General features: G+C 32.5%; 13 protein-coding genes and 6 pseudogenes across 16 annotated transcripts; 11 read left to right on the top strand and 8 right to left on the bottom strand.

Moving 5' to 3' along the window:
• Window positions 1-1325, bottom strand: part of LOC114184966 (receptor-like protein kinase FERONIA pseudogene) — a 2953-nt pseudogene extending 1628 nt beyond the window's left edge.
• Window positions 1326-6789: 5464 nt separating this feature from the next.
• Window positions 6790-7494, bottom strand: LOC114186294 (uncharacterized). Its single transcript, XM_028074349.2, has one exon. It carries the CDS (start codon window positions 7396-7398, stop codon window positions 7051-7053), a length of 348 nt encoding a protein of 115 aa, XP_027930150.2. The 5' UTR covers window positions 7399-7494; the 3' UTR covers window positions 6790-7050.
• Window positions 7495-22684: 15190 nt separating this feature from the next.
• Window positions 22685-25848, bottom strand: LOC114183161 (receptor-like protein kinase FERONIA pseudogene; annotated as a pseudogene).
• Window positions 25849-28146: 2298 nt separating this feature from the next.
• On the top strand, window positions 28147-30788 carry LOC114184154 (receptor-like protein kinase FERONIA pseudogene; annotated as a pseudogene).
• A 12354-nt stretch (window positions 30789-43142) lies between these two features.
• Window positions 43143-45873, top strand: LOC146885979 (receptor-like protein kinase FERONIA pseudogene; annotated as a pseudogene).
• A 7812-nt stretch (window positions 45874-53685) lies between these two features.
• On the top strand, window positions 53686-56630 carry LOC114186088 (receptor-like protein kinase FERONIA pseudogene; annotated as a pseudogene).
• Window positions 56631-60249: 3619 nt separating this feature from the next.
• On the top strand, window positions 60250-63638 carry LOC146885978 (receptor-like protein kinase ANXUR2). The gene is made up of 2 exons (XM_085674104.1): window positions 60250-61880; window positions 62978-63638. The coding sequence occupies exons 1-2, from the start codon at window positions 61265-61267 to the stop codon at window positions 63424-63426; spliced, it is 1065 nt and encodes a 354-aa protein (XP_085530230.1). The 5' UTR covers window positions 60250-61264; the 3' UTR covers window positions 63427-63638.
• A 1397-nt stretch (window positions 63639-65035) lies between these two features.
• Window positions 65036-68047, top strand: LOC146885977 (receptor-like protein kinase ANXUR2). 2 transcript variants are annotated; one of them, XM_085673201.1, is made up of 2 exons: window positions 65036-65868; window positions 67409-68047. In XM_085673201.1, the coding sequence occupies exons 1-2, from the start codon at window positions 65226-65228 to the stop codon at window positions 67708-67710; spliced, it is 945 nt and encodes a 314-aa protein (XP_085529327.1). In that variant the 5' UTR covers window positions 65036-65225; the 3' UTR covers window positions 67711-68047. The 2 variants fall into 2 exon arrangements, with proteins under 2 accessions (XP_085529327.1, XP_085529326.1); XM_085673200.1 differs by having other exon boundaries at window positions 67319-68047.
• A 4415-nt stretch (window positions 68048-72462) lies between these two features.
• On the top strand, window positions 72463-79015 carry LOC146885976 (receptor-like protein kinase ANXUR2). 2 transcript variants are annotated; one of them, XM_085674106.1, is made up of 3 exons: window positions 72463-72785; window positions 72930-73235; window positions 78380-79015. In XM_085674106.1, the coding sequence occupies exons 1-3, from the start codon at window positions 72593-72595 to the stop codon at window positions 78766-78768; spliced, it is 888 nt and encodes a 295-aa protein (XP_085530232.1). In that variant the 5' UTR covers window positions 72463-72592; the 3' UTR covers window positions 78769-79015. The 2 variants fall into 2 exon arrangements, with proteins under 2 accessions (XP_085530232.1, XP_085530231.1); XM_085674105.1 differs by having other exon boundaries at window positions 72469-73235.
• A 5617-nt stretch (window positions 79016-84632) lies between these two features.
• Window positions 84633-88086, top strand: LOC146885975 (receptor-like protein kinase FERONIA). The gene is made up of 2 exons (XM_085673061.1): window positions 84633-85621; window positions 85742-88086. The coding sequence occupies exons 1-2, from the start codon at window positions 84871-84873 to the stop codon at window positions 87406-87408; spliced, it is 2418 nt and encodes an 805-aa protein (XP_085529187.1). The 5' UTR covers window positions 84633-84870; the 3' UTR covers window positions 87409-88086.
• Window positions 88087-91342: 3256 nt separating this feature from the next.
• Window positions 91343-95732, top strand: LOC146885974 (receptor-like protein kinase FERONIA). Its single transcript, XM_085673538.1, has 3 exons — window positions 91343-93526; window positions 94830-95018; window positions 95093-95732. Exons 1-3 carry the CDS (start codon window positions 91672-91674, stop codon window positions 95473-95475), a joined length of 2427 nt encoding a protein of 808 aa, XP_085529664.1. The 5' UTR covers window positions 91343-91671; the 3' UTR covers window positions 95476-95732.
• Window positions 95733-97254: 1522 nt separating this feature from the next.
• LOC146885973 (receptor-like protein kinase ANXUR2) lies at window positions 97255-99261 on the top strand. The gene is made up of 2 exons (XM_085673537.1): window positions 97255-97891; window positions 98561-99261. The coding sequence occupies exons 1-2, from the start codon at window positions 97255-97257 to the stop codon at window positions 99010-99012; spliced, it is 1089 nt and encodes a 362-aa protein (XP_085529663.1). The 3' UTR covers window positions 99013-99261.
• A 219-nt stretch (window positions 99262-99480) lies between these two features.
• On the bottom strand, window positions 99481-100977 carry LOC114183391 (coumaroyl-CoA:anthocyanidin 3-O-glucoside-6''-O-coumaroyltransferase 1 pseudogene; annotated as a pseudogene).
• Window positions 100978-102168: 1191 nt separating this feature from the next.
• LOC114185240 (uncharacterized) lies at window positions 102169-107547 on the bottom strand. Its single transcript, XM_028072859.2, has 6 exons — window positions 107194-107547; window positions 106318-106699; window positions 105388-105584; window positions 104565-104709; window positions 103989-104142; window positions 102169-102643 (listed from the first exon to the last, which is right to left on the bottom strand). Exons 1-6 carry the CDS (start codon window positions 107232-107234, stop codon window positions 102618-102620), a joined length of 945 nt encoding a protein of 314 aa, XP_027928660.1. The 5' UTR covers window positions 107235-107547; the 3' UTR covers window positions 102169-102617.
• A 3156-nt stretch (window positions 107548-110703) lies between these two features.
• On the top strand, window positions 110704-113463 carry LOC114183395 (protein COBRA-like). The gene is made up of 6 exons (XM_028070410.2): window positions 110704-110894; window positions 111466-111545; window positions 111685-112141; window positions 112376-112535; window positions 112626-112903; window positions 113050-113463. The coding sequence occupies exons 1-6, from the start codon at window positions 110813-110815 to the stop codon at window positions 113250-113252; spliced, it is 1260 nt and encodes a 419-aa protein (XP_027926211.1). The 5' UTR covers window positions 110704-110812; the 3' UTR covers window positions 113253-113463.
• Window positions 113464-116799: 3336 nt separating this feature from the next.
• On the top strand, window positions 116800-120443 carry LOC114183393 (protein COBRA-like). Its single transcript, XM_028070407.2, has 6 exons — window positions 116800-117062; window positions 118029-118108; window positions 118518-118974; window positions 119200-119359; window positions 119447-119724; window positions 119824-120443. Exons 1-6 carry the CDS (start codon window positions 116981-116983, stop codon window positions 120111-120113), a joined length of 1347 nt encoding a protein of 448 aa, XP_027926208.1. The 5' UTR covers window positions 116800-116980; the 3' UTR covers window positions 120114-120443.
• On the bottom strand, window positions 120432-122891 carry LOC114183394 (COBRA-like protein 4). Its single transcript, XM_028070408.2, has 6 exons — window positions 122710-122891; window positions 122533-122612; window positions 121769-122225; window positions 121535-121682; window positions 121172-121449; window positions 120432-121077 (listed from the first exon to the last, which is right to left on the bottom strand). The coding sequence occupies exons 1-6, from the start codon at window positions 122759-122761 to the stop codon at window positions 120797-120799; spliced, it is 1296 nt and encodes a 431-aa protein (XP_027926209.1). The 5' UTR covers window positions 122762-122891; the 3' UTR covers window positions 120432-120796.
• A 4070-nt stretch (window positions 122892-126961) lies between these two features.
• Window positions 126962-129327, bottom strand: LOC114183077 (UDP-arabinopyranose mutase 1). Its single transcript, XM_028069924.2, has 4 exons — window positions 128915-129327; window positions 127942-128192; window positions 127686-127854; window positions 126962-127594 (listed from the first exon to the last, which is right to left on the bottom strand). The coding sequence occupies exons 1-4, from the start codon at window positions 129224-129226 to the stop codon at window positions 127265-127267; spliced, it is 1062 nt and encodes a 353-aa protein (XP_027925725.2). The 5' UTR covers window positions 129227-129327; the 3' UTR covers window positions 126962-127264.
• A 2857-nt stretch (window positions 129328-132184) lies between these two features.
• LOC114183716 (cytochrome P450 85A) lies at window positions 132185-136166 on the bottom strand. Of its 2 annotated transcripts, none has more exons than XM_028070831.2 (9): window positions 135545-136166; window positions 134426-134747; window positions 134173-134322; window positions 133540-133785; window positions 133368-133454; window positions 133148-133226; window positions 132730-132836; window positions 132528-132652; window positions 132185-132383 (listed from the first exon to the last, which is right to left on the bottom strand). In XM_028070831.2, exons 1-9 carry the CDS (start codon window positions 135733-135735, stop codon window positions 132290-132292), a joined length of 1401 nt encoding a protein of 466 aa, XP_027926632.2. In that variant the 5' UTR covers window positions 135736-136166; the 3' UTR covers window positions 132185-132289. The 2 variants fall into 2 exon arrangements, with proteins under 2 accessions (XP_027926632.2, XP_085528967.1); XM_085672841.1 differs by lacking the exon at window positions 135545-136166 and adding an exon at window positions 134838-135460.
• Between the last annotated feature and the right edge of the window lie 8013 nt (window positions 136167-144179).

Genomic DNA, 144179 nt, shown 5'->3' with positions numbered 1-144179 from the left:
CACCGGTACACCCTTATGATTATCAGTCCACACGAGAACGTCAGCCCGATTGCTAGCCAACTGATCCGCTATGATGATGTTGAAAATCAGGTCACCAGCGTAGTTAACCGTAGGATCAAGCTGGCAAAAGTGCAACCGTAGCATGTAGGTGAAGCCAGAATCAACGGGAAGCTGCCATGTGAGATTGAAACCCATGTTGATAGAGCCATTAAGTCCCATATTCCTAACGGTTCTGTACACTTGGTCTGGTGCCGTGTAGTTATAGGTTGTAATGAACGTGAGAGTGTTAGTTTTCCCATAATCAACTGATTGTGTATGTGGAGTAGTTACGTACTTGAAGTCAGGTTCCCACGTTCTGAGCATACCCGTGTCCCCTGAAGAAGGAATTTCAATTCCGGAAGCGACTAACCTGAACATGGTCTCGAGAGCAAACTTGTTCTGAATGATATATGGGGTCGTGGTGCCAACATATTGCGGCTGCTCCGGGGAGTGGTCAGGGTCGGTGTAGTAGAGATAAGGGGGCATCGAAACAATCTCGATCCCGTTGATGAAAGCGTAGGAATCTGTGGTGGTAGGAATGAAGGTTATGTTGAGGTTCTCACCGTCTTGGAGGTTGATGCAATACTCTCTGAACAAGATGTCAGGGTGGCTAGGATCATCATCAGCATCGGCGTTGAGGGAAGCGTTGAAATGTTGAAGGAGGGTGTAGGGGCCTGTTTTGACTGAGAAAGAGGCTAGGGGGCGAGGGAAGTCTTGGTATGAAGTGGAGTAGAAGAAGAGACGGATGAACTTGGGGCCTGGTGTGACAGGGAATGAGTAAGTGAATGGAGAGTGAGAGAGACGAGCATGGGTGTAGGGACCCTGGATGGTAGATGGTGTGAGTGAAGGAGCAGAAACTGAGAGGTGGGTTGGAGAGAGGAAGTGGATGTCTGTAGTCCAATTGCGAGTGTCGAGAGTGGAGAAGTTGGTGGATGAGCCACAGCTGACGCTGAAAAGGTCAGTGGGATGATAAATATCGTCTGCTGTGGAAAGGAAAGAGAGGCAGCACATAAGGAAGAAGAGGAGGATGGTTCTTAAAGCAGTTTGTGTACAAGTTGTGTCCATCGATAATCTGTAATCAAAGTAGCAAAGAGAGCTCGACTCAAACACCATAAATCAACCTATATGAATATATAGTTTGAGAGGTGATACTAGCCAGGGCATTTCGTGTATACTTTTTTCTAAGCAAGCGGGACATTTCAAGTTTGTAACTACCAAGTCTACGCTTGCGTTTGGTTTTTGGTTTCTTCGAATGCCTTGAACAAGTGAATGTCCTATATGTGGAAATTTCAGCCAAGAAAAAAAATATCTTAATTGATTTTATTTTTTCTTCACGAAACACTGTTACATTCGCAACGTTTTTCCACCACGTTTTACTCCTTGCGGTCCATTAAGTTATGTTTTTCTAGGTGGATAACTCCGTAATGTACTACAGCTCTATAAAATTGGAAACCATTTTTTATTACTAAATTTTAAATTTTGATAATTTTTTCTTATAATTTTAAATGGCATCTTTTAAGTAATTTTTCATACATTTTTTTATTATTTTATTTTCAATATTTAAAAGCCATTTAAAAAAGAACAATTTATGTTGTAAAATAAAGTTATCAAAATTTAGTAATCAAAATGTCATTGTCCATAAATTTGAAACATATTTTTCGTTTTAAATGACAATGTGGGTTAGGTTATATGGAATCGTTACAAAAATTAACAAGTTAGCCCACAGAAAAAATAAATCATTTATTTTAGAAAAAAGTTCTTTGACAACATTTGATAATTTTTATAATGGTAAAATACTTTTAACAAAAATTAACTTTTATATTTTTAAAAGAAAGAAAGAGTAAATAGTAATGAGGGACAATATCAAATGATTGTAAAATTAAGTGTGGTGCCAAAATATTAAAATATTAGTGTCCTATGTTTCAATTCCTAAGTCATGTTGATATCGAATAAAACTTTGAAATTTTCAAAAGATAATGTTTTGATGATGTTTAAAAATGGTGTACTACAAAAAAATGTTTCATTAACAACAAAAGTGGTTAGTGATGAATAATTTAGATACCAATTTACAAAATAAAAAATTATTGGTTACTAAAAAAGTAACTTATAAACAAAAAATATAATTAGTCATTAAATTGGTTATTAATTAATTAGAGAGACTAATTTAGAAATTAATTTTGTTGGTACCAAAATCCTGGTAACTAATGTTTAGTGACAAATTCTCTTGGGTAGCTATACCTTGGTAGCTAACTTTTAGAAACAAATTTAGAGACCAATTATAATTTTTTATTTATAACAATGATTATTTTAGTAACAACTAATTTTTTATTTTATAAATTGACATCTAAATTGGTTATTATTATGTTTAAAAACTTTTAATCATTAAAATTTATTGATAATGAGAGATTTTGTTTAGTGCTAATGAACATTTTTGTTTATGTACGAGTCTATAGTGTACTAATTAGTAGAACTCTCTAATACATCATAAAGCCTGTGAGTATAAGTCAAATCGTTTTCTGAAAGCAAAAATCAAGTTTAAAATGAAATTCAATGCTTTTAATCGATTAAATGTTTTAATAATTGAATAATTTATTCTTAAGAGGTTTTAAGAACAAAATAATCATAACCGATTAAAACAAAGAGCTTTAACATGTTTTCATATTTTCGATAATATAATTGATTAAACTAGTTTTCGTAATTACTGAAGAGTGTGTTGAATCAATTAAATTGTCTAATAATCAACTATTGCATAAAGCCGTTACAAAATATTTTCAAAATTGTTAAGATTATCAATTAACTAAAATAATCAATTCTATTTGTTAGTACTTATTTTCAATGTGCGTTTTTAAATCCATATAAGTATAACATCAATAGCAATTTGAATCGGTTCATTTCATTTTTGGCATGTTTGGCATAAAAAATGCAAGACTAATTTTTCTAATCTATTCTGCAAAACATATTGCTCGCAGGCTTGCGAGTCAACCTGCATAAGAATTGTTAATTTTTTAATTTTGTTATTCTGAATTAATGAACATGATGCATTGTGTCCAAAGTAAAAAAAAAAATAGTTTCAATGTAACCAATAAAATATTCGTTCAAAACAAAATATTTTGAATCTTAATTTTTTCAATTATGGCTATTAAGATTTTTTTTATTGAAATTATGAATATTATTAATAAAAATGGTTAGGTTGATGCATTTATTTGAATACTTAATTAATAATCCTTATAGCACACCTAATAATTATAAATTACACTTGTTGCAACACGGAGTATTTATCTTTCCATTTAATATTAAAAATATTTTTTTTAATTTAAATTTATGTGAGTTATGGGTTGTGAGAGGTAGATTGTTGATGCTCTAATGCAATCAATTTTTTCAGCAAATATACTAGATAATTTTAGTACAACAAGTGTCGTATCCGCATGAATTTCGTAGAATAGACAATGTTTAAACAAGTTTGACTCTAATAAAACAATATTTGGTTTATATGAGAAGTATAATACAATTTTAAGTGAAGAAAAACTTGATTTGGGTAAAAGGTTGATTTCAATATGATAAAGACGTGTTGAAGCTAGATTTTACCACTTTGTCCGTCTTTTGTACTGATTCAATCATTACATACAAAGATGTAATATTCATGTCCCGAGAGTTCTCTTTAATGAAACTTTAGGTCCATTCCTGACACCAAGAGCCTAAGATCATCAAATTTCAGTAGTGCTCAAGTGGGAACGTCCTAAGAATAGTGACACCTCTATTATAACTAACCCGCAATAAACCTTTTGCATGGACTAAAAAATATGCGCAGAGTTTCCAATAACTCAATGAGAGATGGACTAATGCTCATGTGCTAGTGATTCCTAACACAAGTACATCCTTTAAAGTTTACTATGATACTTCTCATCAGGGGTTGAGTTGTTTTCTGATGTAAGAAAAACAAATGGTGTCATATGCTTTAAGACAATTGAAGACTCTTGAGAAGAATTATCCCACTCATAAGTTGGAGTTGGCTACAATGGTGTTTGTCTTGAAGATTTAGAGACATTATCTATATGGTGTGTAGTTTCAAATGTTCAGTGACCATAAAAGTTTATAGTACTTATTTGGTCAGAAGGAACTAAACATAAGGCAGATGTGAAGGATAGTTTTTAAAGGATTCTGATTTGGAACTGCTATATCATCTAGAAAAAGCAAATGTGCTACTTGAAGTGTTCATTGACCATAAAAGTTTAAAGTACTTATTTGATCAAAAGGAGTTAAACATGAGACAGAGGTGATGAATAGTTTTTAAAGGATTATGATTTTGAAATGTTATATCATCTAGTAAAAGCAAATGTGTTAGGAGATGCTTTGGGAAAAAAAAATAGAACAAATATCTTCAATGATGATCAAAGAGTTGGAGTTTATGGAACAATTAAGCAATTTGAACTTAAATGTGGATTTCGGGGTGGATAACATTAAATGTAATCATTTGACTATCTCTAGTGATTTTCTTGAAGAGAACAATTAATTTGATTGGGATTGAACAAGTTAAGGACTTTGTGTTGGGCAGATGATATTTTGAGGTTCAAAAACAAAATACTTTGATGTCATAAATGTAATGAATTGATTAGCCCAAATATAATCTTCTTAACCATATCATTACATAACAGATATAAAGCAAACTTAACACTTTATTAATATGTATAAATAAGAAATATACAATCCTGCTTAAGGTTTCTACAATCTTTTCAAAATAAGAAAGTTCAAATACCCTTAATTTCAAATTTCATTACCTTTAACAAGAATCAACGCTCAGTGCCAGCCCACTAGTGCCTAACGCCAATAAGCCAGCGTCCAACACCAAGACCACTAAAACTCTTTGTAAAGTGAGCACCCAACGGTGTGTATGGGTGGCACCCAACGGTGTGTACGGGTGGCACCCAACACTAGGAACTCCTTGAACTCGCTACCAATAAGGTGTTCAATGGTACTTAGGTATGGCCCAACGTTAGGAACCCTTGGAGTTCACTGCCAGGAGAGCGCCCAAAGGTACCTAAGATCCGCCACGTCCCATATCAATTATCAGATTTCAACTTTTATGTATGAAGTTGATCCAATGATCTATCTGAGCAATTTTTCCTTTCTTCAATTCTTATACAGTGTCAATTGACGTAAAACATCCTCAAATAGTATCATTCAACCAATTTTATAACACAACACTTCATAATTATAGATTCTAATCAGATAATCCATCACAAAGCCTCAATCAAATTTCATAAATTTCAAAAATACACACATACTTATTATCAACCAATTAAGTTATTGCATCACATATCACAAGCCAATTAAGAAATCATTCAATTTATTCACTTGCATAGAATTACACATAGATTTGGGCGTGAAAAAATAAATAAAAATAATAAACTTCCCTTACCTTTTGAAGACCTCTCTTTGACTCAAATTGCTCCTTAAAGCTCTATTCCAACATGATAATCGAATTATATAAACAAAACTCCAATTAGAAATCTAAAAATATCCTTATGATCATATACAAACAAAAATCCACTTTGAGTATTTTGAGTCACGTGCGTTGAACTACAGGTCACATGCAACTCAAAAACACTCACTGACTTCAAAAAGAGGCAAAAAGTGAACTTACTATGTTTTTAACTCTAATTGAATGGTTGAGTAGAACTCTCTTGTTAGGATCACTTCTATGGTCTTTGATCATCAATAAAATAAAAAAATGAGTTATAATTCTAGAGAAAAAGTAGAGTTTTAGAAAAAAAAAACTTTAAAGAGATAGTGATTTTTATAAAATAAAATTCGTTTAATAAAAATTATATTTATAACCTTGATCTTTTATCAATAAAATAATAGAGTCATTTTTAAACAAAATCAACACAACTCTTGACTATTTTCTAGGTCCACACAATTTGAATTTATAAAATTTACTTTTTTTACGTTAAAATCTTTTATAAAATAATTTATTATAAAAGTTCAATTTAATTAATATTTAAAGTTTTCATAAATTCAAGTATTTTTAATTGATTCCATAGTTAAAAAAGAAACCATTTTATTGAGTGTCTACTTTTCTTTCTATTTTTTTGTTCAAGTTTGATTTAACTTTAATGAAAACGAGATGGTGTAATTTGCTTTCGGTTTTTTCGTATTAAATTTTTTGGTTATTGATCACGTCGTCTATCTCTTCGTCAATTTTCTCAACTCGTCACTTAGCTTGGTCTTTCATTCTCTAAAAATAAATTTACCGGTAGATTGAAGAATATTAGAGAAATAAATAGTGGATTGATCTGACTAATTGGAGATGAAAAATGAAAAGAATAAATACATCATTTAAGAATTTTTTTAATAAAAATGATAATTAAATTGGCAACCAATGAGTGATGTGGTACAGTTAAATAGTCTAAGAACTGTTTAGATAATATATTACTGAATTAATCTTCCCTTACATATATACACACATAAATAAAACATGCATATATGTGTATGTATGACTAATTGGAGATGAAAAATGGAAAGAACAATTGAATCATTGACAACAGTGAAGAATTTTTTAATAAAAAGTTAATTAAAAATTCTCAAAATTGAATAGATATTTAAAATTTAATTAAACTTGAAAAGAGCCGTTAAAACTAACGAAATTTACTTAATTGACCTGACAAAACATTAATAATGGAATAAATGTTGAAAGAGGGGAAGGCTACAGGAGATTTCGATCCATTCCTCCTGAGCTTGAAGAGTAGAAAGTAGAATACAACAATCCATTATTATTAAGACAGGGTTCATAGTTACAGTCTTGAATGAATTGAAAGCCGAAAATTAAGCATACATATATATAGTGGTTCAGAATCTCTATCTTTCACGGAATTGATTGAGTTCGGGAGATGGAGTTATTGTAGATATATATGACGAAAACATATGGCCAATAATAAGACGTAGCACAACAACAGTGGAGGGAGGAAAGAAAAGCATTCAAACATAAATAGTTTCACCCACTCAATCACAACCTTAGCATCCCCTGTTGTACGGATTACAATTTACTCTTTGACCAGTTATCGGCGGCAGACATGTTTTGTACTTTGAAACCCTCGGACACATTACGGCCGGCTCATCAGGATTTTGTGTACCCGCCGTCGGGCCATTGGGTCCAGCAGCAAGCATTCTGCGGAAGTGGGAGCTGGAGACGGTGGGAAGCTGAGAGTCCAAGTGGTGGAGGGTGAGGCAGTCCTCTACAGAGCCATTGCACACAGAAGTGGAGTCATTGGACTCCGACAATGACACAGCTGCAATGACCAGATAAACGTGAACACAAATCATAACCCACATCAGGAAACGGGTTGATCCTTGCTTCTTCATATGCGCTACCCTGCTTCTCACTGCTTCACAAAATCCACACTAAATGCAGACTAGTCTCCCTTTCCCCTCTGTACTAGCAACGTCGGCAGCAGCTATTTAGTATGAGAAAATTATGTTATAACAAAGTTTTAAGTTTTATTAACAAACTTTTAACAAATTACACGTGAAAATATTTTAATGAATAAAATAAAAGTTTAATATAATTTGAAAATATTTTAATGAATAAAATAAAAATATAATTTGGAAAGAGAAGAAAAATATATTGTGTGTGTTAAAAAATAAATTTTAATAAAAAATAGTTTGTCCATTTATTATGTTATCACCACCAAAACCAACTCTATGCTGAATTTTTAAAATTACAAAGATATAAAATTTGACATTTTTCAATATTTTTTAACGTGACTTTCTTAAATTATAATTTACTTAAGTTAATATGTTCATTTAAAAATAAATAACTAAATATTTAACATTATAATTTATATACTTAATATAATTTAAAATTTTAAAGTTTATTACTTTTCAAAATTATTTATACTAAACATAAAATAACATCCCCTCCAAAATTGAATTATATTAATAACTTTTCTATCAAAACTTATAATCATTATTTATGATTTGGGTGTAGAAACCAAGCACCTACTGTCAACATTCAAGTTACCCTTTAACCTTTACTATCTGCATTTTCCTTAATTAACTCGTCTAATCCTTCGTTTAATACAATATTTCTCCTCTGTCGCTCGGTCACTCGGACGATCCGTGTACCTGTCTTAAAGGCTCCGATGCTCAAGTAGTTAATTAAGGCCGATCGGTAGATAATAGTAACTGTTGTAATAAATGCGAAATTAAAGATCCTCACCAACCTACCACAGGCCTCTATTTATAGTTTTCGGTGTGGGCCTATGATTAGGGTTTCTTAATCATGACTCAATTGTTTTTTAAACTTGATTACTGACTTATATTATCTTAATTTATTTAACTTACTAATTCAGGTTTTGGCATGATCGTCCGATTGAGGGTCGTGCGGCCTAACGAGTGTCCTTATGGGTGAGGGTCTCCATGGAGATGGAGACAAAGTTCATTTGGATCTGAAGGTGGAGGGAGTGTTTAGCCCGTCTGGCTGACAGGTAGCCGATTTAGCGTGTTCAATGAGATTCCGAAGAGATTGTCACATCAGCGTCTAAGGTGAGATCCACCTGTAGTGGGCGACCTGTGGCCGCTTGACCTTGGTTCGCTTGGCCGATGGACCCTGTAGTACACATAGTTAATTCCCAAATATATTGTTATCATAATAATAATAATAATAATAATAATAATAATAATAATAATAATAATATTAATAATAATAAAATGATAATCTCGTTTATTCTTGGACAGTGACGTTTCTATCCTATTAGCGAACTTTTATAAAAGCAATCAAGCATATTTTATCACAAAGACACTCAACACGTGAACTTTGGAGTTATGTGCACATGTGAATCTAAATTATGAGTTTTGTCTTCAACTCTCCAATTTCTTTTGGTTACTTAGTATATTCTTTTCTTTTCCTGGTTTTTTTTTATTTCAAGGTTTCTTTCAATACAAAATTATAAAATAGAGTCTGTTAAATTTTTTTTTTTCAAATTGGGTCAAGTCGTAATGGGGAGGGCAACATTCAGGATGAAGTCATCCTTCCCCCTACCGGTTTTGTTTCTTTTTTTTTGGTTTTTTAAAGTAATGTCGTCGTTAGACATAACGACTTTGTTTAAATTGAAAAGTAAAGTCGTCCTCTAACACGACGACTTCACTTCTCACTTTTTTTTTCAAATCAGTTTTAATTATTTTTTAAATTTTCTTTTCAAAATTTTCACTTTTCATTATTTTTTTTAAATATCTCATATTTTTTCATTTTTTTTTAGATTTAACAAGTTTTTCATTACTTTTCCTTTTTTCTCAATTTTTTTCAGTTTTCATTTTTTTATTTTTTTCTAATTTTTCAGTTTTTTTATTTTTTTATTTTTTAGTTTCGTTATTCTTTTTAAAAATTTTCAGTTATTAATTTAAAAAAAGCAAAAAATAATTGAAAAAGTGAAGTTGACATGGGTGAGGACGACTTCACTTTTTCCAAATAAAAAAAAATTTTATGTTAGATGACGACATTAACTTTAAAAAAAAAAATAAAGAAACCGGTCGGGAGAGACAACTCCACCTCCATTGTCGTCCTCCACCTTGCCGACTTGATCCATTTTCGCAAAAACAAATAAAAATAAGAAACTCATTTATACAAATTTGACTTCTAATAGACCCAAAATACAAAAAAACCTCTTTTCCTACTAGTTTTAAACTCACCCATACATATCGGTTGGTCTTATTAAAATATATTTAGAGTTGAAAAAATAAATAATAAATTTTTAAATTTATAATTAAGTTTTGAATAAAATAAATATGAAAAATAATTTATATGTTTAAAAAATTAATATTTTTATAAAAAATATACATAATAGATTTTACAAAAATAAAAAAATTAAACATGTGTAAAAATATAAAATAAATTATCTAAAAATATAAAAAATATGTGTAAAATATATTGATTAAATGTCTAATCAATATATAAACGCTTTGATTAATGTCAATTACTAAACACGTCTAATTAAGATACCGTCTAATATTTTATGAAATAAAAATATATAAAAAATCCAATAATACAATTATTTATATTATAATTTAATATAAAAATTAAATGTAGTTTTATGTTGATAATTTTCTTTAGACAAAATTATTATGACAGTGAAAAATTTGTGTTATCAATAATAAATATATTACTTTAAAAAATATTATATTAAGAAATAAAAGTAAAATATACTTTTTTAAATTTAATTTTAATAAATTACCAAATAATTAGTAATCATAAAAGGATATAATTAAAAATGAAAAGATACTATTGAAAAATGAATTAATACTTTAAATATAAATTATTTTTGTTAAATATTTTTTGCTAGCGTTTGTTGTTAAACTATTATATTTTAAGACAATTAAATGGTTAGCTTACACATGTTTTTTTTTCGGTCATGTTAAAGTCACAAACTTTGACATTTTGAACTTGCAAATAGTAGAACGTGAATTCAATAAATATGAAAAAAACTATAATATTAAAAAGTGTGATTTTTTTATTGTAAATGTATATTTTAAACCTTTAAAATAAATTATTAAGTATAATCTTTTAATTTATTTTTTTACAACAACAATTATTTAAAACCTTATACGATCTTTTATGCATATGATTCATGCTAATTTTTGATTAAGTAATATCGTTTTAAATTTGACATAAGAAAAAGATGAAGATAAGAATATTTATAAGTTTATAATTCTATAATTTTATAATTCTATAATTTTATAATTTTATAATTTCATAATTTTATAATTTTATAGTTTCATAATTTTATAATGCTATAATTTTATAGTTTTATAATTTTATAGTTTCATAAATTTATAATTTTATAATTTCATAAATTTCTAAATTTATAATCTTATAATCTTATAATCTTATAATCTTATAATCTCATAATCTCATAACCTTATAACTTTATAACTTTATAATTTTATACGACAAACAATTCAAATCAACTTTTTACATTCCATTCCATTAAGATCCACTTTCACCCTTGTAAAACCATCACACTTTCTTATAACACAATTCATAACTCTTTCCACCAATATTTTCACTTCATACATTACTCATTATCATAATATAACTTTCTCCAAATGAGTTTACAAATACCATAACAAGATTCAAATTATAAATAAAATCATTTCATCACCTTAGCATGCCTTACTTTGCATATCATACACATTTATCATTGTTAAAACACATACTTTGATATCAAGATCATCCTAAGACCACAACATTACATAATAACCTACTGATTGATCAAATAAGAATACCATTCATAAAAGAGAAACCTAAAACATAGTGCAAACATGAGAAATTAACTGGTCTAACTACAAACCTCAAATCAAATATTCCACCAGTCAAAGTGAAAAATCATGTGTCTAGGATCAGCTGTTAAAATTTTAGCTCGATTTAGCAGTTAACGAAGTAAGAATCTTCATTTTACCAAGAGAACGAATACTAGAAAAACAGAGTGGCACCCAACGCTGGAAAAGTGGCGTCTAACGCCCAACCCTTGGAATTCACTAATTTTTTTTCCAACGATTCAAAAGTGGTGCTTGGTGACACTAAGTCAGTGGCTTGGCGCCCTACGACACTATAACAACGCTCGACATTGCATCAGAAACAACAATTTGGAGAAAATTGATTCTATCTAATTGACTAATTGGACACCTTTCATTTAGTGTTTTTGATTCCAAACAATTTTAGAGAGTTCAAAACTGATACTCAATCCCTCAAAACATAGATTCAAACATTTCCCCAAATCAAGTCCAACCACAAATCAAATATCAAACAATTTAACATACGATTCATCAATTCAACAAATGCTCATAAGTTCTATGTTTCTTGACTTAACCAATGCCATATTTCCCAATTCAAATCTCATAGGCATTCACATTCAATCAAATACTAGTTGCAAACTATCAAACACAAAAACCCACTTGAAATCAAAATCAAACATGTGCAAGCAGTGATCATACACAACTGGACATATTCAACAGCACAACCACACTATCTCAAAGCTTAATTTTCTAACATGCATTACAACACACGAAATTTTCCTAAACAAGAAAAAGACTAGTTCCCCTTACTTGTAAAAGACAACCCAAATAGCTCTTGGAACACCAAATTACCTCCAACAACACATGATGCTCTATCTACACATAGAAATATAATAAGAACGATCATGACCTACCGTTAAGATCATTTATCAACAAAGACTCGTATTGAAGATGAAAACCTCACATGCAAGCAGAAAAAGCCTCACATGCAACATAAACAAAAGAAGACAAAGAAAACGATTGAAACTCAAGTTTCCAAATTTATGAGGGACTCAAAACATAATTAAGCCATAAATTTAGAATTGAGGAGCCCACTCTTTGATAGATGAATTACGAATTTTGATTGATTTTTTTAGCCCCCCCCCCCCCCCCCCCCCCGCCCCCCCCCCCCCCCCCCCCCCCACTTTTACAATTTTTTAAATTATATGTGTTTTAAATCTTTTAAATTATGTATATTTTTAATTTTTTTAAATTATATGTATCTTTTTATTAGGTATCTTTTTATTTCTTTTATAAAGTACAATATTTAATGTTAATAAATAGTAAAACATAAAATCAAATATAATAAAGAAAATAAAATTAAAATTATTAAGATCATTTTCATTTTCTCTTCCCATTATCTTTTGAGTTTTTTATATGTTGTACTCATCTCTCACTCTTACCTAATTTCTTTTGTTAGCGAAGAAAAAAAAACAAATTAAACAGAAACTCGTTATTTTTGTCCTTATTTGTTATATCTTTTCTTCCATTTATGAAGAAGAAAAAAAATAACCATATCTTTTTTCACTTGATAGTGAAATACTTGTTTAAAATTTAGCACTAATTTTTATTTCATGACATTTTGTATATTATTATTTATTAATATAGAAGAGTAAGTAATGTATGATCTGATTTTTTTATAAACAATTTTTAAGTGGACTTGATTATCATAATTTTTGTAGTAGTTATGTCTCTCAATTTTTGATTTCATTATGATAAATTATTTTTTTATTCTTAAACTTATTTTTTAAATAGGTATATTGGTGAAAAACAAAAGAATAAATTCATTTTTTAAAATTGATAAAAGAATCGTGAAGATAAAAGCAGAACAATATCGTTGTTCATTGCACAATAATGAGATGAAATGCTTGTGATGACTCTTGAATCGATATGTGCACATTAGTAAAATAGAAAATGAATATTTTTCGGATAATTGGGTTATTTATATTAGAAAAAAATAAATGAAAACTTTAGTTATGACTGTAGTTTCTTTTATACGAAAAAACAATGGAAAATCCTTTAGATATGTGTAGTTTCTTTTATAGTTATAACTATATTAAATTATGTATTCATTTTTATTGGATTAGTAACACTAATGTTAAAAATATAAATTTTAAGTATATTATTTTAACTCCTCCAAAAGTTTTGGTCAAGATCCGCCACTGCCGATCCATATTTTGTCATCTTATGATGAATTAGACTAAAAGTGATCAAATTGACTCTTTTGTCACTCCTACCTCCTTTAACTACCTCCTTTAAATATCTCAACTTTCCGTTATGTCGAAAAATATGTACATATGTATAATAGAATTCAATGTGCAAAAAATTATATTTTGTTCAAAATGACTTAAATAATTTTATATTCCTAATACAGGAGTTTTTGTTTTTGAATAACTATTACTTGTTTCTTAAATTAGGTATCTAAATAATTATAATATTTGGTAAAATGTTTATTTTTATTTCATCTATTACTATTTTAACTTTTTTAATTGACTTCTCAAATATTTTTAGATTTTCTTCTTTTATTTTTAACTGTTTTCATATCATAACATATAATGTATTTTTTTATCATACGATTATGTATCATGATAGTATAAATAATAAACGAGATTTAATTATATTATTTGTTAATACTTCCAATTATACGAAACACTTATTTTAAACTAAACATAGTACAACGACTATAAAAAATAACATCGTAGAGTTAAATTAAGATTTCTTAATTAAAAGTAAAAAAGTGTAAACAAAAATTTGATTGTAAAAGATTAGATAATGCAATCTATCATACTGTTTTCCTGTACACCCTTTTTGCTTATAGACGGGGAAAGATAGGGGGAACGAGGAAGAGAATCAAGTGCAAAAAAGAAAAAGAAAAAAAAAAGTTACATAATTCTATTTACTACATATTGTACGTTGATAACATGTTTAATTATATTATAAATGTTATATTAAAATTTAAACTATTTTAAAGTCCTATTTTTTTTATTTTCAATTTTTTATTTATTTAAATAATTTTATTTTCTATTTTTGTAAGGACCAGAGACTACAGAGAGAGATAACGTGGAAAAGAAAAGAAAAAATATTATTATTGAACGTTATAATATACCAAACATTAATATGTATAACTAAACTTCTTAATTTATATATTTAATATATAAAACCAAATATTAATTTCTGTTAAGGTTTTTAGATAGAAACATTTTTTTATTTAAAGTCACAACTACCTATTTCTCTTTATTTATTTAAATTAATTATACATATTTTTAAATATTTATAATTCATATATAACAAATGTTTCGGGGTAGGGGCCAAGTGCATGTTAAGAACCTCTTCGGCCTGCACTGCCTTCTTCCACTCCTGTAACTTCAGCGAAATCCACTCCTGACGATCGGGGTACCTGCCTAAAGTACTCCGATGCTTAAGTTAGAAAGGACCGATCGGTGTATCAAAATGTCTGTTGCAATAAATGCGAAATTAAGATCCTTACCAACCTACCTTTGGGCCCTATTTATAGTTTTCTGTGTGGGCCTGTGATTAGGATTCTTTAATCACGGCCCACGGCTCAATGATCTTTTAATCAGGATTATAGACTTGTTTAACGTTAATTAACTCGATTGATTGGCTGTCTGATAATGCGACCGATGGCCGCTTGGCCGGGTTAGTTATGCTGTTTTCGATAAATAAAACCTTTCATGAACGTCTGGCCGACCGACTGACACATTCGAGGGACTTCAGAAGTCTAAAGAGATTGATCGACCGAGGGTTGATTCATTGATTGTGTTATAGTTAGGTATTACACGTACTTGTTCGATCGACCGGTATGCCATCGAGGGTTCGTGTTGCTCGACCAGGTGCAACCGATGGGCCGGTGGGCATGAACATGATTTGTTCATGACTTACTTGTTTAACCGTTTGACCGAGAGTCTTATAGTTTAAAGATCGCCCGGCTGATTAATTGAGCCCATTCGACCGATGGTTTAACAACTTATTCTTAGGCCGTTTGACCGTTCGATGTAATAGTTTTTCAACATTGGCCGATGGGTCTAAGAATTAGATTTGGCCGCTTGACCGAGGGACATATAGTACAACAAATTTATCTAAATTAAAAAGTTATTAGTAGTTTACATTTCAAGGTGCTGAACAAGTCAAAGAGAAAGTCAAGAAGTCATGCAATTATCCATTTATCAAGAAGACGAAACATGTGTGACTAGAAACCACTAACCAGACACTAGTTGCTTAAAATATATTATTTTATATTTCCTATCACTCTATAATTGAGAGAATATTATAAAACTGAATAATAAGTGACAAAATGTTGAAGTAGAAAGAAAGACATAAGATTAGAAGTAGGGACGCGTTCCTTTGCGATCATAGAAGCATGCTCCTAATAACTTATCCAAACCGAAGTCTTCTTAACGAGTCTACGCCTTTATACTATTTTATTTATGTGACATCTTAAGAGACGATAGTATTTAAGATATTTTTTTATTGGTTGACACATTCTCACTCAGGTATTTATTAAAAAATATATTTATTAGATAAAAAAATTAATATAATTAAACTAAAATAATTTTGTCCATTTAATTTTAAAATTTAAAAATCAAAATAAATCAAAGTTTGAAAAGTAATCAAATTTCAATTTTATATCAAAATTCAAAAACTAAAATTATATTTAATTTATCTCTCTTTATGTGTCATACATATAAGAAAAGATTCTTTAAACCTATGGTTAGAATCCAATGATATAATTTTTTCTAATTGATATAAGTCAGACATAATTGCAGAAAACATAAATTGTTATCTAATGTATATATAACATACATAAATTTACATATGTTACCTATACAATAGACATAAATTTGTAATTTATATATATATATATATATATATATATATATTATCCTCTAAAATATTAAAAGTTGATATATAATACTATAATATAACACAAAAAATTTCAGGATTTTATGTGTAGTATAAGTATCGAAAATAAAACTGTAAATACTAAGAAGAAACATAACAATTATTACTTAAACCATCATCATATTTGTTACTTTTAACGACAGTTATAACCAGGACTGTCATTGTATATGCCTTTTTAACAATCGTTTAATTGTCAACTATCGTCCTTTTGCAGATTTTTTTTTCATAATTTTCTCTTTTGCAACAACTATGATTTTAATTGCCGTTAATTTAAAAGCATATAAAAAAAATCATATTACAACGGATTCAAAATCATTATTAAAAGTCCATTCTAACCATTCTTAAAAACTCTATCTAGAATAGTATAAATTATAGTTGAATCTACTTAAATAAATCCAAACAAACATTCACATTATCCTTCATAGTGTCTTTACTGTTAAGAAATGTTTTAATAAAACATTAATGTTTTATACATGCATTACATTTATACAAGATTTAACATCTAATTTATACATCTATACGTATAAAGAAGGTAAAGAAAAAAATATATCATTCACAATTGCATTATTCTTTGTTTTACCAAAATCAACATTAATGAACTTGACTATTTCACAACCAATTAATAAAGTGGGAGTCCCAATGTCGAATCAAAGGTGGACAAAAAATTATTTTTCATGATTTTTCAATCCATTTTTTCTCCGATCCAAATCATTGAATATTCATTTTATTAAAAATTTAATCAATTTAAAATTCATTTTATTGGATCTGAATTTCAATATGATATATATTTTATATATTTTATGGATTGAATATCCATTCTCTAAATCTAGATTTTCAAAATGGATAATCCAAAATATCCAATCCAAATTTATACATTTATAGTTTTGGTTAGGTTAGGCTAAAGATTGAGACTAACTAGCCCAAATTTAGTCGTATTTGACTTAGTTGGCATGACCCTATATGAAATTTGGTTGAATTCAGTCAAGCCGGTTCCAATCGAAATTTGGCCCAGCCGGTCTTAGACAAAATTTGGAAGTATTTGATCGAGTTGACCCAGACCCAAATTTGACTGCATTGGACTAAGTCGATTCAAACAAAATTGGACCGTATTCGGTTGAGACGACCACGACCAAAATTTGACCGTATTCAACCTAGTGGTAAGAAAAATGTTAAAATGCAAGAGTTAAATAATTGAAAGAAATAAATTTGATTAATTAGTGGAGGATACTTTTACATTGAAAAGCTCTGATAATGGCTTCTTGTTACTGAAAGCTCTCAGTGGCTGGGCTCCTTCGTTGGGCCTAATAACGGTCCAATTAAATTTAGTTCAGCCCGGTCAATGGTTATTTTAGGGGGCTTCTCCCTACACCTCCAACAATCTCTCCTGTACCCCCAAAACCAAATTTATTTTCATGTTTGTCCATAGTAAAATATAAGAGTTATTGTCTCTCTTTCACAGCATAAACCACCCTCACGCTCTGCACCCCCAAAACCACCTCACGTCTGTGTATTTGAATTGATTTTAACAATAGATTACAAGATCCGTTTCATCAAAATTGAGAAACGGTCTTCGTTTTAAGAGTGCACCGAAATAGCTTTACAAATCCGTTTCAAACATGCCTGAAACGGAACACACATTTCCTTTTTTTTCTTTTGTCCGAAACGGAATGTGAAATCCGTTTCCCAGAAAGCTGAAACGGAATACACAATCCATTTCTTTTTTATTTTTTTTTTATTTTTATTGAAACGGATTCTGGAATCCGTCTCTCAGAAGACTGAAACGGAACATGAAATCCGTTTTGGTGTTTTTTTGGGTTTTTGACTGAAAAAGAGTGTGAAATCCGTTTCAGCACGTGATTGACGTAATTAACAGTGTGAAATCCGTTTTGTACTGTACAGTTGTTACAGAAAGGGAAATAAGGGTTGTTCTATTATCGGCGAGGATTGAAAAGTTGAAACATATAATTGTGGATTCAGGGTAGTCTCTTTATGAAAAGTAAAAGAAATGGTGCAAAAGCAGGGAAATTTCAAAGAAGTATTGGTGTTGAAAGATGTACCAGCCGACCAAATTCTTAGTCTGAAAGATTGGCCATGGATGACAGAAGCATTAATAAAGTTAGTCAATATTAAAGTTTACTTAGTAAAAGTTAAATATAACATAATATAACAATTAATTAGATCACCAACACAGCACACGTAAGATGTAAGGCCATATTAAAGTTTACTTAGTAAAAGTTAAATATAACATAACAAATACAAATATGCTAGTAATCCGATGAATAACTAATTTTCTGATAAACTAAGCAAAACAATATTTACCAATTTCTCACTCTTCTTATTACTAAAAGCAAGTTCGCTTTTAGCTAACATTATGCTTCTAACATAATTAATGAGCATTACGAGAAATATAATTCAATGCTCAGATTCGACCTGTCTACATAATAAAATGCATTGTTATTTATCATTCCCACCAAATCAAGCACAGAAAGAAGGGGACCACCCAGCACAACGAAAATTGTGAAAGGTTTGGTACAGTTGGATATTCTCATCCCGAAAACCAGCTTTTTGTTTCAATTAATTTTGTATTTTATCATGTGAAAGAAATATCAGAGTAGTCCTAAATTTGATTGCAAAGAAATACCAAAAATTAACACAAGTAAGCTATTGAATCAAAGTTTTGTATGAATCATAATTGATACTCACATGATGTGTGGCCGCTTGGGAAACTCGTGTCCTTCTTTTATATCGCTCTCCTTGCCATGACACACCACACCTCCCCATTTATCATAGTTCTGTAAAGTTAATCAAAGAGAAAACGATTAACAAACAAAAAAAACCAAAACGGATTCTAAAATCCGTTTCAGCGTCCTCTTACACGGATTCCATAATCCGTTTCTGTAATTCAGCGTCCTCCAACACGGATTCCACAATCCGTTTTAGTAAAATTCAAAAAAAAAAAACAAACTGTGTGTTCCGTTTCACGCATGTTTGAAATGGTTTTGTAAAGCTGTTTCGGTGCACTCTTAAAACAAAGACCGTTTCTCAATTTTGATGAAAGGGATCTTGTAATCTATTGTTAGACAACCATTCCTAAAATTAAAGCTCAAAGACTTCTTCAGAAACCACTGAAAAAATTTTAAATGAAGGCACAACGGGTTAAATTACTGCGTTTCTACCCACTTTCACCTGTAAATTAAATAAGAGCATAATAATAAATTTTGGAGGTACAGAAAAACTGTTGGAGGTACAAGGAGAAGCGCCCTTATTTTATGAAAAGATCATTCACAACAATTTTTTCAGGGCTAACATAGTTGTCTTTTATTAGTCATTTGAATTTGTAAAGACTGCGCCTTTTACTTGCAAAATAATGAATGATCCGATTATATTGCTTTTACATCAGGTGTAGATTCTCACCCTTGTAGAAGTCATGGCACTGATGAATCAAATTGTTCATCTCCACCGACGATATTGCTTTCTTATCATATTATGCAAACTGATCGTAATATTTACCTATAGACCAATCATAAATACAAAATAATAATTAGTTTGTTAATTATAGTCTATAATCATCTCTAACATTATTTATTATAAAATTAATGTTCTAATCAGTCTTTAATTGATAATTATGTTAGAATCATTTTAGATTATAATCGACAAAATAATTAGAATTTTTTATTTATAATAGAAATTATTTTAAATATTAATAATTTTTAATTTATAAATTAATATCTCAATTAATTATTATAATGATTAATTACTTTAATCTCTAAAATCGGTTGTTTTTAACAAATTTCTTTTAAGTGGACGAACTATTTTAGTCTTAGTGGTGTGCTGCTAAATCATATAAAACACCTTTGTTTTTTTTTCATTTTTTTATAAATTTGAAATATATTTTAATCTAGCTATATTATTTTTCAAATTTAAAATAACATAAATTATTATTTTTTATTTCAACATCTATTTTTCTTTAATTATATATGCCTATTTATCGTGATGCAATAATAAGAATAAATAAAAATCTTACGATTCTTGTATCAGAATAATTGTTTAAGTACATTTTTAATTTCTAAAAAGAACAAAAAGTAACAGTCCATCAAATAAGCCACCACTATTTACATAAAAGTTAGAACTTTCATTATGGTGTCCGAGGAATGAATATGAACTTATAGTTAAGTAGAGACAATTGATGGTTTACTTAAAACACGTAAACAAATCATACTATCGTTCAAGGAACGAACACGAACATTCAGGTTTTTTATATTTCGGAGTTCATTTGAATTTAAATTTATGAAAATAGATTTTTTTTTTTTTAAAATAGGATTAAATCGTTACGGTGGAAGACGACTTTACATAAAGTCCCAATTTCTATTGTTTTTTTTTGCAAAAAATTAAAATCATATTTTGGAAGACTAGTTTTTATTTATGTCAAAAAGTGAAGTTGTCATTGTATATGAGGAATTCACTTTTCAATTTTTTAATATATGTTATTAAAACTTTCATCTTATATCAATACTGTATTTCGTTTGTGGAGACATCATCACTGCAGGTGCACCCATAGGAAGCTTGTCGCCTTCATTTAATTTTCATCGATATGCATTTTTCCACGTGTAATTATGTTAACTTTCTCAAATCACTGTTATTCTTGTCAAAACCTCCACTCTAAAAGTAACTTGGTCAATCATAAATTGAATTAGTTTATTTAAATTTAAAATAAATGTCTTTCAAATCAATTATGCTACTCGTTTATTAAAACACATTAAACCATACAGATATAAAAGTTTTCTTGTATTTTGGTAATATATAAGAAAAATGAAAAGTGAAGTCGTAATATATGAATACGACTTCACTTTTTGATAATCAACACAAACCGACTTTCTCCCTCACGATTTTATTTAAAAAAACAAAAAAAAAAAAACCAGCAGGTGTACGAAGACTTTACCTTACAAATTCAAATTCAAATGAACCCAAAATACAAAAATGCCCGAACTTTCAACATCAGCCGCTTTATGGTTGCAAGAGAATATACAGAACTATCGTCCGTTATCGTGCAAGACAATATATAGCAAGAAACTTCATTAAATGAAAGTTGAAATAAGAAAAGCAAACTTGACCAAAATATTTCATTTCTGGTGATCGAGTTATTCGTACAGTAATGAAAGTGATAGGTGCTCAGTAAGTAACTAAAGATACATAGAACAACGAGGGAAATGGAGGTTGACACCCCAATCTTGGAAGATATTCAACAACTTCTTTTGAAGGGATCACTGCAACGTTCTTTAGGTATTTTCTTCTCATCAGAAATACAATCTCTATAACGGTCATTGCGAATGGGACATGAGGATGCACGATTTGTTGTAATAAGGGTCTTACTCTTGATTTCACCAAGCATTCTGGCGAGGTGAGAGGCGGCGATGGTGGGGAACTCCGAGTCCAAGTGCCCGGCGTTGAGGCACTCCTGTAGGGAGCCATCGCAAACAGAAGTGGTGTCGTTGGTCTTCGCCGTTTCTGAAATACCGAGGTATGCGTTCACCAAAATTATCACCAACCACATCACACCAGAAACGTGTGTTCTTTTCATTCCGGCTCCTCTGCAACTATAACAAAATATAGGTATATATCTCAACATGAAGCAGCACTATATCTGTAAATCCTATCACTGCATCCGCTTCAGTGCTCGTTTTTCAAATGCTTTATTATCTTCCTTTTTCACATGTGTAGTTTGTGGGACTACATGTAATTGCAATATAGCTGAGTGATAACGACACGTTCGGTCTAGTTTCCTCCTCCAAGGTCACACTAACCTACTTATTGACCATTTATTTCTACTTTCTTTTATAAAAAGTCTTCCTTTAACATAGTGGAATAGATAGTGCTTGTATTGAATGCAGTGGGTGAAAGAAAATCGACCCATAGTCTTTTTCTCTCTATGGCTACATAGCTACACTGCCATTGTAATATTCTTTCTGAAACTTCATATTATACCTCTCTCAAATTCAAGTCCAATCACTAATCATTGTTCAACCATTTGTTTACGCATCATAGCACTAAAATTAGTATCAAACTGTATTCGGTTATCTATGTAGTTAGATATATTATTCAACATTTCACAAATAATTTCTTCCTATATTTTATACCATTCTTGCATCTTTATCTATTCTTGTATCTGATTATATGGTATGTTTTTTTAAGCATGAAGATGAATACCTTTTTTTTTTCAAGATATATGGGAAACATATAAAATATATTACAATACATCTTTTGACAATTATACACAACTTGACAAAATAATACCAAAAATATATGACAATTAGTAGGTTGTGAGGGGGGGAAAAAGTATCACAATATACTTCTTCAATTAAATAAAATCAAAGCTAAATATATTACTGTCGGGTGTTAATATATCAGTGTCATACCTACAAAAAGAGCTAGAAAGAGATCTTTTCCTTATCATCAATCAACCAACTCACACAAAACAAGAGTAGTCCTGGTTTACACACAGGATGTGAAGGATAGACTATATATCACTCATTCCACACAATAACCACTAAAACATATCCACCAAGCTGAACAATGTAAACCTGTAGCATAATATCAATACTAAAAGGCAATGACCAGCTACAAACATGCGAGAGAGTATTAATACTTAATTATGTATGTATATAATCGAAGTTCTTACTGTAATAGTGGAATGTCTAGTTCCGCACAAATCAAACATTAATGCCATTTGCTATTACAATTGGAACCATTTTTCTTGTCATAGACACCAAACTCATTGAGCACACTAACTTCGATCAGCGTCCCTTTGGATCCTTAAGCTCAGAAAAAACATTGTCAAGGATCAACCTGTCAGATTCCTTATTCCTGTAGCTTGTACAGTTCAATCCACTGCTATTACTATGGGAACTGAACATGTCGTCAGTTGTACTGCCTTCATAATCCACACCACTCTCCCACACTACATCACCATGAGCACTATCCTGAAGCTGAAGCTGCAGAACAAACTCCAACACCCCAACGACGTCGTTCATGGAAGGTCGCTGAGTCCCATCCTCAAGCAAACAGCTCAACGCAACCTCACCAAATTTTCGCAAACAGTGAGGTGCTATCTGACCCTTCAGTGCTGGATCCACAATCTCACCCAGAGATCCTTTCTGATACCGATGCTTCGCCCAATCCACAAGTGACACCTGTTGCTTCTCCACCGTCCGGAGCAAAGGCTGCCTCCCACACAATACCTCTAAGAGCACCACTCCATACGAGTACACGTCCGACTTCTCCGTCAAACGCTGTCGTTTGTAATACTCCGGGTCTAAATACCCAACACTGCCTTTCACCTGAGTGCTCACATGGGTCATTGAAGAACTCGTGGGCCCAATTCGAGATAACCCGAAGTCTGAAACTTTCGCCACCCATTTTTCATCCAACAAGATGTTTGTGCTCTTCACGTCACGGTGAATGATCATCTGGTTCGCACCTGTATGCAGATAATGCAGTCCTCGTGCGGCCCCGATGCATATCTGAAGCCTTTGCTTCCATGAAAGCAAAGGGTTATCGGTGTCGTAGAGATGATCACGAAGGGCTCCACGATCCATGAAATCGTACACGAGGATCATCTCGTTGCTCTCGTAGCAGTAACCGATGAGGGAAACAAGATGGAGATGACGAAGTTGAGAGAGCATTTCGATCTCGTTCATGAACTCGTCGAGACCTTGCTGAGAACCCGGTTTGAGCCTTTTGATTGCCACAGGTGTAGAATCGTCGATGTAGCCTTTGTAAACGTTGCCAAAGCCTCCCACTCCAACGATGAAGAGTTCGTCGAAGTTATTGGTGGCGGCAATAATTTCTGAGATTGAGAAGTGACGACAGAGGTTGGTTGGTAGCGATGGTGAGCCATCCCGGAGAGGAGAAGTTCCCTCTTTCGTACTTTCAACGGTGATGTTTTTCTTGCGTTTGACGAAGAAGAAAGCGACAATAAAAGAGAGCAAAAGGACACCGAAAACTGTCCCTGTCACAGCGGCGAGGATTTTCTTGGTGGCTCCGTTTTTCTTGTTTGAGCCTTGATGGGATACCACTGCGGTTTGAGGAGGGTCCGGATTCGGTCCAGCGAGACTACCTTTATAATTGCTGATTTTGAAGATTTCAATTGCGTTTATTTGAGCGTCCTGGATGATGCTTTTAGGGTGAGGATGCATTTTTAGCGAAAGGTTAACTTTTTTCGGACTCTCTGAGATGATAACTACATACTCTCTAACCACGGGCACACCCCAATGATTTGTCCACATGAAAACGTCTGCCCAATCGGTAGCCAACTGATCTTGTATGAAGATGAAGAATCTCAGGACACCAGCCTCTTCAATTCTCGGGTTAAGCTCACAAAAGTATAACCTTAGCAAGTAGGTGAAGCCGGAATCAACAGCAAGCTGCCAAGTGATGTTGTTCCTCATGTTGAAAGAGGCATTCCTTCCCATATTCCGTACAGATCGGAACACTTGGTCTGGTGCCGTGTAGTTAGGAATGTTCTTAGTGAAGCTCAGATTAGTTGTACCCGTAAACTCAATAGATTCTTCACTTTGAGTATCTAGGTACTTGCTATCGGTATCCCAAGTCCTGAGCATACCCGTGTCCTCAGAGGAGGGTATAGTATGATCACCAGCTTTTAACCTGTACATGGTCTCGAGAGCAAACTTGTTCTCAACGACATATGGGGTCATGGTGGCAACATATTGCGGCTGCTCTGGGGAGTGGCCAGGATCGGTGTAGTAGAGATAAGGGGGCATGGAAACAATCTCGATACCGTTGATGAAAGCGTAGGAATCTGTGGTGGTAGGAATGAAGGTTATGTTGAGGTTCTCACCGTCTTGGAGGTTGATGCAATATTCTCTGAACAAGATGTCAGGGTGGCTAGGATCATCATCAGCATCGGCGTTGAGGGAAGAATTGAAATGTTGAAGGAGGGTGTAGGGGCCTGCTTGGACTGAAAAAGAGGCTTGGGAGCGAGGAAAGTTTTGGTAAGAAGTTGAGTAGAAGAAGAGACGAATGAACTTGGGGCCTGGTGTGAGAGGGAAAGAGTAAGTGAACGGAGAGTGAGAGAGACGAGCATGGGTGTAGGGACCCTGGATGGTAGATGGTGTGAGTGAAGGAGCAGCAACTGAGAGGTGGGTTGGAGAGAGGAAGTGGATGTCTGTAGTCCAATTGCGAGTGTCGAGAGTGGAGAAGTTGGTGGATGAGCCGCAGCTGACGCTGAAGAGGTCAGTGGGACGATAAATAACGTCTGCCATGGAAATGAAAGAGAAGCACCATATCTGGAAGAGGAGGAGGAGAATGGTTCTTAAAGGTGTTCCAGTGCAAGTTGTGTCCATCGATAATCTGTAATCAAAGCAGCAAAGAGAGCTGAACTAGAACACCGTAAATCAACCCATGAATATATCTAGATTTCGGATAAATTTTCTCAAACTACTAGTGCTGGATATTTCGTTTGTACTTTTTCTTCTACGCGAGAGCGACATTTCAAGTCAAAGCATGTATGTTCCGTCATCAATCTAAAATCCTATGCATGGTTGGGTTGGGTTGGTTTGGTAGAAAGGATTTGATTAGAAAAAAAAAAGTATTTATTTTAACAATTTTTTATTATCATTTAATAACATTAAATTATTTTAAATAATTTATTATTATAATTAAAAGAGAATAAAATAAAAAATAAAAAGCATGATTATATTAAATAATTACATTAAATTAGTTATATATTTCTAATTTTAATTAGTGGTTTAAATTTGCCTAAGTTTAAAAAATGTATAATGTCTAAATTAAAAGATAACAGTGAACAATAGATAAAATAACTGCCCTTATATATGTCTTTGGTCAATCAAGAAGCCAATAAGCAAGTGATATTATTAACTATTAGTTTTTGTGTAGAAAGTAAAAAAAAGATATTCCAAATTTCCATAGCCACCCACACTTGATTGGTGGTTAGAGAGACTATAAATACATTATGGTGCGTTGATTATGGGCACAAAAGATTAGAGTGCACTAATAAGCAATAGATATTTCCCACTCATGAAATTACTTTTGGCTTCCATTATCTTCATTCCCACTTTAACTCTCCCATTCCAAAAATAAATTTGATTTGACTAAACATGGATTTAGTTTCGATTTACCTAGTAACAAATACAAATTTCAGATTTTATATATTTATTTAGACGAACAAACTTAATTTTTTCTAATTTGGATAAAGCACATAATGCAATTAAATTTCAACGAAAAAACTATATTCTAAAACATATTTGTGTGTTTTTGTTTATATAAGTTTAATATTCTAAATACATATAGAAATAAAGCTAATATATATCTTAGGTTTTCTTTATAAATAAACTAGTAATAAAGCTAATATATATTTTAGATTTACTTTACAAATGAATTAATAATATAGCTAATATATATTTGGAAAGAAATACATAAAAATAGGTAATGTTGTGGGTGAATGACACTCTTATGGAGGTGCGTAACAACAACCATGGCCTCCCATCTTCCCTTTCCCGACCACCTGCATAGAGTGAACAATGTATTAAACTAATTCCAACTCTTTCATAAGTTTATATTCGATTTTGTTTATGCTTATTTATCAATAAAATTAAATGCGGTGATCTTAAATATGAATGAATTGAATATGATTTATACATGTTGAGTCCGATTGATTCATTAACTACTTCAATATATATTAAGTTCAATTTGTAAAATTTAGGAAGAATCCGATTTTAATCATTTAAATTGAAAAATTAGTTTCATCTCTTAAATTAAAAAAAACAATGTTTTTAGTTTATAATTGTTACATTTGAGAGATTAAAATGATATTTAATCAGTAATCAAATCATAAATTTAAGAGACTATATATAAATGGTGTATTTGTTTTTCAAGTTTGAGGGAGTATATTTTTTTTTTATTAATTTGAAAGGCAAATGAAATTTATCTTGAAATTTAGAATTAAAAATATAATTAAACTAGGCACATAATTTCAAATACATTTTTTATTTTTAAATATTTGTGAATTATGTTTCATTTTTTTTGGTGTGTTTCTTGTATCTTTTTCCATTAATTAAGCTAAATCTATACGATGAAAAGCATATTAATTATTATACAAAAAATTAGAGATCAGGCAAGAGTTACTTTTTGTTAAGAAAGAAGTTCGTAATATCGGGAATGATCTACCTGAACATGTTCATTTAGATTTCGACTTGATAAATATTTATCATAAAACAACGAGATTCAGTCACAAACTGAGGTGATGAGCATTTGGGCCAAGGTGATCGAGATGACGAGCATTTGGGCCGAGGCAGCCGAGGTGATGAGCATTTTGACTGAGGTGGTCGAGATAACAAGCAAATATCCTGAATTTTAGGAATAACCACCCCATGCGAGATTTCATGAGAGAATAATGGAGAAGTGGCTAGGTTAGTTAGTTAAAGATCTGACAGATAACAGTTTTAAGACTGAAAGACCCTACATATACATGAGGGATTAAAGAAAGGAAAATAGAGAATTCAGGACGACAGTTAATTATCATAGTTCTTGTTTGATCTTAATTCCAAACCGGAACAATAATAAAAATAAATAAACAACTAAACGTGGAGAAAAATGATTGGGGTGAAATATACGTATATAATACGTTATTATATATTATTGAATTCATATTATTAATTTTTTTAAATAATATTATAGTTTAAAAGTTGAAATGGAAAGAAAGAAAAATGAAAAGGAAAGGTTAGACCTGCGGACGTAAGACTTGAAGTCTTCCGGCGTAGTCTCCTGCCAAGACTCGGGTTAATTTATGATGTTTGAGGTCTCTGTTTTGATGTTTTGGTATTGTGTGCTGCTTCAATTACGTGTAATCCATGGAAACAACTACCGAACCAATAGCTCTGGGAACCATCCTTCTCCTACTGTTGTTGAGTTTCTCTCATCTTTCCAAAGCAGATGTTATTTTTGATCCCCCTGACCTACTCACTATCAACTGTGGCTCTTCCACCAACTTCTCCACGCCCGAAGGTCGGAACTGGATTGGAGACACCAACACAAAGCTTCTCGCTGTAAGCCGGGGCTCACTTATTGCTACTGCACTCACAAAGACAACCATACAGGGTCCTTACGACTCTGCTCGCCTCTCCTTCTCCAATTTCACTTACTCAACATTCAATCTCACTGCTGGCCCAAAGTTCCTTCGCCTCTTCTTCTTCTCCACTTCATACAACAACAACTTTAATCGCTCCAAAGCCGTTTTCTCGGTCAAAGCAGGCCCATACACTCTCCTTCAACATTTCAATGCTTCCCTCAACGCCGATGCTGATGATGACCCTGCTCGCTCCAACATCCTATTTAGAGAGTATTGCATCAATCTCCAAGAAGGACAAAACCTCAACATAACCTTCATTCCAAGCTCCACGGGTTCCTACGCTTTCATCAATGGAATCGAGATTGTTTCAATGCCCTCTTATCTCTACTATACCGATCCTAACGTCGACATCGGTGGATTGCCGAAACTTGTTGGAGGACAAACATATACAATTGAAAATAATTTGGCTCTGGAAATGAAGTACAGGTTAAGATTTGGGGACCGAAGTATCCCCGCCTCGGAGGACACGGGTATGCTCAGGACATGGGATGTTCATAATCAATATATTACTACTCAAAGTGTAGAATCTCTTGATTTTGGCAATAAAACCAAGCTGATCTTTAGTAAGACTCCTAATTACACTGCACCAGACCAGGTATACCGATCCGTAGCGAATATGGGACCTGATGCCTCTATCAACAAGGGATTCAATCTCACATGGCAGCTTCCTGTTGATCCTGGTTTCACCTACATGCTACGGTTACACTTTTGCCAGCTTAACCCGAAGGTTATTCAGTCTGGTGACCTGATCTTCCTCATCTACATTCGGGATGATTTGGTTGAACACTTTGTAGACATTTTCTCTTGGGGCGGTAAGCAGAGGGGTGTACCAGTGGTTAGAGACTACGCAGTCATCATCTCAGCCCCAGACACTCAGAAAAAGGCATATCTTTCTGTGAAATTTCACCCTCACCCTCAAAGCTTGATCGAGGACGTAGAAATAAACGCAATTGAACTCTTCAAAATCAACGACACAACAGGTAATCTCGCTCGACCTGACTCAGACCCGCCTCCATTACAGACCGTTCAAATATCAAAAAATAAAAACAACAGCACCACGAGAACCCCCGCCGCGGTTGCAGGGGCAGTTTCGGGTGTCGTTTTGTTCTCCCTTATTACTGTTTTCTTCCTCACCAAACGCAGGAAGAGCGTCTCTGTCAGCAAGTGTCCCAATAAAAAAGACGGAACTTCTCTGGGCAGTGGCTCATCATCGCTACCAACCCACCTCTGCCGTCACTTCTCAATCGCAGAAATCAGAGCAGCAACCAATAACTTCGACGAACAAATGGTGGTTGGCGTGGGAGGCTTCGGCAACGTGTACAAAGGCTATATTGACGACGGTTCAACATGTGTTGCAGTTAAAAGGCTCAAACGAGGTTCTCGGCAAGGTATTAACGAGTTTATGAACGAGATCGAAATGCTTTCTCAACTACGTCATCTCCATCTTGTTTCCCTCATCGGTTACTGCTACGAGAACAATGAGATGATACTCGTTTACGATTTTATGGAACGTGGAACCCTCCGTGACCATCTTTACGGAGCCGATAACCAGTCCCTGCCGTGGGAGCAAAGGGTCGAAATATGCATAGGTGTAGCAAGAGGATTGCATTATCTGCATACAGGTGTGAAGCAGGTGATCATTCACCGTGACGTGAAGACCACCAATATCTTGTTGGATGAAAAATGGATGGCCAAGGTTTCAGACTTCGGTTTATCCAGAATTGGGCCCACAGGTAATTCGATGTCCCATGTGAACACTCAGGTGAAAGGTAGCATAGGATACTTAGACCCGGAGTACTACAAACGACAGCGTTTGACGGAGAAGTCTGACTTGTACTCGTTTGGAGTAGTGCTCTTGGAGGTATTGTGTGGGAGACAACCTTTGATCCACTGGGAGGAGAAGCAACGGATATCAGTTGTTAAATGGGCGAAGCATTGCTATGAGAAGGGATGTCTGGGTGAGGTTGTGGATCCCACAGTGAAGGGTCAGACAACAGCTCAGTGTTTGCAAAAATTTGGTGAGATTGCTCTGAGCTGCTTGCAGGAGGATGGGACTGAGAGGCCCTCCATGAAGGACGTGGTTGGGATGCTCCAGTGTGTTCTGCAACTTCACTATAGTGGTGTTGGTGAGGACGTGTCGGGCAGTGGTGTGTTTAGCCAACTCGATGCAGATTATAGTAACAACACCACAAGCGACGGAGATAGCAGCTGGACGAGAAATGAATCTTCTGTGTTAATCCCTCATGATGTTTTCTCAGAAATTAAGGATCCTAAGGGACGATGAGCTTCAACAACTATTCAAATTCACTCCACAGTTTACTTTGGTGATATTTTGACTATTGAATTTTATCAACTTTATCTTTATAAAATGATCTTTTTAAGTGATTTTAAATCATCGAGAAAGAGAAAATAAAAAAATAAAAAATTAATATCATATAAAATTGTAAGAGAAAGTTGTTAAAATTTAGTAGTTAATAAATAAAGCAACGATATTTTGACTACTAAATTTTGACAACTTTCTCTTACAACATGATATCTTTTAAGTGGTTTTGAAAGATTAAAAATGAAAAAAATAAACAATAAAAAATTATCACTTAAAACATAACACTTAAGGTTGTAAAAGAAAGTTATTAAAATTTAGTAGTCAAAATATTATTTTCCTGATAAATATTTTTTTTCGGTATACCACGTGATTTAATCAAAGGGAACATATTTTCTGTATTTAAATTATTGTTATAAGACTAAATACGATCTGGTTACCAAATGAACATATAATTGTTAACAACATTTCACGTTAAGTTAGTATCTAATATTTATATTTATTATTAATGTAAAATACATATTATTCTTAAAATTGTTATCAACAAATCTATTACATGTACCATAAAATGAAACACATAATAAGAAAAAAAATAATCTGTAAAGAGAGGTGTAAATAGGATCAATTTAAAATGTAATATATATATATATATATATATATATATATATATAAATATATAATTTGATATAATTTAAAAATAATAATAATATTTTGACAACTTTCTTTTATAATTTTTTGATAAATTTTTTTAATAATTTTAAAATAAAAAAAATAAAAAAATGATAAGTTACTTGAAAAATATAATCTCATATTATAAAAACAAATTATTAAAATTTAGTTGTTAAAATTTCATTTTTCTTTTAAAAAGAATATAATGATGATATCAATGATATTTTTTAGAAAATAATAAATTTGTTAGAGCATGATGAAGTTAGGATGGATAATAACATAACCCTAATATTAGATTAATTTATTTAAATTATTATTATTATTATAATAGTTCAGATAAAAATATAAATTAATTTAAATTTTAATATTATAACTCACAATAATAATTTAAGTTAAAAATAAATAAACTATCTCTTACTAACAATATCTGTGCAGTAAACTGTGGACACAAATCAATCAAATAATGGTCCAAGTCAATGATAACTCTCAAAATGGAAAGTGTATTTAAGGTTTGGAGTCATAGATCACTAATGGTCTATTGTTTGACACGGTACAATATGGAGAGGAGACTACCTTAATCATCTTAAGGTAGACTTAGTCTTGTAGGGTTTGATATGGAATAATATCCGATATTTCTTCTTTATTAGAAAGAAAAAAAAAAACTTCATTTTCCTTATAAATAAATATCCTTTTAATGAGAAAATATTAAAAAAAATTAACTCATATAGAAAATAAGAAAAAGTGAGTCTTATTCTCTATAATAAAAGCTAAAATTTATAACAGATAAACAAAATTCTTCAAGTATAAAAGTATTTTCAGTTTTGTAGAGATGAGATTAGGAATAAGATTTGTTAAAATAATTATATAATTTTAAGGATGAAGCTCTAAATTCTAAATATTTATATTTATGTATGTTTAAATTGCCATCGCACGGAAAATATAATTATATAAATAATCGTATACAGATGAACTATATAATATATATATATATATATATATATATATATATATATATATATATATATATATATATATATATATATAATATTGTCAATGGTCTTGTTAATTTTTTTAAGTATATATGTTTAATAATTAAAAATAAATAATTTTATTAAAATTAAACTAACTTATACGAAATATTTAGAAGAACTCACATAACTAAATTCATTTAGAGTTAATACTTTTTAATAAATTATATTATTCAACTTATTAATTTTAGTTTGTTCATATATTTTTTTTATTGTATAATTTGTGTTCTATTTCACATTAGATTTAACAATCACATTCAAATACTAATTAATATGATTTTAAATAAATTTATATAAATTTTAAAGTTAGTTTAAAAATATTTCCAAAAATATTTAATAAAAATTTCAATTTTAGTAACAATATTAGAATAAGATTTATACAAAAAATAAATTGAGTTTCAATTTAAAGATGGACAATATTGTTTCCTTTTAACAAAAATTAGGACTAACTTGAATCTAAAAAACAAATTTAAAGACCAAATTGAGACTTTAACCACGTGACACTATCACATCACAATTTATCTTGTTGTTGTATGTGTTACTCATGATTTTTTATCAATTGCTCTATCTTTTCTTCAAGTGTACTATCCTTCAACTTCTGAATAGTATCACACATGTCTCTTATTTGATGTACCACCGGCTAGTAGAAGAGTGAGTACTTGACAAACTTTTTTCTTTAGTGTTCCAAGTCCATACATATTTCATTTTACCAAACCGACATTAAATTAAATAAATTTTAAAATGAAAATACATTAGCGTCGGCTTAGCCGATGCTAAATGCCTTTAGTAAAAAAATAAATCTAAAATTTGTTTAAGTAGGTTTATTATTAATAAATATTTCACCAACACAAAAAAAAAATTATTATGTCACTAAATTTACATCCGACATATAGGCAACAAATCTAAAAATGTACAATGGTTTTTTTGAAATTAAATGGTTAATATTTAGGTCTAATGCATATACAACAAATGTAAATTTACGTTGTCAAACGTCAAACGTAAAAACGCTTTTTTACGTCTAACTCTTACAACTTAGACATAAAAGCGTTTAAAAAAACCTATAGTGCTCATTTTACCTCACTTTCTTCCTTGTGCGAAACTCCCTCTCGACGACAATCATTTTATGCGAGTTAGGACTTTCATTGATGATCAAAAGTTGTATTTTTAGCCATTCTTGTGCACAATTCAATGGGAAACATCTTTCCCTGAGAATATATTTCTGCATTGAGGTTAGTTCTTATTACAATGATTGTTATCAGATTGTTATAGTGATAATGCACATGATTGATATTTTGGGAGAATTCAGTCATTGTTATGCATAAATATCCTCTTTGATTGTCTTAAATGTAAGTTTTATGATATTTTTGTTTATATAGATGTTTGATTAATCATAGATATATTAGATAAAGACAAATAAGAAGAAAAATAAGAAGGAAAAGAAAGAGATAACAAAGAAGAAGAAGACGAATGAGAAGAATAAGAAAAAGAGAAAAAAGAAAGAACACAAGGAAGAAAAATAATAGATGCATATATATGAGTAAAAAATGACGTAAAATTATGTATGTTATATATACAGACATACCTAAATTTAGATATGTTATTAAACCAACATCCATAAATTTTCGTCTTCTACACTTGCATCTAACCTATAAGAGACGTAAATAACCTAAAATAAGATAGATAAAAAGCTTTTTCTATGTTAATGTTTATGTAAGTAGGTTTAGAATTAATAAATATTTGTTTAGAATTGACGGTTACAGAATCAATTTTCCGGAATCTCCAAAAGCAGTAATTCGGAAACCAATTTACCTCTCTCTTCCTTATTTTGAATAATATTTTTCGGAAACTTGTTCTACTTTTGGGTATCCCAAAACGCAAGCGAAAATGACAATCATAATGTTTTCCGATATCCCACAGCGCTCAATTGCACAAATCATCACCGCCTTCTCAAAATCTCACCAACAAACATTCACCAAAGTTTCCAGAGACCCCACACCACAACATATGTATGTTGCGCACTGGAAAGTCTCCACAAAGGATACAACTTCAACTAAAAATCTGAGGGTAGGAATGGAATTAAAAATATGACCGGGTGCAGGAAGCAATTACCCTGTTTTTTTTCTTCTTCTCTTTTGTGAAGAAAGTTTACATGTTACTCGGCCATTATTTCCCGCACCCTTATTTTTTTCTGCACTCCCCCATGGATGTGTGAAATAACCATTTTAACCTTAATGAAGAAAACAATAAAAATCTAACTTGTTTTCAGAATAGGAAGTATATTCTAGATTGTATAATTCAAAATGTATTTTAAAAAATAATTAAATATATTTATGATCCCTCAATATAAAATTAGAATTGATTTCTAACTCAAAATTTGGATTGGTTGATCATCTAAAAAGTAATGGCTTTGGTCTCTCCTACCTAAGGATGTTAAATTCTGTCAAAGGTGACAAACGGTATTCAACTCAAACGTATGACTTGTTGACACGGGTTGTCCAAATTACGAAAATTATTTTGATCATATATTACATTTTGAATATGGTGTTTTTTTATCATATATTATGAAAATTCTCGTAACCGTGCATTTGTCTAGTTGTGAGGCAGATTACATTGTTGCATCATGTGCAGCCTGTCAAACAGTTTGGTTGAGATCCCTATTTAAGGAACTATAAGCGGAACTACAGGATCCAAAGCAACTCTTAGTTGATAATAAGTCGACCATTAACTTATCAAAGAATCTGGTGGCAGATGAAAGAAGGTAACATACTGTGACAAATTACCAATTTTTGTGCGATCATGTGAACATAGAGAAACTTGAGTTAGTGTACTACAAATCATAACTGCAGATAACATATATCAATAAACCAATGAAGATTGAAAGAATCAAAGATCTGAGAAGCATGAATCTAGTATATATCCTTAGATATATTGAATTAAAGAGGATTAAGAGATTAATTACATTGAATTAAGAGATTAATTCAATTTTGTTACATGGTGCTAATGTACTATAAATACAATTACATAATTCAAAATAAAATGTAACATAATTTTGTCTGATTAATCCTCTTCTTCTCTTTATAATTTCACATGTGTTTCTACAAGAATACGTGGATACGTAAGATTGTCATGTGTGTTCCGACAATCATGTCATCTCACATCGAGAAAACAATCAAACTCGGTACGTAGAAATTAACACAATAATCTCAAAGTATAATAAAAAAAAATTCAACTACTAAGAGAAAAATTAACTTTAAAAAATAATTTAAAATATGAAGATAGATAGAGTAGTTATTGAGAGGACGTGATTAGTTACAAACATTTTAAAAAAACTTGTGATATGCTCCTTTCAAGTGTGACCTAAAGGGGACGAAAGTTTTATTTTTATTAACTCTAAATTTAACTTTATAGTACTTATTAATTGTTTTTATCAAATATATCATGTGAAACTTTTGTCTTCCAAAGTTGTTATGTATATTACACAAAAAAGTTAAAATGAGTTTGTGTTATGAATTAATGTAGTGCATTCATTCATTTGATACAACTACTCATATGATTAATTACTCTATAAGATTTAAATATTTGTATTAATTACATTTTTTCATATTACTTTTCAAATTAAAATAACATGAATCACACTACAAGACAACTCTTAAATAAATGATCAATTTAGTGACAAAAGATATCTTAAGAGACCAATCTCCTTATTAGAAACCAATTTCCTAAATAGAGACCAATTCTTTTGGTAGTCAAAGTCTTGGTAATTAATATTAGTGACCAATTTAAGAAGCAATTCATAATAGAAATTATTTTAGTTATCAATATAAAGACCAATTATAATTTTTTGAAACTATTTTAGTTAAAACTAATTTTTAGTTTATAAATTGGTATCTAAATTGGTTATTATAGTGGCTAATTATTTTTTATCACTAAATTAGTTATTATTCAAGGATTTTCTTGTAGTGAATTATTATTTTTTATTTCAACATCTATTTTTCATTCATTTATATATGTATACTTACACGATGAAAAAAATTAAAATAAATAAAAATCATACAACTGTTTTATCAGGATAATTCATTAGTTCTAAAATGAGAACAAAATAAAATGTAGAATTAAATATGTTTTCTTATCTCTTTACTTAACTTTGAGTGAAAATTAAAATTAGTTTTTTTATGAAATTTTAACCTAATTTATTCACTAAATGTTAGGAATACATGGATTTACAATACAAGAAATCCCTCGTTAACAACCAACCTTGAATAAAAATTGTTAGTCATTATATTGACCAATTTATATACTAATTTACAAATATAAAAAAAATTTAATTACTAAAATAGTCATTATTATGATAAAAAATTATAATTAGTTACTAAGTTGATAATTAATTAATTAGATACTAGTTTAGAAACTAATTTTCTTGATAACAAAAATCTTAGCTGCAAATGTTAATTAGTGACCAACTTCCTTTCTTAATTTAAATTTTGATAGCTAAATTTTAGAAGTTAATTATAATTTTTTATTCAAAATAATGAATATTTTTTTTAACAACTTCCTATAATACCGAGAAACTCTAAACATACAACTTAGGATATCAGAAAAAGTAGAAAAATAGCGAGAGTGAATAAAAATGTGTTTTGGAAGAGTATAGGAGCACGTTCTGCAACTTCGTGGATTTACCTTCCAGGGAGCGAATCGCTGAAGGAGAGGGACACGTTGGAGAAATCACTGCCGAAAAAGAAGCAACCAAAGCTGCAGTCCTCCGTGACCAATAGCAAGCGTTCCGGAGAAGAAAGACGAAACTTGCGAGGCAGATATGCAATATTCATATAAAGACTCTTGCAACACTACGCTGTTCCGACATATTGCCGTGATGCAAAAAATAAAAATATATATATAAAAATCTTACGATTGTTTTATCTGGGTAAATAAGCCACTATTTGCATAAAGTTAAAATTTTCATTACGGTGTTCGAGGAATGAAAATGAAATTTCTCGAGTACAGAGAATTGCTGGTTTACTAAAATAGTAAACAAATCATAGTATCACCGAAGGAGTGAATACCAACTTTCAACGTCATTCGTCTTACCGTTGAAAGAACAGATATATACTGTTGAAATTATTGTGCAAGACAACATATAGCTGGAAGCTTCATTAATTGAACATTGAAACAAGAAAAGCAGAGACATCTGTGACAGTCCCTTCACCAAAATATTTCAATTCTGGGGATCGAGTTATTGTTATAGTAATGAAAGAGATACGTGCCCAGTAACTACAGATACGTAGCACAACTTGGGAAATGGAGGACGCAGCAAAACACAAAACAGCTTGATACCTCAATCTTGGAAGCTATTCAGCAACTTCTTTTGTATTCCCCTTTACAAGGTTCTTTAGGTCGTCCTGACTTATCAGGAAAACAATCAATGTAACGTTTACCGCGGATGTGACAGATGGCTTCACGATTTCCTGTAATAAAGGTCTTACTATTGATTTGGCCAAGCATTCTGGCGATGTGAGAGCCGGCGATGGTGGGGAACTCTGAGTCCAAGTAGCGGGCATTGAGGCATTCCTGTAGGGAGCCATCGCAAACATGAGTGGTGTCATTGGTCTTCGCAGGATCTGAAATGCTGAGACATGCCTGGACCAAAATTATCACCAACCACATCACACCAGAAATGTTTGCCCTTTTCATTTCGGCTCCTCTGCAACTGCAACAAAATATAGAGATATATCCCAACGTGGCGCAGCACTATATATAAATCCTATCACTGCATCCGCAGTTGGAAATTACTTCGCTTTTTCAAATGCTTAATTATTTTCCTTTGCACATGTGTTGTTTATGGCGCTACATGTAATTGCAATATAGCTACAGCGATAACGACGCGTTCGGTCTAGTTTCCTCCAAGGTCACACTAACTTATCTAGAGGGTATTTATTTGTGTCTACTTTCGTTTATTTCGTTTATAAAAGAGAAATGATGTTCTAACCACCATTTCACAACTCATTTTGGAAATTATATAATCACTAAAAAAGTAAATTTTTTATTAATAAAAATTAAAATTGTACTGTATGGCCCATCGGTCGAGCAGACCAAGGTCAAGCAGCCGCAAGTCGCTCGCTACAGGCGGACTTCATCTTGGAACGTTGATGTGACAATCTCTCCGGAGTGCTTTGAGGGGAGCTCTCCCCCCACTCTCCGGATGAAGTCTCAGCTCTAAACATACTAAATCGATTATCCGTCTGTCAAACAGACTAAACACCCCCTCTTTCTTCATTTCCAGTTGCACTTTGTCTCCATCTTAATGGAGACCCTCACTTGTAAGGACAACCGACAGGACGCACGACATCCGGTCGGGCGGCCATACCAAAACCTGGATCAGTAAGTTAGAAGTAAATTAAGATAATACAAATCAACAATCAAGTTTAAAAAGCAATTGGGCCATGATTAAGAAACCCTAATCAGATACTCATACCGGAAACTATAAATAGAGGCCCAAGGTAGGTTGATAAGAATCTTTAACTTGCATTTATTATAACATTTATTGCTATCTGTCGATCAACCTTAACTGACTTAAGCATTGAAGCCTTTTAGACAGGCACCAATCGCCCGACTGACCAAATGGTGGAGGAGAAGGATTGCACTGAACGAAGGATTTGACTAGCTAGTTGAGGAGAATACAGAGAATAAAGACTTGCTTGAAGGTAATTTGAGTGTTGATAGTAGGTGCTTGACTCATTCATCCGAAACAAAAATAAAGAGTGTAAGATAGGTTTAAAAGTTTGTTTAGTATCACAAAAATGTTTTATTTTTTATGTTTTTATGTTACACAAAATATCTTACGTAAATTCATAAACTTTGATGTTTTCTTTTTTTAACATTAATCAGTTTTGGCTTAAACAAAATTCTGAAAATATAAAAATAAAAATGTTAATTTATATATATATATATATATATATATATATATATATATATATATATATATATATATATATATATATATATATATATGATACAACCAATATATTAAAGAATGGAGTTCGACGAAGCCCGTTGTTCTAATATAGCTAAATAATATTCAAATAAATATTTATGAACACTTACCATCTTTTAACAAAATACATGTCAAATTTTGCTAGTTTACATCATTTTTTTTACCATATATATATATCAACCGTATATACGGTTAATTTAGTTAAATAATATGTTTTTGTTATTTTATCATAAATACAGTAAGTTTAATGATATTTTATTTTATAATAAATTTCATAAGATTCAAAAATTATAAAAATATAGATATTTTATTAAAGTAAAATCACATTTTCATACCAACTATTATATGCATAGATTAAAAAAAATTTCTTATTAGCTTCAACGTGAAAGAATCTTTTACATATGAATTTTTTCTTCAGAAGATTGAGAGATTTAATTTTAGTCATCATGAATACTCAAGTGATAATTTGAATTTTGTCATATTAAAAGGTACACGTTCCAGATTCCGAGAAGAACACATACAAATGTTAATTTACACATGTAGACCCTGAAAACTTTAATGCAATAAGAGGAAAACATATATTCTGATTCCGGTTTTCCGATTAAATTTCAAAGAAGATAATTTTCAATATCAATATTTTACATCGACAATCAACAAAAGTTAAGTTCAGTCTTTTTTTAGAATTAGACTTTATCTTTCATGTACAATATTCACACATGAATAACTATATATTATCATTTTTAGAGTAAAAATAAAGAAATTACTCAAAATACTTATTTTAGATAAAGATGGAAACGTGACCAATACAACTAAAAATGTTGTTTACAAAGAAACTTTCAAAAGTCTTTAACAAAGACGAAACAATAGGTATGTCACTCCTTATTTAACAGTCTTTTTCAAACTTATTTCATTGTTCAATAATATATTTGTTATCTGAAATTAACTACAATTATCATAAATGTATATCTTACTAATGATGCTAATTGTCTTATCGAATCACACATTACGAATAATGAACTTCAATCTCTTTACAAATGATGATATACAAAATTTATCATAGATTTAAAGAGTTATTTCTTTTACAATATATTTTGAATTTATTACATACAATATATACAATTATATAACAATCATCAATAATTAATTTTATTATTTTTATTATTAGTAACTTTATTTTTTAATAATATTTAAAACTTAGATTAATTTAAAACCAATGAAAATGTATTAAAATAAAACACGTGTGATGCACGTGTAGAAAGACTAGTATATTACTACTAGACATCCACAACAATTGATTCAGACCATAAAAATAGTCTCCAAAACGTTCATAAACATCGATGTGCAGTGACGGATCTTAAGTCAATATGGTGGGGTGCCTAAATTTTGGTTGAATTATTCTTTTAGTTTTTTTTTTGCCTAAAAATATCAAGTTGGTTGTCTAATGTTTTTTAGTCTCAAATTGGTTTTGATTTTTTAAAAGTTGATGCAATTTGATATCTTTCATTAAATTTCTTAAAGTGGAGCAAAAAATTTTCACCAAAATTTATACTAAGATAATTTATATTGAGATTATGTGAATTACACCAACAAAACAAAATATCCTTATTCATAACTTCAATTTTAATGAAAAAACATTGGTCCGATTCAAAATATTAAATAAAAAAATGATAAAATTGCATTATTTTTTCCAAAATTGAAACCAAATTGAAACTAAAAAAAATTCGATGACCAACTTATTATTTTTGAATGAAAATAGGAACCAAAAGAGTAATTCCAAAATTTTTATATAAACTAATAAACACATTGTATTTACTTTTTTTATGATAATAAAAAAATAAAAAAATAAAAAATTATTGTAATCATTATAATTATAAAATTAAATATAAAATAATTTTTATTTTATTATAATTAATTTTCATTAATAATATTTAAGTTTAAAAAATAATCAAATAAAAAATATTAAATTAAATAAATAATCACTTAAAAAATAATATTAATAAAATAATTTGTTTATTTAGAAAATAAAATTAAAAAATAAATGTGAAAAAAACTATTCCTAATCTATAAATATAAATACATAAAAGTTTATTAAAATATAAATATATAGTATATATTAAAATATTAAATGTTTTAAAAATATATATAAAATTATATAAATGTAAGAAAAAATTGGGGACCATGCCCCAATGTCAACACTAAAGTCCGCTACTGCCAATATAAAAGCACTAGGGGTGACAAAACGGGTCAGTCCGACCTGTTTTGGGTCGACCCGCCTGTGGCCCGCCAAAAACGGGCCGGGTCGGACTGGCCCGCCACCTATAAATGGGCTGAATATTATGATCTATCCCGTTTTAGGGCGGGCCAACGGGTCGACAGTTAGCCCCCGGGCTGACCTGTTTTTTTTTATTATTTTTTTAACTTTTTATAATTTTTTTATAAATCTATTATATATATATATACATTTATTTATATAATATATAAAAAAAATATTTTTTAATTATTTTTAATTTTAAACAATTTTTTTTTTTTAAAAAAAAAACGGGTTGGAAAGTTAATTTATAATGTTAATTTTACAAATCGTATTATTAAATTTGGAAAGTATTTAAATTCAGTTAACATACCACATATATATATATATATATATATATATATATATATATATATATATATATATATATATATATAGTCCGAAACGTAAATACGATATGATAAGTTAACCTAAATACATTATGGATTTGAGAATCCGGCATGTATCTCAAATAAAAGAAAAATAAATAAAATCGTGACCTCCCTTCTCTCACAAACACTTAGGAACTCATGGATGGCTTGGATAATAGAGGTAACTCTTTCATAAGTTTATATTCGATTTCGTTTAAGCTGATTTATCAATAAAATTAAATGAGTTGATCTTCAATTGCAAATTTAATTAGTAATTAATGAATTGAATTTGATTTATACATGTTGAATCAGATTGGTTCATTAACTACTTGGTTTTAATTTGTAAAATTTAGAAAGAATCCGATTTTAATAATTTAAATTGATAAAATAGTTTCATTTTATCTCTTAAATTAAAAAAATGTTTTTAGTTTATAATTGTTACATTTGAGAGATTAAAATGATATTTAATCAGTAATCAAACGATAAATTTAAGAGACTATAAATGGGGTATTTGTTTTTCAAGTTCGAGGGAGTATATTTTTTATATTAATTTGAAAGCCAAATGAAATTTATCTACAACTTTTGAATTAAAAATATAATTAAACTATGCACATAATTTCAAATACATTTTTTATTTTTAAATATTTGTGAATTATGTTTCATCCTTTTTTTTTGTATGTTTCGTGTATCTTTTTCCATTAATTAAGCTATCTATACGATGAAAAACATATTAATTATTATACAAAAAATGAGAGATCAGGCCAGAGTTACTTTTTCTTAAGAAAGAGGTTCATAATAAAAATAAATAAATAACTAAACGGGGAGAAAAATGATTTGGGTGAAATGTACGTATATAATACGTTATTATATATTATTTGAATTCATATTATTAATTTTTTCAAGTAATAAAAATGGAAAGGAAAGGTTAGACTTGCGGAGGTAAGACTTGAAGTCTTCCGGCTTAGTCTCCTGCCAAGACTTGGGTTAATTTATGATGTTTGAGGTCTCTGTTTTGGTGTTTTGGTATTGCGTGCTGCTTCGGTAAACATGAAATCCATGGAAACTACTACCAAACCAATAGCTTTGGGAACCATCCTTCTCCTACTGTTGTTGAGTTTCTCTCATCTTTCCAGAGCACAAGTTACTTTTGCCGCCCCTGACCCACTCACCATCAACTGTGGCTCTTCCACCGACTTCCCCACGCCCGAAGGTCGGAACTGGATTGGAGACACCAACACAGAGTATCTCTCTGTTAGCCGGGGCACAGTTCGTGCTCCTGCACTCACAAAATCAACCATACAGGGTCCTTACGCCTCTGCTCGCCTCTCCTTCTCCAATTTCACTTACTCAATATTCAATCTCAGCGGTGGCACAAAGTTCCTTCGCCTCTTCTTCTACTCAACTTCATACCACAAAAACTTTCATCGCTCCAAAGCCGTTTTCTCGGTGAAAGCAGGCTCATACACTCTCCTTCAACGTTTCGATGCTTCCCTCGATGCAGATTCTGATAGTGACCCTCCTCGCTCCAACATCCTATTCAGAGAGTATTGCATCAATCTCCAAGAACAAAACCTCAACATAACCTTCATTCCAAGCTCCACGGGTTCCTACGCTTTCATCAATGGAATCGAGATTGTTTCATTGCCTTCTGATCTCTACTACAGCAATCCTAACGTCGACATCAGTAGAATGCCGAAACTTGTTGGAGGAGAAACATATCCAATTGAAAACAATTTGGCTCTTGAAACAAAGTACAGGTTAAGATTTGGGGGCCGAAATATCCCCGCCTCAGAGGACTCGGGTATGCTCAGGACGTGGGATGTCCATAATCAATATATAACTAGTCGTAGCGTAGAATCTCTTGATATTGACAATAAAACCGAGCTGAACTTTAATAAGACTCCTGAATACACTGCACCAGACCAGGTATACCGATCATTAGCGAGAATGGGAGATAACGCCTCTGTGAACATGGGGTTCAACCTCACATGGCAGCTTCCTGTTGATACTGGTTTCAGATACATGCTACGGTTACACTTTTGCCAGCTTAACCCGAGGGTTAATGAGTCTGGTTCCCAGATCTTCCTTATCTTCATTCAGGATCATTTGGCTGAAGACTCTGTAGACATTTTCTGTTGGGGCAATAAACAGAGGGGTGTACCAATGGTTAGAGACTACGCAGTCATCATCAAAGCCCCAGATAATCAGAAAAAGGCAAATCTTTCTGTGAAATTGCACCCTCACGAAAATAGCTTGATCAAGGACGCACAACTAAACGCAATTGAACTCTTCAAAATCAGCGGCCCAACAGGTAATCTCGCTGAACCTAGCTCAGACCCGCCTCCATTCCAGACCGTTCAAATATTAAAAAATAAAAACAACAGCACCACGAGAAAACCTGCCGCCGTTGCAGGTGCAGTTTCCGGTGTCGTTTTGCTCTCCCTTATCATCGTTTTCTTCCTCATCAAACTTAGGAAGCACGTCTCTGTCAGCAAGGGTCACAATAAAAAGGACAGAACTTCTCAGGGAAGTGGCTCATCATTGCTACCAACCCACCTCTGCCGCCACTTCTCAATCGCTGAAATCAGAGCAGCAACCAAGAACTTCGATAAATTCTTAGTCGTTGGGGTGGGAGGCTTCGGCAAAGTGTACAGAGGCTACATCGACGACGGTTCAACATGTGTGGCAGTGAAAAGGCTCAAACGAGGTTCTCTGCAAGGTATTAACGAGTTCGTGAACGAGATCGAAATGCTTTCTCAACTACGTCATCTCAATCTTGTTTCCCTCATCGGTTACTGCAATGAGAGCAACGAGATGATCATCGTTTACGATTTCATGGGTCGTGGAACCCTCCGTGACCATCTCTACGACTCCGATAACCCTTCCCTGCCGTGGGAGCAAAGGATCGAAATATGCATAGGTGTAGCAAGAGGATTGCATTATCTGCATACAGGTGTGAAGCAGGTGATCATTCACCGTGACGTGAAGACCACCAATATCTTGTTGGATGAAAAATGGGTGGCCAAGGTTTCAGACTTCGGTTTATCCAGAATTGGGCCCACAGGTAATTCGATGTCCCATGTGAACACTCAGGTGAAAGGTAGCATAGGATACTTAGACCCGGAGTACTACAAACGACAGTGTTTGACGGAGAAGTCTGACGTGTACTCGTTTGGGGTAGTGCTCTTGGAGGTATTGTGTGGGAGACAACCTTTGATCCACTGGGAGGAGAAGCAACGGATATCAGTTGTTAAATGGGCGAAGCATTGCTATGAGAAGGGGTGTCTGTGTGAGATTGTGGATCCCTCATTGAAGGGCAAGACATCATCTCAGTGTTTGCAAAAATTTGGTGAGATTGCTCTGAGCTGCTTGCAGGAGGATGGGACTGAGAGGCCCTCCATGAAGGACGTGGTTGGGATGCTCCAGTTTGTTCTGCAACTTCACTTTAGTGGTGTTGCTGAGGAGGTGTTGGGCAGTGGTGTGTTTAGCCAACACGATGCAGAGTATAGTAACAACACCACAGCAAGCGACGGAGATAGCAGGTGGACGAGAAACGAATCTTCTGTGTTAATCCCTGATGTTGTTTTCTCATAGATTAAGGATCCAAAGGAACGATGAGCTTCAACCACTTCTCAAATTTCACTCCCACTTTCAATATATGACCTAATATAATCAAGGGAAAATGTATTCCATTGTTAAATTATGGTTAAAAGAATAAATACATCTAGTTAAAAAAAAGGCTTAAATACCTTATTGTTTCGTAGTCTTTGTTGCGGATGGTCCTCATTTTGGCAGAATGTTTAAAATGGTCATCATTTTTATCGACGGTTTAAAATGGTCCTCATTTTCGCAATTCGTGTTTTATTTGGTCCTTTTCTGTAACACCGTTTAAATAATTAACGGAGCATTGTACAGGTGGCACAGTTTGTATCAGGGTGTGTTACGTGTATTGTACATATGCTAATTAACGTTAATTTCTCAATTTAGAGGAAATTTTGCAATTAGGAAAATTTCTTCATCTTCGTCTTTCTTGAGCTCGAATTTGCATAAGAAGCAGCTAATACTTGTCATTTCATCGTTGCATTGCAGTTGCGCTCTTCATTTCATTTTTCCAGTTAATCATCATCAACGAGGTAAGTGGGTTTAGGGTTTTCTGGGTTGTGTTTGCTCGTGTTTGCTCGTGGGTTAGGGTTTTCGTAATTCTATTTTGAGGTTTGTTTGTCTTTCTATTGTTGTGATATTCTGCATGGTTTCTAAATTACTTCCATGATGGTTGTTTTTTAGAAGGAAAATACGAAGGTGAGTTGTTGAGTGTTGTGGGTAGAAATGCTAATGATCAGTTACTGCCCTTAGCGTATGCTGTTGTGAAAGTTGAAAACAAAGAAACTTGGACATGATTTTTGGAATTGCTTAATGGTAATGTATTGACGTGTGTGGGACAATGACCAACAAAAGGTATGTTTAATATATGTTCAATTTATTAATTTTTGTTTAATGTTGTAAGTACTAATAATCTTATCATTGCATAGGGATTAATGTCTGCCATTCAAGACCTATTACCCACTGTTGAGCACAGGTTTTGTATGAGGCATCTGTATGCAAATTTCAGAAAAAGATTCTCTAGCCAAAAATTAAAGTACTCATGTGGAAAGCTGCTAGGAGCACAGTGAATGTGGATGTTCAACATTGCAGCAGCGGTAGGAAACGGCTTCTGACTGCTATCCCTTGCTGCCATGCTATTGCAGCAATGAATTTCATCAATGTCAATGCTGAGGACTTCATACCAATCATTGATGTAGTTCATTTTGATGAGAATGAATTAATGTTATGAACTTCCATACTTAGATCAATTTAATTTTTTCTAAGCTTAGATCAATATCACTTACTTCAATGCTCAGATTAAGATGTCATTTTGAACATGTTGGGACTAATATCAACATAATCAAACTAATTCATTTCTTCATTTAACAATAGTACAAAACAGATTGGACTTTAAAAGATTACACACAATAACAATACGAATAATACAATAACAACACAAGGTGAACCCTATTACTAATTGCAGTCTCTTCTTAGCAATCTTCAATGACTTCTCCAAATCATTAATCTGCCTCATTTGTGTCATGATAATAACATCCTTTTCATCAACACCACCATTTGAAAAAGTTGCAGCCCACATTATTGGAACCACCACTCTGTAAATCAATAAACCAAAAATTAAAACCAATTTATTATTAACACAAAAATAAAAACAGATTGTACCCAAAATTTTCTACCAATGTTCTTTGGAGTTCTTGTCATCCTCAAAGCTGCCATCTCTCCGCAGTTACAAATCGGGGTTAATCCATTTCTCGTTGAACCACCAACCGTGCACGAAGTAATACAACACGGTTGCCTCCAACGATTACAACCAGAGGTAAAGGAAGAAGATTGAGACCGTAACATACCTATATAATGAGATTGCAGAAAGAAGAAGATTGCAGCAACACCAATCCAATTGGGAATGGAGAAACAAGATTGTCAAAACTCACCAATTGCCCAAACATCCCTTACCAAAACCCTAGCTCACTTATTTATCCTCAAATATCTAATTACCACACCTGTACTAACACACCCTAATACAAACCGTGCCACATGTACAATGCTCCGTTAATGATTTAAACGGCGTTACAGAAAATGACCAAATAAAACACGAATTGCGAAAATGATGACCATTTTAAACAATCGATCAAAATGATGACCATTTTAAACATTCTGTCAAAATGAGGACCATTCGCAACAAACACTACGAAAATGAGGACCAAAAATGTATTTAAGCCTTAAAAAAATAATTATACTTGTTAGCAACACCTCATGTTAAGTTCGAATCTAATATTTGTATTTATTGTTGGTGTAGATTTGTTATATGTTAGAAATTACAATTGATATTATTCTTAAATTTGTTAACAAATCTATTACTGTATATTATGATATATAATCCGCCATTGAATATGGTATGTACTACCAAAAGAAACAGATAATAAAAAGTGAGTCTTATTCTCTATAATAAAAACTAAAATTTATAATAGGTAAACAGAATTCTTCAAGTATAAAAGTAATTTCCGTTTTATAGGGTCAAATTAGGAATAAGATTTGTTAAATTAATTATATCATTTTTTATAAGTTTATTATTATTATAAATATTAAAATTTATTTTAAGGATGAAGCTCCAAGTTCTAAATATCTATATCTGTGTAAATTGCCATCGCAAGGAAAATATAATTATATCATTAATTGTACACAGATTAACTAATATATACATTATAATATTGTCAATGGTCTTGTTAATTTTTTTAAGTATACAGGTTTAATAATTAAAAGCAAATAGTTTTATTGAAACTATATATGAGAATAAATATTGAATTCAGATGAATTTAAAATATTTTCAATATTTTTATTTTTATTTGTAAATACTTTTAGATAATAATAATAATTTAGCATGAACTATTTGAATAGATATAGAAGAAACTTATTTAAAAATATCACTAATAAAGAAAATTCTTAAATAACAATTAATTTTAGAAAAAAAAATAATTGATACAGTGAATTATAAACTAGAAGTTAATAGTATCTAAAATAGTTCCGTTATAGTTGTTTCGGTACGAAAGCCTGATAGCAAACATTCTCGATTGAAGCATGAAAGAGACTTTTTTCGAGATTTAATAATTCAAAAAAAGAAGTAGTGCTTTATAGAAATAATGGATTAAAGCGGTTTTCTTGCTAATGAGATTGTTTGTGAATTATATTAAATTGGTAACTTGATTATCAAAAGAATTAGTGTTTAGTTCGATCGATTTTTAATTGTTAGAAAGATAAATATAAATATAAATATTAATATATATATATATATATATATATTATTTATAACATGAAATAGAAATTTATGAAAAACAAAACTACAAGGACAAAATACACACACTAAAATCTCCTATATTCTTCATATAGTATACTTAACATGTTCATTTACTTTTCCTAAATGAGAGTTACTTCGATTCATATAAATTTGATTTTTTTTTTCACATATTTTACATAATTTTGAGACACTGATCATAGATTCGAACATGTTGGAAAAGGAAATATCACGAAAGAGAAAGAGAGGAAATGTTACTCTTTTTTTTTTCCTTTCAATCTCCATTTTTATTTTTGAATTATAAAACTTTTCAATATTTTAATTGTTTTTTAGAAAATATATTCTATTTTCATTTAAAAGTTTTAAATTTGAAATATTATGCTTTGTTTGAATTCTTATATCCTGTTTTTGAAAAATAAAAAATACTGATTTTTTTTTTTCGATTTAATAATTTTTAATAAAAATTCCGTAAGCAATAATATTATATAATTTTTTCAAATAAACTTTTGAATAACAACATTTTGTATCAACCTATAAGAAGTTGTGTGTGGATAGATAGTGTTTGGTTTACCTCTCATAATTTTTTTTTCTTCCTTACTTTTTAAGCACATTTATGTGCCGCAAATAGAGATGGCAAATAAACCCGTGCCCGTGGGTATCACCCGAACCCGTCCCCGTTTTGACGGGGAATCCCCGCTTTGACTGGGTATGGGTATGGGTATGGGTAATACCCGAAATTTTCAACTGGGGATGGGGATGGGGATATATATATACCCGCCCAAATACCCGTCCCCGCTTAAATTACTAAACTATTTATAATTTATTAAATAATCTAAAAAATATATATAAATAAATAATATATTTACACATAAAATATAATATAATATAATATAATATAATATAGTATATATACATATAAATAAAATATACTTTTATATATATATATATATATATATATATATATATATATATATTTACACATATACATGTAATATAATATAATATAATATAATATAATATAATATACATATAATATATATACATAATAATATAATATAATATATATAATATATACATATAAAATAAATTAATCATTTAACTAGTGAGATCTTTTATAAATAAATTTATAACATTACAAATTTATAAAAATTTAAAAGAAATATATATATATATATATATATATATATAAAAGCATAAAATATCTACGCATATACATATAATATATATACATAATAATATAATATATATTATTATATTTATATTATTATATAATATAATATAATATATACTTAAAATAAATATATATCTATAAATATATATATATATATATATAATTATTTATATATATTATATTATATTATATATTATATTATTATTACTATGTATATATATTATATGTGTGGATAATAATATATACATAGTAATAATAATATAATATATAATATAATATAATATATATAAATAATTATATATATATATATATATATATATATATATATATATATATATATATATATAAACATAAGATATCCACACATATAATATATATATACATAGTAATATAATATATAATATAATATAATATAATATAATATATATATATATATATATATATATATATATATATATATATATATATATATATATATATATATTATATATATAACATATTTCTCATTCTCTTTGTTTTTTGTTATATAACATATTGGTAATTGCTTAAGTTTTAGATCCAAGGTACAAGATGGACATGTTAGAATATTATTTTTATAAATTGTATGGTAATGATTTTGATCTGAAACTTAGTAGGATTCGTCAAATGTGCTATGATTTGATTTTGGAATATCAATCAAAAAAGAATGAAACTTCTTCTTATAAAGCTACATCATTGGAGTTGGGAAAGGATGTTGATAATGATGCGAATGAATTTTTAGAGTTTATGGCAAAAAAGAAAAAATCTAGAACTACAGTTATGAAAACAGAGTTGGATTATTACTTGGAAGAAGATAATTTGTCGGTTACACAAGAATTTGATATCCTATCATGGTGGAAAACAAATGGGTTAAAGTTTCCAACCCTTCAAGCAATTGCAAGGGATGTTTTAGCTATTCCAATAACAACTGTAGCTTCTGAATCTGCTTTTAGTACTGGTGGTCAGATATTAACTTCTCACCGTAGTCGACTTCATCATATTACTATAGAGGCTTTGATGTGTACAAGAAGTTGGATATGGAACTCAAACCATCTAGGTAAGTTACTCAAATTTATTAATATTTTTTGTTAGTATTTTTTGTGAATTCTCATTTAATATTCTACATTTGGTGTTTGTAGGTGTTAAAAAATTAAAAGGAAAAGATGTTCTCATGAGTGAAAATGAATCTGATGAAGAAGGTACATTATATTCTAGTAATTAAAATTTTCAATTTCAATTATTATATCATATCTAATTTTTCATTTTTTTTCTATGTGTAGGTGGATCGAATGCAAATGAAACCACTGATCATTTGTAAAATTAATAAATATTTTGGTTATTATAAAATTTTAGTAATGTGTAATTTTTTAGCTTTTATATAATTATTTGAATTTTATTTAGTTGTTATTTGATACTTTAATTTGAGATTTATACTATTATAATATTTTTCTTAATATTTGACATCATGAAAATCAAAAAGAGTATGTTATTTTAATATTGAATATTTTGATAGTATCATGATTCCGTTGGTGTGATTTTTAAATTTTTTTTATAAAAAATATTTAATTGATATATGAAACAATAAAAAAATGGGTATGGGTATGGGTATAAGAAAATACCCGTTACCCGGTGGGGATGGGGATGGGTCAAAAGTTGTATACCCGTTGGGTTTGGGGATGGGGATGAGGATGAATTTTTATTATGGGGATGGGGATGGGATCATGATACCCGTACCCGTCCCATCCCTACCGCAAATTGAATATTGTGATAAGTTGGAGTATCATTGTAGATATTTGGGGCCAAAAACCTTTTTATTTTATTATTTATCCTTCATTGTACATTTTCTTCATTTCCTTTTTCTTTTCAATTGTTATATTATAAATAATACATATATACTTTTTATGGATTTTAAAATCCAGAACAAGTTAATTTATACATTTCGACTGTAAAAGAAAAATTGAAACATGATTTTCTTATTTTATGCTCGTACAAATATTAAGAATATAGAAAAATTGAAACATGATTTCCTTATTTTATCCTCATACAAATATTAAGAATTAAAACTATCCTCACTAGAGATATATTGGACTTTTTACACGTGTGGGTCAAGGCCATTAATTACAAAAATGAATTAATTGACGAAATATTTACATTGTAGGGAGCAAATCATGCTGACCCAAAACGATTTCTAGAATGAAGTCATTATATATGGGACTACTTTTTCATAAATTTTGAAAAAGGTGAAGTTGTGATCTACCTTAACGATTTATTTGTATGGACAATGAACAAAAATCATTACAAGTCCTAGTGACTTCTAATTGAACCAATATCTCGTGACAATATCCAATCATGTTTTAATATTTTTTTTTTTGTATATAGGCGTGGAGGTAAAATAAACAGAAATATACGAATTGAAATACAAGTAGTCGAGAAATAATAATGCGCGATACTTTTCATAAAACTAGAAACAACACGACTTATCTTTTGCGGTGCAAATATTTCGTCAGCTAACCCATCTTTGAAATTAACGGCCAAACTTGACCAACGTGTAAAAAAAACGATTTATTGAGAGATAATAGTTAGAACACCAGGTTATACTATATATATTTCTACACACAAACACTGAGATGAAGAAATTGAATGCAGAAAAGCTCAGAGATATGTTCACAATCTCTATATCTTCTCTAAAATTTGTCCCATGGACTTATTCTTGCAATAAAAAGAAACATGGGAAACTGATCAGACATTTCTATAACAGTGGAAGGAAGAAACCAAAGCATGTAGCATGACCAACAAAATCACAATCTTAGATATTCATCCTGAACCAGGGCAATCCCTTTGTCTTTCCGAACGACAATAAGGACGCGTTTTAACCCCATTTGGGCGTTTTGATAAGGGCGAACAGAAACGATAACCATCCTTGTTTGTACAAGGAGGGATGACTTGCCTATATCTATTACGAGAATTATCGGTCAAAGAACTGCCCTTAGCAAGCATTGTGACGGTGATGCTGGGAAATTGTGAGTCGAATTGATGGAGAATGGGGCAGTCTTGTAGGGAGGCATCACACAGAGACATGGTCTCATTGGGGTTGGACACAGCTGCAATGCTAAGATATGCATGCAGCGTAATCACCATAACCCATATCAACAAATCCGTTGCTGATCGCTTCTTCATGCTTCTCATACACTCTAATGGACATCCAACATCCACACTTAATATATACACATAGTAGTTCCACCGTTGCAGCTGGACTACATTAATATGGTGCCAGTTGCAAATATTAAACCTAACTCTCTCCCTCATTAATTCCTCTTTCCCATGTGCAGTGGGGCATAAGAACATTCTTAGGACACTCTTTTTTGGAATCATATTATTTATAAATTTATTATTTTTATTCTCTGTATATGCATTAAATGCCGATAAACTTGTCTGTGTACATGAATATTTTTCTTTTAAGATATTGGAAGTTAAACAAAAATCACTAAAGATATTTTTTCCTAGGCTGAAATCTCCACGAATTATAATGATAAATACAGGGAGCGGTGGCACCCATTGCATTAAAGCCTCCCGTGTTTTAGTAGAAAATATACAGAAATCTAATAAACGTTCGAGGTCTGTGTACTGGTGTATCCAGCTTTGCTTACAGTTTATCAATGGTCACAACTTACACACCAATTGTTTTGGGAACCATCCTCTTCTTCCTCCTTTCGTTGTGTCACCCTTACTTTTCCATAGCAGACGTTATCTACCGTCCGGTTGACCATTTCACCGTAAACGGTGGCTCCGCTTTAAACTTCATCGATGGTCGGAACTGGACTGGAGATAGCAATACCAAATTCCTCTCCGAAAGCAAGGACTCAGTTGCTGTTCCTGCAGACACACAATCAACAATACAGGGCCCTTACACTTATGCTCGTCTCTCTTACTCCCAGTTCACCTACTCCTTCCCCGTCACCACACAAGGCCCCTTCTTTCTTCGTCTCTTCTTCTACTCAACTTCATACCAAATCTTTGACCGCTCCAAAGCCTATTTCTCAGTCAAAGCAGGCTCATACACCCTCCTTCAAAATTTCAATGTTTCCCTGCACGCTGATACTGATGACGACCCTGGGCACTCCGACATCTTGTTCAGAGAGTACTGCATCTACCTCCAACATGGTCAGAGGCTCGACATAACCTTCACTCCAAGTACCACTGAGTCGTACGCTTTCGTAAATGGAATTGAGATTGTTTCAATGCCCTCTTATCTATACTACTCCAACCCTAATAACACCATTCCTGACGACTTCCCTAGATTGCCACAACTTGTTGGTCACATGAACCAAGTATATCCCATTACAAATAACTTTGCTCTCGAGACGAAGCACCGGTTGAAAGTTGGAGGAGCACAAATCTCCCCGTCACAAGACACTGGCATGCTCAGGGCCTGGGATACGGATGAGAAATACCTAATCACTGACAGTGGACCATCTGCTGATTATGAGAAAAAAACTAATCTCAGCTTCGTTAAGATTCCTAACTACACGGCACCGGACCAAGTATACCGCACCGTAAGGAATATTGGAATGAATCCATTTAAGAACCTCACATGGCACCTTCCCGTTTATTCTGGCTTCTTCTACTTGCTAAGGTTACACTTTTGTCAGCTTAACCCGTTTGTTCAACAGCCCGGTGACCAAATATTCTACATCTTCATTCAGGATCAGTTGGCTGAAGCAGGGGCAGATATTCTCAAGTGGAGCAACAACAAGATGGGCGTACCAGTGGTTAAAGACTACGCAGTTTACATTCCGGGAGATAGGGAAAAAGTATATCTTTCACTGGAAATGCATCCTAATAACATAAGCTTCATTAAGGATGCACAACTCAATGCAATTGAAGTCTTCAAAATCAACGACACAACAGGTAGCCTCGCTGAACCGAACCCAGACCCTCTTCCACAAAGCCCCAATAAGCAAATCTCAAACAAGAAAAATAGCGGCACCAAGAGACCCCTAACTGCCGCAGTCGCAGGTGCAGTTTCTGGTGTCGTTTTGCTTTCCTTTATAGTGGCTTTCTTCATCAACAAACGCAAGCAGAACGTTGCCGTTTACAAAAACCAAAAAGATGGAACTTCTCGCGGAGGTGGCTCATCATCTCTACCAACCAACCTCTGCCGTCACTTCTCAATCGCTGAAATCAGGGCCGCCACAAACAACTTCGACAAACACTTCGTCGTTGGAGTGGGCGGCTTCGGCGACGTGTACAAAGGCTACATCGATGACGGCTCAACACCTGTCGCTGTCAAAAGGCTCAAACCGGGTTCTGAGCAAGGTTTGAACGAGTTCATGAACGAGATCCAAATGCTCTCTAAACTTCGTCATATCCATCTAGTTGCCCTCATCGGTTACTGCTACGAGAGCAACGAGATGATACTCGTTTACGATTTCATGGATCGCGGAACCCTCCGTGAGCATCTCTACGGCTCCGATAACCCTCCGCTCTCATGGAATCAAAGGCTTCGGATATGCATAGGGGCCGCGCGAGGACTGCATTATCTGCATACAGGTGCCAAACAGATGATCATTCACCGTGACGTGAAGAGCACAAACATCTTGTTGGATGAAAATTGGGTGGCGAAGGTTTCAGACTTTGGGTTATCTCGAATTGGAGTCACGAGTTCTTCAATGACCCATGTGAGCACTCAGGTGAAGGGCAGTGTTGGGTATTTGGATCCGGAGTACTATAAACGACAACGTTTGACGGAGAAGTCGGACGTGTACTCGTATGGGGTGGTGCTCTTGGAGGTATTGTGTGGGAGGCAGCCTTTGCTCCGAATGGTGGAGAAGCAACAGGTGTCACTTGTGGATTGGGCGAAGCATCGATATGAGAAGGGGTTTCTGAGTGAGATTGTGGATCCAGCACTGAAGGGCCAGATAGCACCTCACTGTTTGCGTAAATTCGGTGAGGTTGCGTTGAACTGTTTGGTTGAGGATGGGAATAAGCGACCTTCCATGAACGTCGTCGTTGGAGTGTTGGAGTTTGTTCTCAAACTTCAGCTTCAGGATGGTGCTAATGTCAATGCCGTGTTGGAAAGTGGTTGGGATTATGAAGACAGTACTAGCGAGGACATGTTTAGCGGTACCCATAGTAGTGTGCATGTTTCGGACTACAGTAATAGCAGTGGATTGAACACTACAAGCTACGCGAGTAAGGAATCTGACAGGTTGGTCTCAGAGCTTGTTTTCTCTGAGATTAATGATCCAAAGGGACGCTAATCCACTTCAATATGCTGTTACTATAGTATTTAATGAAGATTAAACATATTACAAGTCTATTCAAAAACATTTACTGGCTTTGACTCTTTGTATGTATAGTTGTCATAGCAATGTTATATAGTCATTTTAGACTCTTTTAGTGTGTAATTGTCATAGCACTATATGTAGTTATTTTTAGTCTATATTCAGATTCTCTTTCTTCTAAATTTTATATTTTATATTGTAAAATATCACACCTTGTAATATCACCAATAGAGTGTTAGTACTTTAAATTCTTCCAAAATCATATAAGACCTAGATGATGTCATTATTTAGGGTAGACATCATCTCGATCATTACTAAACTAAGAATGTTGCTTAAAGTAATCACATTCAAATTAACTATACAATCTTAAATTAGGTTTAGTCTACCTCATATATACCCATCCACCAGGAAACGAAAGGTCTTATAAAAATATCTCGACCCTTTGTGAGAACGCGTACTATTTTTCTAAGAGCTTTTAGATTCTTGTAGAAAAAAAGATCACAAATATTGTAACATTAGCACAATATTAATTTTAAGATTATTCTGTGAATGTTTGAATATGTTAAAGATATATTGTGCCACTGTTATATTAATATGGTTCATCAAATCATCCAATTCTAGTGAAGGTTTCATTGAATAAATTTTTAACTTTTCTAAGATGTGTGTTTTTTTCTTAAATTGAATCAAACAAAATCTTTACCATTGCTAAAATCAGTAAGTAATCATAATTAGAAAAACATACAAAAATAATCTCTTGAAAAAACTATACTTATACTTTCATTTTACTACTTCCAACGATTTTGTAAACTTATCAAAGAATTAAAAATCACAAATATTGAAATTCTTGGAATGTTTTAAAGAATAGTTTCACTAATGATATTTCTATGGATCATGAAAGCAAAAACAACTAAAGAAGCATGTGATACCCTTCGACAAGAGTTTAAATTCAAAATATGAGAACGATCCGACTTCAATATCTCAAGAGATATTTTTAGAATGAAAGAAAGAGAAAGTTTGAATGAATACTTCAGTAAATTATTTGAATTACTGAATCAAATGAATCCTATATATGGAGAATTGATGATTGAGAATTGTGGATAAAATATTCTCATTAATTTGATCCTACGGTGGCTTCATAGAAGAAACCAAGGACTTGTCCACCATTATCTCAGCTAATAAAATAGATGTATATGAATTTGCTGAAATATAAAACATTTAAGTTTTTTTTTTTCGGTAACAGTAAAATTATTAAAAAAAGTTATATAGAAATTTAATAACTTTGCATTTCACTTGAATATGCATTTATATGTTCAAAATATTAATTAAAAATAGCATTCTTTATGTTATATTCTTTCTCTCATTATTCATCAATTCCATATAAAATTTATGTGTATATTAGAAAGTTAGTTAATCTGAATATTTTTGAATAATTTATAAGAAATCTTAATTTATTTTTGTGAATTTATATTATCACATTACTTTTAAGTCTTCCTTCTCCTCCTCATACTTTCGTCAATATGTAATTTTGATATCTATAAAAATTTAATATGGTCTTTAAGTATTTAAAATTGTGCAATTTTAATCGAATATAATATAACATTTAGTTAATAAATAAAAGAGTTAACATATTTTGGTAATAAAAATATAAAGCTTATAATTAAATATTGTCAATAATATTCTATAGAACAATTATTTGTTTTTGATGAATGTTTTACTAAAAGATCAAAATTGTTTAATTTCAGAAGACTGAAACATGAAATATGATATTTAATCTTTGTAAAATTAAAAAAAAAAATTATAGAAGTAAGAATTAGATCGAAAATTTTATATTTTTAGTGACTGGACAAGTCAATGGACAAGTCAATGAGCAAGTCATGCAATCATGTATTCATTAAGTAGACGAAATATTTGTGGGTAGAAACCATAGTTGCTAACAATATATGCAGTTTTCTATCCTTATGGCATTGAAAGAAGATGATGAAAGCTTAACTATCAGTGCTATAAGTGACAGAATGTTGAAGTTGAAAGAAAATATGTAAGGAAGCATCCATTAGGTCCAAATAAATGTTTCTAATAATTTTATCCAGTCTTCTTACAAGTCTTCCCCTTTGCTCTTTGGGTAGTTCAATATTTATTGTCCTTTCTTTTTCTCATTAAAGAAACAAGTGTTTGTGAGTTTAAATTTCTAGAACTAGTTAAATTTAGCGATGGTTTGGAATTTAACTCCTTTTAACGGAACATTTAATGATCTGAAATCTTTGATTTATTAATATATATATATATAATATGAAGTGTGGAAAGGAAGGAAATTTTAATAACACGAAAGAATTATTAAGTTTAATTTTTACAACTGAGATAGTCTTTAAGTAACTATTTAAAGAAAAGTAAATATACCACTGGAAAATCACTTTTTATATATTTCAATCAAATTGAATAAATAAAAAAATATTTCTCTTTAAGTTAAATAAACGTGAATTATTACCTAAAGTAACTAAAGAGTATAAATTTTATATTATTAACTAAAAATAGCCATTAAGATTTCAATACTTTTTTGTAATTTATCTCATATAATTATCTATTCTATTACTTTTAAGTTTATAACTTTTATTTATAACTTTTATGTTTTAGAAAATACAAAAGCATGGGTGTGATAATCAAAATGTTGTAATTTTTATTTTTATATATAATTTTTAGTCTACAATTATAATAACAAATTTAAATATTTACAAGTTTTGTACTTAGAAGGGGTGTATGATAAAGAAATTAAAACGTTATTAAACTGTGGACCACTGATTAATTCCATAGATTTTATCTATAAAAGATTGATAAATATACAACTATCAAAAATAGATTGATCTCTAGTTTAAATGTAAATTATATTGTTATTATAAATTAATATTACAAAAAAATAAGGGGTTGAAAAATTTAAATACTATAATAATTACATATTTACAATATTTTGCAGGTAAATATCAACTAATGCTGTGGTTTGGTGATGATCATACATATAATATATTAAAAAAATGTTTTAGTCGTTTTCTCAAAATTTGTTTTTATATTTTTAAATTGATGTATTCAATCCTCTATTTTTTTAATATATCATTTTAGTTGTTCTGTATATTTAAATTTAACATCTAATGAAGAATTTTGACTGTGACGAGATTTACAGAAGGATTGTTGAATGAAGTGAGAGTTTTATAGTTTATAAGCCAAAAGACATTTTTATAATTCAACTGAAACCAAATTCAAATCCTTAACTGAAGAAAGCGATCCACCGAAGGCACAGTTCTAGCGTTGCTTTCAAACAGTTGAAGTAAACGTATGAAGTTGGAGATGCTCCTGGTATGTGTGCACATGTTCCATTGTTTCCCACAATTATTAGCCTTCCATTGTTTTCCACAATTATTAGCCTTTCATTGTCATCATCACTACCCTAATCAATTGCATGTGGACTTAACCTTAGGACATTTCATATGGTATAATATCCAATATTTTATCTTTATTAGAAAAAAATGAAATATTTGAGAAAATAATAAGAATAAAAGTGGGTCTTATTCTCTGTAATAAAGATGTTTTTGTGTGTTTGTATGAAGATAACAAAAGATCTTAAATTCTTTACATTTGTTTTCCGTTAAAGTATACAATATAAAAACTACTGTATATAAAACAACGTATTCAATTATGTTAATTGTTTTATGTTTGAACAATGCTCCGCTTTGGTTGAAATTTTCAGACATATCATTGGTAAGTATTCTTATACTGAAAAAAAAAATACAATGTTCATTAATTTTTTTATAAGTTGAAATCAAACTACACATACTTCAGTTTTTGTAAAAAAATTGATATAAAACTTTTTTGAAAGATTAATTGCGAAAATTAAGTTGAAATTAAAAATTATATCATTTTATGTTTTGCTTTATTTCCCTTAAAATATCCGTGGAGAAATTTGTGTTGTGCAGCTAGTCCAAAAAGGAAAAAAAAAAAAAAAATCTTCTTTCAGGTTGTTAGTAAAGAGATTTCTCATCTTTACCGAAACGCACTTCTGAGATATCTCTACCTTTTGTGGCTATATTTGTTTTTAGCGTTTTTATTGTATCTAAAGCTGTTAAAGAGAATTAATTTTTGCTTGAGCCTATGTTAATCTTACTCTTCCTCATGTTTATTCATGAAACTGGTATAGAAGACAACTGCATAAAAGAGATCCGCCTTAAATTTTCGCTGTCCATTAGAAAAAATAGCTGACGACTTGAATTAGTACAGATCAATAGAAACAGGAAGCTTTCAAACATTATCCAATATCTTCTCATATACTCATTGGTGCAACTGAGCATTTAATGGAAATAAAGTGGATTAGTTAGTCATCTATTGTTGATAGCGAGATCCGATAGAACTTCAAGAGTGTACTGTAATTTTTTATTTTGGATGTTCCTCAAAAGCCTAAAATTTTATCAACTCAATGAACCAGTACTGTCGCACATTCTTGTCAGGTCAATAGACAAAATAAGAGCTTTGCTCAGTGGGGTTGACAGTGAGAGACAAACGAAAAAGATTCAAACTATGCCCGTACTAATTGACCATTTCATATATGCCAGATGAATGACAGGATAGGGAAGAAATCTTGTATGGACTATTCTGCAACACGTTTTCATCTTCTTCTTCTAAAGGGAATCGCGTAAATGAGACCAAAACATGATAGCCTTAGCTATAATGATTAAAGAGGGGTAGAGATGAATGATTCTGGACAAGTGACTAGACAAGTAATTAATCCAGACGGTATCAAACACTTTGAACAATGTTTCTCAAATGTGTGGGGTTCAACCGTTGGAAGCACACAAGATCATCTCAGAGAAAGTATCCAACGATAATAGAAGAGTTGTGCCGTAAATTTTCTCTCGCCGATCTTAGAAAATCAACCAACAATTTCGACGATAGATGCTATCGTGGTGGAGTATACAAAGGTAGTCTTGAACATAATGGCGTCACTGATTACGCTGTTGCATTAAGGCGGATATATGGGACGCAAACCCGAAGAGTCATTGAGTTCAAGAACGAAGTTGAGTTGTTATGTCAGCTTCATCACCCTAATTTGATATCTGTTATAGGATTCTACGAGGGTGAAAATGAGATGATTCTTGTAAATGAGTACATGTGTAATGGATCTCTAGATCGAAAACTGGAAAGAGGTGAACTTTCATGGAAGAAAAAGCTAGAGATTTGCATAGGAGCAGCACGTGGACTACACTACCTTCACGCTGGAACCAAGCGCACCATCATTCATCGCAACATCAAACCTAGCAACATTCTTTTGGATGCAAACATGGAGCCAAAGCTTTCAGACTTTGTCTTTAGCGTACAGGGACAGCGTTTTATGTCAGAGCCAAAGCCAATTAAAGTAGAATATGTTGCAGGTAATGTTTTATGAATTTTATGACATTACTTACTGTAATGAAATTTTAGGGTTTTTTCTTTTATGTTTTTGCGTAATTTGTTAGTAAAATGATTAGACACATTAGAAAAAATTTATTTAGCACAATTTTATATAAAGGAAGTTCTGCTAGACACATCTTCAATGCAACGATAATTCATAAAAGTCATCGTTGCAATGAAATAAATACATGTAATTTGTTCAGCCGTTAAGGCTAAAAGGTTACAATAGGGCTTAAACTTCTGGGATGGTGAATTCGTGAGACAAACCACTAAAGATTTCGCTTTTCTGCTATATGACCATAATAGCAAAAGTGTGACTTGGAATATGGTCCTGTGATATGTGGGCCCAACAAACGCAATACCCAAAAGCCCAATTAGAAAGTTTTGTTGGGTATTATGAATAGTTTTGGGACAAAGTGTGCTACAATCTTGTGCAATATGTATATCACTCTCTACAGTGAACTAGGGCAAGAAACGAAGAATGCTCTTTTTATCCTTTCTGTCTTCTATTACCTTGTTGAATATAGTTCTTTCAAGAGTAGTGACAGCAATCACCTAATAGAATACAACGCTTTCAACTGCATACACTTTTTGTGTTGTCCAACACACGTTTGCTAGCAAGACAAAAAAAATAAAAAACTAAAGAAAAGGAAATCATGCAAAGATACACAACTGCATCCGGTGCAGTTGATAATTCACAGAGGTCTTCATATCTATGCACGACTTATTTTTTAAAAGTAAAAAATAAAGTTGTCTTCTTTATTCACAACTTCATTTGATTAGCATTAGCACGTGATTAACCAAATTAAAGTTGTTTAGTGGAGACGACTTCTTTGTCTCATAATTTTATTACCAAAATCACTTTGTACATCCACGACTTGTGTTTTATTTTCATGTTGAAGTTGAAGTCGGTTCAATGAACACAACTTTCTTTTTATGAAGTCATACTTATAAAGCACAATTATCCCTTCCTATAAATTTTTTACAATGTGTTCATTTTGTTAATTTTTCTTCCCACTAGAATGGCAACAAACCCGAAATTTGGTCAATTAGACTGAGATGATGCTTTCATTTATAGGAACTTTTGGCTACATGGCTGTGGAGCAATTTTTGAACCTGACCATCACAGATAAAACAGATGTATACTCATTTGGTATGGTTCTATTAGAAGTTGTGAGTGAAGGGAAATATGTGGAAATGGTAACAACAAGGAAATTTTTGAAGAGATATGTTGAAGAGAAAATTGATCCGAATATCAAAGGAAAGATTGCACCTGAGTGTTGGCAAGTGTTTATAGATATCATTCAAGGATGCCTGAAATATGAAGCAGATGAGCGACCAACAATGGGTGAGGTAGAGATGCAACTTGAGCATGCTCTGTCGTTGCAGGAACAAGCAGATATCACAAACATCCATGGTGATTATGTTTTATTGTCTAAAACCATTATTAACCTAAAGCCTGAGTGGGAAGATGAGCATCGTTTGTCATTGCGCCAAGATGAAGATATCAGTATCACAAAAAAGTAGATATTCTATAGTGTAGTGTTAGAGTTATCTTCTTTCTGTTTTTCTGTTTGTTAGTATACGAGCACTGTTCTGTTTTCAGATTGTTGGGACGGAGTATTGCTTGAATTTTTATATATTCAGCATACAAGTAAATTAAACAGCACATCTTTCTCTAAAACATGGAGGGTACACAACTCATTCCAAATTATATATATTTCTCATCTTTACCGAAACGCACCTCTCAGATATCTCTATCTTTTGTGTCTATATCTGTTTCTTAACATTTTTATTGTACCTAAAGCTGTTATTCTAATTATCTGAACTAGTTTAGATTTGAAAGAGAATTAATTTTTGCTTGAGCCTATGTTAATCCTACCCTTCCTCCTGTTTATTCATGAAACTGATATAGAAGACAACGTATAAAAGAGATCTGCCTTAAATTTTCGCTGTTCATTAGAAAAATAGGTGACGACTTTAGTTAGTACAGATTAATGGAAAGAGACAGCTTTAGAACATTGTATAATATCTTCTCATGTACTCATTGGTTGTTCATCTATTGTTAATAGCGGGGGATCCAATAGAACTTAAAGAGTGCAATGTAATTTTTATGGATAATGATACTTTAATCCATCTTTTTTACTCACTTTTAACCTACCATTTCAATCACCATTAGATCATCATATCACATTATTAAAAAAAATAAAAAAAGATGATCTAACGGTGATTAAAGCAATAAGTTAAAAATAGGTAAAGAAAAGTGAGTTAAAATATCATTTTCCAATTTTTATTTGGTGTGTTCCTCATAAGCCTAAAATTTTATCAATTCAATGAACTACTACTCTCGCACATTCTTGCTTAAGGAAAGTCAGGACACAAAATGAGAGCTTCGAACAGTGGTTAGAATCTCACAAGAAACAAACAAATTATACATAAAACATTTTTTAAAAACGTTATGTGGAACTTTTGATAAAGGATGAAGAATAAATTTAGTATTTCGAGGTACATCCTCCATAAAAAGAATTCTAGTAATAAGTATGATTTTTTCATATCCCAAAAATGTTCCGTAGAGTAGATATAAGCAAGTCTAATCTCATAACATATTTTCACAAAATGTGGAAACCCAAACGCATATACTTAGAGAAAGGATTCTTATTAAGTATAAAGCATAATCGTAAAAGAAACTATTTTAAGTGAATAAATTCATTCCATCCAGTTAGGTTTGTCTGGAGCTTTTTCTTATCGGTTTTGGTTCTCTATTTGACCCACTCTCACCGGTTGTCTTGTTGCTGTTACTCAGCCCACTAGTGCCACCATCTCTATCATTTTTCGTTTAGTTAGTCTAAGTTTTGAAAGATAATTGTTAGTTTTTAAATAAATCCTCTCAAGAAATTGGAAAAATTAATTATTTGTCTGAAATAAATTGTGTCCACAATTGCAAGATGAAAGAAGGGAAAGTGACTAGACGTTTTCCTCTTCGTTTTCAAAAGGGAAACGCGTAAATGAAACCAAAACAGGACAGCCTGAGTTATAATGATTGAAGAGGGGCAAATTCGTAGAATATAATCGTAAATAGTCCGAGTACGAGGGAAAAGTCCTATTATATAAAAATAAAGAAATTATCATGACATTATTATTTTATAATTTTGAAATAAAAATGGTATAAAATGTTTTCGATTTCTTGTATAGGTAATACTAATATCGTAAATATCTAAAATTATGTTCTCTCTGGAACCTGTAAGACATAACCCAACATAGATGAATGCTTAATGGGCAAGTGACTAGAGTAGTAATTAATCAAGACTGTATCACAGACTCGAACAATGTTTCTCAAATGTGTGGGGTTCCACCGTTCGAAGCACACAAGTTCATCTGAGAGAAAGTATCCAACGATAATAGAAGAGCTGTGCCGTCAATTTTCTCTCGCCGATCTTCGAAAATCAACAAACAATTTCGACGATAGACACATAATATGCTATCGTCGTGGTTGCTATCTTCCTGGTGGAGTATACAAAGGTAGTCTTGAACATAATGGCGTCAATGATTATGCTGTTGCATTAAAGCGGATATGTGGAACACAAAACCAGAGAGTCATTGAGTTCAAGAAGGAAATTGAGTTGTTATGTCAACTTCATCACCCTAATTTGATCTCTCTTATAGGATTCTACGAGGGACAAAATGAGAGGATTCTTGTATACGACTACATGTCTAATGGATCTCTAGATCGAAAACTGGAAAGAGGTGAACTTTCATGGAAGAAAAGGGTAGAGATTTGCATAGGAGCAGCGCGTGGACTACACTACCTTCACGCTGGAGCCAAGCGCACCATCATTCATCGCAACATCAAACCTAGCAACATTCTTTTGGATGCAAACATGGAGCCAAAGCTTTCAGATTTTAGCGTTAGCGTACAGGGACAGCATTTTATGTCAAAGCCAAAGCCAATCAAAGTAGATTCTGCTGCGGGTAATAATAATGTTTTATTTTATCGTATTACTTACGTACAGCAATGAAATTTTGGGTTTCTTTTTTACCATTTTGGTAATGAGTAGGTCACGACTTCGAATAATAAAATCACTTTCAGCATCCAAGGTTATCAGATACCACATATATCCTAATAAATGATCTGGTTTGTTTTCATGTTAAACACGACTTTCTTTATATAAAATCGTACTTACAAAAGCACAAATTACTAATTCCTGAAAAAAAAAAATTCAAATATGGAACCTTCGACGCAAATTCCAGCAAAATGGTAATAAATCCCAGATTTTGTCCGTTTTTTTTTTCTTTTCGGCAAATAAATGATATATTAATAATAAAATATTTTGAGTGCTTTAACCCTTTTACATAAAAAATAACTAGTTCATCAATTACAAAACCAACAGGTATATCATATAGTTTTAACTATCAAGAACATTTCCATCTTCCTGTAGATTTTCACAAAGAATTATGAATACTATCCAGTATATATAGGTAAAGTGAATACATGAGGGTATTTTTTTTACTCATTTATGTTATACTCAACCCTCGAGTACAAAATATCAGCTTGTCACAAGTTACAACCACTCCTCTTGCATATTGAAATGCAAGTGAAGAAAGTGGTTCCAATGAATTTCCAAGTAGCCCTCTCCCTGCAACTACTCTACAAAGAGTTCATTCAACCATAGAATAAAGTGATTAATCCATATAGAGAGCTGAAGCCTACATCTGCAAGGAAAACAACCAAACACTCTAGACCATAAAATCTAGGCTATAAGTTAGAAAACCATATACAAGTAGCCAATTATTGTCCATAGCTCATTAAAGTAAAAAGGATAAAGAGTTTTTAAGCTATGGACCTTAAACAGAGAATGAGACATAGGCACCAATCTCAGAATGAAAAATTTACATTTTTCATTTTATTTTTCAACCATGTTCATACCTTCACTTGGCCAAACTAAAGATCTCTTCAGGACCAGATACACCATTCCTAAAAACAATATTGTTCCTATGATTCCATAATATCCATACTATAGCAATCCACACCCCATTTTCATAACATATTACCTTTGAGGTCTAGCTCTAAAAGATGAAAATGCTCAAAATGTGCTTGAATTTTATTATGGCTTACCCCCAAGTTCTCAATCCATTTGTTACACATATTCCATATGTTGGTAGCTACTTTACAAGTAATTAGAAGATGGTTGATGGTCTCATCCTGCTCACTGCACATATAAGAGCTAACATTGTTTAAAAAGACCCCTCTATGCCTTAAGTTAATCATTGTCGGCACTTCAATTAGAATAGCCCGCCATACAAAGAACTTTGCGATAGTATAACCTTTACTCTCCAAAGCCCTCAAAGAATTGTGTTTTATCTGAAGGGCATGAAGCCCGAGATTTTGTCTGTTAGAATAAGACAATGCTTTCATTTATAGGAACTATTGGCTACATGGCTATGGAGCAATTAGTGAACCTGACCATCACAGATAAAACTGATGTATACTCATTTGGTATGGTTCTCTTAGAAGTTGTATGTGGAAGAAAATATATGGAGTCAACAGAATGGGAATTTTTGGGGTGGCCGGCTGAAGAGAAAGTTGATCCGAATATCAAAGGAAAGATTGCACCTGAGTGTTGGCGAGTCTTCACAGATATCGTGCAAGGATGCGTGAAATATGAAGCAGATGAGCGACCAACAATGGGTGAGGTTGAGGTGCAGCTTGAGTATGCTCTGTGGTTGCAGGAACAAGCAGATATCACAAACATCCATGGTGGTGATTATGTTTTATTGTCTAAAACCATTATTAACCTAAAGCCTGGGGGGTAGCTGAGCATGGTTTCTCATGGCACCAATATGAATATATCAGTATCACATAGATGAAGATATGAGTATCACATAAGACAGTGACTTAGAAGACATGTTTCATAGGTAATTTTGTGAGCTTTTTGAGACAAACAAAGCAAATGCATTATGTTTTCAATAGTTAAGTTGAATTATGATATCTCTACCTTTTGTATCAATCCTTGTTTCAAGCATTTTGATGAATGCTGAAGTATAAATCTGAAGGCAGAGACGAAATTCTTGCTTCAGCCTATATTCCTTTTACTTCTCATGTTTATTCTGAACTCCATAACAACTTTACATTACTAGAAACTATTCTTCACGACTTATCTCAGCTACTTGTACTTTTACACAAAATTCCATCTATTCACAATTTTTATTTCAGAATAAGTACTTGTTTTTCTTGATTTTTTTTAAATGCAATATAATTTTTTATATTTTAAAATATTTGTAAATCAGATTATAAATTTACGTAAACTACACAAATACTTGTTAATAATAAGTAAAATACTTACTAGTTATAATTAACTTAAATCTTCCTTCTACTCCTTATAGTTTCGTACATGGGTAATTTTGTTGTCTATACAAATTTAATATGGTCTTTAACGTATTTAAAATTAAACCATTTTAGTCCAATATAATATATCATCTAATTGATAAAAAAAATCTACTATACCTTTGTAATTAAAATGTAAAGGTTATAATTAAATACTATTAATAAACTCTAAATAAACAAGTAATTAATTTGCTGTTGGAGAATGTTTTACTAAAAGATCAACATTGTTTTATTTTAGAAAACTGAAATATGAAATGCGATATTTAATAATCTTTGTAAAAATAACAAATTATAAAAAAATTATATTTATACTGAGTCAAAAAATCAATGAGCAAGTCATACAATAATCTATTTATTAAGCAGATGAAATATTTGTGGCTAGAAACCAAAGTTGCTAACAATGTGTAATTTTCTATCTTTCTGGCATTGATAGAAGATGACAAAATGTTGATGTTGAAAGAATAGAGTATCTTAGAATCACATTGCATCCAAATAAATGTTTCTCTTGTTACCGAGAAGTTTAGCCTTTCAACACGTGACAATATCATAATGGTAGATTTTTGTACCGTCCAGGGAATGGCCGACCTCAACATGCTCATTTGTATTCCGACTCGATAAATATTTATCATAAAACAACGAGTTTCAGTCACAGACCGAGGTGACAAGCATTTGGGCCGAGGTGGCCGAGGTGACGATCATTTGGATCGAGGTTGTCGAGGTGACAAGCAAATATCTCTGGATTTTAGGAATAATCACCCCCCATACGAGATTTCAGGAGAGAATAGTGGAGAAGTGGGTAGGTTGGTTAGCTAAAGATCTGACAGTAAGATAGCAGTTTTAAGACTGAAAGACCCTATATATACATGAAGGACGGGTGAAAGAGGGGAGATTCTCGGACGGCAAAGTTGATTCTCAATTCTGGTTCCGTCCCTAATTCCAGAAACAATTTTAATATCCATCAACAAAAAGATTTTCGGACGCTCAAATCAACAAAATAGTTAAAATCTTTTTAATAAGAGAGTATGAGTACGAGAGTATGCTTTTCATAAAAAACACTAATTATATTTATAGTTTTTTTTTTTGTTTAGAAGTCCTAGTGCTAAAACAGATAGATAATTAATGTGATATCGGATAATATTAGTGAAATAACGACTTGCCTCAATTAATTAATAATAATAATAATAATAATAATGTGTCAATATTCCTCTTATACTAAATATTTTATGAATGTACAGTATTAAAAAATATCATGATGTAATCAAACCATTGAGATTTATCATAATTATTGTTATTACGAGAATATTTGTTTTTACGGGCATACCTTGAAATATCTTCATATTATTGAGGCTTGATGTACTTGTTGAACATCATTTAACCTAGCGACATTCTTTGGAACTAAGGATGGCAACATGGCGGAGACGGGTTTCGTTATCCCATGTCCATACTCGTAAAAAAAATTTATCCCCATTCCATACCCAAACCCAACGGGTATCAAAGTTTTATCTCATCTCCATCCCCACCGAGTAACGGATATAATCCCGTACCCATACACGTACACGTACCCGTTTCCCTACTACTTCAATATAAATTTTAATTAATTTTTATAAAATAATAAAAAATTACGGTAAAGGAAACATAATATTATCAAATATTCAATATTAGGAGGATAGTTGTTTCTTCAATATCAAATACTTTGAAATAAATTATAATTGTTTAAATTTTATATTAGAATACCAAATAAAATTTCATGAGAACTAAAACATTTATTAAATTTGCAAACTGCAAACCATTAATAAAACTTAGTTGATAAAATTTGAAAATATTTTAAAAAAAAATTAAAGGAAAACAAATATTCAAATTAAAATATATTTTAAATATTTGCTTACATCAATTTTTTAAATTCTAGTGAATCTCTTTTTTTATACACTAATAAAAATTATAATACTTCACTTAATCAAAATGACGCAAATAACAAATAATAAACATAATAATAAAATTTTAACATGGATATTGTATCTTTTGTATTCCAATATATGTTGGATGGTGATAAAAAATTATTCATGGAAAATTACATTAAATTTTGATATTGTAGTAAATAAAAGTTATTTATACAATTATAGTGAAAAAATTACACTATGATTGATGTAATGAGTTAGAAAATAAAAAATAATTAGATAAAATATATTGAAATAGTATTTTACATGATGAAAATAAACAACAAATAAAAATATTAAAAAATTAACAAATATGTGTCTTAGAAACAATTTGACAAACTATTGAAAGAAATTGCACAAAGAAAAACAAATGTATAATTAAGGGTGTGATAAGATGAAAAATACCTTAGACATCTAAGAACACTTTTCAAATATCAACATATATACTAAATGGTTGAGAAATAATTGTTTTAGCGAAACAAAAGAGTTCTTTAAATGAAACAAAAATTAATAAAAATAAGTAAAGAGTTTTTTTTTTATATTACCTAGTAAATGAAAGGTTTATGCTATTAAACACTTAAATTGAGAGTATTAAACATACTGAAAGGAAAATATACAATAAATAAAAATATTAAAAAATAATAGAAATATTCAAATATGAGATATAATTTTTTTTTAATATACATACATCATTTGTTGGGAATAGTCCAAGTGTGAGTCAAAGTCTCACATTGGATAGAAAAGACAAAGTTAAACACTATATAAGAATAAAGACCCATAACAACATTGCCTTAATGTTTTGGTGTAAAAGTGGTGTCTAAGGTCTTATATGTGTAAGACTAATAACTATCATCATTTAACATAATTACATAAATGTTATGATAAGATGAAAAATATATTGGAGATACGAATGAGTTTCATGACAAACCAAATAATTAGAAGAAATAAAAAATTGAATATATATATATATATATATATATATATATATATATATATGGGTTACTTAATTAATTGTGAATATTTTAATAATTTAAATTATGACGGAGATATGACGGGGACGAGTATTATGACAGGAATATGTACATCCTCATAACCATCTCCATACCCAATTGAAAAAGTTGGGGATTCCCCTACTAATACCCATACCCCGTCAATGCGAGATTCTCTATCAAAACGGATACGGATTCGGACAATACCTACGAGGACGGGTTTATATGTCATCTCTATTCGAAACATTGTACAATATCTTCTCATGTACTCATCGGTTGTTCATCTATCGTTAATAGCGGGGGATCCAATAAAACTTAAAGAGTGTAGTGTAATTTTTATTTGGTGTGTTCCTAGAAAGCCTAAAATTTTATCAATTAAATGAACTAGTACTCTCGCACATTCTTTCTTAAGGAAAGTCATGACACAAAATGAGAGCTTTGAACAATGGTTAGAATCTCAGAAGAAACAAACAAATTATACATAAAACATTTTTTATAAACGTTATGTGGAAATTTTGATAAAAGATGAAGAATAAATTTAGTATTTCGAGGTACATCCTCCATAAAAAGAATTCTAGAAATAAGTATGATTTTTTCATATCCCAAAAATGTTCCGTAGAGTAGATATAAGCAAGTCTAATCTCATAACATATTTTCACAAAATGTGGAAACCCAAACGCATATACTTAGAGAAAAGATTCTTATTATGCATAAGGCATAATAGTAAAAGAAACTATTTTAAGTGAATAAATTCATTCCATCCAGTTAGGTTTGTCTGGAGCTTTTTCTTATCGGTTTTGGTTCTCTATTTGGCCCAGTCTCACCAGTTGGGTTGTTGCTGTTACTCAGCCCACTAGTGCCACCATCTCTATCATTTTTCGTTTTGTTAGTATAAGTTTTGAAAGATAATTGTTAGTTTTTAAATAAATCCTCTCAAGAAATTGGAAAAATTAATTATTTGTCTGAAATAAATTGTGTCCACAATTGCAAGATGAAAGAAGGGAAAGTGACTAGACGTTTTCCTCTTCGTTTTCAAAAGGGAAACGCGTAAATGAAACCAAAACAGGACAGCCTGTTACAATGATTGAAGAGGGGTAGAGATCGTTAGAAATACTCTAGATGTGAGTAATAAATCCCACGTAAGATACATCAGACAACATTAAATATTATAATAAAGTCTTATAACACTATTTTATTTTACAATTTTGAAATAAAAGTGATATTTAGAATCACATAAATATCTTAGATGTCTTATACGTATAAGATTACTTTCATAAATATTTAGAATCAATTCTTTCGATGACTATAACCTGTTTGATAAAACATAACCCGACATAGATGAATGCTTATGGGCAAGTGTAATCAAGACGGTATCACAGACTCGAACAATGTTTCTCAAATGTGTGGGGTTCAACCGTTCGAAGCACACAAGTTCATCTAAGAGAAAGTATCCAACGATAATAGAAGAGCTGTGCCGTCAATTTTCTCTCGCCGATCTTCGGAAATCAACAAACAATTTCAACGATAGACACAAAATATGCTATCGTCGTGGTTGCTCTCTTCGTGGTGGAGTATACAAAGGTAGTCTTGAACATAATGGCGTCAATGATTATGCTGTTGCATTAAAGCGGATATGTGGGACACAAAACCAAAGAGTCATTGAGTTCAAGAAGGAAATTGAGTTGTTATGTCAACTTCATCACCCTAATTTGATCTCTCTTATAGGATTCTACGAGGGACAAAATGAGAGGATTCTTGTATATGAGTACATGTCTAATGGATCTCTAGATCGAAATCTGGAAAGAGGTGAACTTTCATGGAAGAAAAGGGTAGAGATTTGCATAGGAGCAGCACGTGGACTACACTACCTTCACGCTGGAGCCAAGCGCACCATCATTCATCGCAACATCAAACCTAGCAACATTCTTTTGGATGCAAACATGGAGCCAAAGCTTGCAGATTTTAGCCTTAGCGTACAGGGACAGCCTTTTATGTCAGAGCCAAAGCCAATTAAAGTAAAATATGTTGCAGGTAATGTTTTTTTGAATTTTATGATATTACTTACTATAACGAAATTTTGAGGTTTTTGCGTAATTTGGCAATAAAATGATTAGACAAATTTGAAAAAAAAAATTATTGGAAAATAGGTAAGTTTTTCTTGTTTAGCACAATTTTATATAAAGGAAGTTCAGCTAGACACATCTTCAATGCAACGATAATTCATGAAAGTCACCGTTGCAATGAAATAAATACATGTAATTTGTCCAGCCGTTAAGACTAAAAGGCTGCAATAGGGCTTAAGCTTCTGGTATGGTGAATGGGGGCTTCTCCCTGTACCCTAAAGCATTTCTTATGTAATCCAAAACTTTTTTTATTTCCAATTTTGTCCAAGCTAAAAGTTAAATCAAAAAAGAGAAAAAATAGTAAAAAAAATTCTTACCTGCATTCCACCCTGCACCCTTGCACAGCCAGCGAATCTCTGCACCCCAAAGTTTTTTTGATTCTTTGACCTAAAAAACACATTTAAAAGAGGTTCCCTTTTATCCGCTTCCTCCTCCCTCCTTCTTTGCCTCCTTCTTTGCCTTCATTTCTTGGAGAAGATCGAGCAGCAGCAAGCACCAACCCGAGTCCGTGACGACACTGAGAGCCACCCTTCCTGCAGTTAATCCACACACTCTTCTTCCAATTAAGTTTTCTCAATGAACCTATATTTGTATCTATTTATATATATGTTTTGTAATCATTCCATCTGTGCGAAAATGGGTCTGAAATTATTTTGTGTTATGAAACAGAATATAGAATCCGTTTCATCTTTTTCAGAAACAAATTACAAAAGCTGTTTCTGTCATTTTATGTCAAACGGAATATGGAAGTCGTTTCATGTTTTTCCGAAACGGATTACAGATGTCGTTTCGTGTAATGTTAATGTGAAACGGATTACAGAATCCGTTTCAGGTTTTTTTTCTAAACGAATTCTGAAATCCGTTTTGTATTGTATTTTTATATGAAAGGAATTACGTAATCCGTTTCTACACTTTCAGAAACGGAATTTGAACCCCGTTTTGTAAATTTCTGTTGTTATTTCTTTTTGTTTTATGTATTTTTTGTCTTGTACTCCTTCATCGCTCCCTTGAACCCAATCACTACTGTTCTTTCTCGTTGACGTCGACGCTTTATAGATAAATATTACAAATGTTAATAATTTCAATAGACTGATATCATTATATTAAATTTTTATATTTGGTTATGGTAAATAATGTTATTTAATTATAATATTATTATCATTATTTTTTAGCTGTTAAAAGGATCACAATTAAATTTTAAAATAATTATATTTAATTAAAATGTATGCATTTTATAAAATAGTGTAAGATCTTTTAAAAATAATTTTTTTGTTTGTAGTGTAATTTTTTTTTTCTTATGAAATATTTTATAATATTATTTTCATAAATAAATATTTATTAATATAGGGTAGAGAATATTACAATTATAAAAATTTTACTGTAGAAAAAAAATGATAATAACCCTTATTCTATAACTAAATGCAGATCAATGTAAGATAAAATAGAATGATCTTTGTTCTATAAATAGTCGATTTTATTAATATATTATAATATATTTATTTATATTAAAATTGTGAGAAAAAAAATGCTAAATATAAACATATAAACAACGTTATTCTATTTCATAATGAAAACAAAAGATTAGGGTTAATAACATGTAAGAACCCTTCATTTAAAAATTCCAGAAATGGAATACGTGATTCGTTTCAGAAATGTATGCAACGGATCTCAAAATCCGTTTGGAGAAAAAACATGAAACTTTAAGAAACGGAATTTGGAATCCGTTTCATACTTTCCTGAAACGGATCACGAATTCCATTTCGGAAAAAATTTAAAAATCTATGAAACAGAATTCGTAATCCGTTTCAGAAAAGTATGAAACGGATTCCAAATTTCGTTTCATAAAAAAAAGACATGGAAACTTTATGAAACAAATTCTAGAATCCATTTCATACTTTTCTGAAACGGATTACGAATTCCGTTTCATAAATTTTAATTTTTTTTCTAGAAACGGAGTACGTGATCCGTTTCAGAAAGGTATGAAATGGATTCTGGATTCTTCCAGAATCCGTTTCATAAAGTTTCCATGTCTTTTTTTATGAAACGGATTTTGGAATCCATTTTGATTTCTCTTTAAACGTATCACGTAATCCGTTTCACAGAATTAACGGGAAAAAATGAAAAACTAATATTGAAGAGGCTAACCTGGAGAGAAGATAAGAGGAGAGAATGGAGGACCTTCAAGCACAGGGAACTCACAAGTAACGCCTTCAACCACAAAAGAGAATGGAGGACAGTGACAATGAGATAATAAAGAAGAGAGCTTTCAAAAATAAAATGAATGAAAGTGAACACACAAACCTCGGACCAAGGACCACCACGAGAGAATGAAGCAAAGAAAAATGAAGGCAGTGGACCACAGTGAGCACAATGAGAATGGAGAATAAAGAGAGAACAAAGAGAACAAACGGGAATGGGAAGAAATAGGTATGAAATAATATGGGGGTGCAGAGACAGAGTTGACGCAGTAAATGAAATTTACTGCTATTCCACCGTTTTCACCAACTTTTACCAATAAATTAATTAAGGGTATAATAATAAATTTTGGGACTACCGGAAGAACCCTTGGAGGTGTAGGGAGAAGCGCCCATGGTGAATTCGTGAGACAAATCCACTAAAGATTTTGCTTTTCTGCTATATGACCATAATAGCAAAAGAGGTCTTCTCCCTGCACCTCCAAGTCTTCTTCAGTATCCCCAATAATTACCATTTTATCCCTAATAAATTTTTACTTGCAGGTGGGTGAAAGTGGGTGAAAGCAGTAAATGATATTTACTGCACCAACGGTGTATTTTTGTTTTGGTTTTTAACTGAGCTCTGCACCCCCAACTATTTCCACAACATTTCTTGTCTCCATCGTTTGTTGTCTCTGTTTTTTCTCCACAATGCTAGCGCTTTCTCAAGTGTCATCCGTGGTCCATGTGTTTCAAAGTGGCAGTGGTCCCTGCTTGTGCTTCATTCTCTTGTCACTTGTTCAAGTTGTTGGTTGTCCTTCAAGCTGGTCCAAGCTTCTGTGTCCATCGCTGTTTCATTAATTTTATTTTTGAAAGCTCCCCTCTTGTCTTCTCTGTCAGGTTAATCTCCTTCCAGTTTAATCATAATCATATTGAATGTTTTGGAATTTGATTTGAATGAAATGTTGTTTGTTAAGATCCATTTTGTAATTTTTTTTTCTGTGAAACGGATGTCGGGATTCGTTTTAGAGAAATGCAAAACGGATGTTGAAATCTGTTTCAGAAAAATGTGAAACGAATCTCAATATCTGTTTCATTATTATTTTTTGTTTTTTAATGAAACGGATGTCGAGATCTGTTTCAGAAAAATGTGAAACGGATCTCGATCTCCGTTTCATTATATTTTTTTGTTTTTTAATGAAGCGGATATCGAGATCCGTTTCATATTTTTCTGAAATAGATCTCGAAATCCGTTTCACTATTTTTTGACTTTTTTACAAAACGGATGTCAAAATCCGTTTCAGAAAAATATAAAACGGATCTCGATATCCGTTTCATTAAAAAACAAAAAAAAAATAAAGAAACGGATTTTTTGAATTTTTTGAAACGGATTTTTTTTTAGTGTTTTTATTTTTCTTTTGCTTGTTACGGAGGTGGAAGGGACCGGTGTTGTTTCAGCAATGGCGGGGTTGTGGCAGAGATGCAGAGGTTCGAAAAGGATGTGGATGTGGTTGTGTTAAAGTGGGTCTGTGAGAGAATTAAGGCATGTGTTTGGAAGAAGGAGAAGGTAGAGATCGGATGGGTGGTTTTGGTTAAGAGTGAGCGTGTTTCCAAAGTCTTCTATAGACTCCTGCCAATCATTCTCCCTCAATTCGCATCCATTTTCTTAGCCTTCTGTCTAAACTTTTTCCACTACAAGGAATAACAACGCATCATAAAGATCACTTTGGATTGTATTTGCTAGGGGTGTGAGTTCACCTTCTTCCAAAAGGGTGTGGTGGTGGGCTATCATTTCCTTTCCATGCAAGGACAAATTCTTTGATAAATGTGAGAGAGAAAGAAAGACAGAAAACAGAGATAGAAAGAGAGAGAGAGTGAGGTTGGTGCGTGGATTGTAAGTTGGTTGAAGGCTATTGCTGATTTTATTTTACAGTAAGCACAGGAAAGAAGAGGCAAAGAAGGGAGAAGTTGGTTCCCAGAACTCAATTGGAAACATGTCTCAAGTATCCATTCATTAACTTAATAATATTCTTGTAATTAAATACCTTCTTTTTTACTGTTGTTGTCTCTCTTCCACGCTCTTTCTGATCAACAATTAAATACTTTCTGCAGTAAATTTTATTTACACAACTTTCAACCATCTTGACAAATAAAAATTTTTAGGGTAAAAAGGTAATTTAATGAAAGTACAGAAGAAGGGTTGGGGGTGCAGCGAGCAGCCCCCATAGCAAAAGTGTGACTCGGAATATGTTATGGTCCTGTAATATATGGGCCCACCAAACGTAATACCCAAAAGCCCAATTAAATATTTTTGTTGAATATTATGAGTGAACTGGGGCAAGAAACGAAGAATACAACGCTTTCAACTGCATACACTTTTTGTGTTGTCCACCACAGGTTTGCTAGCAAGCCAAAAAAATAAAAACGAAAGAAAAGGAAATCATGCAAAGATTCACAACTTCATCCGGTGCAGTTGATAATTCGCAGAAGTCTTCATATGCACGACTTTTGCATGAATTCGTGTTCCCTGCACGACTTCACTTTTAAAAGTAAAAAATAAAGTTGTCTTCTTTATTCACAACTTCATTTGATTAGCATTAGCACGTAATTAACCAAATTAAAATTCTTTAGTATGTGATCATAATTTTATTACCAAAATCACTTTTTACATCCATGACTTGTGTTTTATTCTCACGTTGAAGCTGAAGTCGTGTTCAGTGGACACAACTTTCTTTGTATGAAGTCATAATTATAAAGCAAATTATCCATTCCTTTAAATTTTTTAGAATGGGTTCATTTTGTTAATTTTTCTTCGCACTAGAATGGCAACAAACCCTAAATTTGGTCAATTAGACTGAGATGATGCTTTCGTTTATAGGATCTATTGGCTACCTGGCTGTGGAGCAAATTTTGAACCTGACCATCACAGATAAAACCGATGTATACTCATTTGGTATGGTTCTATTAGAAGTTGTGTGTGGAAGAAAATATATGAAATTGTCAACAGAAGTGGAATTTTTGGGGAGGCCGGCTGAAGAGAAAGTTGATCCGAAAATCAAAGGAAAGATTGCACCTGCGTGTTGGCAAGTCTTCACAGATATCGTGCAAGGATGCGTGAAATATGAAGCAGATGAGCGACCAACAATGGGTGAGGTTGAGGTGCAACTTGAGTATGCTCTGTGGTTGCAGGAACAAGCAGATATCACAAACATCCATGGTGGTGATTATGTTTTATTGTCTGAAACCATTATCAACCTAAAGCCTTAGCGGGAAGATGAGCATGGTTTGTCATTGCACCAAGATGAAGATATCAATATCACATAAGACAGTGACTTAGAAGACATGTTTCATAGGTAATTTTGTGAGTTTTTTGAGACAAACAAAGCAAATGCCTTATGTTTGCAATAGTTAAGTTGAATTATGATATCTCTACCTTTTGTATCAATCCTTGTTTCAAGCATTTTGATGAATGCTGAAGTATAAATCTGAAGGCAGAGACGAAATTCTTGCTTCAGCCTATATTCCTTTTACTTCTCATGTTTATTCTGAACTCCATAACAACTTTACATTACTAGAAACTATTCTTCACGACTTATCCCAGCTACTTGTACTTTTACACAAAATTCCATCTATTGATAATTTTTATTTCAGAATAAGTACTTGTTTTTCTTGACTTTTTTAAATGCAATATAATTTTTTTATATTTTAAAATATTTGTAATTCAGATTATAAATTTACATAAACTACACAAATACTTGTTAATAATAAGTAAAATACTTACAGTTATAATTAACTTAAATCTTCCTTCTACTCCTCATAGTTTCGTACATGGGTAATTTTGTTGTCTATAAAAATTTAATATGGTCTCTAACGTATTTAAAATTAAACCATTTTAGTCCAATATAATATATCATCTAATTGATAAAAAAATCTACTATACTTTTGTAATTAAAATGGAAAGGTTATAATTAAATACTATTAATAAACTCTAAATAAACAAGTAATTAATTTGCTGTTGGAGAATGTTTTACTAAAATATCAACATTGTTTTATTGTAGAAAACTGAAAACTAAATACGATATTTAATCATCTTTGTAAAAATAAAAAATTATAAAATTATAAAAAAAATTATATTTATACTGAGTCAAAAAATCAAAGTCATGCAATTATCTATTTATTAAGCAGATGAAATATTTGTGGCTAGAAACCAAAGTTGCTAACAATATGTGTAATTTTCTATCTTTCTGGCATTGATAGAAATTGACAAAATGTTGAAGTTGAAAGAATAGACGTATGTTAGAATCCCATTGCATCCAAATACCGAGAAGTTTAGCCTTTGAACACGTGGATATATCTTGATAGTAGATTTTAATATCCATTAAATAATAATAATAATAATAATAATAATAATAATAATAATAATAATAATAATAATTTGTTGTAATTTCACTTATACTAAATATTGTGTAAATGTATAATATTATAAAATATCATGACTTAATCGGACTATTAAGATTTGTCATGTCATAGTTACTGTTATTATGAGAATATTTATTCTTACAAGCATATATCGGAATATCTCCATATTATTAAGGCTTAATGTACTTATTGGTCATCATTATTGGGTTGGGTAGGTGATAAAGTCTTAGTCTTTGTTTAGGAATGTTTAAAAAATTTGTATTAGTGGGTATCTACATATAAAACCTACAATGGGTAAGAAATAGATATTATAAATAGATAATTGCGGGTAACTAGTATGAATATTTTTTATACCCGCATGTTAATGGGACAGGTACGAGTATCATATTATTCGTACATGTGGATACCCGTACCCACTATACTATAATTTAAATTAAAAATATAATTAAAATATTAATGTATTGATTTTAAACGAGTTACTTTTTATCAATTGATTTTAAAAAAAAAATCATTTTTTTTAAACTGCCATTAAACACTATTTAAATGAATTTTTTAGATTTTTTTTAAAATTTATAAATGTTATGTATTTATTTTATTTAAATTTATGATTAAAATATATTGTTAAATATTTCATTTTATTTTTTTAAAATACCTACGAGTACCCGTGAATATCCGTAGATAATAAAATAATAAAACAATATGTAGGTATCCGCAAAATGAGTATTCGCACAGATATGAGAAGGATACAAGACAGATACTTATTCAGCGGGTAAGTTTACCGCGGGTAGGTTACAAGGAAGTATTACACCCACCTCGGTGGGTTGTTCAACATTTATTGTCATTTTTTTTTTCTCATAAAAAAACACATATATATGTTAGTTTAATTTCTAGAACTAAATAAATTTCCTACATGTAATTAAACTTTTTTGGTTTAAATACCTTTTTTATCCTCATTTTCGTAGTGCTTGTTTTGGATGGTTCTCATTTTGACAGAATGTTTAAAATGATCCTCATTTTTACCGAATGTTTAAAATGATTCTCATTTTCGTAATTCGTATTTTATTTGGTCATTTGATGTGACGTCGTTTAAATCAGTAACGAAGCACGGTACAAGTGATACTGTTTGTGTTACATTGCACGGTACCATTCGTAACAAACACTACGAAAATGATGACGAAAAAAATATTTAAGCCAACTTTTTTTAAGTAGGACATTCAACGATGTGAAATCTTTCATATATTAATATATAGGATGAGGTGTGGAAAATAAGGAAGGAGATTTTTTTTGATAACGAAAAGACGAATTATTAAGTTTAATTTCATTTAACAACTAAAATAGTAATTACGTAATTATTCAAAGAAAAGTAAATACTATTGAAAATCACTTTTTGTGTTTCAATCAAATTGAATATGTGAACTATTTTTTACAAAGTAAATAAAGAATATATATTTTACATATTTAACTAAAAAAATTACTGCTGATAAAAAAACTAAAAATAATTACTACGTTTAATACTTTTATAATTTATCACATATAATTATCTATTTTATTATTTTCTTGTTTTTAACTTTTAATTCAAATTTATAATTGTTCTCTTTTAGAAGGTGTGATTATAAAAATGTTGTAATTTTATTTTTTATATATAATTTTCTGTTTACAATTATACTAAAAAAATTTGATAGAGTTTTGTACTTATAAGATATTTGTGGTATAGGAATTGACTCCGTTGATAAACTGTGGATCACTGATTAGTTCAATAGATTTCATATATAAAAAATTGAAAAATATACAACTACCAGATGCATTGATCTCTACTTTACATGTAAATTATACTATTATTAGTATTGTGAAATAATATTTCAAATAAACAAGATTTTGGTAATATAAATACAATAATAGTAATAACTATAATAATAATAATAATAGTAATATATTTACTATATTTTGTGACTTGGAGATGCTCGTAGGATGTGTACACAACTAATGCTCCATTGTTTCCCACAATTATTAGTCTTTCACTGTCTTGATGACTACCCTACTCAATGTGACTTAAACAATTTTCACATATTAAATAACTTTCTGTTGGTAGTATTCTCTTATACATAAATTATATACGAATAACAATTGTCATTATTCTCTTTTTTTTTGTGATGAGTTGAATTCAAACTACACATACTTCAATTTTGTAAAGAGAATAAAACTTTCTTTTAAAATCTTAATTATAAAAATTAATTTAAATTACAGATAACAATGAAATGATTAGATAGGGTACCCGTGGAGAAATTTGGGTAAAAAGACCTTGTCCTGAGCAGCCAGGCCAAGATATTTTAGAGTGTAGACATCTTTTAATAAAGTCAGGTTATAATTATTAAAATGAATAATGATAGAATGACACCCCAAAGTTACCACTTTCATGACCACCTTACGTGGCAGTAGGAATTAGATTTAAATTATTATTTTTTTAGTTGAAAAATTAAATTGGCATCAGGAAGCGTTATTTCCCGCACACGCGCGTGTAGTCACAGCCAGTTGCCACATTTCCCACACAGCAGTCTACGCATTTGTGTTTTCGTTTTTGAAAAATCCTCCACCGCTCCACCGCTCCACCGCTTCTCCATTTCTCATTTTTCTTTCTCCAAAGCGCCCGCACACACACAGAACCCTCTCCTTGCCTTCTTCCCGCACACACACCGCCCAAATAACCCTTCCCGAATCCCTCTCCCTCTCCCGCTCTGTCTCCACCAACAGTTCGAACCCCTCCCTGCGAGAAACCCTAACCCTCTCCCTCTCCCTCTCCCTCTCCATCTCCACCAACAGTTCGAGGCAACTTTTTCTGCCGTCGTTGCTCAATCCCCGAACCCCTCCACACTCCCAATTTCATAACCTAACCTATACTTTTCCCCAATGTCGACGCTCAACACCGCTGCTCCCACCGCTTATCCTCACCTGCCGTTTTCTTGTTCACTCACTCACGCACTGATCTTCATCAACACCTCAACCTCCCTTCACTCAAAAATTGGTGGACGTTCAGCAGCTTGCAACCCATACAAAAGTAACATGTAACCCAGGACATAGTTTTTGGACAAATTAATTGTAAGGTATTTAAATAAATATACTATCCAACATGAATGGTGGGCCCCACTCTGTTCCCCCCTAGGAAGACAAACAATATTTCATTTCTTTCAATAAATTTGCACTTGATACTTGACAACAAAAATTGGTAACAAAAATTGGTGAACGTTCTTCAGGAGCAGCTTGCAACCCATACACAAGAAACATGTAACCCAGGACTTAGTTTTTGGACAAATTAATTGTAAGGTATTTAAATAAATATACTATCCAACATGAATGGTGGGCCCCACTCTGTTCCCCCTAGGAAGACAAACAATATTTCATTTCTTTCAATAAATTTGCACTTGATACTTGACAACAAAAATTGGTGGACGTTCTTCAGGAGCAGCTTGCAACCCATACACAAGTAACATGTAACCCAGGACATAGTTTTTGGACACATTAATTGTAAGGTATTTAAATAAATATACTATCCAACATGAATGGTGGGCCCCACTCTGTTCCCCCCTAGGAAGACAAACAATATTTCATTTCTTTCATGTTGGATAGTATATTTATTTAAATACCTTACAATTAATTTGTCCAAAAACTATGTCCTGGGTTACATGTTACTTGTGGTATGGGTTGCAAGCTGCTGCTGCTGAAGAACGTCCACCAATTTTTGTTGTCAAGTATCAAGTGCAAATTTATTGAAAGAAATGAAATATTGTTTGTCTTCCTAGGGGGGAACAGAGTGGGGCCCACCATTCATGTTGGATAGTATATTTATTTAAATACCTTACAATTAATTTGTCCAAAAACTATGTCCTGGGTTACATGTTACTTTTGTATGGGTTGCAAGCTGCTCCTGAAGAACGTCCACCAATTTTTGAGTGAAGGGAGGTTGAGGTGTTGATGAAGATCAGTGCATGAGTGAGTGAACAAGAAAACGGCAGGTGAGGATAAGCGGTGGGAGCAACGGTGGTGAGCGTCGACATTGGGGAAAAGTATAGGTTAGGTTATGAAATTGGGAGTGTGGAGGGGTTCGGGGATTGAGCAACGACAGCAGAAAAAGTTGCCTCGAACTGTTGGTGGAGACGGAGAGGGAGAGGGTGAGGGAGAGGGTTAGGGTTTCTCGCAGGGAGGGGTTCGAACTGTTGGTGGAGACAGAGCGGGAGAGGGAGAGGGAGAGGGATTCGGGAAGGGTTATTTGGGCGGTGTGTGTGCGGGAAGAAGGCAAGGAGAGGGTTCTGTGTGTGTGCGGGCGCTTTGGAGAAAGAAAAATGAGAAATGGAGAAGCAGTGGAGCGGTGGAGGATTTTTCAAAAACGAAAACACAAATGCGCGGACTGCTGTGTGGGAAATGTGGCAACTGACTGTGACTACACGCGCGTGTGCGGAAAATAACGCTTCCTGATGCCAATTTAATTTTTCAATTAAAAAAATAATAATTTAAATCTAATTCCTGCTACCACGTAAGATGGTCATGAAAGTGGTAACTTTGGGGGTGTCATTCTATCATTATTCTATTAAAATATACACGTGATTATATTAATTATCAATAAAGTTAAAAAATAAATTACTTGATATATTTTGCCTTCCTGACATTTTCAACACAGTACGTTGACATAAGCAGAACTCAAACGTAGACTCTTTTGCCTAGGTAGACTTGAGGTCACTGTTCAGTTCTTCAAAATTAGTCACCCCCAGCCTTTTGAATCACTCATGCAAAATTTTACATGTAAATCTTTCAATTTTTTTTACGTATTTTAAAATAACAGAATTATTTATTGATATTATTATTTGATTGATACCGTGTTGAACTGTTTGAGTATAGTCACCTTCTTTGATTTATCATGTTTAAGCTATTTGTTTTGCTACTGTGTGTTGCTTTGATTACATGATATTGATGGAAACAACTTGCACGCGAGCTGCTTCAGGAACCATTCTCCTCCTCTTCCTCCTGTTGTGGTGCCTCTCTTTCCTTTCCATAGCAGACCATATTTATAGTCCCAGTGACCTCTTCAGCATCAGCTGTGGCTCATCCACCAACTTCTCCACTCTCGACACTCGCAATTGGACTTCAGACATCCACTTCCTCTCTCCAACCCACCTCTCAGTTTCTGCTCCTTCACTCACACCATCTACCATCCAGGGTCCCTACACCCATGCTCGTCTCTCTCACTCTCCATTCTCTTACTCTTTCCCTCTCACACCAGGTCCCAAGTTCATCCGTCTTTTCTTCTACTCAACTTCTTACCAAAACTTCCCTCGCTCCCAAGCCTCTTTCTCAGTCCAAGCAGGCCCCTACACCCTCCTCCATCACTTCAATGCTTCCCTCAACGACGATGCCGAAGATGACCCTAGCCACCCTCACATCTTGTTCAGAGAGTACTGCGTCTACGTTGGAGCAGGTGAGAAGCTGAACATAACCTTCATTCCAAGCTCCACGGGTTCCTATGCTTTCATCAATGGAATCGAGATTGTTTCAATGCCCTCTTATCTCTACTATACCAATCCTAACGTCGACATCGATGGATTGCCTAAACTTGTTGGGGGAGAAACATATCCAATCGAAAACCATTTGGCTCTGGAAACAAAGTACCGGTTAGGACTTGCGAACCGAAATATCCCCGAAGCAGAGGACACAGGTATGCTTAGGGTGTGGGATATCCATAATAAATATATAACTAGTCAAAGTGTAAAATCTTTTTATATTGGCAATAAACCCAAGCTGAACTTCACTAAGACTCCTAACTACACTGCACCAGACCAGGTATACCTATCACTAGTGAATATGGGACCTAATGCCTCCATCAACATGGGGTTCAACCTCACATGGCAGCTTCCTGTTGATCCTGGTTTCACCTACATGCTACGGTTACACTTTTGCCAGCTTGACCCGGAAGTTATTGGGTCTGGTGACCAGATCTTCCTCATCTACATTCGGGATGATTTGGTTGAAGACTTTGTAGACATTTTCTCTTGGGGCGGTAAGCAGAGGGGTGTACCAGTGGTTAGAGACTACGCAGTAATCATCAACGCCTCAGATAATCAGAAAAAGACATATCTTTCTGTGAAATTGCACCCTCACGATAAAAGCTTGATCAAGGACGCACAACTAAACGCAATTGAACTCTTCAAAATCAGCGATCCAACAGGTAATCTCGCTGTACCTGGCTCAGACCCTCCTCCACAGACCGTTCAAATATCAAAAAATAAAAACAACAGCACCGCCAGAATCCCTGCCGCCGTTGCGGGGGCAGTTTCGGGTGTCCTTTTGTTCTCCTTTATTGTCGCTTTTTTCCTCATCAAACGCAGGAAGAACGTCGTTGACAACAAGGGTCCCCATAAAAAAGACGGAACTTCTCGGTGTAGCGGTTTATTATCGATACCGACCGCCCTCTGCCGCCAGTTCTCAATCGCCGAAATCAAAGTCGCAACCAACAACTTCGACCAAGTCTTCGAGGTTGGCGTGGGAGGCTTCGGCAACGTCTACAAAGGTCACATCGACAATGGCTCAACTACTGTCGCAGTCAAAAGGCTTAAACCAGGTTCTCGCCAAGGTATTCGCGAGTTCAAGAACGAGATCCAAATGTTGTCTCAACTTTGTCACCCCAATATCGTTTCCCTCATTGGTTACTGTTACGAGAACAACGAAATGATCCTCGTTTACGATTTCATGAATCACGGCAACCTCCGGGACCATCTCTACGACACTGATAACCCGTCTTTGTCGTGGGAGCGTAGGCTCCAGATATGCATAGGTGTTGCACGAGGATTGCATTATCTGCATACAGGTGAGAAGCAGGTGATCATTCACCGTGACGTGAAAAGCAGCAATATCTTGTTGGATGACAAATGGGTGGCGAAGGTTTCAGATTTCGGATTATCCCGAATTGGGGGGCCCAGTGGTTCTTCGATGAGTAGCGTGAGCGTGAAAACTGAGGTGAAAGGTAGTATTGGATATTTGGACCCAGAGTATTACAAGCGACACCTTTTGACGGAGAAGTCTGACGTGTACTCGCTTGGGGTGATGTTGTTGGAGGTGTTATCTGGGAGGAAGCCTTTGTTCTCTGGAGAGGAAAAGCAACGAATGTCACTTGTTAATTGGGCGAAAGATTGCTACGAGAAGGGAACTCCGAATGAGATTGTGGATACAGAACTCAAGGGCCAGGTAGCACCTCAGTCGTTGCGCAAATTTGTTGAAGTTGCATTCGCTTGTTTGGTTGAAGATGGGACTCAACGACCTTCCATGAACGATGTCGTTGAGTTGTTGGAGTTTGCTCTTGAGCTTCAGGTTCTTGCTGTTAATGGTGCGTTGCTGAGTCCTCTTAATTATGAAGGCCGTAACACCCCAAAAATAGTTTCACATTACTCGTTTAACATACCCAGAAGCTGGTCTACTGAAGCATTATTTAACTATTCGTCTAACTAGAGAAAATAAGGTGTACGTTGGCACCAACATTCATCGCAACATCAAACCTAGCAACATTCTTTTGGATGCAAACATGGAGCCAAAGCTTGTGGGCTTTGGCTTTAGCGTACAGGGATAACGTTTAACGTCAAAGCCAAAAAGCCAATTAAAGTAGATTTTGATGCAGACAATGTTTTATTTATGATATTACTTACTGTAGTTACAGTTAAATGTTGTCATTAAATTAAGCTAACACTTCCACTATGTATAGTTACTTTTGGCTACCTTGCAAAGAAGCATCTCGTGAATCTTACCATCACAGATAAAACTGATGTTTATTCATTTGGTATGGTTGTACTAGAAGTTGTGAGAGGAGGAAATTATTTAAGAATGGAAGAATTTTGGGATGAGCCTATTGAGAGAATCCAAATATCTAAGGAAAGATTGCTCCGAAGTGTTGGCAAGTATTCTTAGATATAACTAAGATGTGTAAAGGATGACCCAAATGAGCGACCAGCAATGGGTGAAGTAGAGGTGCAACTTGAGCATGCTCTTGTGTTGCAGGAACAAGCAACTTTGGTTTGGTTTTATTTGTTTGGAAGTCGTGGTATGGTGTTACGACTTCTTTGACAGTGTTTATTTTTGTCGAAAATTTTGAAAATTTTGTCTACCTATGACATGCATAGACTTTAATTAAAATTATTTTGGCAAAAAATGTTAATTCGTCAATATTTATGATGACTTCTTCACAACGAACACGACTTAATTCTTTAAGTATTATTTTAAAAATCCATCGAGATATATAATTTCAAACAGTAAATTAATTCCCATTCGTCAAGAAAAACCATTTTTACCTATTCCAACATTTCTCGACTTCCACTTTTCAAAAGTGGTCATACAAAATTGTTTATGGACAACTCTCCAGATCTTTTACGGATACTTAACTGCAGCAGTATTATTGTCACCGTAATTAGCTTGAACTAATATAAATTTAAAAGCAGTGAAGGAAGTCTTATTTTAACTAAATACGTCATTAAAAATCTCATTTTAATTTTATTCCTCCTGGAATGAAATGGAAAGATATTGTTGTCTGTACTAAAAAAATTGTCAATAATATTTTAGAAGTGCCTATGTATGTAGTTCAATCATGTTTTCTTATTTACATGATGTGTCTTAATTAGCTTCTAAAGAAAAATTCGCTTAAAACTTTCAATAGTGACAATGCCGGAGTTTCGAGAAGCATACGTCTACACTGATCAGTAGTTGTATTTAAATTTATTGTAACGTTTATAATATTAAATAACAAAATATATGTGTGTTAAATCTAATTAGTTGGACATAAAAGTTTAATTAAATGAATAAAATATTAATTAATAATTAAAATATAACAAATTAAATTAATGAGTATTTTATTATTTATTATAAATTAATGAAATAATTCTTTTGTTTTCTATAATAAAAAGAGAAAATAGGCTGTTACAAATTCATTCGAATATTAGAGGAAAGATTGCACCTAGAGTGTTGGCAAGTCTTTATAGATATGATGCAAGGACGTGGGCAATTTTGTATTTCAAGATCTTTTTAAACTGGAATTTGTAAAAATAAATTCGTTGAATTTTTTTTGTAAAATAGGGATAAGTTGTCAGGGTGGAGGACGATATTACTGGTGAAGTCGTCTTCCATCTTACCGATTTCTATTTTTTTTTTTTTTAAAGTAAAATTGTCATCATGAAAGCCAGTGAAGTGAAAAAGTGAAATCGTGTAATCTTTATAGATAGTGGAAGGCAAAGCAATGTTAAAAGCAATGTTAACTGAGGCCTTAGACAAAAGAGTTAAGGAAAAGAAAGAATTGGACTTATCTGCGGGAGGCGACATTCCTCCAAAAGAGGAAGAACAACATCTCTTTGTGCCAAACAATCCTCCAATTGAATCTGTACCTCTTCAGGCATCTGTTGTTGAAGCAGCAGACATATGTTGTTGAAGCAGTCCCATCTATGGCGTCCGAGATGTTGAAGTCGTCACTTAAGATGACGACTTCACTTTTTCACTTTACAAAAACCAATTCTCATGACGACGACTTCACTTTTCTGAAAAAAAAAAAAAATCGGTAGAGTGAAGGATGACTTCATCTGTAACGTCGTCCTCCACCCTGACGATTTATTCCTATTTTACAAAAAAAAAATTAACAGACCTACTTTTACAAATTTCAATTCAAAAAGACCCTAAAATACAAAATTGCCAAGGATGCATGAAATATAAAGCAGATGAGCGACCAACAATGGGTGAGGTACACTACTAAAAAAACGTATATTTCCTGCCAATTTTGTTTTGAATTTTTTTTTTAGGAAATACTTATAAATTTTGTTACGAAGAAAAGATTTGCAGAAAATTGCTGTCAATTTTTTTGCAAAATATTTTGTATAAAACATTTTTCGCAACAAATTTTGTAAGAAATACTTGCGAATTTTATAACTTTATAAAAAATAATTACCTACGAAAGAATTACCTGCCAATTAAAATTCTTAGAAAAAATAGCAGAAAATAGTCTTTTCTTACAAATTCTTTTAACAAATTTGAAAAAAATTCTAATGAGAATTTGTAGTAGTGGTAGAGGTGCAACTTGAGTAAAAATTTACATAAACTACACAATAATAACTAAAATACTTACTAGTTATAATTAACTTAAATCTTCCTTCTACACCTCATAGTTTCGTCAATGGGTAATTGTGGTGTCTATTAAAATTTAATATGGTCTCTAACGTATTTAAAATGAAACCCTTTTAGTCTAATATAATATATCATCTAATTAATTAAAAAAATAATATACTTTTGTAATAAAAATGTAAAGTTTATAATTAAATACTATTAATAAATTCTAAAAAAACAAGTAATTAATTTGTTAGTTGGAGAATGTTTTACTAAAAGATCAACATGTTGTTTAATTTCAGAAAACTGAAACATGTAATACGATATTTAATAATCTTTGTAAAAATAAAAAATTACAAAATTATAAAAAAATATATTTATAGTGAGTCAACAAATCAATGAGCAAGTCATGCAATTTCCTATTTATTAAGCAGATGAAATATTTGTGGCTAGAAGCCAAAGTTGCTAACAATATGTGTAATTTTCTATTTTGCTAACAATAAAAATGTAACAAGATGACAAAATGTTGAAGTTGAAAGAAAAGACGTATGGAAGAATCTCAATGCGTCCAAATAAATATTTCTAATATAATTTTATCAAGTCTAAGCCTTTGTTCTTTGGGTGGTTCAATATTTATTGTCCTTTCTTTTTCTCACAAGAAAAAAAAAATTATGTTAGTTTAAATTTCTATAACTAATTAAGTTAAGTTAGTGTTCCTACTTGGAATTCAACATTTTTTAAGTGGAACATTCAATGATGTGAAATATTTCATATATTAATAAATAGGATGAGGTGTGGAAAATAAGGAAGGAAATATTTTTTTAATAACTAAAAGACAAATTAATTAGTTTAATTTAGCAACTAAAACAGTATTTACGTAATTATTCAAAAATAAATAAATACTATTGAAAAATCACTTTTTTATATGTTTCAATCAAATTGAATAAGTAAAAGAAAAAAATTTCCATTAAATTATTTTTTGAGTTGAATTCAAATCACACATACTTCAATTTTTGTAAAAAAATAATTCTTTAAAATCTTAATTATAAAAATTAATTTAAAATTGCTGACAAAAATGAAATGATTTTATGTTTTGTTTTATTTTTCCTAGAGGAGAAATTTGTGGAAGAAGACCTTGACCTGTGTGCAGCAAGGCTATGAGATATTTTAGTGTAGATCATCAAAGTTATAATATTTACTTTACTATATTAAAATACAATATATCAATATTTATTATAATAAAATTACTATTTAATCAAATAACTTCTATATCCAAAACAGAAATACAAATTACTTGATATATTTTTCCCTTCCTGAGATTTTCAACACAGAAGGCTGACATGAAACAGAAATCAAATGTAGACTACCTTGTCTCTGTAAACTTGAAGTTCCTGTTCAGTTCTTTAACAATACTCGTCATCTACCCTTTTGAATCATGCAAAATTCTACACGTAAATCTTTCAAATTTCCTATACTTTTATAAATTTTAAAATAACAGAATTATTTATTGATGTTATTATTTATTTTATTGATATTGGATGAGTGTTGAACTGTTTGAGTATAATCACCTTCTTTGATTTATCATATTTTCAAGCTCTTTGTTTTCCTACTGTATGTTGCTTTGATTACATAATATTGATGGAAACAACTTACCCGAGAGCTGCTTCAGGAACCATTCTCCTTCTCTTCTTGTTGTTGTGCCTCTCTTTCCTCTCCATAGCAGACCATATTTATCGTCCCACTGACCTCTTCACCATCAGTTGTGGCTCACCCACCAACTTCTCCACTTCCGACACTCGGAATTGGACTACAGACATCCACTTCCTCTCTCCAACCCACCTCTCAGTTTCTGCTCCTTCACTCACACCGTCTACCATCCAGGGTCCCTACACCCATGCTCGTCTCTCTCACTCTCCATTCTCTTACTCTTTCCCTCTCACACCAGGCCCCAAGTTCATCCGTCTCTTCTTCTACTCAACTTCTTACCAAAACTTCCCTCGTTCCCTAGCCTCTTTCTCAGTCCAAGCAGGCCCCTACACCCTCCTTCAACATTTCAACGCTTCCCTCAACGCCGATGCTGATGATGACCCTAGCAACACTGACATCTTGTTCAGAGAGTATTGCATCTACGTGGGGCACGGTGAGAAACTGAATATAACCTTCTTTCCCAGCACCGCGTATTCCTTCGCTTTCATCAACGGGATCGAGGTTGTTTCGATGCCCCCTTATCTCTACTACACCCATCCTAACGTCACCACCGCTGGATTGCCCCAAGTTGTTGGAGGGAAAACATATCCAATCGACAACCATTTGGCTTTCGAGAGAAAGTACCGGCTAAGATTTGGGGACCGAATTATCCCCCCCGCAGAGGACACGGGTATGCTCAGGACGTGGGATGTCCATAATCAATATATAACTACTCAAAGTGCAAAATCTCTTGATTATGACCATATAATCAAACTGAACTTCACGAAGACTCCTAACTACACTGCACCAGATCAAGTATACCGATCCTTAACTAATATGGGACCTAATGCCTCCATCAACATGGGGTTCAACCTCACATGGCAGCTTCCTGTTGATCCTGGTTTCACCTACATGCTACGGTTACACTTTTGCCAGCTTAACCCGAAGGTTATTCAGTCTGGTGACCTGATCTTCCTCATCTACATTCAGGATCATTTGGTTGAAGACTTTGTAGACATTTTCTCTTGGGGCGGTAAGCAGAGGGGTGTACCAGTGGTCAGAGACTACGCAGTCATCATCAACGCCTCAGATAATCAGAAAAAGACATATCTTTCTGTGAAATTGCACCCTCACGATAAAAGCTTGATCAAGGACGCACAACTAAACGCAATTGAACTCTTCAAAATTAGCGACCCAACAGGTAATCTCGCTGTACCTGGCTCAGACCCTCCTCCACAGACCGTTCAAATATCAAAAAATAAAAACAACAGCACCACCAGAATCCCTGCCGCCGTTGCGGGGGCAGTTTCGGGTGTCCTTTTGTTCTCCTTTAATGTCGCTTTTTTCCTCATCAAACGCCGGAAGAACGTCGTTGACAACAAGGGTCCTAATAAAAAGGAAGGAACTTCTCGGAGCAGCGGCTTGTTATCGATACCGACCGCCCTCTGCCGCCAGTTCTCAATGGCCGAAATCAAAGTCGCAACTAACAACTTCGACGAAGTCTTCGAGATTGGCGTGGGAGGCTTCGGAAACGTGTACAAAGGTCACATCGACAATGGCTCAACTACTGTCGCAGTTAAAAGGCTTAAACCAGGTTCTCGCCAAGGTATTCGCGAGTTCAAGAACGAGATCCAAATTCTGTCGCAACTTTGTCACCCCAATATCGTTTCCCTCACTGGTTACTGTTACGAGAACAACGAGATGATCCTCGTTTACGATTTCATGAATCACGGCAACCTCCGGGACCATCTCTACGACACTGATAACCCGTCTTTGTCGTGGGAGCGTAGGCTCCAGATATGCATAGGTGTTGCACGAGGATTGCATTATCTGCATACAGGTGTGGAGCAGGTGATCATTCACGAGGATTGCATTATCTGCATAAGGGTTCAAATAAACTTTATACCATCTCAGTTACTGAGTTACTGAATTAAATCAACAATCTTTGAGAGGGTTTGCTAAGGTCCAAACTCACAAGTTCACACCTATTACTTATCATTTTAAATATTTTAAGAACTAGGTAATAAATTTTTATCTCTGAAACGAGACAATATATAGACGCTTAAGCTAAGTTAAAACTATAAAGGCTTAAAACCGTTAAACGTATCAGACTTTTTTTTCTAAAAGCAATGATATTCTACATATAAGCCTTGGAACTTATGTTTTTTTTCCATTAAACCTTGTTATAAAATCAGAAAAACTGTATTGTAAAACAAGAGAAAAAGTAGAGAAGAGGACTTTTCTTATGAAGATGCACATGAAAGAAGGGAGACAAGAAGTGGACTCTAATATATGAGTTCAGTAGATTATTTTTTCTACAAAGGATTTCTCTCTCGATATAAGCCTACTTTTCCACGATACCAAAACTTGATGAAGTTTTACAAAACTTAACAACTAAGTTTCCTTGACAGATAAGTTTTCCAAATCTTTTTAAATTTCATTTTCAAACAAACCTATTTAGTGACAAATAAAATTCAGAGATGGTACAACGCGCTTTCGTTTCTTTCTTATGAAACACGTAAATGAGACAGAGAAAGAGGACCATCTTAGTTTCTGAGGAATATTTAAGAGCTTAGATGAAGAAACCCATGAGATGAATGTTTTTGGCAAGTGACAAGTAATTAAGCAAGCAGGCGTCACAAATTGGAACCATGTTTCCCAAATGTTTGGGTTTCTGCGGTTGGAAGCACACAAGTTCATCTCAGAAACAGTATCCAACGGTAATACAAGAGTTGTGCCGTGAATTTTCTCTCACTGATATTAAGAAATCGACAAACAACTTTGCCAGTACCAGATAATTGGACATTCAAGCTTTGGTAAAGTATACAAAGGTTACCTCCAACACGACGATGGTTCTGAATATTCAGTTTCAATAACGCGATTGTATGCAGGAAAAGACATTGAAGGACGCAACTGGTTTTACAAAGAAGTAGAGTTGCTCTGCCAGCTTCGTCACCCTAATTGTGTGTCTCTTATAGGATTCTGCAACCACAAGAAAGAGAAGATTCTTGTGCACGAGTACATGTCCAATGGATCTCTTAATGAACACATACTACGAGGTGGGATTACAGAAGCACTGTCATGGAGGAAAAGGATAGAGATATGCATAGGAGTAGCTCGTGGACTACACTACCTTCACGCTGGAGTCAAGCGCACCATTATTCACCGTGACGTTTGTCTCAGAAACATTCTTCTGGATGCCCACATGGAGCCAAAACTAGCAGGTTTCTGCCGTAGCTTACAGGGAGCACACTTTATGTCAAAGCCAAAACATATTCCAATAGATGATTTTACTTGGGGTAATACTTTATTTAATCACCTTACTGCTCTCAATATTTTGTGAGTTAAACTAAGCTAATACTTTTGATTATAGGTAGTTTTGGCTACCATCCTATGCACGACTTCAGAGACACTACCGTCACGGATAAATGTGATGTTTTCACATTTGGTTTGCTTCTTCTAGAAGTAGTGTGTGGAAGAAGGCATTTTGATATGAGAGAAAAAGAGGGATTTCTTGAGAAGCCTGTTGAAGAGAATATTGATTTGAATATCAAAGGAAAGATTGTGCCAGATTGTTGGAAAGTGTTTATAGATATCCTCCAAAGATGTGTGAATTGTGAAGCAGATGAGCGACCAACTATGGGTGAGATAGAGGTGCAACTTGATTATGCTCTGTCGTTGCAGGAACAGGCAGAAATCACAAACATCGATGGTAATTATGTCTTATTGTCTAAAACCATTATTAACCTAAGATGAGCATGGTTTGTCATTGCGCCAAGATCACAGTCACTTAGAAGATTTGTTTCATAGGTAATTTTGAGAGCTCAAATAAAGGCTTTTAGCTCTTTGAGACAAACACAGAAGTTGCAGTATACTTTTTGCAGTAGTTAAGTTCAATTAAGATGTCGCTGGCTTTTGTAGCAATCATTGTTTTAATCTTTTTGTTGAATGTGATTGTACCTGAAATATAAATCTGAAGGCAATGAACCAAATCTCAAGTTTCGGGAAAATAATATCAGCAGTAGAACGCTGCAGGAAATTCATCTAGATTCTTTGTAGGAATTAAACCTCTTGCCAGATTCTGCTTGGGTTGATTTTCAATGAGAAACATTTTGTTTTGTATGCAGCTACTTTAGTATGTACGCTAAGATAAAAGCTTGTTTTTCAAAATGATTAATAGCTAAATCAGCTACATATATAGCGCAGAGTGGGGTTGACAGTGGAAGAAACAAGCGAAAAAGATTCAAATTATGCCTAAGCTCTGTAATAATTGACCATTTCATATAGAAATGATTGTTTTACACTGACATTTTTCTCTTAGTTCCACTTTACAACCCATTATAATAATTTAATAATGTGTATTAGAATTTTAGATTAAAAATAAGATAAATTTGATTAAAATAGTATTATGAGATCAAGTGAGTGTATTTTATTTGGTTGGTGTCAAAATATCAGCCTTCTTTGACATTCTAAATTATATTGTCCAAAAGAGAACTTAAAATATTATTTATACAATGTTTATTTGAGGGTATTTTCTATTTAGAGAGACGAGAGATAAATGATAGAGTGATAAGAGGAAAAGAGAGAAATACAAAGATTCTATTTTCTTTTTATCTTGTTTTGTATGTCAAGATTTGAAAATGATTTGAATAAGATTACAGTATTATTCTCGATTATTTTCCGTTGTCTTAATTCAACAATAATGTAAATATGACTTTTAAAGTTATGCTAAATCTCTCTCAAATGTTTAGAAATTTTATTTCTAAATTCATTTACTTGTACTTCCAAATTTTTTAAAATGAACAATACAAACTTAAATTTCTAGTTCATTCAAATTCTTCATCTTTCATTCCTTCAAATCAATTTTCACATATCAACACACCCAAATATTTATCAAACATTTGAGAAATCATTATAGCTATTCATTGTTGAAGTCTGTGATATCGTCTTGATTAATTACTAGTCTGCACTTGCCCAGAAACATTCATCTCTAGGTATTCAATCATTATAGATAAGGCTGTCATGTTTTGGTTTCATTTACGCGTTTCCTTTTTGAAAAAAGGACATGAAAGCGTGTTGCAGAATAGTCCACATGAGTTTCCTCCCCCTTCATTCATCTGCCATATATGAAAGAAAAACGACTTCAATAAATCACATAACTTATTTGTGCATCATAACTATAAATAATAAAAATAATTACACAATTTTTTGGTTAACATAACTTTAGGAATACAAACAAATCGTAGGTCATTTAAATGTTAATCTTATAAAATAAATTTCATTCTAAAGAAGTTTGGCAACCACTTGCCTGAGCACATGATTATTATTTCGAAGATCTGAAAACAAATTATTTTACACTTACAACTTAAGAAATAACAAATGGAGAATGATATTTTGACATTAAGAAATAACATTATTTTTTTAAAATACAAATTAATTTTTGTTAAAACTAATTTAGTCTTATAAGAAAGTCAACGAAAACACAAAATAAAGGAAGATGGGGTTACCAATTATTGATCATATATGAGAAACTAGATGCAAGGAACAGCAATGTTTCTCAAATGTTGGGGCTTCTGCCATTCGAAGCACACAAGTTCATGTCAGTATACGACAATAATAGAAGAGCTGTGCCATCGGTTCTCTCTCACCGATATTAGGAAATCAACCAACAACTTTGATCACAAGAGGCTAATTGACCGTGGAGGTTTTGATATCAAATATAAAGGCTGTTTTCAGCATGATGGTTCTGATTATACAGTCACTATAAAGCGATTTAATGGGGATGGGCCTCAAATATGGAACATGTTCACGAATGAAATAGAGTTGCTCTGCCAGCTTCGTCATCCTAATTGTGTGTCTCTTATAGGATTCTGCAACCACAAGAAAGAGAAGATTGTGGTGTACGAGTACATGTCCAATGGATCTCTGCATCGACACCTACAACGTGGGGAACTGTCATGGAAGAAGAGGCTAGAGATATGCATAGGAGCGGCTCGTGGATTACACTACCTTCATGCTGGAGCCAAGCGCACCATCATTCACTGTGACTTCAGTGCTAAAAGCATTCTTTTAAATGATGATATGGAGCCAAAACTCGCAGATTTCAGCTTTTCTCGACAAGGAGCACCTTCTCTGTCAAAACCAAAACCAATTAAAGTAGACTGTATTTGGGGTAAATTTTTATATTTTGGACTTTCTGCAATGATTTTTGTTAGTTAAATTAAGGTTTTCGACCACAAAAGAAAACTAGAGAAAAATAGAAGAAAGAAACTCTGTTTATTAAACAGTAGTACTAATTAAACAGATTAAGATCACGCATCAAACAACCAACCAAGGTTCATAGGGTTTTAAACAATACTCTATATATAACAAGATATGACTTTTAGGGTTAGTGTTGGGATATTTAGGGCTTTTATATGTGATATGTTTATATATATTTTTCACATATGGGTTATGGTTATAGTCATTGAGAAATTGTGGTTCCATATGATTATACAACATTAGTCTTACACATATAAAGTATCTGACACCAGTTTTATACCAAAACCTTAAGACAATAGTGTTATGGGTCTTTATTCTTATATAGTGTTTAACTTTGTCTTTTCTATCTAACGTAGGATTTTAACTCACACTTGGACTATTCCCAATAGTAAGATATTGTAGAAGTTCTAGTGTTAGACGCACTTAACTACTATATGATAGTCTAGCCACAAACTCTAGGAAAATGTAGTCTTAATATTATTACTACAGGCACTTTAGTAGACAGTTTTCCATGCTATTTATTAAAAGATATGACTTTGAATTCAGGTTCACAAAACTAAAATAATACTTTCACCAATAGGTACTTCAAGCTACATGGCTCGGGAGTATTTCCTGGACGGTACAATCACGGACAAATGTGATGTTTACTCATTTGGTTGGGTTCTGGTAGAAGTTGTGATTGGAACGACATACCTTATAGCAGAAGAACCTGGTAGGCCTGTTGAGGATATAATTGATAAAAATATCAAAAGGAATATTGCACCAGAGTGTTGGAGAGTCATTGTAGATATCATACAAAGATGTGTGAAGAATGATCCTCAAGAGAGGCCAACAATGGGTGAAGTGGAGGTGGAACTTGAGCATGCTCTGTCATTGCAAGAAGGAGCAGATATTGCAAACACCAATGGTGACTATACTCTATTGTCCAAAACCATTATTAACAGAGACTTGTATTGGGGGTCAGAGAATGCTCTGTCGTTGAGGGAAGAAGACATCACAGACGACAGTGATTTAGAGGACTTGCTTCGTTAGTTATTTGGTGAGTTAAAATAAAAGGGAAGCATGCAAATAATACAAGTAAATTAGACAGCACTGCTTTCTCAAAAACATGAAGGGTACACGACTCATATCAAATTATACATTTCCCATTCTGAGATGATCGCACTTCTTTGAGATATCTCTACCTTCTGTGGCTATATTTGTTTTTAGCATCTTTTTTTTTTCGTATCTAAAGCTGTTATTCTAGTTATCATCATAAACTAGTTTAGATTTGAAAGAGAATTAATTCTTGCTTGAGCCTATATAATTCTTACTCTTCCTGTTTATTCATAAAACTGATATAGAACTACAAGACAACTATATAAAAGAGATCTGCGTTAAATTTTCGCTGTCGATTCTTAGAAAAAATAGGTGACGACTTTAATTAATACAGATCAATAGAAACAGAAAGCTTTAGAACATTGTACAGAAAGCTGGTTTAACGATGAAAGTGAGCAAAGATTTGAAGACCTTTAATCGGGATATCAATAGAAAAATATCAACCTTCGGGGCATAAGACAATTCTCATAAGATATGAATATGAATGAAATTTTTTCAGTCAAGAACACTAATTTCTGTGAGGTGCTCTTCCAAAATGGTACTGAATTTCTTCATTTGAATCTTTTGAAGTGCTAACCCAACTTCAATTCGACCTTCTTTGTCCCTGCAGTCAGAAAGGGAAATTGATCCAGAATTATCTACCTGAACCACTTCACTCTTCTCGGGCTTTCCCCACCCGAAGTCAGTTTCATACGCTTTCAGACTTGGTGACCCTGCAATTATTGTCATGTGCTTCCCCAACGTGGCAAATTCAGTAAAATTTGACATCAATGTTTCAGCCCCTTCAAATGTTCGTCGTTGCAAATGTCTAACTTCACTACCAATAGCGATGGCTGCCTCCAAAATACCATTTCCTCCAGCAAGCTTGCTCCTCTTGACTTCAGCATTGCCACAAACCAAACAATTTCCAAAGTATTCCAATGGAATTGAAAATTCAGGACGATTACGGCAATCTGCCATAAAGGCCAAGATGTAGGACTCATCATTATTGAAAAGCACAGTACCAGCCTTAATCTCTTCTGATTTCACCTTACAAACCCAAATCAGAGAACATGTCACCACAAAGGTTGTTAAGTGTGGTAATTCTAGACCATGACTTTTGCATTTAACAGACACCCATTTCTTGAGTTTCTCAACATGGTCATGACTCAAGACAAAAGTGTGACGCAGCATGTCAGTAGGAACATCGCGTATTTCACCCGTGGACTCTACATTTTCCGGTAAAAAGTTCAACAATTCTTGCAAGAAAATGTGCTTTAGACCTTTCGGGTCTTGAATGATGTCCCTGTTGTGCAATGGCAAAGCAAGGGAAGCCAAAGTCAAGTCTCCGTTGGACTTACAAACAGAGGCCCAGAATTTCATGAAGTGATGAAAAGCTCTTCCATCAGCAGCCGCGTGTCTGAAAGTGATGCATATGGCGAAGCCAGAATGGGGCATAACAGTGACCTGAATGGACATGAGAGGGATCAAAAAAGTGCCATCTTCTAAGGTTTGTGGTGGGGGCAAGACAGGGACAAAAGGGTGCAAAGCTGTGACATTTTTTGGGGAATCGGAGACAAGGGTGGTGAAATCTGCTGAGGACTCAGCAACTGTGAAGGAGAGAGAATTAGGTTGTGTAAAGAGGATGTGAGGGGGGTTTGGCTTTGGAGGGAAGACAAGGTTGGAAGAGAAAGGGAAGAAGTGTTGGAGAGTGAGGGAAAGAGAGTTCTTGAGAGTTGGAAGGAGAGTTTGGAAGAAGTGTTGGGTGGAATAAGGGAAGTTATAGAAGAAGATACGTTTGAGAGGGGGACAACATAGCCATGGAAGATCGAAGAAAGTGAGAGGGAGAGAGGTTGAAGGAACAGAACCTGGTGGAGGACTAACTTCACACTGATCTATCACCTTCACTGTGTGAGCCATGGATTACAGGGTTGAACTTCGATGTGAATGTGTGAATTCACAGATAGACAAGAACAAATATAAGGATGACAGAGACACTGCAATAAAAGAAAGATATACATCGAAACTTCCACCATGAAGTTGAGTAATCCAATTTGCAATTGAATCTTAATTCGTTTTAATGTTTTTTCTTTTCTTGCAAGTTTTTATTTTTTAATCAGATTCGTCTGATTTTGGTTGAATAACTAAATTTTATTTTGATTTACTTAATCATTTGGCTCCTTTCTAGCTACAGTTTCTGACAGCTGATGTCAACTATTGTTTTTAATTAGCATTAAATGAAATAAATTATTAACCAATTGTTAATTTATTTTTTTTAAATAATGAATAAAATAAATGTAAGAAATCTAATAAAATAATAAATCATAACCAATTGTTTTGAATTTTTCTTGTCTTTCTTTATGAAACTCTTCTTTTATTGTCTTCCATATTAATATTTTTTTATTAAAATTACTAGTTACTATTTAATTCATAAATAATAAATATTATAAATAAGTTTTCTCCCTTATTAAAACTTCAGCAATAAAGAATTTAATTTTAAAAATTAAAACTGGACTTGTATTATTTTTTTTTTCATACATTAATTACTCAGAGAACTTTTAAAAAAATAGCATTATAATATTATTAATTAAATTAACCAACTTTATTAAAAGTGTGAATGCGTCATCAATTTTACCCATTTCGGAGTAAAAAAAGTATATGTGGATTACAATCCTTGTTACTTATTATATTATTTTAGCATTACAATATATAAAATAATAATAACAAAAATCTAAAAAAACAGTTCTTGGAAGGACGAGTCTTGATTTGTTTTGACATTCTATCTTTTTAACCATCAACAACCAAGTTTTAAAAGAATATTTAATCATTAAAACTGGCTTAGGATAACTTATCCTACCACAGAAGCTGTTTATCTTCGTTTTTCTACCCTGTGCTCACCATTTGCTCCTCTATGGCTTTTCTGTTTTGTTGGAAAATTCCTCAGAGTTAAAGGAATATAACAGAGCATGGATAGCTTGTTTCTTAGTTATATTCAAGAACAAGAAAAACTATTCCACAAATAATATCTCAGCTGCTGTGAGCTATACTCATTGCATGCTTGTAATAATAAAACCTATTATCATTTTAAGCACATAAAATTTTAACAATATGTAAATAATTGTATCTGCAATAACTTCTACCGTCTGGGGTAAATAAAATTTAAAAGTTCAAATTTATTTTACATTTCTTTACAATACATCTAATTGCAGGTGTTTATTTCCTTCACATTTATTTCCTTCCCTTCCATAATACAGTATCCAAGCCAATACTATAAAAAAAATACCTCAAATCCAATATAACTATTAAAAAGAATGATACAATTCATTGTATACTGGGAATGTTTCTATATTTATATCCAGCAGGTGTTTGATGAGAAATCGTTAGCATAGGTTTACTGCAAAAGTTTAACTCTCAAGTCAGACTGATAAATGTTGAACAGTCACTCCAATGCTGAAGAAGTAGCCGTGCAGGGTTATTAAGCTATTGTGTGCTTAGCCAACATCATCATCCTAATCTTGGTTAATCAATCAGTAAAATACAAGCTTTCAAATCAATTGTTTCTATTCATCTTTTGCGCATACGCGTTCTGCACAAAGAAAAAGTTGAATTGAAATGCTTTTAGGTTAGCTATATATGTATGCAGAAAACAAATACAATGATCAATGAGGATTCATAGTTTATCATATTTGTTCCAAACTCGATACCAGTAACTTCATAATAGTGTAACTTATTCAATAAATATGCAAATGAAATAAGCATGAAAAAGGGAATCAAAAGAAAAATGCATGCAATCGGAAGATCAACTTAGTTTGTGGACATAGATTGTGTTGTGTCACAGCTAAACAATTTCTGAACTATTTTCTATAAGGCCAACAGGGATGACATGTTGAAGCGCTTTCACAGTAAACTTCGGAGAATATTCCAACAAACAGAACTATGTAAAGTAAAGTATGATTCCCCTTTGTTAGAGAAACTTATAACAGATAGCTTCTTGTCAAGAACATGTAAATAGATCATTTATAAAAGCCAAAGTAGTTATTACTTAGCATATATAATAAGAAACGTGATGACCAAACCTTTGGCAACATAAAGGAATACTAAGAAAGCCTCTATACTGGAAAGTGTTGATCAAAAGGAATACAGTTCAATAAAAAGGGCAGAGGGAATATCTTAATAAACATTACGTGAACCATTAAAAGAACTTTTTAAACTATATTACTTCAACAAAAATAAGGTTTTTTAGGAGAACTCAATGATGTAAACTTATCCACATGGGTGACCACCTGGTAGGCTAAAGTTTGGTTGTTCTATGATATATGGGCATTTTGATAGAAAGGGAATGCATGTGACCCTAAATATGTCTCTCTCTCTTCCTTGCCACTGTTCTTAGATAGGATTGTCTTAATGTCCTCTCTTTTGTTATTTGTTCATGTTGTTCAAAAGGAAGGAATTCCAATTGCTGATATGAAAAAATATTGGACAGCTTTGCAGTATGATGCATTTTTTAGCTACTCTAGCATACTATTTTCTTTTCTATTTTCTTCTGTTCAGGAGGGATTTCTTATGTTCCCTCCAAATCTACTTTCTCAAATATATTGTTCTTCCACAATTTGAAGAGTAAAGAACATTCTACTGTAACTAAAATTTATCTTTTCTACTGTAACTGCTTTTACGTTCAGTTTCACTTCAGTTGCTTTCTCAAGTGCAACATTGGAAGTAAAAGAACGGTGGGAGGGGATCTAAATATAAGTACTAGGACAATGACGTTAGATGTCATTAACTAAATCATTCATTATACCAAAGCTTAAGTTGAACAATTATTCCAATATTTGCTAGCACAAAACCAGAAAACACAAACAGATAATACACATAAAAACAAGTACACATACACATAAATAAAATGTAATAACCAGAGAGGAAGAGTTTCTTACTCAGATACTCATAAGTCAATATCATTGAAGTGCCCCACGCTGACATGCTAAAGAATCTTGGGCCAAACCCTCTATAAAAGCCTTTCCAACCATCTTCGTTCATTAAATCTTTCGCAACTTGTTTTATAGAGATTCTATTTTCATGACCCATTACCTGGAGTGCAGAACTAGCCACTCAGAAAAGAATAAATTGGTGGTAATTGGAACAAAAATTATTTTGTTAAGTTAAATGAAAAAACTATGTTCATGAATTGAAATGTTCATTTCATTCTTTCATTCTCCTTTTTTAGTCTTCTTGTGGAGAATGAGGGTGCAATCTACCATTCACCATAATAGTTCAATGAACTAATTCTGTGCATACAGTGAAGCAGTAAGTGTATTATTATCTCTTCATCTTTACAATCTAAAGAGAAGATGATATGCACATAAAGAGAAGATGATGAGAGCCAAGAAAAGATTGATGAACAGAACTATACAAAAGGAGAAAAACCTGCTGTGGGGGTTGTAGTGATCAGTGAGCACAGAAAATAATGAACTAAAAACAGAAATTAATCTGTTCAATGAAATTATGCAAACCTGTAATCGTGTCTTGATAGTATCCAATGGGGTTGTAATGCAGGATGAAGATGCACCAGCAATAATCCCTCCGGTAGCCTGAACTAACATTATTTTCTGCAGACTAGGAGTGTGTTCATCATATTCGGTATCATGATCCAGGAATCTGTTCATGCAACCAGGTGCTAATTGTTTTTAATATAGAAAGTTTGCCTGATAAAAGAAATAAAAATAATACAGCAAGCACGTGTACTAAAAGTGCATTACCATATTATTTACAAAAAATCACCACCATAAAAAATATTGAATCAGAAGCCTACAGCAGAGACTGATATTCTTTTGGCAGGGTTTCTCGGCCAAGAAGAAATTCTACCTTTCCTGACTTAATATAATTTTGCTGTCAGCCTGCAGAATGGCAGATGCAATTACAGCATCATACACTTCAACTGGTATAATTCCATGATTAGAAACTGAATCTGCTACATTATCTAACCAAGCTCACATTGAACTTAAAAATATTTGTCAGATTTAAATAGTGCACTACGACAGTCCCTTTTTTTCCGTTTCTACATGTCCTAGGAACACAATAGGCTTCATAACACTAACTTAGATGGAAGACATACCTATAAGCTATGTTTGAAACTCGTGCATACATCATAATTATCATTTGTATAGAAAACACCATGTATTTTAATAAAGACTAACCTTTTAAATGGATTAAGACTCATACAATAATCAAAGAGATAATAATTTTTCTTATCATTTGTCAATTGATACAATATAAAAATAACTTGAAAGGTAATGTAACAAGGATTCAGTTCTAAGACATATTATCATATCTTACCTCCAAATGACGCGTTGGCTTGAACCATAACTTGCCCACCATACTGCACTAGAAGGTGAATAAGTCATAACAGACAGACCAAACCCTCTATACAATCCCCGGATGCCATCAGATCTTAAAACCTTGCGAGCAACATCAAAACCCCCGCTATACTGGGCATGGCCTGAGTATCCTTGCACCATCAACTTTTGGCTAACCTTAATATCATTCAATGTGAATTAGATATTAGAATTATCCATAATGAGGTAAAAGAAGAAAAAATCATCAAGAAAATAAATGACATCAAATTAATAGAATAAGGAACTTCCTTACCACAAAAGAAAGGGCAAAAAAATAAATAAATAAATATAAAATAGCTTTCTGTATGTTTCTGAGCATCAGCCATCAGAATGCTTTAAACGAAGCACCAGTAGAACACTCACAGACAATATATTTATATCACAAATAAACTAAAAAGTATGCGATTTAAAACATGTCACATCATTATGCAATGGAATACACCATTGGTACAAAGACTAACACATCACTGCAAAAGATTGCTTTCCACCCTTCATTCAAATAAATTTTCTGAGCTTTAAAGAACACATTTTGCATTTTATGTGTCCTAGGTTGTGAATTAAATAATATTGCTTCTAAAATCTTAAACAAAAATGAGAGCAAGAAACGCTTATTTTCAATTGATTCAATTGAATCTGACATGCTAGAACATTAGTAAACAAACTCCAAGTTCCCAACTTGCTAAATTGAGTAATGGATTGTTGAGCAGCCGAAAGAGCATGTTTAATAGCAGAAAAGATGCATTTGAATGTATCATCATCATGTCCATATTATATAGAATGGCTGTGAGTCAGTCCAAAACAAAGTATTTTGAGTTCAACGATATAAACACAGACGGTAAATCTAAAGGTTACACAAATTGGATTATCATACCACATCAATTGGTACAAACACAGATTGAGCAAAAATCGATGATGTCATGCCTGCAACTCCATTTGCAATGGCAGCTTTGGTAGTTTCAGATAGTCGAAACGGTTCAAGCATTCTGAAGGCAGCCACCTTTGTGGTCTCTAGAGTGGAGAGGAAAATTATTCTGGCAGGAATAGCACCAGTGATAACTGTGCCAAACCCTCTATACAGACCAGGGACGCCATCTCTTTTAAGTAGTCCTTTCACAACAGAAAACACACTTCTCTCAACAGCATCCTTTGCGGCAACCTGCAGCCTGGTTTTCACGACCGAAATGGGGTAAAGTGCTACCGAAACACCTGTAAAGAGTCCAGCTCCTACGACATAGAACCTAGTTTTATCTAGCCTGTATAATTGGGAGAAGTTCATTAGTATAAAAGCTTGTAAATGCAAAGTTCAAGATAATACCATAACCTCACAAAGGTCAAAACATCTGCAAGATATGTTATTGATAAATCAAAGCAATGGCAAGAAAGAAGATGACCTCAATCTGTAAGATATGATTTTCACTTTTCAGCGGTCCCATCAAATCTGGAACTTCAAAAGATTTTTTTTTCCCTTTTCCTTTGATGAAAATTAGCTTACAGTTTTATAATTTTCACTCGATTCAGATAATACAAACGCAGCAGAAATCGTAACTCCCCCACCCCCAAAATAATTATTCCAGAGGAAGAAACTTTAGCAACCATGGTCTATCAATTTATAATTTTCGAATGATGGGTATGTCGAAATACAGCAAACAAGAACAAAAATAATAAAACAACAGCATCATTCAAAAATATATACATAAAAAAACAAAAAAGAGAGAAGAAGAAGAAGAAGAAGAAGAAGAAACAGTACTTGTCCCAGTTAATCTCGGTCTGACCGAAGGACTGGGCCATTGGAAGAATGCAAAAATCTCTCTCAGAATAGAATCTAAGAACACGATCCGAGGCTGGCTTCTATCTTGTAAAATTGTAAAATGTAATTCAAAGAAAACGATATTTGCAAATAAGGGAAATTGTTTGTTGAAAATTTGGTAAAAAGGCTGCGGCGTACGCGGGGTTGTGTCTGTGTCCGTCGTGGGAGAAGCACGCTTTCCACGCCTTCCAATTAGAATTCCTTCATTTTTATTTTACTTGGACTATTCTAAATTCTCTTCCTCTGAACATAGACCAACCCAATGGATAATAATTTCTCACCACTTCCTCCTCACAAACCCCTGTTAGTTTAATGAATAACCACTACAACTTATCTAGGTACCTGAATCTTGTTCAGAGGGAGAAGACTTCATTTAAATTCTTTTTTATTAAATATTTTTTTGTAAAAAAATTACAATATCCTGTATACAAATTAAACTTTATTAGTTTTTTCAACTTTATTTACTCAAAAATAAATTATTAAAATGATATTTTCAATCTCATATTAGTTGTCCTTTAAAACAATATAAATGTATTAATGAACTACGTAAATTAACATAAAAATAATATTTATTGCAATATACTTGAAGTGCGGATTAAAATTCAAAAACTAATCAATGACTTCAAATAATCAATTCCATCGTGACATCACATTACTACCCATAAACACGATGTAGGAGAACCGTGGATTCTTCTTATTGGACGTCTGTCTAAATAAACAGAGGACAGAGACAAAATTAAAACTCTACTTTTGATATTCTTTTTGTTTTTACACTGTAGTATAATAATGGTCATGAGTATCCCTCGGATCTAATTGGACTCAAATACAACATATTCAAATTTAATATTGTAAAAGTTATATCTATTTATTTAATTAATTGAATTTAAATTTTTATTTTACGAGTTAATTTTATCAGATTTTATAAATCGCAGATTTATATTTCATTAGTTTTTCTTAATAAAAAATATTTTTATTTTAAATCAATTATATAAATATAGTGAATTTTTAACTAAAAAATAATATATAAGTAGATAGTTTATATTTCATCATTCCAATTTTATCCTTATTTATTATTTTAAAAACTAGTTATTATATAAATAGTTTATTTTTAACTGTTAGTCTAAAAACATTTTCTTGTTTTTAACAATTATTTTAAAAATTTCTCTTATGTATATATTTTATTTTTCTAGTTTTACATTTAACAACTATTTTAAAAATTCATTATATATTTTTTATTGAACTGAATCAAACTGAATCGAATCGAACTAAACCGAAATGGACCAAATCGCACCGAATCGAATCGGACCGAACCAAACCGCACTAAACCAAACCGAATCGAATTGAACCGAACCACACTAAACCAAACCAAACCGCACTGAACCGCACCAAACCGAACCAAACCGAACCACACTGAACCAAACTGAACCACACTGAACCGAATCGGACCGAGCCGAACCAAACCGGACCGGACCAAACCGAACCGAATCGAATTGAACCGAACTAAACTGAACTGAATCGAACCGAACTGAACTAAAATGAAATACTCTTTAATTTTGCTAAGTTTTAAAACACCTTCAAAAAAAGAAGAAAAATATTAAAGGAAATTGTACACTTTCATAATTAATTCATATAGAGCAAAAGGAAAGTCGCTTTATATTCAACACCAACCACCCTCACAATCGCGAGGTCCCTCTTAAACAATTGAAACATAATGTTTTTTTCCAAATTAAATATAGCAAGTGCATAAACAATAACATAAACAAACTATATACTTTCAATAAAAAAAAAAACATTCAAAGGACAAGCTTAAATTGCTTTGTATTCATCTTTCACACAAATAAATATTTTGTCAAAGTGGTGAATATAGAGTTTCGAAATTGGTAAAAGCCTAAATATTTAAGAAAAATATTAGAAGACGATGAGAAAAAAAGATGAAATGGGAGTAGTGAAGCATTGAGTATAAAAAAATTGAGAAGAATGCAAAAGACATATATGAGAAGGATAAATCGAAATGGACCAAATCAAACCGAACTGAACCGTACTGGAGCTGACCAAACCGAACTGTACTGAACCGAACCACACTGAACCGAACCGAACCGCATTGAACCAAATCGGACCGGACCAAACCGAACCAAACTGAATCAAACTGAACCGAACCAAACTAAACCGAACTGAACTGAAATGAAATACTCTTTCATTTTGCTGAATTTTAAAACACCTTAACAAAAAGATACATATTAAAGGAAAATTTTGCACTTTCATAATTAATTAATATAGAACAAAAGGAGAGTCGTTTTGTAATGTGCGTAAAAAATGTCACACCTAAAAGTTTTTTCAGCACCAACCAACACCATAATCGTGAGGTCTCTCTCAAACAATTGAAACATAATGTTTTTCCCCAAATTAAATATAGCAAGTGTATAAACAATAACATAAACAAACTGTATATTTTCAATAAAAAGAATATTCAAAGGATAAGTTTAAATTGATTTGTATTCATCTTTCACACAAATAACTATTTTATCAAAATGGTGAAAATAAAGTTCTGAAATTAGTAAAAAGAAGCCTAAATATTTAAGAAAAATATTATAAGACAATGAAAAAAAAGTAAAATGTGAAGTAATTATGCATTAAATATAAAAAGATTGAAAAAAATGCAAAAAACATACAAAAGAATGATAAAATAATAAAATTGTACCCTCAGATAAAATCTTAAGAACAATCCAACTGTCGGCACCGAATATCGGCACCTGTTCATTGTTTGCCATACGACTACGTATCTTTTTGGAAATAATCTCATCCTGTCATACAATACATTTACTATGAATAAAAATAAAATTATTTATATACTTAAGCTTTTAAATAAAAACAATTATCCAATACTATACTACTAGGAAAAAAGAGTACTTTATGGCTCCATATTCTTTTAAAAATTACAAAAGTTATTTCTTTAACTTTCTTTCCACTACGTTTTAGTTTTTTTCTACTCTTCTTTTTTTGTTTTTTTATATACATTTTTTAATTATATTAGTATTCATTATTATAATTTTTTTACCGCCACTTCAAAATATTATTGAAAAAATAGGAAAATATTTTTGTAGGTAGAATAATTCATTGTATTATATTGTTATAAGATTACTCATTAATGGAGTCAACTAACTTAACTATATTTCCTTTTCTGCATTTATAAGCCTCTACCTTCGAGGAAAGATACTCTGCAGATTTTGTTGACTTTTATAAACATGATCTGCTTTGAAAATGTGTATGAATTTAAAAACGAGTTTGTGTTTCTTCGACTTAACTAATGGATAACGAATTAAAATTTTAGATTTATTATCTCAAAATTTAAGATTTGGATGGGAGGTAGTTTATTATAACGAATCTTCCCACTTAAGTAATGGATAACACTCAGCACTTCCCTATTTCAATATATATACACGCTAGCGCTTCTCCTTCCTCTTATGCAATAATGTGTTTCTACCAAAGTTAGTCTTCAAAAGTTTGTTGACTTCGAAGTCAGCGCTTGATTAGCTTCTGGTGCAAAGGTGTTGCTAAAAGAATGGCCTTCTCTCTGTTACCAAAGTTATCTCCTTGTATTTTGTTCTTGCTTCTGCTATCTTCAACTTGCTTCACTTCAACAGGTTCACCCCATTGCTACTGTTTTCTTTCTTCCTCGTCCATTTCGTGAAATTGTAATTGCTTTCGTGTTTTTTGTATAATGGGTTGTTCAGATTTCCTTAAATGGACAACCTTTTTAAGGAAGTCTTCTTTAATGCTGTATGGACCTTACGTGCTGTTGGATTTTGATGTGCTTATTTATGCCTGAGAAAGATGCTACATTTGAACTTGATAAGTAAAACGTGGAAACTTTGTATCATTTATTAACTTCTGGTGGCTAATCTAGTTGATGCCAAGTATATTTAGTTGAAGTGAGTCGTTTAGCTTGATTTGATTCTATGAAGATCTGATTATTTTATTATAACGAGATTTGTCCTAAGAACTGCAACAGGGAAAACTAAGAACTATAACTTCACCCATAAAAAAAAAATGTGTGCTTGCTTCGTGCTTTCCTTTTTATGACTACATAAGCAAGTATTATATCAATGGCGCGTAGAGTAAATTATCGGAATATTTAGAGGTTCAACACTTACTTTGCTTACTTTCTTTTTCTTTTAATCACTTTCCACTTGATGTTTGTTGTTTATCTTTCAGATGCTTATGATCTGCTTGACCCAAATGGGAATATCACAATCAACTGGGATGTTATGTCATGGACTCCTGATGGATATGTAGTAAGTACATTCTCTTACAACATCACCTGCACTAATATGAAAACATATGTTGTCTTTTTTGCTTTTCTTTCCACTGGTTGGTTCCATCTTTTGTCCGGTGAGTTACTCGAAATTCTAAGAAAGAATTGAATGTACACAGGCTGTTGTTACAATGAACAACTTCCAAAGATATCGTCATATTACTTTACCTGGCTGGTTTCTAAGGTGGAGATGGGCAGAAAAGGAGGTAATATGGGCCATGATGGGAGCGCAGACCACTGAACAAGGAGATTGTTCAAAATTTAAGGGAGGTATTCCACATTCTTGTAAGAAGGATCCGACAGTTGTGGATTTGCTTCCTGGAACACCATACAATCAACAAATTGCAAATTGCTGCAAAGGTGGGGTGCTTAGTTCATCGGTGCAGGATCCAAGCAGAGCAGCAGCAGCTTTTCAAGTTAGTGTTGGTAGAGCTGGAACCACAAACAAAACTGTCAAAGTCCCGAAAAACTTCACCTTGGAAGCACCTGGACCACGTTATACTTGTGCACCAGCTAAGATTGTCAGACCCACTCAATTCATTACTCCAGACAAAAGGAGATTCACCCAAGCATTGAGTAAGTTTTAGGATTTTTAATGCCATTTTCACATTTCTGCATTCAGTATGATTATCTATTTTCATCTTGTATCACCCTCATTCTGTTGTTAGCAACTAGTAATTAAGGATCCAGAGTTTGATTCTTCTTCAATTATAGTCTTCCTTACTCACCAGAAAGATCTCCTTGTTTAAAGAACTGTCAGCAAATTGCTACAGTTTATTGTATCCTTAATATAATTATTATTTATTGCAGTGACATGGCAGGTGGTATGCACATACTCACAATTTCTAACTCAGAAAACTCCCACTTGCTGCGTCTCACTTTCATCTTTCCATAATAATACTATTGTGCCTTGCCCAACATGTTCATGTGGCTGCCGAAGTAACTCATCTCAGTCAGGGAAATGTGTAAAGTAGGTTTCCAATCGCCATCGTGCAGTATCGTGATTTCCTTCTAGATACTAAGCTGTAGTAAAGTCATTTTTTTGTGTGTGTGGTTACAGTCCAGGTACACCACATTTGGCCTCATTCGTTTCTGGCTTCGGGAAGAACGAATTTTCACCTACGGTTGAATGTACCAATCACATGTGTCCGATCAGAGTCCACTGGCATGTTAAGTTCAACTCAGAGAAGTACTGGCATGTGAAGGTTACTATTACTAATTTGAATTACGGGATGAATTATTCTGACTGGAACTTAGCCATTCAACACCCAAACTTCGACCATCGGACTCAAGTGTCCGGTTTCATCTACAAGCTCATGACTCCTTATGCTTCAATAAGTAAGTGTGTGAAATGATCCTAAATTGTTTGTTCCAAAATTCGGGACCAATGCTAAATTTTTTGTCTCAGTTCTTCTTCATCATAAAATATCAAACTTTTCATCTTGTTTTGGGAAAGTAGAAGTTCTGAAAGTTGGTTTTAACAGATGATACAGCAATGTTGTGGGGAATGAAGTCCCAGCGTAATGATGTTCTGATCCAAGCTGGCCCGAATGGAAAGGTTGAAGGAGATGTTCTCTTCCGAAAGGATAAAGCAACTTTAATTGATAAGGGATGGGCTTTCCCCCGAAGGATCTACTTCAATGGTGACACTTGTACTATGCCACCACCCAGTGCTTACCCCTTTTAGAGTGTAATGAGATTGCAGTCTTCGATCTCAACAAGTTTGCTGAAAATTCTTCTGCATTGCTATTTTTAAGACCATAGTATTTGCATGTTGCTTTAAAAGCTCCATAATGTTGGTAATGAAGAACAATGTTAAGCATCAAGAGAAGCTATCTTGATCATATATGTTAAAAATGTATTGAGTATTATAACTTTTATTGCATACGTTTGAGAGTTTTTTTGTTTTCTAAATTAGATGCAAAGCCAAAATACATATATATCATGATCGATTAAAACAGAAAAAATTATAATTGATTTCTAATTTTTATCAGGGACAACCGATTATATATCAACTTAATATAATTGATTAAATATGTTTTAATAATTAGTGTTTCCAAAACTCTATAAATAAAAAATCCATTCACTCTTTTGGACATCTAAAAGTACTTTGAAAAGCAAAATAAATTCAAAAGGTTTGTGTTGCGCTGTTAAAACTAACTTATGATTTCCTTCTGGTTTGAAATTCCTAATAAATTCTTTCTTTTACTATGTTGTTGGAGTTTATATATATATATATATATATATATTCTCTTGTTTGTACGAACATAAGTTGAATAATTAAAACTAGATTGAAAATGAGGATGAGGAAAAGAAACATCTTGTTAAAGAGTTTGTCGGAATTTTTTCTTCATTTCATCCTTTTAGAGTAGGGTAGGGTTAATATGAACGGGTTCAGATTTAAAATGGTTATCCGATAATTGACTTTGACTTTCTTTGTATCCTATATTATTGTTACTACATCATTTTTCCTAAATATACTTTCAATATTATTTCGTCAACAAAAATAGTTTACGTTTTGATCATATTTCCTTGATTGCATTTCTCATCATTTCATGATATTTTACTCAAAAGTGAGAAAATGCAATTTCATAGAAACAAACACCAACCGAAATACTTTTCTTTGAAATAATGCCACATTCTTTGAACTGTCCTAGAATATCACCGAAAATAACCAAAAAGTTTATGAAATATTGAAATTTTCTGAAAACAACATTCCTAATCCCAACAAAATAATTGAAAAATCAAAGCCTGAAACAAAATAATTGAAAAATGAAAAGCATGTGAGAGACTTCACCAAAATAACAGCTGGCAATGACTTTGTTTCTTATATTCTTACTGTCAAACATAACATGACAACTTGAGGACACAACAATTCTTACTTCTCACTCTTGGTTGCCAATTTTCCAGACCTTCCCTGGAACTATTTCTTTCTTTGTTTGGTTGGGTTTAGTTGTCTCCTGCTTAGGAAAACGACAACAACAATAATGTTCAATATTATTATATATCATTCAATAAAAAAGAATCCTTTTTAAAACAGAAATGAAGATTTTCACAATAAAATAAGACTAACAATATCTTTTATTCTCTGAAATATATACCCATATTAAACATGAATTTAAATGCTATATTTGTTCGCCATCAATTTCCCAAAAAAGAAAGAACCACATTAAAACAGCCCCTGATGTGTTTTGTGGGTCTAATCTAACGGTGTCGGTAAGGCATCTGTAAGTACACACACAACCCTACTGCATAACATAAAATGCCCCACCGACACTAAAATCCATTCTGTTCACACACGTTTGTCCAACCACGAGATGACACGTGTAATTATGCTTCAAACACATAATTTCTTTAATTTGGAAAGTAAATATGAAGCAGAAGAAATTATGAAAGAGCTGACCAAATGGGAAGGGTTGCTTTCGTGAATCTTCAGACTTAGTTGGTTTGAGAATGATGGGGATTAAGTAATAGCTGTTTATATTATTAATTAATTTGCTTTCGTCTACTTCTTTTTGTTCTATTATGCAATTAAAAGCCATGAGAAAAAACCATTCATATGGTAGGTGCAACTAAAGCTTCTTTATTTTATTAGTTTTATATTTAAATATGAAGACATTGCTAAAAGTATATAAATTTAGGTTTGCGATAAACGAAAATGCTAAATAGTAAAACGTGTTTTACAAAATCAAAATTGTTGCGTTTGGTGAAGCAATTTTAAGCAATAATAGTCATATAATTTTTATATTAAATAATTTATTCGACTAAATGGGAGAATATTTTGCATTGCTTATACACAGATGAAGCCAATTTATTGAACTTGTCTTTTGGTTTGGAGTGATAAAAAAATAATGGCATATTTGTGCGGACTTCCTTTGTTGGAGTCTTTTGTCTTTAATATGCAAGGGGTGTTTATGGATATATTAATAGTCCTATTTTATTTGATACTTTACATTATTTTTTTTATTGGATAAAGAAATTTGTATATTTTTTTTGTCATGTCAATACTCAACAGAATAACTCATATATAAACTTCACGTCTCTCACTTATTAATGATATTTTTTAAATTTATTTTAAAAAATAAATGTGGATTAAACTTGGAAAATATTTTTTAAAAGTAATTTAGATTTGAAAAAAATATTTAAAATAAAAATAAAAAATAATTAATTTAAGATTTTGAATTTCAAAATTTTAACATAAAAGAAAAATAATTGAAAATTAAAATTAAAATACTTACTAAATATAACAATAGAAAATATTAAAAGTTTGATTCTTATATCAAAAAAGGAATACTCAAATCAAATTTATAATGTATTAGTCATGGTTATTGTAATATTAACTAAACCCTAAAAATGTTCATTGATTAATAAAAGACAGACTCAATAAAGGCTGTTTGAACGTCATCCTACAAGTCAAACTATATATATATATATATATATATATATATATATATATTATATTTTGCTATGCCAATTTGTTTCTCCACACATGTCATGCCACATTATTATATTTTAAAGACTGTTATAATTTATTGCATTATATTTTTACCATTTGACTTCAAAGAAATAAAGCACATAATTTTTAATTAATTTTTTGCAAAAGATGAATTTAATTTTAATACACTATTCCTAACACTGTTTGTCATCAACAAAAAGCATTTACAATTACATATTTGGGAGAAAATCACTTGTAGATGAAGATAAGTATTAAATAAAAAATCATTAAAATTGCAACTTTTAACACATTTCAGTTAACAACAGAGTATAGAAAAGTACATTTAACTTTTATTTACATTATAAATATACAAACTTTTAAATATAATTTTAAAAATAATCACAATAAAAAACAATCGTGCTATACAGTATTGTATATACTTAATTGACTTTTTTATTTTCTACATCCTAGGTAATTGGATTGTTCTCATCATACACTAATCATATGGCTCTTTTACCATAGCTTTTGCAGAGTATAACAAGCTTCTCTCATTATTATCTTGTGCGGAAAATCAAAACCCATTTTGTTTCACATGACAATCTCTAGTTTCTGTAAAAGGTGAAAGTTTATCATCACAAATTTGCAAGAAAAAACCTTTTTTTTTATAATTTTTTTTATGTACAAAAAGCAAAAGTTCTACTTTATTTTAGAACACCGTCAATAATGGAGTTTAGGTACGTGCATAGTTTTTTATAGATAACAATTTGCATATATACCTTTCTTAAACACAAGATGATGAGCCAACTGGGACAAACTAAATAGTCAGTTTCTGCCGATTATTTTTTCCACTCTCTCACTTTCTTTTCTTCACTCTCTCTCTCTCTTCCTTTTCTTCTTTTTCTTTATTTCTAGTCTTCTCTGTCACAGATCTTGAACTGTTCAGGCAAGAACCAGACCACTCACCTCTTGTGGCATCCAAAATGGGTTTCTCTCTGTTACCAAAAGCAACTCCTTGCATATTGCTCTTGGTTCTGCTGTATTGCACTTCCTTCACTTCAACAGGTTCACCCCATTACTGTTTTTTCTTTTATTTTTTCTTCTCTTCTTTCCTTCTCTGTGTCTTGGAATTTTCATTGGTTCTGTGACTTTGTTCAGTTTTCATTAGCTGCCTAGCATTTTCCATTCTCTGGGGGTCTTCATTTTATGCTGCGTGGACATTACGCCCTTTTTTGTTTCTTTAAATGAAGGCTTGTGAGTTTGGAAAGATGCTGCCTTTGCCCTTTGAATTTGATAAAGAAAGTGGGTTTTGTCCTGTTGTGGAAAATTTTGATCATTTATTAACCTTGAAGGGTAATCTTGTTGGGACCAAATGTTTTATGCAGAAAATGCGCTGTTTGATTGTTTGGTTACTATAAAAGATTTACATTTCTAACAGGGAACTTAATGAAAATTGTGTTCTGACTATCTTTTGATTAAAATTGATTTCGCATTTGAATTTTTGTTGAGTCAAAAGAGAAGTAGGTTCATGGTTTGTCTTTTTTTCTGTTCTTTTTTTTTTTCTTTACCTGTTGTCGTTTGTGATAGTTTTAAGTTGAAATTGTGATTGCTTCCACGAGATTTTTGCCTAAGAACCCTGTAATTAGGTATACTCTGCATGAGGATTTGAGTAGGCAGTCACCGGTGCTGATCAGTTTTGGCTGTATATGGAATAATTCATGTATAAAGGTCCACGCATTTTAGATCCCAGATATCTTCCGGTTTAAACGATGGAATTATGAATCATACATGCTAAAATATGTACTGATAAAAAAACTATAACTTCACCCCGTTGACTTCAACAATGTATTTGCTTATTTGCTTTGTTATTTTTGTGACTGCTTGAGCAATTATGCAATTGTGTGTGTAATCATTTCTACTGTGTGTACTTTGTAGTATACTATAGGGATTTTCAGAGGTTCAACATTTATTTTGTTTTCTTTCCTTTCCTTCTAATTACTTTCCTCTTGCTGTTTGATGTTTATCTTTCAGATGCTTATGATCCGCTTGACCCAAATGGGAATATCACAATCAAATGGGACATTATAAGTTGGACCCCTGATGGATACGTAGTAAGTATAGTCTTTTACAGTAACAACCATTAATATGAGAAGCAAAACTGTTGTTATGCATTATGCATGGATTTGCTCCTTTTCTTTCTACTGGTGTCTCACCATCTTTTGTGATGCATATACGCATGTTCTTGTCAGCTGCATCTCATGTAATATATCAATTCTTGGATAATATAGAGTTTTGGATAAAAAGTAATTTTATTTCAACTAGAAACCTGACATGGTTTGAATTTCCTGTCACAATTATGAGCCGTGTTACAACTATCTTCTGTTAGTGTTCTTTTACCATTGAAGTTTTAATTAATGAATAAGGTTGATAACTCAATTATACAGATGAATTTATTTAAAGTAGTGATTATAGACATTTAAAGTGACTTTGCTTATATCTAAGATACCACTGAATGTGCAGGCTGTTGTTACAATGAACAATTTCCAACAATATCGTCATATTGCTTCACCTGGCTGGTCACTAGGATGGACATGGGCAAAAAAGGAGGTAATATGGAGCATGATGGGAGGGCAGACCACTGAACAAGGTGATTGTTCAAAATTTAAGGGAGGTATTCCACATTGCTGTAAGAAAGATCCGACGGTTGTGGATTTGCTTCCTGGAACACCATACAATCAACAAATTGCAAATTGCTGCAAAGGTGGGGTGCTTAGTTCTTGGGTGCAGGATCCTACCAATGCAGTTTCATCATTTCAAGTTAGTGTTGGTAGAGCTGGAACCACAAACAAAACTGTCAAAGTCCCGAAAAACTTTACCCTGAATGCACCAGGACCAGGTTATACTTGTGGTCCAGCCAAGATTGTGAAACCCACCCAATTCATTCAAGCAGATAAAAGGAGAGTGACCCAAGCACTGAGTAAGTTGTAGGACTTTTTTTAATGTCATTTTCACTGTTGCCAATATGACTATTTATCTTTATGCTGCCTCCTTCCAACCTTCAACAGTGTTACACACCAGATGTAGGTTTTGTTGGTAACAAAATCTGAGACTAATGTTTATAATTCTCTTAAAGTTAGAACTAATTGAAGCTTACAGTTGTCATAAGTAACTACATTATTAACATCACTCTTGTTTATTGCAGTGACATGGAATGTGACATGCACATACTCACAATTTCTAGCTCAGAAAACTCCCTCTTGCTGTGTCTCACTTTCATCTTTCTATAATGATACTATTGTGCCGTGCCCAACATGTGCATGTGGTTGCCAGGGTAACTCATCTCTGTCAGGAAGCTGTGTGAAGTAAGTTTCCAACGCCAAGTGAATTTTCATTTCCTTCTAGCCACTAAGTTGTGTACACTCATATATTTCCTTTCTCTGTGTTTACAGTCCAAATACCCCACATTTGGCATCGGTTGTTTCTGGCTCTGGGAAGAATAACTTTTCACCTTTGGTTCAGTGTACTAGTCATATGTGTCCCGTCCGAATCCACTGGCATGTTAAGCTAAACTACAAGGAGTACTGGCGTGTAAAGGTTACTATTACTAATTTTAATTACAGGATGAACTATTCCGAGTGGAACATGGTTGTTCAACATCCAAACTTTGACAATTTGACTCAACTATTCAGTTTCAACTACAAGTCATTGACCCCTTACGGTTCAATAAGTAAGTGAGGCAACTTGTTTAGAAATAAAGCATCAAACTTTTACTCCTTTTTTTCATAAACTTGAAGGCAAGTACTGATTTTTAAGTTCCCTTTTACAGATGATACAGCAATGCTATGGGGAGTTAAGTTCTATAACGATTTTCTCAACCAAGCTGGTCCTAATGGCAATGTTCAATCCGAGCTACTCTTCCGAAAGGATAAAGCAACTTTTACTTTTGATAAGGGATGGGCTTTTCCTCGAAGGATCTACTTCAACGGTGACAACTGTGTCATGCCACCACCTGATGCTTATCCCTGGTTACCTAATGCTGGTTCTCGGCCAGAGGTTTCTTTGTTTGCCGTAGTGATAGCTTCTTTGGTAGCCTTGGTATTTTATGCCCATGCATAAAGTTCCAATCTGTGGTACACTTAGCCTTGTAACAGAAAATTTTCAATCAGATCAGTTTTGACTAAATTGTGATGTCAATTTGTCATTTGAAGCATGTGAGGGAGGAACGAGAATGACATCTAGTGGCAACTCAAGATAAGCTTCACGTGTCCTATGGTTTATTACCGAGGGTTCAGCACATTGGTGGTAGAACTTGTTTTTTGTTCGTGTTTGTTGTAATTCAATGATGTATGTATCGTTATTTTGATGTAACTGTAATTATAATAAATATACACACCAACATGTCACATGAAAAATATAGACTTGATGAATCATATGTGGGTTTGAAATGATAGTGGTCTTTTACTTACAGTTTCCTACACAGAATAAAACTATATTTTGTATCATACACGATGTGGTCTAAACAGAACCACCTGAATAAAAGGAAGAAGTGGGATCCAACATCCATTACAGCATTGCCATATAAGCATTGACACGATTCAAACAAAATCATTGCATGGAATTATATTCTCTATTCAGCACCCGATCAGCGCTCATGGATCGGCTCACAAATTCATGAGTTTTGTTTGGTGTTTTCAAACAATTCCTATAGAATCTTCATACCTGATGCACGTTATGTGGGTGTAAGAAAACTTGGCTTCAAAATTTCATAGAAAACAATTGTATCTCGCTTATGTGTTAGTTCACCAAACAGCTAGCATGACAAGCATTGTGAAAATGAATTCTGGGAATTTCAATAGGTTCACAGGGGCAGAGTTAGGGAGGATCGGATAGGTATCCGGCGGTGGCAGCATGCATTCTTCGCCATTAAAGTAGACCTTGCGAGGAAATGCCCACCCCTGCTTGAGTGTGAATGTATCCTTATCTTTCTGAAGAAGAATTTCTGATTGAACATTCCCAGTCGGTCCAGCTTCCATCAATAGATCGTTAAAGTATTTCATTCCATAGAACATGCCAGTATCATCTGCACACAAGATAATACATATTAGCACTCATTCTTAAAGGTTATAGATTTGACTTATAAAACACACTAAAAAGATTTATTTCTTGCCACTCACTTATGGACTCGTATGGAAGTAGAGGCTTGTAATCAAAGCTGAAAACTTGGGTGACATTGTTAAGATTTGGATGCTGAACAGCAAGAGTCCAGAGGGAGTAGTTCATCCTGTAGTTGAAATTTGTTACGGCAACCTTGACTCGCCAATAGTCCTTGTAGTTGAGCTTCACGTGCCAGTGCACTCTTATTGGGCACATATGATGAGTGCACTGAAGCAATGGTTCATTGTCTTTCTTTGGAGTGTGAATCCCCACCATGTTGATACGTTTAGAGTCACTCCTGCATACCATAGCAACATGTAAGAGAATGATTCTAGTTGTTGGATATTAAGAGGTCATTAATTGTTTTGAAAATCAGACTTTACTTGACACAGTTCCTCTTGTTCTGGCATCCACATGCACAAGAGGGACAAGGGGTAATGGTCTCGTTGTAAAAGGATGACAAAGATACACAGCAACCTGGGTTCTTTCTTGCCAGAAATTGTGAGTATGTGCAAGTAACATTCCATGTCACTGCATGATGTAAAACAAAAGAAACTAAGGAAACAATTGAATTGAATATGAACAGGAAATTGATTTCGCAAAGTTAGAGAACTAACTTAGTGCTTGAGTCTTGCGGCGCTTGTCAGGTGTAAGGAAAACGGTGGAAGGAACAACCTTTGCAGGACCACAAGTGTAGCCTGGTCCTGGACCCAAGAGAGTGAAGTTCTTGGGAAGTTTAACAGTCTTGTTTGAAGTGCCGGCTAACCCAACACTGACTTGGAAGGATGAAACTGCTGCTGAAGGGTCTTGGCCCCATGCTGCAACCACTCCACCCTTGCAACAGTTTGAGAACTGTTGATTGTAAGGTACACCAGGGAGCAAGTCTACAACTGTGGGAGTTTTCTTGCAGCAGTGAGGTACATTGCCTTTGAACTTAGAACAGTCTCCTTGCTCTGTTGTTTGAGCTCCTACCATGGACCATATTACTTCCTTCTTTGCCCATGACCACGACAAGGTCCACCCCGGATTCATGATGTGCCGAAACATTTGGAAATTGCTCATTGTTACCACTGCCTGGTAAAAAAATGCAATACACAGAAACAGGAGATTTCATTAAATGAAAAGTTACTTTTCAACTTAGTTACACTCATTTTACTCTCTGAAATAAGTTGCAATGCTAGATGACTATACTGTGGCCTTTCTATCTAGGTGTTTTCCTGGATGAGTAATGGCAAAATATGATTTTGATCTAAATAGACTACGAATCAACTCGTCAAATGAAATCAAACAGATGAAAAATTGACTTAAAATCATGTTAATTAGGATTTTAAGGTGATTAAGGAAAATCCAACGTGAAATCAATTCAGTTAGTATTACTTACTACATAGCCATCTGGTGTCCAAGACACAACATCCCATTTGATCGTTACGTTTCCATTTGGATCCAAAGGATCATACGCAGCTACAATAAGAACATGAACAAATCAGTTGAATGTGTGTGAAATGCAAATGAAAGTGAAGCAAGTTCAGCATAAAGGGTAACTAACTTGTTATCTGACCTGTACAAGAGAATAGCACAAGAACACATGCAGCTGATATGAAAAGCCTCATTCCCTGATGTTATCAACTATATGATGAGAGTGGTGCTGAGAGTGAGCAACTTTTTTCAGTGAGATTGGAGTATTGTGAGCTGAATGGTATGGAATTGGATGTGTAATATTGTAGAAAAAGAGCTCTGAAGGGAATATGTTTGGGGTTCTAAGTGATGGCTCACCTAATGGTTGTTGGTTACCTTAACATTTATATTTCTATCATTGTCTGAGCCGTGAGATTTCCTTTTGAACTTCCCATTTCTTAAAGCAACGGCCACTGACTAGAATAGGCGGGAGATACAAGAGTGAACATTACACGTCAACCGTTGTGTTTGAAGGCTCATTTCTTCTCTGATGGCTTAGCCTCACCACACCATAAACTTACCAGTATACCCCTTATTCCCTACACATCAATTTTTACAGAAAAGTGTGTATCAGTCCAAAATGATATTAGTCCCGATGTTAATCAGAGATTAATTTGATGTTAATGCTCAATACTTTTAAGAGCTACTTACATAAATTTATCCATTTAAAGAGTATTCAGGAAATTACAATAACATTTCAACACCATATTGATGATTTATTGAAAAAACATTATAAGTCTGTCTAAAATAAGCCTGGTAATGCTACATTTCAACACCCCTTTACCCTTTTTTGAAGTTTGATCTGGTCTAAACATTTTCATTTAGGCATTCAATTACATCCAAATGAATATGGCAGTAGTAACAGTGTGTATAATTTTCTTTTGTATCTGGCATCTTCCCATTTTTTTTGAACCTTTTTTTAGCAAGAATGATTGGAAGATAAGTGTTGAACAAGTGAGGGATGAGATGAAAACGTGGTACTATGTTGTGTCCACAACTTGATCATTGTATTAGGTAACATATGTCACTTCTTTAGACCTTGCCAACTAATTTTGTGAACGATTCTTTATGGTCTTGCTTTGAACCAGAGACATGAGTTTGAAGCAAGCAAGCTAAGTAGGGACTAGGTAGTGAGTTCCTTTCTAGTCAAAAGGACACTCTATCTGCTGCATGCATCTTCACAAAACCTTGATTGCTTCAAGCCTAGAACAGAAAAATTTATCACTCAGATACTAATTTGTCTACTCTTTTGTCCCTTAAGAGTTGTTCATGAAGTTTTTTATATGAAATATCTGTTTTTTGCCCCCTTATTAATACAAACTAATACGAGTCTTGCATTGAAAACCGACAGGGTCGTTAGCAATGTTACTCAACCCTCTATACATGCAACGTATTATAAACATTAGGAACAATATAAAATTATAAGCAAATAAATGTTATAAAATTCAGTATATGAGAATGAATACGTTTCAATATGGATAGAGTTTGATGTGAATTTAAATACATTAAAATTCAGATTAAGGAAAATTTACCCCGCGTACAATTAAACCCTTAATCACTTTATTAAAGAAAAAGAATTGTACAAGAATCTGATTTCAAAGTGGAAAAAATTCCTGTGAACTGTCTTTAGAAAATTTGAAAAAAAAAAACTACATATATTTCTTAGGAACTTTATATCGCCAAATAATTTCATTTGTTAATATAATGTAATGCAAAGATGAATTTACATTGAATTCGTGGGTAATATTTTCTTTTACATTTAAACTCGTTTGTTTTTAACTAAAAATTAAAATATACTATTTAGCCGGTGATACTTTCATTCTTTCAATTAGACAACGTTCACTCCCATGTTTGCTTGTTGAAGAAGGTCCATTTTTTAATATTTTATGTAATACTACTACAAAAATTGTTATAAAAATATTTTAGAAAATACTTATAAATTGTTATAAAAAAATTGTAAGGAATTGTTGTCTATTTTTTTACAAAATATTTTGCATAAAACAATTTTCACAACAAATTTTGTAGAAAATACTTAAAAATAATTACTCATAAATGAATTATTTGTCAATTAAAATTCTTAGTAAAAATAGTAGAAAAAAATTTTTTCTTACATTTTTTTAATAAATCTATAAGAAAAATCCTTTGTAATACGATAACTTTTAGTAATGAATTAGACGGCTATATGATATAGTTTTACCTTAGTTTGGTAGTGTCACTTTGTTGCTCGTAGCATTGAATTTAAGAATTTATTCAGTTGAATATTTTCTTAATTTATTTAGAATTTCCAACGTAGTTGATGTTTTAATGGTTGCTTTCACTACTAGAACTTTTAATCTTTTGTTGAATTTTTCTTACAAATTTATTATAATATTTTGTAATAAAAGACTTTTTTTTATTATTTTTTCTATAAATTTTAATTAACAGATAATTATTTTTTATAAAGTTTGCAAGTATTTTTAAAAAAAAAAAATTAAAAATTTTTGTGTAAAAATGGTAGTAAATTATTTCAAACCATTGTTCATAATAAAATTAACAAGTATTTTCTAAGAAAAAAATTTCAAAAAGAAAAATTGTTTTTTTAGTAGTATTTATTCCCCTGAAAGACCTTGGTAACTATTTTCTCTTTCTCCAGTTTAGTGTATGCTGGTGTTCGATAACAATGTCATCTGAAACTTTTATTTCCAAAGATTGACTGCATGCAGAATTATCTATTTTTGTTTGTTGGGATTTGTATGATTTAATGGACATTGAATCCAAAAGAGAAAAGGTATGGTAGTCTATGGATCGTTAATGGGCTTGGGCATTAAGCAGTACAGGGCTTTTCCATCTTGCATTCCCATGATTACTAAGTGTACTTCCATACTGGCATTGCTATTATACTCTTACGGAGAAGGAAGAAGAAGAGAGAAAGTGTAAAATGGTAGATTTGGTTAGATGCTTATTCGGAAAAGGTATTGTATGTCTTTTGTAAAGTTTGTTCTAGAAAATTCGGGAAAGCTATATTCAAAATAATCTTTCCCATAATCTAATAACAACCGATAAAATTCTCCACAGAAATGTTTTTCCGGTACCACCATATTCATATAAGAAAAACAATCCTTCTACTAGTGAAATACTATTGTCATGATCTCTTGATAGATATATACATAATTCAATTCATTGATAACCTATTTTAGAATATGAATGAAACTAAAAGATCAGGTTGTCGTTGAAAACTTTAATCTTTTAAGAACTTAGCATTCGAAATTAAGAATTCTTGTAGTTGTATAAGCCAAAAGTGATGTAATTAAAACTCTCCGATTTGTAGACTTCCATTAAAAATATACATGATATAAATATTGAGACAAGTAATTAATTAAAAAAACAATTAAAGTTAATATTGGTAGATTGAAGTCCTTCCGTTTTGAATGGGTATTTATTTGGAATGTAAAATTTACATTCTGCACGAGTAGATATTTCTATAGGATGTAAAAAAAATACCCTGGTTAACTTCATAGGTTACAGACAATTGTTTCAATGAAATCGATAGTTGTTACAGTATAAACGCGAAACCGAAATAATGAATTACAAAATTTATGAATTTACCAGTTAGTAAGTACAAACATGACCACCACAATTTACCTGAAGCAATAATTTCCATGGCTAACCGAATAATGAAGCAACATTTTAAGGAATTACAAAGTTGTATCCACCCAATAAAAAAAACCAGAATAAAACAGCTCTGCAGCTTCAGTAACAACTTTCATATGAAAACCATTATCTAGAAGCGTCCAAATGTATGGTGATGTCCATGTTCGTATGGCAGCCACACTAATGCGGGATTTTGACTTTTGATGTGAATGTAGCATGAAAGTTTACTTGTATAATCATTCTTTTATCTTTTCCTTTAGCTTGTGCATGTAACATACAAGAACAAAATCGTTTTCAACCAGATATAAATTTCAAATTGATTGACATTCATTTTGCAAATTGTGGTTGCTTGTGTAAGGAACTTCTAGGCTGAAGTTTCCAGCAGTGCTTCTGAGTGATTGTAAGTTCTCATTCAACTCAATCTAGTTGTTCATTATATTGTCTTGCCTTGTTCCTAACAATTGACATCAATACTAAGGTCAAGAGTTTGACAGAGATCAAGTGGGTCAGGTCACAATCGAATCGTGACGCTTGGACTGTTATACTCTTAAGTAAAAAGAATTGCGCCTGACTAATGGATATAGTTTTTGGTTTAGTGATAAACACTCCATCCTAACACATAGTCCTGATAGATTTTGATGTTTTTCAATTTCAAATTGGTATAGATGTTAGGACAGTATTGAAGTGGCAGATAAAGTACCAAAGAAAAATCCAAAGCTCTGATCTCATCGGTTAAAAATTGATCACTATGGATCTATACTCAGTATTAAACAAGGTATACATCAATATCTGTCCATCCGATCTCTAACCTTCAAACAATAATCAAAAGAAAAGAACACCCTATAACATGTGCTTCTTATTTCTAAAAGCTCAAACCAAAAGTTACTGATAGAGTTACAGCTAATAGTGCTGCAAATTTTAAGAGGACAATAACAGCTAAGTTGAAAATACATACTAGACAAAATAATACAGTATAATTAATTTGAGTTGCAAGTTTTCTGGCTGTCATGCAGTTAACCAAAGCTGATTCATTTTTTGCCATTGGCCAGTGATGCTCCAGCAGGGTTAAGTTCATCCCAAGCTTCAATCCAAGTGACCATGGCATCTGCCAACTTGTCAAAGTAAGGATCTACCTTGGAAAGCTTTTCCTTGACTAGCTTGGCAAGCACAATGTAGCACTTCTGAACAGTGGTAGCTTCTTTTGGCAGAACAATGCTCTGGAAAAATGGGATAATGTCTTCTTGCCAGAATATGCCTTTGTACTCTTTCCTCAGGTTCACAAATGGGTTGCTGGCCTTGCTGTGATAGATATAAGGCAAACCAGTCTTGATTCCCAATCCCAAGTGATCACAGATTACCTAAACAATCATTCATCAAAATATCTCAGTTCTTTTCATGCAATGATATTCATACAAATGAAACTATCAATTGATTACAAAGATTTGGTACCTTGCAGCACCAACCAGCCCACATGTCATCGTAGCGTCCAATAGGCTGGCCATCACCCATGAGACCAAAGTACATTGCTGGTCCTATGAGATCGCGATCAAAGGCCAGGTTCATTCCACACATGGGAAACAAAGTGCCCTTTGGTATGGTCATAACAGCATCCACGTACCTAATAAGAATATCACATTATTCACAATCAAACACACTCACAAGTTTTAATTTTTCAAAAGGTCACAAGGGTAGATAGAAGAAGTACCTAGTGTTCCTCTCAAGAGGCTTCACAAGCTGAGTAGGAGCATCGTAGTCTGGGATGTTGAGCCAGAGACCATGAGAAACTGCAGTTGGCACACCTTCCCGGAGACTGAAAGGGTAACCGCGAACAAAGTCTGCACCTTCTCGGTAAGGTTCATAGAGAGTGTTGAAAAAGAAAGGTGTGGATGGACAGAGAAGATTTTTTATATGCTGCTCAAGTGCATTAATCTGTTGTCCAGATGGATTGGTGGCAACCTAAATCACAACAAAAAATGATATAAATCCTAAAATTTCAAATGAAGAGGATGCCTGACAAAATATATAAATATATCAAACAAATGTTGGCATTAACACATATAGCTGGAGGGCACCTCAGGATTCCATCATATGCACATGATTACATATATATCATGTCATTATTAACCAAATGCAGACACTAAAGCTAGCCATAATTTCGAATTTCACTCCAACATTGGTTAAGGAGATCAAAACAGGTGACAAAACACGATTACATCGTGGACCAACATCAAAGCTTTACAGTAAAAGAATAACACATCCTCAATGTAGGCAACTCTTCCAATGACAAATCAAATTTCATCAAATCACATTGCCAGAGACTAATCATTTCCATTAGACCCAACTCCATAGATTCAAAAATCACTAGCTACATTGTAAGAAAGCTGACATTGTGTTTCAAACAGATCATAAAGCCAAAAGGAAATATCCGATCCATGCAATGGCCAGAAAAAGCAGAAGCAGCACCATCATTACACTTGCAAACAACAACATTAACAACCAACATAACAAAAAGATCCAAATTTTACACGGCTAAGGAAGAGATCAACCTTGCAAAGCAAACCATGTCAAGATCTAGCCAAAACCAAAGTCAGAATGCAAAAACCAACGAGATCCCAACAAATGGGTGATGTAATGAGATTGAGAGAAAATAAAATAAAATAAAATAAAATAAAACTCACAAAGCAGTCATCATCAATGGTGTAGATGTATTTCTTCTTGGAGACCATGTAGCCAAAGCAACGGCACGCAGAGTCCTTGAACGAGATGCAATTGGCCTTGGGACCAAGAATCCTATTGATGTCATTGCGGTTGTAGAGCTCATAGTCGAACCCTTGAGGGACCTTTATGGTCTTTGAAGGGTCACCATCTTGCACAATAATGAGATGGTAAGGCTGAAAGAATGGCCTCCACATCTCCAAGAAATCCAGGTTCCTGATGGTGGGGATCACGATGTCGAGCTCATCTTTCAAAGCTGGTGTTGGTGTTGTCATGGCACTCGATTGGAAACTGAACACAGGGTGGTGTGAGTTTTTCACAAACACAGAGTTATGTTATGTGTGCGTTTGTTTGAAGATGCAGAGGGAAAGAGGGAGTTCGTAAAGGACTATGATATAGACGAGTGGCACGTGCCAATCCACTGTTTTCGGCACGAGTTTGGGAGCTTTCAAATAGACGTGTCTGAATGTTTAACGTGAGAGGACTCCTTCAACTTCAAACGTTGTTGGTGTGTGTTTGCCTTAAGTTGTTAACTAAATCTAGAATTTTATTTTATTCACATTACATCGTGAAATTTATAAATAAAAATAATCCTGATTAAGAAATAAATTCAAAAAGTTTAATTTTTTTTAGTATCTGAATCCCTGATTTTGTTAATGATATTTTCTTAATTTTTTTTTCTATCCTCTGTTGAAGACAATATCTGATTATGTCAATTATATTTGACCAATAACACATACTTGAAATATACACTCACCAAGAGCAAACTTATATTAAAATAAAGGAAACTGAATATACGATTCTCTAATTATTAAATATATTTTTTTGTTTTGTTTATGAGATGTATGGGTTGCTTTGTGCTCTTTTATGGAATTCTTGTACGAAGAAAAGTCACCCTACTCTTTCTTTCAGTGACTCAAATTGATATTTAGGTAGAATGAATAAAGGGGGTAAGAAAAATCAATGCCTTTTAATGGATCAAAAAAATGTCAATTTCTAACTAAAGAAGAATCTTATGGTGATGTCTTGGTCAAATTAGTAGTTACAAAAAGACCCACTTTTGAAAGTGATTTCTGTGGAATTAGTACTTTCATTTTCTTTTCTTTTCTTTTCCCATTCAATTTACACTAATGGTCAAAATGGTTTGTGATGATTCTGCCAACCCCCTTCTCACGCTGCTAAGACTATTCTCAACTCTTGAATTCTTCAATTACAAAATATAATTAATTTTGTTCAAATTCAGGCAAAAAAAAGAAAAATCTAAAAGTAATCAACGTACATGAGTGACACTATTTTGTCCACTGTTATCTCTCTTATTAAAAAAGAGTAATTTTTTATTTTTATATTTTAGCTCTAAAGTCATGATTGTAATACAAAAAGTAAAGAAAAGCATTTAGTACATAACTTGTTAAGTTTATTTGTCTTTAACAAACTTCACAATTTTACGTTGTTTTATGAGTTCTATGCATGAAGAAAGAACATGTGAAGGTCAATATAGAAGTTTGAACTAGCTGATTATCGTGTTTAATGATTGTAATAAAGTAACTTAACTTTGTAAGATATAATATATTTTTCTTATTCTTTATGCCATAACTTGTGGGTTCAATTTTTGTGTGGTGTCTTTTGATGCGGAGAGAGAGGCGGAAAAGGGGAATTGAGATGCGTATGCGTGCAATTAGGGAAGTTTCTTTGCTTTCAAAACGAAAAAGAAAGGCGACTTTGCTTATTTGTGGAAATTTGTGTGCATGAATGGTGATGCAAGAAATATATTTGGATTGATTAATATAAAAATGTTGTCATTTCTTAATTTCTCGCAAAATGATAAAACATTATTTCAATTTTGTTTTTAGATATGCTCATATTGTGTACTAGTTTGTGATTTATTGTTATTTGATATTTTCCTTTGTTTTCTTGAGAATGTTAGGTTAACATAATATTAGGCAGAATTGGTGGAAAATGCATCTGCTTTTACGTCGTGAATGGGGCACAAACCACATTGATCATCCATTTACTGGGTTAGGCAATTTTTAAGTCTAGATGGCACCATGATTAGGTCACTCACCAACCCTTTCAGTTTTTTGGTCAACGTTTTGCCATTTACTTTGAAAATGTCACATTCACAAGCACACTGATAAGTTCTCTCTTTTGGGAATTTAGGTTAAGTGAGAAACACAGGGTCAAGCCTTTAACTTCCATAACAACACACTTAAAAAAAAATACTGATTTTGTAAAATTGTGAATTTTATTAATTATGAGGTCTAGAATTGTGAAAAAGAAAATAGGATAAGCCAATTGGTTGACCAAGAATTAAATGAAGACCAAATTATGATTTAATATAAAAATATTTGAAAAAATAATTTCGGCAATATAAACAAGTGAGAGGGGTGAAAAGAAAGGCAAAATGGTCACCACCTTCTTTTTCCTTTTTTAGGTTTAAGATAAAGCCCAATTTTGTAGACTTGAAAACCCAATAGTCCAAAGTGTAATGAGTCAATACAGAAAAGCTTAAAAGAACGATAGTATGGCTTTTTCTTCTTGCACCCCTATAAGTTTTTAAAATGCCATTTTACATTTTGCAAATGTGATTTCCGGGGAGTATCTTTGTTCTGAAACGATTCTGAAACAAGCTTTCTACAATTTCTGGAACCGATTTTTTTTCATAAAAAAAAAATTCAAATCAATATTTCTAGAACATATTCACGTGACTTACAAATGGTAGCAAACCGAACATACTTTCACGAGCTTTGTTCTCTGAACCGTGCGAAAGCTTTTCCACGAACCACACACTTCTATACAAAAACTCGTTCTTTTCCCACCGAACTAAACTTCTCAACATGCTTATTCACATCCCATTTCTCATTATTTCAGTTTCTTTAGTATATTTTTTTTCGTATGAAAGCGACGTTTGGGTTGAATTGAAGTATGGCAGAATATTAGTTGGGCTGAAACTGAGTCCTAGCTTTGAAAGGCGAGCCCAATAGTTTATAGGGCCTAGCCCATGTTGACCAAGTGTGCAACATTTGAAATTGAAAGGGAAAGGAGCATCTTAGAGTGTGGTACACTAGCCTCTAGCTTTGACCAAACCATGTTACATACTCTGATCCACAAATCGTATACTCTCAAAGTTTTACTAATTAAGCATGGGCTAGGCCTGAGTTCTGACAACTCAGGCCTAAACGCCCCCAGATTTGTTCATTGCCCCTTATAAATTCAAGAAAGAAGAAAAACAAGAATGGAAAGAAGCTAATTTTGATTGATTTCTCTAGTTGTTAGAGCATATTATCATACAAAAGAACCCTACTATTTCCTATATCTCAGTACTGTACATGCGCAAAAGCCTAGCTAGTGAAAGATGAGACCCTTATGTGCAGTCCATTTGGTGCCACAACTCTAGGAAACTTCATTAGTTTATCTCCTCCTACCTCTTCCCACCTGCAATCAACATTAAATATCACATGTGTGTTTATCAAAACAGACAAACCATTGTTTCATTAATGTGTACCATCAGTAACATCATCAAACAAACGAATTTGGATGTGATGGATGCTGATTAGGTAAAGAGATAAATTCCCTCACCTGTATCTAGTTACAAAGTAGTGCAAGAAAGTGGAAATTTCTGCTATCCCTAACTCCTTCCCTGGACATTGTCTGGTTCCTCCTCCAAAAATCAAGAAGTGGCTTTGTGACTCCAGACTGTTACCCTGCATTTTCCAGTTCATCATTAATTATGCTGCTTTTTCACTACGAAGAAAAAAAAGGTATAGGTTGTGTTACAAACCAGCCATCTCCATGGATTGAAGGTTAGTGGATCATGATACAGAAATGGATCATAATTTATCTCTCTCGTATATACATATATCCTCCACCCTTTAGGAATCAGATACCCTGAAAACAACCACAAAATACTCCAATAAGTCTCTTCATTGCAATAAAGTAACAATTTTTTTGTAATGGTCTCGTTCTTGATTTCCACTGCGACTAAAACATTAAAAAGTTTAAAGTGGTTATCTCTTAGGTAATACCATGTGTACAATTACATTATCCTAGGGATAAATCTATTCTCCGGGTGCTTTCTAAGAAGTTTTGTTGAAGCAGAAAAAGTTGCTGAAATAAGACCCCGAAAGTCAAAAACAGCTTCTTGAGCCCATAAACCTAAGTATACAGCAAAAAAGCTTGAGACATGCTACATAACCCACCGTTTAGTTCCATGTCGTGAGTTGTTTTTCTTAGAACCCCATTAACTATTGTTGCTAATCTCGAGGTCTCGAAAATCACCTGCAAGGGGCAGAGATGGCAAACAACATAAATATCGTGATCAAATATTCATTCAATTCAACACAGTTACTGAAAAGAAAAACAAAAAAGACAGATCAAACAATAACAATAAATGAAAAGATAAAGATAGCAGCATCTCACCGCACGAGTAAACCTCATTGACTTGAGATCATTACAGTCAATTGGATCCTCTGGCTTTTTCCTTTCCCTTATGGCAAAGTGCTCTTTCTGCATTCAGTGTTATCACAGTGAGGGCAGAGTATAATAAAGCGAAAACAACATACCTAGAGAACATGAGAATCTTTGCACTCACTCTGATTTCTTCAAGAACTTTGGGATGGTCATGGAGATACTTCACTGCCATCATCGATGTTGTTGAAACAGTTTCATAACCAGAATACATAATTGTAATTACTAGATCAATGATTTCCTCGTCAGTTAGTTTGTATCGGTTTTCATCTCTATTCATCAAGCAACCCAGCATGTCCACGTGGGATTCTTGGGATGCTATCCTTTCCTCCAGCAACTGACTCAGAATGCCGATAATACTTTTCCTTGCCTACAACACATACACATATCAATGTATAATCAACGAAATACAGTGCAATGTGATAACTCAATGTTCTTATATGTTTGTAAAATTTGAGTGTTGAAGTGTAAATGTGAATCTGCACATAAAGAAATTGTTCTATTTTAAAAATGATTTAATGATAAAATTCAGTATTGTTTTTCATTGGATGCTTTACAAAAGTTGTTTCAATTTTCAACTCAGGTAAATTTGAACCATGTTATTATATTATATATCTTTCTTAACCTGAGACCAAACACAAAAAAACATACACCAAACCAAAAACATCATTAGCTGTCTGTGAATTTTAGATAAATTCAATGTGGAATCAAACAGGAGCAATATAAAGCACCAATGGTTAAAGATGAAGGACAATACCTGCAATCCACCGCGATAATTTGTGCCAGGAAGGTTAATAGGCAAAGAGAGTGTTCCCAAAACTAGTTTAAAGAACTCTGTCATGAAGGGTTGAGCTATTGAGCTGGATTCCATACCAGCAATCTGCTTCAGGGAAGAGAGAAAAGCCATCTGTTCCAAATATTTGAGAATTAGTACTTGAAAAAATTCTGATAACTTTTGGTGTTAAATAGTGAAGTAGTGTATTCAGTTTTGAATCGATGGTGAAACAAACCTCTTTAGTTTTCTCCTGGATGTTTATGACTTTGTTATCCCAATCAATCAAGTGGGTTCTCATGAACTCATCAATTTTTGGCAAAAGCTGATCCCTGATCAAGGTGGGGCTAATAATTGAAAGCAGTGCCCCTCTCATGTACTTGTGAGTGGAGCCATGAACAGCTGCAATATTGCGTGTGCCTAAGATATCTAACATGGATTGTGGGTACCCAGGAACAAGCCCTTTTGCTTCATTCATCAGTATGAATCTATTCAGCTCCGGATCCATGGATACAATGGTAGGACACCCCAGAATGTGAGATTTGAAAAAACTGCCATACCTGCCATTCACAAAACAGAAGGAAAAAATAAAGTTATAATCACAACCAATTAGGTAAAAGACCAAAAGTACAAGAATGAATAGTATTTACCTCACCCAGTTTAACTAGTTTGAGGAAAAATATTACTAAGATCATGTTTTGTCCAACAGGTATGTTTTTTTTCGTGCTATTCCTATTACACTTTTTTTTAACAATCTCCAAAATCTTCTTTTTTTCCATATCTCCATCACATCAATTATACATCTCTCTTTGCTCTACAAAAACAACTATACAAAAAAAAAAAAACTTGTTGTGCATATCCAATGTCTCCTTTTTTCATTTCACACGTTGATGATGTGAGTGCCATTCATTAGGGACAGTGAGAGTTTATCTTTCCCTGGATCTTCACGTCTATGCCTTATAACCCCACCCCACTTTCCTCTTCTCTTCACTCCCAGAACTACAACGCAAGTAGTAGTTCATTGATTTTACTCTGAAACAACGTTCATCGGCATCTCTTAAACCACTTCATGAATGAACAGCCACAAGCTGTTCCTCATGAAAATGCAAGATGCCAGGCCCAGTACATGCCATATCCTTAATTACTGTGACAAATCACAGTGTCATGCAGGGGATGCTGATGAAACAGCTCTGAACGAAAAAAAAAAAAAAAAAGAGAGAGGCTAAAATATGCAACAAATCATGCTCACTCCAAAAGCACAACACTTACTTTAACTGTCACCAAAGAAACTTCCTCCACTTACACAAAAGAACCGAACAAGACATAACTACGAGGAAACAAGCACATATGAAGTTACCTTGCCCTCTTGTTCTTCATGAAGTTTGGACCTTGCTTAAGAAACTCGGTTGTCTCCCCAAAAACTGGCCAACCCATTGCGCCAGGAGGCAAGCCTTTCCTCCTGTATCTAACACCATTCCACTTCAAGAGAACAGAGCAAAAACAGAGCACAAACACAACAACGCCAAGAATTGCCATGAACAAAGCCATTGGTGTCTTCAAGAAGAGACTTGAAGATAGCAACAGCCTGCTTCAGTTGAAGTCACGAGAAGTGCACCAACATACACATATATATAGGTCCTTGAGCTACCATTTGCGCATAACAAGAATAGCTACATAGAAAAAAAACCGCCACTCTATGGCCTAGTGGCATCCCCTATTGTAGGCCTTGAAGATTAAAAAATTGAAAAGTGAAGACCCGAAGAAAAAAGAAAATGGATTGAAGATTATAGGGGTGGAAAAAAGGAGTTGCCTTTTGGAAGGGATGTCAGGGGAGTGCACAACTCAACTCAACAGACATTAGCAACCTTCAATGATTTGTGTATAAAAAATACAGATTTTAAGCCAGAAACCTTTGTTACCTTTATAGAAGTAAGAGAAGAAAGAAAGAAAGGAAGGGTCGGTTGGAAGGATGTTGATTGATGATTGTTCAATGAAGTATATAACAGTAAACTATTTACTCAGCCACACTTCTTTTTGTATAAGGTTTTGTTGGATTTGGGTTACCATTGGATGGAAAAATGTTTTTTTTTTTTTCTTTTGAATTATGTAACCCAGAGGAATAACATTATTGCTACTTTGATTTTGACTTTATTTTCTGAGGTATTAGTGTTCACTCTTAATTATAACAAAGTGTCAGGATTATTTAACTTTGTCAATAGTTTTGATCTTGTGTAACTAATTATGTTAAAAGTTAGATGATAAATTTTAATATTGTCATATGATGGGTTGATATATAGTTGGTGGTGATTACGAATTTGTATATCATGGAGATCAACAATAATTGTATTATCCCTTTTTCGAATTAGCCTTTTGACAAAATAAAATCAGAAACTCGTCAAGAAAAAAAAAATAGTAACTTGTCTTTCTGAAAAATTGTTAGTTTCTTACAAAACTAGAATGGTTCAATTTCAGTCAATCAAATATTGCTTTATAGATAACTTTAAACTTGTCCACGTTGCAATTTCAAATTTCTTCTCGTGCCACTGTAATTCCTAAAGAATCATTCAACTGTGTTCTTCGTCTTTTGGATTATTCAGTGTTGTGATTACAATCAGATCCATCTCAATCATGTTCATGAAAAAAATAAAGAAATACGAAGAGAAAAATAAATTAAAGGATTAGAACGTATATATTCTTTAACAAATGAATTTGTGTTTAATTCAAACTTATACAAGTAACTTGTGAGACGATTATTACACTCATTTATGTATTATGTTTCATAGACAAATCTACCTATTAAGTATTTACATGTAACAACACATAAGTCATAATCAATGAAAGATAAACCTTGCCATTTATATCTTAACCAACATGAAGTTCATCACGAAACTTGTTATGTCCCAAGAAAGGAACATTGATACATCCATGACTGATGATTTTTATCTCAATTATGTGATTTGTGAGCAAAAGATTCTGCATGTGTAGCTACATAGATAAGTACTTAGTTTTCTGCTAATCACGTCTGGCTGAATTAACATATAATTTTTTAAAGATGGTTACTGATTACCCTTTACTATTCGATTTTTGGCTCATTGTAGACTACGAAAATTTTGCATGGTTGAGATAAAGGAATTTGATTTTTACTTTTCAAAAATGGTTCTCGATTAACTATTCAGTTTTGGCCTTCTTGTTCATTACAAAAATTTGCATGGTTGAGACTTGATAGGATGCACACACGAAGGAATTTTGAGGGGCACTAATTAAAAACTGTAAGAGATTTTTTTTATTTGAAATTATTAAAAAAAACAGTTTACAAAATCATAATCGTATTTTTATGTATTTTAATAAAAATAAAAATAATTCTACTTCTGATTTCCTACTTAAGAACACCACTTAACACTTGTCTTTCGCTTTAGATAATGATATAATAACCAATGAATTAGTTTTTGTGTCATACAGTACATGACTATTGGATCAATTCTTCCGTATTTTGCCAATTTTTTTTTAGAAAAAAAAAACATGTTTTGAAGAGAAATTGTGAGTAATGTTTAAAAGTTAAAATAGTTTTTATTAATAATATTACATAAAACCTGTTAGTTTGTTCTAAAAAAACAAAAACGAAAAGAAACAAGGGAAAATCCATGCAAAAAGTACAGAAAACGATCGAAAAAGAACATCAAAATTACAGTGTCTATGTTTTAGAATAAGAAAATAATGCACGCGATAATGTTGTAAAAGATTTTTATAATGTTTTTCAATCATAAGTTGTAACAATCATTTATAATATTTTTTTACTTTTACATAACTAACCCAAAATTTCTATTTCTTACTGGCTGCTATCACAAAAGCTTCACTATTACAGAACACAAATTTTAATTTGGACCAATTTTATTATCTTACTGTTTTTTAATAACCTTATCACTTAAGATAAAAAAGTGTAATAAAATATATGATATAATAAACAATAATATCTCTAATAACAAAATAACTATGTAATAAACAAGGGTATTTTTGTCTTTATGTTCATATATAACTTCTTTATTGCTCTCTTCTTCTTCTTTTTTCTATGTAAACTGAGAAGAAACAATAAGTTCACTAGGAAACTGTAATAAGTTTATTTTCTTCCTGGTATCAGAGGAAAAGAAATTTGCTAGCGTATATCATGGTGAGAACATGAAAAGTTTTAGGGGCAAAACCCTTAAACAGATGAAGACTGTTTGAAGTAGATTTTTATCCTTAAAATCGTGAAAATTAGAAACCTTAAAGAAATTGAAGAAAGAAGAAAGGGTTTGGTCCCTGTACACCGACTGAACATTGGACATTAACCGTACAAAAGATGGTAGCCAATCAAAGTCATTCGATGAAGATGAGGTGAATAATGCCATGCCATCCTATTATAAAAACTGTCACTTTCTTCTTAGTATTGTTTTTTCTTTTATATGTTTCTCCTTAGTTTTATTTGTAAAATATGTTCAATACTATTCCCTCTTCAAAACACTTCAATCACAAATCAATAAGTATTGCTTGTTAAGGAAACCATAGTACTGGATCTCAGGCCAAACCATGTATCACCGGAAAGAAACACTTCTCCTTTTATTATTTTCTTTTTTCTGAGTTTCCTTCTTCGTGTTTAGTATTCTCCCATCCATATTAATTGAATTAGACACACAATCCATGCAAATCCTAGGATACTTTCGCACAAATTCTTCATGGACAATATTTAACATTTGTTTTCTATCTTCTTATTATTTTTTTTAATATCTTATGGATCTTTAAAAAGAGGTCATTAGGAAGATACAAATAAGACATGAGCTCAAATCACATAAAATATTGATATCATTTTTAAACTAAAACATTAAAACTGAGACAGATTGATGTGTCTTTATTATTAATATGATGTTCAATTTTGTCATATCTATCAATTTGGGATTTAGACTCGCACAAAGAGTGAATCTCTTCCACATAGATATATTCCCCCTCAAACGGAAGTATTCCTAACCACAAATTGTACTATTGTTTATTTTAAAGGAATACACTAACTTGAACTATTTAGTAAGAAGACTTTCGACATAGGAACCCTAATGTACATAATGTACTTGTATGTGCTAGTCACCAAGACTAACCATCAACTAATATTACTGACAGATCCTCAAAGAGAAAGTTTATTAGAGAAATATAATACTAATGAGACTTGAGTCTAACCCACACAAGGGACCGATCATTTTCTACTCAAAACCTTAAAACAATGAATTTATGGGTTTTCATTCTTATATGGTGTTCAACTTTCTCATATATACAAAATGTGGTGTTTATACTCACATTTAGGTAACAATATCTTTATTTTTGCACAATCACTTATAATAGTAAGACATACATAATTGAAAATTTATCTTTTATGAGAAATGAGAGAGAAAAATAATAGTTTTAATCAAGTAACATATAAATCAATTTTGTCTTGTTTGCGTATGAAATTATTAGTGAGTAAAACCACATGTACAGTGGAGTTGAAACTGTGTAAGAAGTTATCGTTGTTGAGTAGAGTTTGATGATTGATATTCTACGTAGAAGTACGAGATGATCACGGCTCTAACATGATTCCAATAAGAGGTGTGATTTTCTGGTTAACATGGATTTCTTTGCTCAATCGTGGTATTGTTTTTTTGACTAAATTTGCACCAAGAAGAGGACATGTCTTCAAGTGGCATAAAAAGGTTAGATTGGATGGTGACCAAAAGAAAAATGTGGATCCACGTAGAAAGATTTGACACCAAACATTGAACATCTTCTTCCCTCATATCACAAATTACTATATATAATCATTTTTTTTTTCTTTTCATCTTTCATGTGTTTCAGATTCTTGGTTTCTTTTTGAAAAATTTAGACATTTATGTCTACCTAGAAATATATTAATGTTAAACTTCTTTGCATAAACACTAAACAATATTTAATTGTCTGTGAAAAAAATAAATTTCACTATAGTTGTGTATATGAATTAAATATTTAATATACAGAATGTTTTAATATTGTTGACAGATTGAAATTTTATTCTGAGAAGAGCAATTTCGGTGGGAATAATTTGTTACAGCAAATGGCACCTAACATAAAACAAGTTACAACCAAAGTAAAGAAGTTCGGTGTTATAATAAAAATAAAGTACTTCATTTTAAGTTTGTATTAGTGCACTTTGCATGCACAAATTACCATGACCTATGTTGCTCCATGGAATAATGTTTATTATAATTGTTGGTTCTATGTATATGATGATTTAAAAGAAATGGATTAGAATAATACATGTTAATATTTTAAGTTATATCTTATAGATACAAATTAGATTTAATTATTTAGTTATTTAGTTATTTATTTGTGAATGTCACTATTGTATTTATAACTTATCTCTTTTTTTTATATTCTTTCCAGCTTCTTAAAGTGGATTTTTTTTATCAATTAAATTTCATCATTAAGGAGGTGATTAAGTATAGACTTTTTCCAGCAAATGTGAATTTGATTTTGAATTAGTCCTTCGTTTCCTTTAAAGACTCTTAGTTTCTTATCCCTGAGCTCCCATCTTGATTCTATTTGTGAGTATTTTGATATTTTTATTTATGTTTCATTTGTTAGGTGTAATTTTCAAGGTCTTTATGAAATTTTGGTATAATTTCATCTCTTTTTTCTTATAGAGTTGTTATTACTCGAAAAACATGAAATCATTAGTAATGAGGACTTAAGTCATACTGTTTTGTTTGTTTTTTAAATTTTTTGTCGAAAGGACCTTTAATTGTCTACCAAAATTGAGTTATTGAATTTTGAGGTTGGTTTCAGATTTAATATGGATTAAAACAAGCATAGGGTGTATTTTGGCCTAATTTAGATGTTTCTAATGAATATGTAGATTAGTTGATAAATTTGTCCATTTGATTGTAAAAACTAGTTGTATTTGGTGTGTAATACACGTTAAAATATATAGGAATAATTGATTTTTTTTTATGTAATACTCAAATGACAGACAAATAATACTATCATTTTTATTTCTTCAAATTGTTAATAAAAAGAATTAAATCCACAACTTTTATTTTCTTCCTTTCCTTTTAAGAACTACGCCACCTTATTACTTCTTAAGTATTATCGTGTGTAATTGTATTTTTTACTTAAATTGCTTAAATTGTGGCATAAATTTTGAGCCAAAGAATTATTCAGACAATTTCATGTTTTTATATTTTCAAAATCTTAAATTGCCGGTGTTATTGGTATTATTAGGTGAGTTCAAATCTTAGAGTAGTTGTATTTAGGGATATCAAAAAAAGTTGTATTCATAAATATTTGTGGATAAAATTTGTAACAGGTAAGAAATGAATATGGTAAATGGATACACGCGGTAACGGATATAATACCCGCATGTTAATGGGGCGGGTACGTGTATCATATTATCGGTATCCGTATTCGTGGATACCCATAATCGCTATATTCTAATTTAAATTAAATAAAAAATAAAACAACATGATTAAAATATTAACATATTAATTTTGAATGAGTTATTTTTTTTATCAATTAGTTTTAAAAAAAATTATTTCTTTGTAAACTGTCATTCAACACTATTTAAATGGGTTATTTAGACTTTGTTTAAAATTTATGAATGTTATGTATTTTATTTGATTTGAATTTATCATTAAAATATGTTAAATATTTTTTTTAATATCCGCGGGTATCCGTGGATATTAAAAAATTATGTGAGTACCCTCATAACATATACTTGGCATATATGGGTATGGGTACATGGTAGATATTTATCCAACGAGTAGAATTTGGGGGAACTGCTATTTGTACCTACCCGTCCCGTTGACGTATCTAATTGTGTTTCTATGAAAAAATGTTTACTTAATTGTATTTTATTTTTAGGATACTGTAATTATATGATTTTAACTCTCCAAGTCTTGATTTCGAAACTATTTTTTGTTATTGTGACATTGAATGCTCATGTCTCCATGGAATGAGAACTAACAATTATAGTCCATTTTATAGTGATTTACTAATATAGTTATAGTTTCATAGGAGTAAAATATGCTAAAAAAATATATTTAGCCTAAAATTTCATTTCCGCTTTGTATAATTATTAATCATGAAACATGTACACTTTCTATTTATATCTTTGTGAATGTGTGCATTCCTTTAGACTTGTCTACGTATATGTGTGAATATGGACATGACGTTGATTGCACTAACAATAATTCTTTGTCCATAATAATCTAAAAATCAATAAAGAAAATCTAAAGATAATTATTTGACAGACAAAAATCCTGCTTATTATTACATATGATTTTTTTTATGCAATCATTATGAAACTTATTTTCCTTTCTAAGAATTGTATATCGTGTATGGTGTAAAAAAATTTATGTAAAATCAATTATTAGCTACAAAACTTAATTCTTAAAATTTACCATTGGTTTAAAAAGTTACCGTTAGAATTTGGTTAAATAGATTAAACATGTTAGGGTGAAAGAAAAGTGTCAAATAATTGGTTTGGTTGGGCGATGTGGGCCATGGCAATGGTTGCAGAAAGGAAAGAGAGGAATGTCTACCCACACGCATGCATCAAGTTTATACTCTTTCCCTTTTCATTTATTTCTCATTTAAACCAAAGTTTCAGCTATGCATTTTTTTTTCTGTCCCAAAAGTTTGTGATGTACATTGAGACAACTAGTTTGCACGAGGGTCTCTGTTCTGTTTTCTTGTGCTTTTTTGTGTCCCTTTTCGTTCCTCAATTTCCTTCTCTCTCAAACATAAAGGGTGAAGACCGTGAGAGAAGGAAAATTTTGATTGAATCAAAAGATTGTATATTATATACACTTACACATGTGAGTCTTGAATGAGGTTATGTAATTGAAGGAGCAATTGTGGGTGTAATGCAAGTTAGAGCAGAGAAAGAGTTTTGGGTGTCTGTTTTTTGAACTGTGTTGAGGTTGTCATGTAGTTATTCATGATGTTTGGCTCCATATTTTGAGCTATCTCAATCGTGGATAAGTTGGTGAAGATACTGGTACTTCTACTACATGTTACGTTATATTATATTATATGTCAAAAGTTTCACCACACCATAATGAGATTGGTGAGGAACATTTATTGATCACTTTGTCTGAATAAAGCCAATGCATACCATTTTGATCACGGCTCTGTTTTTGGCTGATTCTATCGACCAGTGGCTGTCAACAAATTTCAATTTTTTTTTTCAGCTCTTCGTTTTTCCTTCGATAGGTGTACTATAATCATCAACTTTTGTTATCTTCTTTTGCTCCAAAAATGTGCACGATTGTTTGTATTTTGTTTCGACGTGATCATTCATGAACCATCTCATTCAGTTTTTTTTATTTTTTTATTTTTTTATTTTCCTCCAATGAATCCCTCATCACATCAATCTTTCTGATTATGTGGTGCATACCCTCATTTCACTTTTTCACCATTGTGGCCTCTTTTTTATATCAACTCATCATATGCCCCCCAATCAATCCTCACCTTGCATAAAACTATTTTTTTTATCCAATTTTACCTTGTTTATTTTATGTTGTTACTTTAAAAATTTGTTTTCGAATTTATTTACAACAATTCTTTTGTTTTTTATTCATTTTATTTTCTGTTTTTGAAATGTTTATATGAAAAATATTAAAAAAGTTGTTATTATTTGTTTCTAAGATAAAATACTAAAAATAGAAAACAAATTATATTTTGAAAGACACCGTATATGGCTTCTATTGTTCCCTTCTTTTTAAACAGTGTGTGTTTGAGTACATTTACATGAAATTTTTCTTACATTAAATAAGTTGTAAGAATTTTTTTTTTATTAAAAATTTTAATTAATTTTATAAGTAATTATTTCTTACAAAATTATAAAATTTGTACGTAATTTTTACAAATTTTATTGTAAAAAATATAATATAAGATATTTTGTAAAATATTTTTTAGTTTTTATAATAAAATTTGAAGTATTTAAAAACAATTAAAAT

Source organism: Vigna unguiculata, chromosome 5 (assembly GCF_037176805.1).
Source record: "Vigna unguiculata cultivar grain cowpea cultivar isolate G323 ecotype 2 chromosome 5, ASM3717680v1, whole genome shotgun sequence".
Lineage (NCBI taxonomy): Eukaryota > Viridiplantae > Streptophyta > Magnoliopsida > Fabales > Fabaceae > Vigna > Vigna unguiculata.
Note: the sequence above shows the minus strand (reverse complement) of the source record. Positions and strands in the feature narration are given on the sequence as shown.

Coding starts and splice junctions, on each gene's coding strand:
- LOC114186294 (XM_028074349.2), bottom strand. CDS start 7,398: ATGAAGAAGCAAGGATCAACCCGTTTCCTGATGTGGGTTATGATTTGT.
- LOC146885978 (XM_085674104.1), top strand. CDS start 61,265: ATGTTTCTCAAATGTGTGGGGTTCAACCGTTGGAAGCACACAAGATCA. Junction 61,881..62,977: donor TAAAGTAGAATATGTTGCAG/GTAATGTTTTAT, acceptor TTTCATTTATAG/GAACTTTTGGCTACATGGCT.
- LOC146885977 (XM_085673200.1), top strand. CDS start 65,226: ATGTTTCTCAAATGTGTGGGGTTCCACCGTTCGAAGCACACAAGTTCA. Junction 65,869..67,318: donor CAAAGTAGATTCTGCTGCGG/GTAATAATAATG, acceptor TTTCATTTATAG/GAACTATTGGCTACATGGCT.
- LOC146885976 (XM_085674105.1), top strand. CDS start 72,593: ATGTTTCTCAAATGTGTGGGGTTCAACCGTTCGAAGCACACAAGTTCA. Junction 73,236..78,379: donor TAAAGTAAAATATGTTGCAG/GTAATGTTTTTT, acceptor TTTCGTTTATAG/GATCTATTGGCTACCTGGCT.
- LOC146885975 (XM_085673061.1), top strand. CDS start 84,871: ATGATATTGATGGAAACAACTTGCACGCGAGCTGCTTCAGGAACCATT. Junction 85,622..85,741: donor CCCCGAAGCAGAGGACACAG/GTATGCTTAGGG, acceptor ACACTGCACCAG/ACCAGGTATACCTATCACTA.
- LOC146885974 (XM_085673538.1), top strand. CDS start 91,672: ATGGAAACAACTTACCCGAGAGCTGCTTCAGGAACCATTCTCCTTCTC. Junction 93,527..94,829: donor TAGGCTCCAGATATGCATAG/GTGTTGCACGAG, acceptor AGATATGCATAG/GAGTAGCTCGTGGACTACAC. Junction 95,019..95,092: donor AATAGATGATTTTACTTGGG/GTAATACTTTAT, acceptor TTTTGATTATAG/GTAGTTTTGGCTACCATCCT.
- LOC146885973 (XM_085673537.1), top strand. CDS start 97,255: ATGCAAGGAACAGCAATGTTTCTCAAATGTTGGGGCTTCTGCCATTCG. Junction 97,892..98,560: donor TAAAGTAGACTGTATTTGGG/GTAAATTTTTAT, acceptor TTTCACCAATAG/GTACTTCAAGCTACATGGCT.
- LOC114185240 (XM_028072859.2), bottom strand. CDS start 107,234: ATGGCCCAGTCCTTCGGTCAGACCGAGATTAACTGGGACAA. Junction 106,700..107,193: donor ACCGAGATTAACTGGGACAA/GTACTGTTTCTT, acceptor CCAATTATACAG/GCTAGATAAAACTAGGTTCT. Junction 104,143..104,564: donor CTATCAAGACACGATTACAG/GTTTGCATAATT, acceptor TCTGCACTCCAG/GTAATGGGTCATGAAAATAG.
- LOC114183395 (XM_028070410.2), top strand. CDS start 110,813: ATGGCCTTCTCTCTGTTACCAAAGTTATCTCCTTGTATTTTGTTCTTG. Junction 111,546..111,684: donor GGACTCCTGATGGATATGTA/GTAAGTACATTC, acceptor GAATGTACACAG/GCTGTTGTTACAATGAACAA. Junction 112,536..112,625: donor CAGTCAGGGAAATGTGTAAA/GTAGGTTTCCAA, acceptor GTGTGGTTACAG/TCCAGGTACACCACATTTGG.
- LOC114183393 (XM_028070407.2), top strand. CDS start 116,981: ATGGGTTTCTCTCTGTTACCAAAAGCAACTCCTTGCATATTGCTCTTG. Junction 118,975..119,199: donor GAGAGTGACCCAAGCACTGA/GTAAGTTGTAGG, acceptor TGTTTATTGCAG/TGACATGGAATGTGACATGC. Junction 119,360..119,446: donor CTGTCAGGAAGCTGTGTGAA/GTAAGTTTCCAA, acceptor CTGTGTTTACAG/TCCAAATACCCCACATTTGG.
- LOC114183394 (XM_028070408.2), bottom strand. CDS start 122,761: ATGAGGCTTTTCATATCAGCTGCATGTGTTCTTGTGCTATTCTCTTGT. Junction 122,613..122,709: donor TGTGCTATTCTCTTGTACAG/GTCAGATAACAA, acceptor TTCTTATTGTAG/CTGCGTATGATCCTTTGGAT. Junction 121,450..121,534: donor AACAAGAGGAACTGTGTCAA/GTAAAGTCTGAT, acceptor TATGGTATGCAG/GAGTGACTCTAAACGTATCA.
- LOC114183077 (XM_028069924.2), bottom strand. CDS start 129,226: ATGACAACACCAACACCAGCTTTGAAAGATGAGCTCGACATCGTGATC. Junction 128,193..128,914: donor CCATTGATGATGACTGCTTT/GTGAGTTTTATT, acceptor GTTGTGATTTAG/GTTGCCACCAATCCATCTGG. Junction 127,595..127,685: donor GGGCTGGTTGGTGCTGCAAG/GTACCAAATCTT, acceptor ATGATTGTTTAG/GTAATCTGTGATCACTTGGG.
- LOC114183716 (XM_028070831.2), bottom strand. CDS start 135,735: ATGGCTTTGTTCATGGCAATTCTTGGCGTTGTTGTGTTTGTGCTCTGT. Junction 133,786..134,172: donor ATTATCGCGGTGGATTGCAG/GTATTGTCCTTC, acceptor TATGTGTTGTAG/GCAAGGAAAAGTATTATCGG. Junction 133,227..133,367: donor CAATGAGGTTTACTCGTGCG/GTGAGATGCTGC, acceptor TGCCCCTTGCAG/GTGATTTTCGAGACCTCGAG.